The sequence below is a fragment of the Archocentrus centrarchus genome, chromosome 11 (assembly GCF_007364275.1).
Source record: "Archocentrus centrarchus isolate MPI-CPG fArcCen1 chromosome 11, fArcCen1, whole genome shotgun sequence".
NCBI classification, from domain to species: domain Eukaryota; kingdom Metazoa; phylum Chordata; class Actinopteri; order Cichliformes; family Cichlidae; genus Archocentrus; species Archocentrus centrarchus.
Genome location: NC_044356.1, coordinates 5,383,869 through 5,528,047, shown reverse-complemented (window position 1 = coordinate 5,528,047; position 144,179 = coordinate 5,383,869). Strand labels below are relative to the sequence as shown.

The window sequence follows — 144,179 nt, the reverse complement described above, 5'->3', positions numbered from 1 at the left end:
ATCCATCCATCCATCCATCCATCCATCCATCCATCCATCCATCCATTCCATCCATTTGTCCGTCCATCCGTCCGTCCATCCACCTATCCCTCCATCCGTCCATCCATCAACCCCTCCTTCCTTCTGTTGATCCTTCCAACCATCTATCTTTCCAACCATCCATCCATCCATCCATCCATCCATCCATCCATCCATCCACCCATCCATCCATCCATCCATCCGTCCGTCCATCCATCTATCAATGGACTAATGGACTTTCCAGGCTCTCGTTGCCTAAATAACCCATTAATGTATTTACCACTGCTTTAAACTGACAGGTCCCTGGTACAAAGTTGGAGTGATGGATTTTGTCAATATAAACAACTACACAGATGCATTTGGGGGTGGCTGTGGCTCAGGAGGTTAATGCAGGTCATCTGCTAATTGGAAGGTTGGTGGTTTGATTCCTGGCTGCTCCAGTCAGCATGCCAAAGTATCCTTGGGCAAAATACTAAACCCCAAGTTGTTCTCCAGTGCAACCGGCGGCGTATGAATGTGTGTGAATGTTGGACAGAAAGCACTTTGAAGTAGAAAACAGTGCTTGTATGAATGTGTGTGTGAAAGGGTGAATGCAAACATGTTGTGTAAAGTGCTCTGAGTGCTCAGCTACAGTAGAAAGTGCTATATAAGAACTAATCCATTTACAGCTAGCAAGTAGTTACCATGTGCTACCTCCTGCATGCTTTATGCAGCCAGCTCCTTTTCTTCCAGTTGTGCTGTGAGAACAAACAACTGTGGAAAATATCTCAACTTTAATCTCCAGAAACTGTCCAAAATTCATTTGTAAAAATGACTAAAGATACTAGAGTTAGTTCAGATTTCAGATCACGTATAATTTTTAAAATTATTCTGAGCCCTGCTTGGACCTTGTCTGGTTGTTGTCAAATTCCCTCTGACTGCTGTCCTCTACTCTGACATTGTCTGGATGTTAATGACTTCACTCATTAATTTGTGTGGGTGAGAGCAGTTACTGCAATCGGGAGCAGTCTTAAAAAATGACCTTGGACATTAAACGATCATTTCAATGGCTGCATAAGATCTTTGAGCGGACAGCCATCTGCATTCAAACCCAATAGACAGCTGTGGGGTCCTTCATCGTTTTATCCTGTGTTCACTGGTTTCTGCACAGGTCGCTGTCATCGAGCTTTAAAGACACTGGATTCTTTGTAAGTCGGACTTTCATCAGGGCACATTTTGAACTGATGTTATACGAGTCATCGCGCTGCTTGGCCTCTTCGAACTATTAGATGCTTGTTTGGAGACACTCATATGTAAGATTATTCCTGCTGTTTATTCGCATTTACTTTGGTCTCTGTTGCTGTCTTCTTATTTATTAAGATGTATTTGGGTTGTCGGTTATGTTTTAATGCAGATTTGCCCATCTTTGTGCAAACTGTAATTCTTTTACAGAGTTTCATCAGCTTTTTTGCTGATTCATAGTCATCCCAGCACCTAGACCAGCTTTATGCACACATCTATTCTTATAAAATATGTAAGCAAACAACTATGAAGACAGCGGGAATCCTGAAGCTCTGGGATTTGTGTGTGTGTGTGTGTGTGTAGCTGCTTTAAAGAAAAGCTAAGAAAGCTAGAAGTGTTGGCAGCCTGCCAGCTCTGTTGACCTTGAACCGGAGGAAAAGGAAGTAGACAAACACAGATGTCCCCTTTACCAACACACAACATGAGTGACCTGCAACAAATGTCCCTAATGAAGAGGAGGAGGATGATGACGAAAATGCTGACGTCAGTCAGGGTCAGCCTTTCAACACACACAGTCACAGACAATCTCACACCTACATAAACAAGCAGATGCATAATATAACTGTGCACAAATACACAGAAAGGATGACCAAACAAAAAAATGTCCTAGCAGGCACAAACCTTCATGAGGAAGAAGAGCACTAGGATGACAAAGACGCTGACATCAGGGTGCAGCCAGGCAGCAGAGCGGCCCAGACCGACCGGTGGGGGGGACCCTGAAATCTTTGTCCATGTAAAGTTGTCAAACAGAGAGTTGATGCACTCTCTGGGCATCAGCTGGAAAGAGAGAAGACAGAGGGTGAAATGAGGTTTGGAGAGGCAGATGGGAAGGAGGACGAGATTCAGGCAGGAAGTATGGGTGACAAGAGCAAAAGGTGGAGTGGGGACAAAATGTAAGACAAATGGGCAGAGAGAGAAAACTGGTGGTGAAGGAGAGATGCAGAATATCCACAAAGATAGCTGAGTTAAATTTAAGATGTTTCCAAACCTTTTTAAAGCCACTTTAAATCAAATGTAAGGTCAAACCTGCAGTGGAAATAAACATCAAAGGTGAAAGTAAACCCGTCAATGTCAGCTCAAAATGAACAGCACCAATTTAGATGAGTTGAGGAACACGGTTTAAATGAGTTTATTACACTGAAATACAGTAACCTAGATACTGGGGTTAGGGGTGTGGTCATTTTGATCCTCTCATTGGCGTCACTAAACTGGACCTCTCAGCATTTTTCAACATTGGACCTCTTTGGAACATATTATTGCAGTAGTCTACCTAATATGATGGTTGATTTTGTGGTACACACTGCAAATTTGTGGTATTTTATTTGTTGGTTCCTTTGGGTTAGGATTGTTTCATCTTAAGTTTTGCAAGCTTTTGTTTTTTGTGTGATGTAGGCCACACCCCTGTGGGAGTGGAGGTCCCACTCTAGTCCAGCTGCCAGGTATCTGGAGTTGAGTACTGGAAGTAAGTGATTGGTGTGGGTTTGGGGCCCGCCTCTATAAAGGAGGACTGCTGTGTGTGGGGGGAGACAGGAAGAAAGGGGGCTGTAGAGACAGCAGTGGCTGGGATTAGAGACCTCAGTGAGGAAAACACCTTTTTAAAGGAAACTAATCTTTTACCTGACCTGGTTGGTTCTGAGTTTTTAAAGGAGTCTAATTTTATTGGAAAGGAGGATTCATTTTAATCAAAGTATATTTGGAGTGTTTTAATGAAGGACTGCACTGGGAACTGCTAATGAGAGCCTGCATGCAAAGGGAGCCTCAGGAGGGAAAGTCCACTGTGGGACAGCCTGAAGAAAGCGCTGAAGACCTGGAGAGGAAAAGACTGAGCTGCAGTCGCAGGATTTCATGTGGAACCCCACTCCCCACTAACACAAGGCTTTTTAAGGTGTGTGGAAAAAGATGCAAGCTTAGTATTTGAGTTTTTTTTTGTTTGTTTTGTTTTGAGTGGCCACCTTTTTCTGTCTATAATCAAGCAGATAACCCTGGTGGTGGTGTTCTTGGGCCCTGAACTGCCAGCACAGCACCACGCTCTGAAAAGAATAAATTGTTGTGAACCTTATTTCCAGTGTGAGTGTGTTGGTTTTCTGCTGGTCACTCCTAGGACCCATTCTTTAGATTGGCCCACTTTGTAACACCTGGACAGGTGTGTCGGTGCTTTGCACCCATACAAGTCTTAATATATAGCTCTCCACCATCTCATCCATGCTTCAAATGCAGAGTCCTGGTTGGTGTCACAGTGGCTTTATCCATTCTCCATGCACAGTCTGTGGTTTTTACACAAGGGTTACACAAACTTAGCAATGTAGTCCCAAATGTGTGACCTAAAAGTGAAGGGGGGGGGGGCATGTTCTTAAACATTTTAGACAATTCAAAATGAATTTAAGATCATCTAGTCATTTTTAACACCCTTATGTTAATGTGTACATATGACAGTCTTTCACAATTACCTGGAGACACCACAAGAAGAGGTGAAGTATGGGATAAGAGTTAGTGTGAGGCAAAAAGGAGATGTCACAGAAACACAAGAAGGATCTCTGTGAGAGGGAGGACTTGAAGCAAAAGGAGGACGGGGTGTAAGTAAGGAAAACATTGAAAAAAGAGAAGGACATAAAAGGAAGTTATGAAAATATAAGGTGAGAATAAAAAATGAGGAAAATGATGAGAGAGAACGGTAAGGAGAGAAAACAGGTGGAGCCAGGGTGAAATTTAAAAGGTGGATGAGTAATAAGAAGGAAATGAACAAGTTTAAGAAAAAGGGACTGAAAAAGTGAAGTGAGGAAGAAAGCCAAGTGAGATAAACAAGCAGGAAGTCATCCAGAGAGCTGGAAGCAGACGGGTACGGGTGGCCGTGTCCAATGACTCATTCACTTTTGATGACTCATGAATGACTAATTCACTTCAGCCGTTTTGCTGCACATTTGCATAGATGCCTCTGAATTGCTCATAGGAAAAAATTGCAGCGCCTCCTGAATCTGCATAACATCACCGTGGGGGAAACAACACCATCATTTTGATTTCTCTACTTTTGTATTTCCTGCTTGAGTTTGGGTTGAACTGAGGCCCCTGAAATCCAGCATTTGCTGTGCGAGTGGAACTGCTGAGGGTCTGTGAAAGGCTGCTGTGGCCCTCTGCAGAGTTTGGATGTAATAGACTTTCCTGCTGCTTTTTGAAGCTGTGGGTTCACGTCTGGTTCACAGCCCTTGTAGTATTTAATCTCCTCTCACCGTGTCGCTTCTTCCGTCACTCTGCACCAAGCCATCGTGTTGGATTGGGAGGATTTGATTCCCCAAAGGCTGTGGATTAACTCTTTGAGGGAACGAAGAGGTGTCTGTCAAACACAGGAGGCCTGTTTGCCATCCTGTTAAATTTAGATATCACCACACTCCACGTTCATTAACAAGGCACTTCCACAATGAGTGTGTGATTCATGTTAGGGTGTTACTGACTGACATGTGCACCTGGTTCTATTCTGAGTGCATGGCTCTCTGATCTTTCATCTGTATACAGTAGGGCCATGGCCCTCCTCTGAGGTCTTCTCCTCCTGCCTGGCAACTCCATTATTCAGCATCCTTTGTGCAATATCTTAATAAACAAGGATGTTGAGCAACCCCTTTTTGACCAATATAGTGGAAAAACCTTGAACAACCCCTCATTTTGTCATATTTTGCTAAGAAAATATGAAATTGGTGTGCAGGCATACATGGAAATACAGAATATAAGACAAACTTGAAAGTCAGTGTTTGGTGTGACCTCCTTTATTCCGAACCCTCTGAGGCAGCTTTCTTTAAGCAGTCTGCAGGAACAGTTCTCCAGGCTTCTTGAAGGACATTCAGAGCTCTTCTTAGCCATTGCCAATCAGATGCTTTTCAGATGGTGTTGCACGTTGGATCAAAATCTGATGGTATTTTGGGCACCAGTGGGTGACATGCAGCCCAAACCATGACAGAGCCTCCACCGTGTTTTACTGATGGCTGCAGACTCTCACTGTTGGACCTCTCTTGACCTCCTCCACACATACTGACAATGATTGGAGCAAAAAATATCAAACGTAGATCCATCGCTCCATCAGACCTGCTGCCACTGATTTCAGTGCAGCTCTTGTGTAATGTGGCAGACCTCAGCCTTTCCTCCCTGCTTCCCTTCCTGACAGCCGCCCTTCCACTGAGAGCATTTCTGATGAGGCTTCAGTGAGCAGCTGATGGATCAGCTGGAGGTCCAGATGTGTCTCAGGTCTTTGCTGTATTTTTTTCCTGGCTTTCAGTTGGAGCTCTTTCATCTTACCTCTAATGACCTTTAGCCTGGATGATGTGTGGACTGCTGTTTGTAGTTTTAGACCTGCTATTTCTTCTTTTGTCCTCAACGTCTCCAGGTCCCTCAGTATTTTTTCAGTTCAGGAATTTGCCACGTTTTCAGCCAATAGCTCTTTGGGAATTACCTTATGGGTGCAAAAATACAGTCAAACTGTGTCACTGTGTAGATTCACAGAAAGAAATGGGAGCAAATTATGTGCTTTTGTGACAGGCTGCTAGTAACAAAGTGTCTAAAGATACTATTTAAAATTGGTTCTTTGCTAAGTTGTCTGTGTAGACACAACACTGCTTCATTGATTAGGAGTCTTTTCTATGCTTGAATGATTCCTAGGTCAGAGTCGAGCCGCTCAGGTACAAAGACTGGACTGAAAATGAGCTGCTGCTCGAGACCACTTTCAAATTTAAAGAAAGTCTGGCTGCTTGGAAGCAAAATATAAAAATGCGAGGGGTGGCTCGAGACTTTTGCACAGTTCTCACTGGCCACTTTATTAGCTGCACATTTCACCTTCAGAACTGCCTCAGTTCTTTATGGCACAGATTCAACATTCCTCAGAGATTTTGGTCCATATTGACATGAGTGCGTCACACAGCTGCTGCAGATTTGTCAGAGATCCAGTGTGAGATGATCTGAGCTTAGTGCCACGGTGCGTGATGGGATTATTGGTTAATGAGCAGTTGAACAGGTGTACATATCAAAGTGGCCAATGACTCTGTATCTGGGTATTTTCTACAGAAGCCACATGTAAGATGCCATAAACACTTTTATTAAAACAAATAATTTCATAGGTTATTTTTTAAAGCAGCTGTGAGTTAGTAAAACCATTATACATGTTTATTCAAATACTTCAAGTGTTTCAGTGGGTAAGCTGTTTGCATTCAGCTGATCCACAGTCAGCAGTAGGTGGTAGTCAACACACAGCCGAGCAGAGTGGAGCACCAACCAGCACAGAGACAGATTTTAGCCACCTAACAGAACAAATATCTGTTTAAATGTATGTGATATTTAGATCAGCCCCTTACTTCCTGTCATGCAGTTTACAACAAGCACATGAAGCCATTAAACTCCCTCAGAGTGAGAAAGGGTGGAGGGGGCGCTCAAATAACTGACAAACGGGTGTGTGTGGAGCCGAGTGCACAGAAAATAAAAGGAGAAAGCGGAAGGAAGGAAGGAAGGAAGGAAGGGAGGGAGGGGAAGTTTGTGACAATGAAAGGCAGGAATAGAAAACAGAGAAAGGAGAGTAGGAGAAGGTGGACAGGTGACAAAAAGGAAACAGGAAAGGAAGGGAGTGAGTAAAACAGACTTCACCTAGAAAAACACTTGACCTAAAAACCCTGCAGAGGTGCTGGTCTGTAACTGCCCCGGCTGAGCCAGTTTGGGTCATTATGTGACTTCAGTGTTCTCAGTAAAAGTTTCTGCTTTGTGAACAAAGTCTGCATCTAAAAATCCTGCTTTCTTTCTATGGCATTTCCATGAATTCATAAAGCTTGTTTTGGGAGGCACAAACATTCTCATGGCTTTATGTAGTGCAACACAAGCTATATTTATTTACATTATAATAAAGCACCCTGCACTGTGTTTAAATATAGATTTAAATCTCAGCGAGCTTCATATTCTGCCCAGCCCTGTGTGGCTCACACAACAGGCTTAAACTGAAATCTTGATCCTAATTATTAGAAAGATCAGGGAGGGGGTGGGCAGCGCTTCTCCTCGGGGAGGCGTACTGCCTTCGATGAAGTCAGTGAAGGGCCATGTGATGCACAGAAATATGCTAAACTCCATAAACTCAGGTCGACATAAATGGGAAAAGACTTCAGAGACGTTGGACACTCGTTGTATCCACTGTAGTTCAGTAAAAACATGTTTTCATGGCTGTGCTGTGCCCTGTGTTCGAATCACATTAAAAAGTCACACACTGATTAATATCCACGAACAGGTTTGTCAAGCTTTCCTTTCAGGACACCGGGGGTGGGACCGAGTTGCTCCCCGTGTGTGCATTCGGGTGTCTCATTATGTTCCCGCCTTCTGCCCAGCTTTGCTGAACAGTGAGAGAAATGTGGCTTTGGGCGGAAAGCTGCATCTGAACACAGTGAATGAATTGATCTTAGCACACTAATTCCACTGCGTCATTAACGTTGGCTGGTTTGTCCCTCATTAGAGCACAAAGTCAGTGTTGATGTAGGTGCACCTGCAGCACCGAGGTCACAGGCTGTCACACTGGTGTGATGTAACATGAGTGAAGGGACGCAGCGGGCTCCCGTTTATCAGGGCTGCTGGTCTGTGATGATGCTTTGCACCAAAGGAAACCAAGGATATGAGAGGCTTTCTGTGCACCTCTGGACCAAGTGTTAAAACCCTGCAGCTCAGGTTATGCTTTCAGGTTATGATACATAATTACACGGGGACGGTTACTGGACACTTTTTCATTGTCCTTGCAGGAGAAAAAGTGTCCTTAGACTGCATAATGGTGTTTAACAGCACATAAAGCACTCATCTGTGGGTCAGGCAGAAATCAATTTCTCAAGATTCTCCTGTGCTTACATAAGAAACAGAATGACAGGACACAAACTCTGACCTCTCCTGCCATGAACTGTCCAAATCCAGGTGGAAAGGTCAAGGTGGCGATGACCAGTGTAACCACAGCAGGAAAAACCAGCCGGCTGGGAGGGAAAACAGAGGCAAGGATCATCAGCAGACCTCAGGGAATGAACCAAGCACCAGTAATTATCCTGACTGTACGTAATGAAGTACCTACAGTGAGGCACAAGGAGCAAGGACTAAAGGAAAGCTATCACAGCAAACGGAGGCTCACTGTTTAGTCAGGAAGCGGGTCATGGCGTTGGGTCTTCTCATAAACAGCACCACCTGCCTGTTGAGGTAGACGAAGAACGCACCGAGGAACCCGCAGAAGATCCTGCACAAACAAGTAAACCTGCATGAGCCAAATGACATCAGCTGATCATGAACTACGACCTGGGAATCATATTTCAAAGTGATCAGGGGACGGACAAATAAAAGGTTTGTTTTCATACTTCATAATGAGACAGTTCACTTTGCTGAAGTAACTTGATTTAAAGCATTTATAGCATTGTTGTCATACAGCTTTATATCTCCGCCCTGGGCCTCACTTACATATCAGTTATTTACTGTGACAGGCCCGTCTCAGCATCTTTGTCCAGTGTCCGATGTTAGACTGAACACTTGAGTTTTACTGATGTGTGGAAAATATGTTACTTACTTTATGTGCTTTATACAGTCCTACCGTACAAATGAATAAGTAAAAACATCTTTAAAATAAATGTCACGGAGTGGATGTTAGGTATCGTGGCTAAAGAGGGGGTTTGGTGGTGGCTGAGGTCTATCAGCCTGCAGTAGTGCCAGTTTTAAAGGTGAACTGACCCAGCAGTGTGCATACACACAGCTCTCACACGAGCAGCAGGTGGAAAGATGACTCCTCTTCATGTTTAAGCTTTCTGAGCAGCTGGTTTGTTGTTGTTTTTGAATACTGGACGATTGCGACAACCATAAAGAGCGCGGCTGTGTCCTCCACCCGGTTCATGTCATGGTGCAGTCACACATGATGCATCACAGCTGAGCAGAGCCGAGTCACAGTAAGTAATGAGTTTGTGACTGAGTGACTGAACAATCACCCCCTCATTTTCCCATTTCCATCTAACTGTACCATCCTGCATGTATACATTCATAGATATGAGCTGTACTGTCTGACATACCAACACCAGGATTTCATCACACCTACAGTATTGGTGTAAGACTCCAGTACTGGCCAGGCTCTAATGAAAACTTCTCAAACTACACATAGGCACATATACATGAGGCCAGAGTCAGTTTTGGTGGCTCATTATGGATCTCTGTTAACGAATAATTAAACAGGTGTACCTAATAAAGTGGCTTGTGAGTGTATTATGTCTGCTTTCTGTTTGCTCACCCAATGATGGCAAATGCTGGCAGCTCTTGCAGGTCAAAAGGGAAATCCATCCTAAAGTTAGTCCTGAACAGGGCGGTGATGGTTACTGGAGGACAGAGGAGAATGCATTTAAACCATTAGCCTTTAATTAGCCTGATAGCAAATAACACATTTATTGTAGCTTAAAAACATAAAACTGTTTCCTCATGTATCGCACAGTCACAGGAAAGTATTGGTGACTTGTTAAAGATTATTAATAGAGGTCTGAGTGAGGCGTTAACACACCCTGCTGCTACATGAAGCATGAGATCGCCATCTAGTGGAGGGAACATGATGCAGCTACAGTACACATACATAATGATAGAGTCAGTACAGACATGACGCTTTGATTGGTGGTGGATGATGGGGTGAGGGCGCCCTCTAGTGCGAGTCTGTGAAAGTAACATCATAATCTTGCACACATGTCCATACCTGCATCTTTGTTAAACACCGATAACACTCTGAATATGAAGGCACTAAATGTAGCAGCAAAGTATCCTCTCCAGTAGTTTCTTACAGCAAAGTATGTGGATGTTACCTCTATGCTGAAGAGCACACCTGAGGGAGGAAGAAAAAAAGAGCGGAGAATTAGTCACGTATCAAACAGGTGCTTCAAACACCACACCAGTCCTCATTAAAACCCACTCTGGAACCTGATATTTGCTGCAATATGCCAAATTTACTTCAGGTGGATCCTTTAAATTGTACATGAACATAAAAAATCAGATATTTTTAGTCTGTTGACTCCGAATTTTGGTTTCCTGTGTGTGACACACTGTGATGAAAATACCCAAAGCAGAGACCTGACAGTCTTTCATGCACTCCAGAGGGCTATGAGTAAAAAAAGGAGGCGGCGTACCTCCGAGTGGAGTACCAAAGCAGCAGCCCACCCCAACAGCACAGCCGACCGTCAGGATGTCTGTGTAACAGTATGGATTCTACTGATCCAGAGAGGAAGAGGAGTCATCATCGAAACAACACAGAGACACACAAAATCTCATTCACTGAGCTTTTTCACTGTCATTAAAGTCAGAGGGAAATTCAAGTGTTTCACCTGATAAACTCCAGAAAAGAAAGACATGAATCTGCTGAGAACTGCAGCACAGATGCTGGCAATGTGAACAAAAGGGCCCTGAGAGAAGGAAGGGAGCATAAAATGAATTAAAACAGAAGAAGGTGATGGTTAGACTAAATGAAACAGTCGGGGAGAAAATGATGGATTCTCTGGGTTCACCCACCTCTTTGCCTACAGGCATGCCGCTGCCCAGAGCAGCTGTCAGCCCGATGACTTTGGCAATGAAGGCCTTGAGAGTCAAATATTCCTTCAGCACCACACCTCTGAGGATGGTCTTCAGCTCCGGGATCCCCGAACCTGGGACAGAAGGGAGGCAACGTTTGCTCTGAGCCAGAGGAGGTCAAGAAAGAAACTCAAATGATCTGTGCTAACTGTTATGGGCCTTGTGTGACTCAACACACTTCTCTAACCCTACAGCCTGGTACAAATATCCATTCATTCTCTACTCAGGGCATCAAATACTGCAGTTCTGTTGAATACCACTCGCATGGCAGAGATCAGCATGATGACAGAGATGGCTGTCCCTTCTTTGAGTTATAAAGTCCTCGTTTGCAGGTTGCAGAAAGTAAGTTTGCCAGCCAGGAGGCCGAGGTTCATTTCTGCTGTGTTTGGCTGAATCCAGTCTTTTATTTTTTACCGTCACTGTACTCGCCGGTTAGGTTTAGGCACCCCCTGAACAATGAACAGTGACCTACTGCACAGAAACGTGAGTGGTCTGAGCTGGGTGTGACAGACCTGCCTTTGCCCGGCCACCAGTGCCAAAGAAAAGCTTGTGTGCATCTGTGAGACCACACCTTTGACAAACAGCAGCACTGTGATGCTGCGTGGCACCTGGGCAGGTTACAGAGGTGATTTCCTCTGTAAAGCTGCTGTGGGGCATCGAGGATCACAGAAGGCTGAAACTGTGTATTTTGTTCATTGGTTGGTCTGTGGGGCAGGGAGCCACACCTCGACTGAAGACCGCCCAAAGTCCGAGTTGCTCTAATGTCCCTCCTTCACTTCCCCATTTGTTAATTTCACAAACAATAAGAACTCAAATATTTGACGACTGTCCCGGTATCTGACAGTCAGGCTAAGTTTGAAATGTACATTTAAATCTAATGGATTACACCTTTAAACAGTTAACGCTAAAGGTAAACAAGCAACAGAAGCGTGAGAGAGACGGTGGTACAGACCAATAGCTTGAGGAGAAACCAGGTGACAGAAGAGGGAGGAGAACAGGATGAACATCAGGGGGTAGGCTACCCAGGCCAGGTACTGCAGGGGGATGTTCCCCTTCAGCTCCCCGTGAATCCATTTATACGCTGAGACAGGAGGAAACATAAGGAGAAAGAGCGCAGAGGAGAGGCAGAAAAGACAGAAATCAAGAAAATTAGAGAAAGAAAAAGTGAAATCAGATGAGAGCAGGGGAGAGAGGAAGGGAAAGGGTTAGGTGAAAGGGAAAAGGACAGGGCTATAAAAGAGGACAGAACAGGTACAAAATGAGGAGCATAAACAGCTGACTGTTCAGAAGTTTTGGGCTTTGCAGTGATACCTTGTAGGCTCTTTGCACTGGCATAGTCCATTGTCCAGCTGACCAGTGCCATTGTGATGCCCAGGAGAACCAGGAAGATCCAGTCCTCTCCCAACCTGGTCACGAGGAATCTCTGCACTCGTGCTATGCAGTCTGCCAAAACCAACACATCACAGACACTCTCAAAAAGCTGCTCACAAGGCATCTTTGCACTTTGACCTCATCTCACCTCTACACTTGGAGTAGGAGCGCTTGTTCTTCACAGAGGACGTGAGGTCGGGCTCAGCTGGTTGCTCATCAGCAGCATCAGTCTCCATGTTGGAGTGACGCCTGTTCCTTTGCCTGCTGTGGTAGCTGTACTGATGGCGACTGTGGTATCCATTCTGGCCACGGCGACCGTGTCCATGTCGTGTCCTTGCGTGGCTGCGGTGATGGTTGCCATGTTTCTTGATCTGTCTCTCTGTCAGCAGGCGCGTGGCCTCCCGTCTGCTGGAGCCTCCTTGGTTTTCCTGGTACTCCCCATAGAGCTACCAAACAATCAGTAAGTAATCAGCTGACAAACTGTGACTTTTTATGACTCATTCATTGCACATGAGCATGCACAGGTAGTTCCTGAGCAAGTGACAGTCCTCATCTTTTGGGACCCCGGCAGAGAAGGGCTCCCTTTAAAAATAGACGGGACCACGTGTTGACCCAAACAGCCCTGATGGAAGCGGAAACGTGGGCTCTGGATTTATCACCTCTGGACAGATGCCATTAAAGCTGCCCGGGACATATGGGGAAGAGATTGATTCTCATCTCTCTCTGTCGCTCTCGCCAGCCCATTTACAAGTGTCTTAGTTTCACTTCAGCAGAGACCTGAGAGGACTCACAGGCTCTAAAGAGGCAGCAAATACGTAGTACACAATCTGCAGCTCTAAACTAAGATTGAAGTGTTTGCGATTACGCTAACAGCAAGCAGCTCAAACACATGCAAATCAACCTAAATGCTTTTTACATACAGATCTTAGTATTTTTAAAAAGCTTCCTTTGCACATGAATGTCTAAAATATTTGTGGGGTGTGATTATTTTCTTCATTACAAGTCCTTAAATGTGTGTGCACAGATCAGCTGACAGAGCTCAGAGACAGATGCATTAAGGACATCTGGGCTTCAGTTAGATTCACGGGTTCTGTCAAAGTGGGAAGAACTGATGGCTACAACAGGCTGTATGTCTGGCTCAGAGGGATACACATTCTGCCTCTCTGTGATTGGCTGAGTTGGGATTTAAACATTTTGTTTTACCATTTTAGTGCATTAAACCACAAAGTGGCGCCTCCTTTGTGTCCTTGTGCTGAGCATGAGTGGAGGGTTGTGCACAGATGCTCACAGAGATTCTGCACTGCACACACATCCAGGCTGTCGGGCTGATGGTAAAAATGTTATCGCGCCTTCTATAAAAGTAAATCTGTGTTTTAAATTAGCCCCTGCTGGATGATGGACCTGAGTGCAGACACCAGTGGAGGTCCCCCAGCAGCTCATCTTTTGATTAAGTGTGAACTACACATGTATTTATTGTATTTCTGACACACCCTCTCTCACACACTTTGATCAAAAACCCACTTTAAAGCATATCATCTGTGTTTGTAAATGTGTGGGACATGCTGCTATCATAACTATCATAAGTACTTGTCAAATGGCTGCACCCTTAACCTGAGGAGTAGTTGGGAGCGCTGTATTGAGTTCAGCCTCTAACTATTGTAACCTGCTGCAAAGGCAGTGGCACTCTCAGTGGAAAGAGTTTTGTGGTTAAATGCAGATGCAATACTCCTGAAAACAAAGCAAAATTCACAACAGTGCAAATGAAAAGATTCACATCAGTTCTTAGTGATTCTACATGATGATGAAAGATTTATTTACTTTGTTTTTCACAGCGTGGTGCAAAATCAATATTTTCATCATGTTCATTCATTGCTGTCATGTTTGTACACCTGAAAGCTGCAGATGAAGCTGAGAACACACAGAAAAACACAAAGATTTACTGAAACTATTGAATGTGAGGTGGAACTTTTAGCTTAATGCAGGTCGACTGAAAGCTTTACAGCGGTCTCACGCTGTCACTGTCAGAGGAAAACCTCCGACAGGTGGATCGGTGCTATGGAGACACACTAATCCCACAGAGTATACTTTAAATTTGCTGTTCACTCTGCAGATATAAAAGCCAGGATAGATGGAAAGATTCCAACTCATTTACCCATTTGTGCTTGAATCCTAAAATATTCCAGCACTGCACCACAAACACACGAGCCTCATACGTGTTCTAGGTGCATGAACAGCAGACAATAGCACTCCAGGAATATAAGTGACAAGCTGGTAGGTTGTGTTTGCTGCCCTGAATGTCCACGCGTGATCCTTTCAACACCTTCTGATTTAGCAGGTTCACGGACAGGCCGGCCGATGGATGGATGGATTTAGACACACATGTGCGCATAAGGCGCTGGACATGCTGTGTGTGTGTGTGTGTGTGTGTGTGTGTGTGTGTGTGGGTGCAGAAATGGCAGTCAATGCACGGTGAAACCTGATAGCATAACACACTATAACTGAATAACAACAGGCTCAAACAACAGAACAAGGCACGATCGTCTTGACTCAGAGCCGGTGTGTTGAAGGATCACAGTGCAGCGCTCTTCTAATCTAAGCAGCTGTTAATCTGAGTGAAACACATGACTTTAAAATGCACTACGCACCACAAGAGGTGCTTTGTATGTTCTGATGAAGGACGACGTTCTCATAATTTCCAAATCATCTCAGTCTGATTTAAGTCCAGACTGTGATGAGGCTGCTCCAAAACCTTCATCTGGATTTCTTTGAGCCATTCAGAGGTGGACACGTCTGTGTTTCTGGTCATTCTCCGGCTGCATCGTGCACTTAATAAACTTCAGGGCACGAAATTATGGGCAGACATTCTCCTTCAGGATCTTCTGGTAGAGCAGAATTCATGTTTCCATGAGTTACAGCAAAGCAGCCTCAGACCATCACGCTGCCACCACCACGTCTGACTGTTGGTCTGATGTTCTCTTTATGAAACTCTGTGTTAGTTTCTGCAGATGTAACGGGACTCAAACCTTTCAGAAAGTTCAGCTTCTGTCTCGTCAGTCCACAGAATATTTTCCCAGAAGTCTCGGGGATCATCCAGATGTTTGTTGGCAGATGTGAGCTGAGCCTTCGTGTTCTTGTTGGTCAGCAGTGGTTTTCTCCTTGGAGCTCTGCCATGAAGGCCACCTTTGCCCAGTCTCTTTCTGATTCTTGAATCATGAACTCTGACCTTAGCTGAGCCCAGTGAGGCCTGCAGTTCTTTAGATGTTGTTCTGGGTTCTTCTGAGACCTCCTGGATGAGTCCTCGATGCTCTTGGAGTGATTTTGGTAGCCAGCTGCTCCTGGGAAGGTTCCCACTGTTCCAAGTTTTCTCCATGTGTGGTGAATGGCTCTCACCGTGGTTCTCTGGAGTCCCAAAGCCTCAGAAATGGCTCTGTGACCCTTTCAGACTGATAGGTGTCACTGACTTTGTTCCTCAGCTGCTTCTTTAGATCGTGAATGATGTGCTGCTTTGAGATTTTTTAACCTGCTTACAGTTCCTCTTCAGGTAGGTTTGGATAACCTTTTTCCCTTAATAAAATCATTTACAAGCTGCATTTGGTATTTACATGTTATTTTTGGCTAAAATTAAAGTGTGTACAATTCTAATGAGCTTTAAAGTTAATATATGGTATGACCACCTTTTTTCTCCAGCACAGCCTGAACTCTAAGCTTTCTTGTGGTGTCTTTGGCTAGTCTTTGGTTCTCCAGGCTTCTCGAAGGACATTCCAAAGTTCTTCTTGTTGGCTGCCTTTTGCTCCATTCTCTGTCAGTAACGTTGAGGTCCAGGCAGCCAATGTCCAATGAAAAACTTTGAAAGACCTTGAGAAGGCCTGGAGAACTATTGCTCAAGACCACTTTAAAACATTTCAAGAAAGTCTGGCTCCCTGGAAGTGAAATACAAAGAAATGAGTGGTGGGTCGAGACGTGTGCACAGTACTGTATGTTGTCAGAAATCTGACCCTTGCGCACTGTCCCTTTACCTCTTTCCTGTTTTCCTCTCGACCAGTGAAACTCTACTCTGCACTAATCACTTGTGCCCCCTTCCTTCACTGCACCCTACTCTTATTCCTTTCCTCACAGCTCTCTCTCTTTGCTGGTGAAACACTACTCTGGGCTAAATTTAGTACCAGTGTGATCCAATATTCCTCATTACACTTCCCACACCTCTCTCCTACCGTCAGTATACCTTTCAATGCCTCATCATATTCCTCAGTTTTTCCTATGTCTCACTTTCATTTACTCTGTGTTCTTCCAACTCTTTCGTGTTCCCTTTGGGATATGTGAAGAGGAAGTATGAAGGGATTAAAACTGCTCCAAAACACACTCGATACATAAAACAGAGGAAAAACCAGACTGACCCCTGAAAAACCCCAAAACAAACAAACTTAAAGCTTCAGAACTGGATAGGTGACATCACAACGGCGACATCCATTTTTCGCTCGGCTGTTTGTCCCAGCCTTGGTGTCAACAGCGTCTGTTCCACAAAAACTGAGGAACGATGACACCCGGGATGTTCAAATTCAAAACACAGACGCATCTACCAAAACTCTCCCACAAGTTCAAATCTTGGCAACCTTGACCTAAGGGTAAAGGTCAGAGGTCATGTTATCTTAAAATCTTGTTCATGCAATAACTCCAGAACAATCTCACCTGGGATGTTCAAATTCGCATCAGAGATGCAGACCATCAAACTTCACACACCCCTTCACTGGCTTTACTATAGCAGCCCCCCCCCCCATTATGGATCCAAACAGCCGAGTGTTGGCACCTGCTCAGCGGTGCTCTTGTTAGTATATACAGTTTATACTGCAAATAGCTGAGTTTTCCAGTACTGAGTAGTTATTTTCAGCCACAGCTTGTGATTACACATCAAACAGGATGGATCTATATTAAACTTTGTGGCTTTTCAGGCATGCTACAGCTTTCAGTTTTAGCCCTTCAGGAACATAATGAAATTCAGATTATCCAGGTGGACTTAGCAAGCAAGATAATTACTATTTAACTTGATCAACTTTCAACTATAAACTGTGAATGCCACCTCACAAAGCACCCACCCCCAACAAGGCGAGAGTGGAGACATAAAAAGTACAGTAACATATGTGGCATAATGACAGGCTGAGTATAGAGTTTCTGCTTTGGTTTCTACACAAGTCTGCTTTTTCTAAATTATAACTTTTTGAGTATTTTCATTTCTGAAACGGTATGTGATCCTTTTCTTGATATATAATATCAGGCTTTTCCTGGCTCCCTTTATGCTTTCAGGGGCGACTGGTACAGCTGGTCTGTTTATGGTTACAGGCAGGGAGTCTGGTAGATGTCATATCTCTGAGCACTTGATAAATAAAATGCTTATTATATTTGAGTAATAAAACAAAAGAACTGGGAAATGAATTGCAATGCTGTTGATTTCACTTTAGCCTGGACTAAAACCTCTTTGGATGTGACAAAAATATGTATCTCTATGCTGGAAAAACCTTGAATATGGCCTCAAGCACCCCACAAGGAACATGGGAGAAAAAAAATGCACTTTTGCAAGATCTCACAAAAGTAACTCAGGATCTCACAAAAGTGCATCTTTTTTTTTTCTCTCATGTCCCTTGCAGGGTACCATAGTAGCTCAGATGAAAACAAGCAAAATATCCTCACACTTAAAATAAAAGATGAATCTGCAGACCTAAATTCTCACAACTGAGAGACACCGAGCGCACAAACACACACGTACACAGATGTACATACAAGGAAGGTGAATGAGACTTAAACTAGATTGAGCTATTATGTACAAGGTTTTTATTTCTGCTATCTTGTGATATTTTCCAGAAATCTATTAATGTAAAACATTTCTAGAAATTCAGGTTTTGACCTTGAGGGCAATCTGCCAAGTCTTTGGTTTCTCTCCTCACTGCTTTGGAAGATAATTATATTTTTCCCAATCATGATGTCACATTGTGAGAAGATGCCACTGAAAAGCCCTGTGACGTCCAGATTCCTCTGCACAGAGGCATTTATATAACTGAATAAATGGACTAGTTCTTTTCTACTCTGTGGGAGCACTCAAAGTGCCTATACAACACGTTTACATATACCCCATTCATACAAGCACTTCCATGATTAACTTTTACTATCTAACAGTCACACACATTCACAGCCAGGAGGTAGAGTGTGAATGTATGCCATTATAATGTATGCCATTATAGGCTATAATTTGAAGTCAAATCCAATGCATATGAAGGTCTTCTAAAATGAGCTCATCCTTTACAAGCAATACCTGCCTCTTAAAATTAAGCAACCTCTAGCAGTCATACGGGAAAGGTGTGTGAATAATGCTCCGGGAAATTCCAAAGAAACACGTAAACATGGATTTTCTCAGATTTCTGAAAAGTCTCTGGACTAAATGGCATCAGATGCCACAGGAAAAGCTTAGACATTAAATGGACAGGTTCCTCTATGGCACTTTTTGACTCTACGCTCATATGGATCTCATAGAAGCAAACGATACTGATGTTTGGATCGGAGGGTATGTTGTCTAAAGCAGAGGCTGGTTTAACGCCATACATTGTCTACATGACTGCCAACTCTCCATCCACGTGTCCTGTGTTTGTAGCAGCCTGCATCAGAAGGTTCGTCACATAATAAAGGAAAAATAAGAAATGGGGGAAGTGACCAGACATCGGTTTATTGTTCTGCTTCCAAGGGGGGCGGTGTAAATATAAGGGTTACCACAGTCTGCACAGCCTTCACAATACACACACTTAAGGTTAAGATTTCAACAGCCATTAAATCCTATAGGTCAGCACCCTGTCAACACCACCGAGGCTATGCTGCTGTATGGCTTAAGTGTGATATATATGTTTTTAATGTAACCAGTATTTATCCAGGAAAATATTGAGATTAAAGATTTCTTTTACAAGAGTGCCCTGGCCAAGAAAGACAGCAGTAGACAAGTGACACACAAATACATACAGCAAATATACAGAAATGAAGTATACTAAAGTACAAGTACAATACACCTGTATTCCACAAACAGAGTTTCAGGGTTTAACCCTTTATAGGGCAAGTGACTGTTTTTGGTAATTTCCCACACTCTATATCTGACGCCCATCCCGTGCCTCAGTGAGGTTCAGGAGTATGTGATCATGAAGAAATGGCCTAATGTTGTATAAAGTCATAATGTGCATGTTGTAATGTTCTAAATATATCTGTTTTTCTTGAAAACCTCTTACTTATGGGTGAACAAACAATTTTCAGTTTTCTACATGAAAATGAAACATTTTGAAAAATGTCACAAAAGTCTTGTTATGTCCTCCAATAACACGCTAAGGTTGAAATTTTGAAAGTATTTTATTAGTGCTCCATAAAATTTGACAGACTTTGTCAGACTGTTAAATGCAGTTTTTCCTACAACAGTGTGGGAGAAAAACACTGTTAGAAACAGGGCTGCGATACTGGGCATCAGAGTTGCTTGAAACTGAGAGCTTCGGGGTTTATACTGCTTGAAAGGGTGATGTCCCTTAGAAAAGCCATTATTTTAAACCACATTGTCCAACGGTAGCGCCCGTCTTTGGCTGCATGACCGCAGATGCTCGTCTCTGGATGAGTGATCTGGAACGATCATTTCATTGTGTGCCTTGTTTTCTAAGAAATAATAATTATTACAAACAAGGAAAGCCAAATAAATAAATACACTGGTGTGTACTACTCCCTTCACAAACTACCATAAATGATGATACTTATTTATGATGATACTTGATATTGATCCCACAATGGGGATCAATAAAGTAATGTTACCCCTAATCTGCCTCTTAGGGGTAACATTTAATGTTGTTGACAGTTAACACCATATGAGGCATCTAGTTCTTAAGCTGGAGACTCGGTTGTGCACCACGGCTTCACACTTGTATAATTATACTATTTAGTTTACTCAGTTCTGTGGGGACTCGTAGACGCCGCTGTATGAAATCTCCATGGAATGACCTTCACTCCTTATGGCAAAAATACTCTTTCAGAAGAATATTCTTTTTTGGATATTTTGAGACTATAAACAAGCCAACAAAGACTGATGCTCCAAACATTAAGTAATAATAATAATGCCTCAGACTTATTAAAGCACTTTTCAAGATACTCAAAGACACTTTACAATTTCATGCACTATTCATTCCCACCTCAATCATACTTGGTGGTGGTAAGCTACAAATGTAGCCACAGCTGCCCTGGGGCCGTCTGACAGAAGCACGGCTGCCAATTTGCACCTACGGCCCCTCCGACCAAATGCCAACCACATTCACGCTTAGGCAATGTGGGTTAAGTGTCTTGCCAAGGGACACAATGACAGCACTCAAACCAGAGACCCTCCAGTTGCGAGGTGAACACCTACCCACTGCGCCACTGCCACCCACAGTAGCTAAATGTGTTTCAGCTGTGCTAACATGATGAATTAACGTTTGAAAAAAAATGCCACTGGAACACGGGAATGATATTTGGGGAACCTTTCTATGCTATTATACATAATTAATTCAAACTCAAATGATTTAGAATGAATGATTCATCTATGACTGTCACTTATGACGTGTCTGTTATGTCTGCTATATTACAAGAAAACAAATGCACTTATACCAAACATGGTTTTCCATATTTTCTGCCATATTTACTGTTAAAATGCCAGATACTTACATTACAAAAGGCCCAATTTGAAATATGAGATCAGTGTAGGTACAGGAGAGCCCTCAAACTTCAGACTGCTTGTGTTTAAACAGGCTTGCATGAGGCTGCCATTTATAAGAAAGTTGGCTTAAAAAGAGGGAGGGGAGCTGAAAAAAGCTTGCTTCAGACAGGGAATGAACGGATACGCCACAACAAGGCCGAGGCCTAGCACATGATAAACGAGGGATGAATGTGAACCATGAATCAGGCAAAGCTACTCTAATAAAGTCTCAGAATAAAAATATGGAGCTGGAAATGAGCGTAACCAATCATAATAAAAACTCCTCAGTGACCCCCAACTTTTGCATGTTAGTGTATATGAAAGAAAACCAGTCATTCAACAACGTCTGCTGCAAAGAAATCACAAACTAAAAATCAGGTGTTAAAAAACAACAACTCAAGGACTGGATATCTGTTCAGCTAATTTCTTTCTGGATGATCTGCAGCAATGCATTTGCAGGCATCTTCCAATTATTCCATGCTCAGCACCAGGAAACCATGTTTGAAGTCAACAGCAAGAAATTGGTTTTAATTAGCTAGAAGTATTTCCTGTTTTTTGGTCTCATCAGCAGTGACAACAAAAATAAGATTCAGAGTTATGCAACACAACATCCCAAAGCTGTATTGAAAATCCGCCAGATGTTTTTCACACAGCTTTGTCCCAAAAGACAAGTATCTACATGAATGGTGGAGAATAGCATTATTTGGAAACACATGGAAAACTACCTGGGTCACACATGAAAAACATCAATGCACCCACACTGTTGACATGCAGAGTCATACATATGTCATGGTTCAAGAAGTGAGGCACAGCGAGGGCAGCACAGACAGAAGGAAACAAGTAGCAAGACAGCGTCCCAGTGCATGCAGTGATCAGGGGTGAAGGAGCTGCACAGCATCTGAGCACCTGTTGCACGCCTATGTGTTTGACACTGTTGTTACACATCACCTTGTCTAGATCTCCCACACATGCTGTTCATTCACAAGGACACAGAATAGTTTGGACAGGCAGTGTCTGCACACATGTAGCTCGCACTGACAATACAGGTGAGTTATGCAGGATTCAAGCAGACACACTGCAGACGTGACACATAAGAGAAAAGGATATGACACGTATGGACACAAGGACAGACAAAGACAGAGAGCAAACAGAGAGAAGGGACACTGACCAGGGTTTGCTTGTATCTGAGAGCCTTCCTTTCCGACGCATCTGCAGCCATTGACACACTGTCACTGACCCAAAAATAAACTCGCCCGCTCACCGTCTGTCTCAGCTATAGCAGGACTGCTCTGGACGCCCAGCCATGACGCTCTTTCACACAAACACACACACACACACACTGAAAGGCACGGATTCTCTCTTTCTCTCTCTCTCTCTCTGTCACAAACACACACACACACACACACACACACACACACACACACACACACACACACACACACACACACACACACACACACACACACACACACAGGACATGGTGTAAAATAGTTCCAGCTGGGGTTACCCCACCAGCACTCCAAGCTATGTGTAAAATTAACTCAGATTTAATGAGAAACAGATATTCCAGAGTGAATAACATACTGACTGAACTGTATTTTTGTTGCTCAACATTTAAAGAGCTGCAGGCCACCCAGAGGGAGAAGCAACTGCTGCTGATAATCCATGGCATGGCTTCTGGCAGCCCCATGAGCTCCAACAAACACAAATATTAGCTTTCCATGTGGGAAACTTACATGTCAGAGGATTCTGCTGGCAGATCACAAAAGCTATCAGAGGAATAATGGCAGCGTTCAGAGTGTCCCTGGCAAAAAGTACCAAATGTCTTTCAAACCTACAGTCTGGATTTCTGTCAGATGGTCAGTCGCTGATTTTGAAGGAGATTCCCATTTTCGCCCAGAAAAGACTGTACTGCTTGACTTCTGGTGTTTCCAGGAGCTTTCCATCAAACACAAATATGAGCTTTTCACACAGGAAACCGGCAATACATACCGACTGGTCAGAGTACCTGTGGGGAATCTGAGAAGTTTCTGATGGTTTCAGCCAATGACTTTATAGGGGATTCCTGGTTTTCATCCAGAAAGAAAAAAAGAGAAAGTAACTTTGAGCACTAAATCCTTGTTAGTTTACCCTGAGTCCAAGTGGATGTGTGTGCCAAAATCAGCCAGGAGGGAATGTTTGTTCAATGTTTGCCCAAGAAATATGTTTGTGACACAAACTGGAAATAAACACCTGTCACCAGCACAAGAGCATTTATCCAGCAGCATTCATGAAACTGTTTTTGGTTCAAGAAGCTATTGATTACCTAGCTGCTAATTATGATTATCCAGGTCTGTTGTTTGGATTGAAACTGTGCTGCTTTGCTCTGTTTTGCTGTCACAAGTGAACAGCAAAAAGTGAGTTGTTCAAATTTGAATGAGAGTTAATTTTAATGTTTTTTTACTACAAAGTCTATACATCAATTGTTAGAACTATAAAAATGAAAATCAACTTTTTAGTCAACTGCTGGTTAACAGCTAGTTACATGACAGCAACTCAATGCATTTAGGCACTGACATGGTACCTAAATGGTTCTGTGGGTGGAAATGCCCTGTTGATGTCAGAAGAGAATGGCCGGACTGCTTTGAGTTGATAGGAAAGCAAGAGGAACTCAAATAAGCACTCGTTTCAACCGAGGTATGCAGAAGAGCATCTCTGAATGCACAACCTGGATGTAAATGGGCTACAGAAACAGACCACCACACCAAGTGCCACTAACCCTAACAGGAAATGGGCTGTAATTCACATGGACTCACCAAGACCGGACAATGGAAGAACAACTGAGCAAGGGTTTCTACACTGGCAGAATATTCACTATTGCACTTGGAATTTCTCTCCATGTTGGCCCTGTCCAAATTATATCCTGTCCAGGGTGTAATCCACTTCCTGCTCTATAAAACTGGGATAGACACCAGCCCCCCAGGGGCCCCTAGGTTGGATAAGCAGTTAAGAAAATGGATAGATGGACAGATGGATGGACAGACAGATGGATGAATGGACAGAGAGATGGGAGGGTGGGTGGACGGACTGATGGACGGATATAAGGGTGGCTGTAGCTCAGTAGGTAGAGCAGGTCACCTACTGATCGGAAGGTCAGCAGTTCGATTCCTGGCTACTCCAGGCTCCATGCCAATGTATCCTTGGGCAAGATACTTAACCCTAAGTTGCTCTCCGACCGTTCTGTCTGAGTATGAATGCGTGTGAATGCTAGTTAATTAAAAAAGCACTTAGCTTAATTAATGATGGAAGTGCTTGTATGAATGGGAGTGCATGGGTGAATGCAAACAGGTTGTATAAGCGCTTTGAGTGCTCTGATTGAGTAGAAAAGCGCTATATAAGAACTAGTCCATTTACCATATATGGATAGATGGATGGTTGGATGGACGGATGGATGGACTAATGAATGGATGCACGGCCAGATGGATGGATGGATGGAGTTTAAGGATCTAATTCCTTCATTATTATGCTCTTCAGTGCCATGTGCCAACACAGTGCAGAGCAGCTACCTAAACTCTGCTCCCAGTGAGGTCGATTACCTCGTCAATAGTTTTACATCCTCACTGCATATGACTTTGGATACTGTGGCTCCTCTGAAAAGGAAAGCTTCAAATCAGAAGTGCCTGACTCCATGGTATAATTCACAAACGCACAGCTTAAAGCAGATAACCCAAAAGCTGGAGAGGGAATGGCGTCTCACTAAATTAGAAGATGCTCATTTAGCCTGGAAAAAGAGTTTGTTGCTCTATAAAAAAGCCCTCCGTAAAGCTAAGACATCTTACTATTCATCATTAATTGAAGAAAATAAGAACAACCCCAGGTTTGTTTTCAGCACTGTAGCCAGGCTGACAAAGAGTCAGAGCTCTGTAGAGCCGAGTATTCCTTTCACTTTAACTAGTAGTGACTTCATGGATTTCTTTACAAATAACATTTTAGACATTAGAGAAAACATTATTCATAACCATCTCAAAGATTTATCTTCATGTTCGGCTGCTTTCAGCACTGCTGGTAATTGTTTAGACTCTCTTGCTTCAGATGGTAGCAGTGATGGATGGATAGACGGATGGATGGAAGGAAGGATTGATGGACGGACAGACAGAAGGATGGATGGATGGATGGTTTGATGGATGGATGGATGGTTGGAAGGATGGATAGATGGATGGACAAATAGAAGGGTTGATGGACGGATGGATGGATTCAATTCAATTCAATTCAGTTTTATTTATATAGCGCCAAATCACAACAAACAGTCGCCTCAAGGTGCTTTGTATTGTGGTAAAGACCCTATAATAATACAGAGAAAACCGTCAAAAAACGACCCCCCACAAGAAAGCATTTGGTGACATTGGGAAGGAAAACTCCCTTTTAACAGGAAGAGACCAGGCTCAGTCATCTGCCACGACTGGTTGGGCTGAGGGGAGGGAGAGGGGACAAAAGACACACTGTGGAAGAGAGACAGAGATTAATAATTATTAATGATTAATTGGATGGATGGATGGATGGATGGATGGATGGATGGATGGATGGATGGATGGATGGATGAATGGATGGTGGGACAAATGGCTCGATAGACGGATGGATGGGCGTACAGATGGATGGATGGACAGACGGATGGATAGACAGATGGACGGATGGATGGATGTATAGACAAACAAATGGATGGATAGACAGATGGACGGATGGCTGGACAGATGGATGGATGAATGGATGGAGGGATAGGAAGGTGGGTGGATGGATGGATGGACAGTTGGATGGATGGATGGATGGATGGATGGATGGATGGATGGATGGATGGATGGATGGATGGACGGAAGGACGGACGGACGGATGGCAGGACAGATGAAGATGGATGGACATATGGATGGATGGATGACAGATGGATGGATGGATGGATGGATGATAGACGGATGGGTGGACGGATGGATGGACGGATGGATGGACAGATGGACAGACGGAGACGGCTGGATAGATGGCTTGACAGGTGTATAGACTGATGGATGGATGGATGGATGGATGGATGGATGGATGGGAGGTTAGATGGATGGATGGACAGATGGATGAATGGATCGATAGATGGATGGACGGATGGATGGATGGATGTATGTATGGATGGATGGACGTATGTATGGATGGATGGACATATGTATGGATGGATGGACGGACGGACAGATGGATGATAGACTTATAGATGGATGGACAGATGGATTGAAGGATAGATGATGGATGGACGGACGGATGGTTGGATGGATGGATGACTGGATGGACAGATGGATGGATGACTGGATGGACAGATGGATGGATGGATGGATGGATGGATATTTGGATGGACGTATGGCAGGACAGGTGAAGATGGATGGACAGATGGATGAATGGATCGATAGATGGATGGACGTATGTATGTATGGATGTATGTATGTATGGATGGATGGATGGACGGACAGATGGATGATAGACTCATGGATGGATGGACAGATGGATTGAAGGATAGATGATGGATGGACGGACGGATGGTTGGATGGATGGGTGACTGGATGGACAGATGGATAGATGGATGGATGGATGGATGGACATATGGACAGTTGGACAGACAGATGGATGGATGGCTCGTCAGGTGGATAGACTAATGAATGGACAGATGGATGAATGGATCGATAGATGGATGGATGGATGGATGGATGGATGGATGGTTGGACGAACGGATGGATGGACGTATGTATATATGTATGGATAGATGGATGATAGACTTATGGATGGATGGACAGGCGGATGGAAGGATAGATGATGGACGAACGGACGGATGGTTGGATGGATGAATGTATAGACAGATGGTTGGGTGGATGGATGGCTGGACAGATGGATGGATGGATGGACGGATGGATTGATTGACAGATGAGGGGATGGATCAATTGATGGATGGATGGATGAAAGACGGATGGATGGACAGACGGATGGATAAAAGATTGATGGACAGAAGGACTGATGGATGGACAAACCGATGGATGGATGGAAGGACAGATGGAAGGATGGATGGATGGATAGATGGACAGATGTAAGGATGGATGGATGATTGATGGATGGCTGGACAGACGGATAGATGGATCTATAGAGGGATGAATAGATGGATGGATTGACGAACAGACGGATGCATGGATGGATAGATGGAATATATTAAGCTTCCCACAGTATTTTGCTTTGCAGTGACATATTGCTTTTTGTGGAGGGTGTTCATCGGGCTACAGTGTGGGTTATAACATTTAATACTGTGCTATAAATTAAGACTCAGACAGTGACATAATCTGCTTTTAAACACATGAAAAACACACTTTGCAGATTCAAATACATCCAAAAGGTGGAGAACTAAGAAATAGTGACTAAAGCAACAGACGGGTTCCTCAAAAGAACTACAATCACGATTAAGCAAAATCACTAAAATGTAAACGACAACAAAAGGTCTGTTAAAAGAAATACACAAAACTACAAAATCACTCTCCTTCCAAACATTGTGCCTTATCAGATTCAGATTCAGATTCAGATTCAACTTTATTGTCATTGTGCAAAGTAAAAATACAGAGCCAATGAAATGCAGTAGCATCTAACCAGAAATGCAAGATAGGGATTATATACATCTGATGCACAATTAAAGTGCAGGAGTAACCAGACAGGTAGAATAAAAGACATATAAAAATTGAGACTATTAAACGGGTAACATTAATTGTACAGTGAATACACTAACCTATAGTTATAGAGAGAAAAGTTGAATAAATAAATAAAAATGGCTACATGAATAAATAATGAATGAGAGTAAACAAAATTAAGTATATAAGTATGGCAAATATATACAGTATATACATTATTGTTGGGCTGGTGTGCAAATTTACAGATTATACTAGTCCTGATAAAACATTTATAAGAACATTTATAAAAAGTACAAGGTTTAAGTATGATACGAAGTGCAGTAATGTTTTACAATGATGAACTGGAATTTAGCAGGGTTACAGCCTCAGGAAAAAAACTCTTCCTGAGCCTGCTGGTATGAGAGCGAAGGCACCTGTAACGCCTGCCAGACGGAACTAGGGTGAAAAAAACATGATTAGGATGAGAGACGTCCTTGATAATGTTCCTCGCTTTACCCAGGCACCGTTTACTGTAAATGTCCTGTATGGTGGGTAACTGAGTGCCGATGATACGTTGGGCAGTTTTAACCACCCGCTGAAGAGCTTTCCGGTCAGCTGCGGAGCAGTTGCCGTACCACACAGAGATGCAGTTTGTAAGAATGCTCTCAATGGTACAGCGGTAAAAGTTCACGAGTATTCTGGGACACAAGTAAGCTTTTTTGAGTCTCCGAAGAAAATAAAGGCGCTGTTGTGCCTTTCTGACCAGGACTGACGAGTTGAGGGACCAAGAGAGATCTTCAGAGATGTGGACGCCGAGGAATTTGAAGCTGGGCACCCGCTCTACTACTGCACCATTGATGCAGATGGGGGTGTGTGCCTGACTTGCAGTTCTTCTAAAGTCCACAATAATCTCTTTCGTTTTCCCTGTGTTAAGCTCCAGGTTGTTGTCCTCACACCATGCAGCCAGATGCTGAACCTCCTCCCTGTAGGCCGTTTCATCGTTGTCTTTGATTAGGCCTATCACTGTAGTATCGTCCGCGAACTTGATTATGGAGTTGGAACCGTAAACAGGAACACAGTCGTGGGTGAACAGGGAGTATAAGAGGGGACTCAGCACACAGCCTTGTGGCACGCCAGTGTTCAGGGTGATGGAGGCTGAGTGGAAGTAGCCTAACTTAACAGACTGGGGTCTATTAGTTAGAAAGTCCAGAATCCAATTACAGAGTGACGTACTGATGCCAAGCTGACTAAGCTTTGAAATCAGCTTGGAAAGGATCACTGTGTTAAATGCTGAACTGAAATCAATGAAAAGCATTCTAACATAAGTGTTATGGCAGTCCAGGTGGGTCAGTGTAATGTGAAGTGCAGTGGAGATAGCATCCTCTATTGACCTGTTGTGACGATAAGCAAATTGATGCTGATCTAATGTAGCGGGTAGACTGGCTTTCAGGTGAGAGAGGACTAGTCTTTCAAAGCACTTAGAGATAATGGGAGTGAGAGCAACAGGTCAGAAATCGTTCAGTACTGAAGCAGTTGAATGTTTTGGTACAGGCACGATGGTAGCTGTCTTGAAACTCTTTGGAATCACAGCCAGGGCCAGAGACAGATTGAAAATGTCAGTGAAGACCCCAGCAAGCTGCTTAGCACAAGCTTTTAGCACACGTCCAGGTATCCCATGGGGGCCAGCAGCTTTCCTAGCATTCACCTGGTTCAGCATACGGTAGGCATCCATGGTAAGGAGTGTGATTGGTTGCTCCTCTGAGGGAAGATCTATTTTGAAGGCAACCATGTTATTACCCCGGTCAAAGCGAGCGTAGAAGTTGTTAAGCTCCTCAGGAAGTGACTCACTATTGGCCCAGGGAGCGGAGTTAGATAGTTTAAAGTCCGTAATTATTTGGATCCCTTGCCACATACGCCGAGGGTCTGAGGACTTGAAATGGTCCTCAATCCGTTGTTTGTAGTTGTATTTAGCCTTGGAGATGCCTTTCTTCAGACTGGATCTGGCAGTGTTGTAAGCTGCTCGATCTCCAGACCTGAAGGCTGTATTCCTTGCTTTGAGCAGAAGGCGAACCTCGCTATTCATCCAGGGCTTCTGGTTGGGGAATATTTTTATTTTCCTGTACGTTGTCACACTGTCCACACAGTTATTGATATGGTCCAGCACAGAATTAGTGTAAGAGTCAATACAGATAGCGTGATCCGTAGTGGCTTGGACAGCAAACCGGCTCCAGTCTGTGTGCTGGAATTGGTCCTGAAGAATAGAGTCGGCACCTTCCGTCCAGATCTTAACTGTCCTCATGGTGGATCTCACACGCCTGATGACTGGTGAATACTTGGGGAACAGGAAGAAGGACAGGTGACTATGACAGAGTCCATGCACCGCAGTAGCAGCGGCTCTTACCCGATGCTGCTGCTACTCTATCAGCTCTGAAGAAAGCGCGTCCCTCCAACTCCACCACGCTGTTCGAAACATCATTGTTTAGCCAAGTTTCCACAAAGATCATGACGCTGCAGTCCATAAGCCTTTCCTGTGTCAGGGTCCAGAGTTTTAGCTCGTCCATCTTATTTGGCAGAGACCGCACATTGGCAAGGAAGATAGCAGGAAGCACCGGCCGGTGTGGATTTAGCCTTAGCCTAGCACGCAAACCTCCGCGCTTACCCCTTCTTTGTTTACGGTCTCTGCGCCGGCACCGAGCACTTCCGGTCGGGACGAACAGCTCGCTTGAACGCGGTATTCTGCTCACCTCCGGAGGTAGCTCGTCAAAGTTGAATGGATGGTCCAAGACAACATTTGAGTAGTATAAATTAATGTCCAACAGCATCTGTCTGTCGTATATGTAGTTCGCCTGAATGATACGAGCCAAAACACAATAAATTACTAAGTAAATAAACACTAAATTGCAAAAACTAGTGAGACGCAGAGCCTCGCGATATACACACACCGCCATCTTAAGCCAGTACCTTATATCTGAAAAAATTCAAAGCAACAATATGTCATGGTCCTAGGCTGTGCCCAGTGTTTTTGTGTTTGTGGTTCAGGTTTGTCAAGTTCTGGTGTCTTAGTCTTGGTGTCCACTTCCTGTTTTATTTTGGTAAGTCTTGTTTCTTGTGCAGTGTATTTATTTTTGCTTCCCCTTGTCTCGTCAGTGTCCTGTTCAGCTGTTCAGCTGTGTTACCTGCTGTTTCCACTTTTGTTTGCATTTTGGTTTTTGTTTTACAATAAACGTCTTTAAGCTGTGTTTGTTTCCAGAGTCCTGCATATGGGTCCATCTCCGCCTCTCACACTGCCCTACATGACACAATGTCCTTTTTTAAAAAAGTGGTTAGACGTGGCACAGAATGTGTAGGATCTGTCGTGGGTACCTCTGTTTTGTCCTGATGAGCCATTGCAGGCTAAGACAGAGACAGCAGGAGTTTCAGTATTGACAGTTTCCTGGTGTTCCTAAGTGAAAGTGGAAAATCAAGAAAAACAGTGAGAGTTAAACCCTTTATAGCAAAAAGTTCAGCTAAAAAGTTCTGTTCATGATGGATTCACACTAGTGACTTAGTGTGCTGATGGATGATGGTGTCAGGGATCAATGCTTGTTTTTCTATCAATGCATTCAATCAATACAGTAATTATTATGAGATTCATATTAAATTTAAACTGCCTCACTATAGTTTCATGCCAGTGTCACTGCAAATAAAAAAGTGTGCCTCAGACCTCTGTCCTCTTCCAAATGAATCCCATGGGGGAGGGACACAGCTACCTTAACAAGTGCAAATTACCCACCACCACCCTCCCAGCCCAGGGAGAGTAAAGGTATTGAGGAAAGGTATTGGTTATTCATGATGTCACTGGGGGATGTGGCCCCAGAGAACATCAGCTCTGGTGGCTTTGGAGAAACCTGACCAAAGAGTCTGGGCGTGTCAGCACCCGGTGAGTCAGCAAGTGTATGCCAATGATACTGAACACACACACACACACACACACACACACACACACACACACACACACACACACACACACACACACACACACACACACACACACACACACACACACACATCAATGCAAACAGTCACACCTTTCCAATCAAATAAAACTGATGACTTTGAGAATGTTTGTTTCATGTGTAAATAAATCTGAATATCACATTACCTGAGTCTGTGATTTCATTTTTCATGTAGCTGATGGAAGAACTGTTAAAGGTGTTATGCTCCACTCACATTTTATTTTTGGACTCTGCTAGAGTAGGTCTGCATGACTTCAAAATAATCTCCTCAGTCCATTCTCTGTCTGAAATAAGCAGTTCCTTCCTGTGAAAACATCCTCTCTTTAAGCCTGAGCTTTTGGATTTGAGGAATTACTCCTACATACACTGACCTTATTATTTCAAACTGTAGCCATGATACCATTATAACAGTATACACATGAGAGGAAATTACCACATAACATGGACTTTTTATGTCAGATTATCATTAAAAAAAATGATCATTCAAAACCTCTTTTTGCTTCACCCTCATCACCTGTGTATGCAGGTGATGAGGGCAATAAGGAGGTGGGTGTGGCTAACCTGAGAGAGAGAGAGAGAGAGAGAGAGAGGAGCACAGTGGATGCTAACATCAGTGGAAACATGCTTGTGGAAATCTGTGCATACTTCAGGAAACCGTAAAAACTGACGAGGTGGATCTGTATTTGTTTTATAGCTCTTATGACTCCACAGACAGCAAATTACATGCTTTGGATAGAAGACACATCCAGAATCTGACACACAAACAGCACCAGAGATCCTGCCAGGTAAAATGAAATAATCCAAATATTAGAGAGGAGCGATCACTTCTCTGTGGAGTGATTTCTCAGTGGTTTGTTTTTGTTTTTAGTTGAAGATGGAATATGATGTTTCTGCTCATCTGAGTTCAAATGTGGCGCCTTGGTTGCATGTTCTGATGCCTTAGCACAAAGTGAAGGCATATTTTCCATGCCTGTTGTCACTGCGTGTGTGTGTGTGTGTGGACGTGAGTTTTGTTTTCAGTGCATATGACTATGATAGAACAATGCTGACAAACTGGTTTAGTGACATCCACACAAGTTAAAGGACAAAACACTGACTGTGCATTCATGTCTGCATGCTTATCACATACCTGTGTGGCTTTGTAAGGGTGTGTGTGTGTGTATGCGCATGTGTCACAACAGCAATCAGTCAGTAATAAGCTCTGATGGATGAGGATGGCATTGCATTTATAGAAGTTGAGGAAACACACGTACCTTTGCAGTGCTGAAGCTTCTGAAACCATTACTTCACCATGACAAAATGTGGTGGTGAAACTGCTCTTTGAATAACTGGAAATACAGAGAAAGGTAGGCATCCATGCTGTTTTTACCAGACTTTATTTGACTTTAAAGCAGAGCTCTCAAGAATCATTTTCATTAAGAAATACTTTAAGTAAGAGGAAGTAAGAGAGGACATACTGCACAACTCATGTAAAGTGATTTAAGAGAGGTTTTAATAACCTCACATATATTGTGATTAGCAGCTGCTATGATGTCCATATCATACACTCAGTGTTTGTAATGTCTGTGCTCAGGATGGTTTAGATTTGTGTCATTTTGGTAGTTTGTTTTGAAGCATCAGCCTGTCTGTAGGGTTCAATCTCCTCTCACTGCTGCAGTATGAGAGTTTGAAGCTTTTGTGCTGCTATCATATCACAGCACGACATGATCTGTGGATGAGAGGTCCTCCCCTAGTCATACTTTGGGACCCCCGGAGTTTACGGTGACTGTCACAGTCCCCGGGATTTAGGATGTTTACGAGGGTTTTTCTAGTTTTGATTATGTTTTATTTACATTTTCAGGTTTTAGCTTCATGTGTAGTTCTGCCGCAGTGTCAGGTTGGTTTGTGTCCCTGTTTATTCCCGCCTCGCTCGTGTTTCTGTGTCTGGCTCAGTCCTCATCTCTGTATTTACTTTGCCTCCCTGTTCAGATGTGGCTCTCTTCCTGTCTTATTTTAATAGTCTCTTTATGTGTGATTAGTGTCCTGTGAGTGTAAATGTTGTCTCAGTCTCCTTCCTCATTCAGTGGTTTGGCCTTATTAGCTCCCGACCTGCATCGTTTTGTATTTTGTAAGAGCAATAAAATTTTAAAAAGCAGATGTGTATGTTTAAAATTGATCCAAAAAGGGGCCGGGGGGGCTCTCTGTCGAGATTTAAGTTTTTCACACTAAGAATAAAACTTGAGACCAATTGAATAAATTCAAGTAAGAACAAACTTATTTGCTGGACAGCTGTTGATGTGTTTTTCTGACTTGGTTGAAGTCAAAGTGCCCCTTGCTGAGTCCAAACCTGCTGAATGGAGCTGACTTTCTGGAAGTACATGTTTTTCCACACATCATGGCTGAATAACCAATGTTCACTGAGTTAACACTCCTTCATGCTGTTTTAATCAAGCAGGCCTATTTATTAGAATATAGAATATATTCTAATCATCTTCCAGCAAAAACTAATTAGAAGAGTTTTTGTTTCTGTGATCTGAGTGATGTTAATGAGAGGAAGGTTTGATGAGGTCTTATTGACCACCCTCATCTCTGCTGCTCTTCTTCTGATCACCTGAGTGTCAGGGGTGCAGTGTTGGACACAGTGACATCATTCACATCTGCAATTGTTTAGCAAATGTAGATGGACAGCAGAGCGTATTTCCCCTTATAGAAAAGTGCGTCCCTGAATCCCACATGCTACATTCCTGCTGATCTGAATATGAAACCCATCGTGTGTAGCACTCCTGGAACAAACTGGGTGTAAAATGCAAATATCCAGGGTCACAGGTGCTTGGGAGACAGAGGTATGCAAATGCTGTTATTCAGCTCTTTCTTCCATTTCCTCTTTGTTGTATACAACTATTTTTTCACATGTATAATCACTGAAGAACTCTAATGATTTTAGTCAAACGTTAACATAAAACATGTCTTGTTTGGTTGGAGAAGTTTAGCGGGCTACTCACTCCTGGCTGATGCTGATTTGTGCTCTCTCTATTATAACGTGTGGTGTCAACAAGTGATCAGGCACACCCTTTTCTATTTGCTGTGTTAGTCCAGATTAATAGCTCGCAGTTAATATTTGTTATATGAGTCTACATTTAAAAAAGAAGCCCAAAGTAAATATTGAACTTATTGGCTAATAGTCTGTATCTCTGTGTGGGTGTGTGTTTTTCTGTACTGAACTTCACTGCAAACCTGTTGCTTCATTGTAGAGGCTGCATGGCTGTGTGAGATCAGAGGATTCAGGGCTGCTGTAGCTGAGCAGAGGAAACCATGATCTCCTCCTTTAGCTGCTAGTAACGTTGTTCCTTTCTACCTCTGCAGCATGTCCAACTCCACGGGTGAGCTGTGTGCACAGAACGACACCATCTGCAGTGAGTGCTCTAATGTTTGCATCGCTTCCCTGTCCAAACCATCTCTACTGCTAGACCCCCAGACCCTGTTCATTAGGATCTTTTGACTTTATTTATTCTGCAACAGCTTATTTTGTACTTGATTGTGAGTTAATACAGAACAACCCTGCTTATTTCTCCTTTCATGGCTCCTCTGCCAAACATTCCCACATTTTAGTATTAACAGCTTTTATTAGATTAACTGCGCAGCCTCTAAAATCAGCTACTGTATAACATGTATCTGACTGTTTCATGTTCCTCTATTATCGTGTTTATTGTAGTTTTCAGGATTGTTGTTGGCTGCATCACCTCAGACATCAGGACAAATTGTGAAATATGCTAAAGTTAAACTTGATTTGCCTTGGTAACCAATCAGGAAGTACAGTACGTGTGGATCAGATACATAAACATAAATATTTGATACAAACTCTTTAAGATTAACAATGTGGTGCTATTAAAACCCATAAAATATATAATTTCTAATCATTTAATTGCAAAAAATCTCATGAGGAATCGCATCCATAATGGGACAGTTAAAAGGCATTTAATCCACAGCTGACAGAGTAGAGCTCGTTTAATGCCTCAGCAGGCTGTGTTTATGACATCACTGAGGATGCTTCATCAGGTGTTTGGGTGAATTTTTACATTATTTTCTGCTCCTCTTCACCCCTCTTCCACAGTTTTGAACATTTGTTGCAGGTTTCATATGATCACATATTTGCTGGTCACTTTATTAGGTACATCTTGCTATTACCAGGTTGGGACCCCTTTAGAATTGCTTCAGTTCTTCATGGAATAGATTCAAGAAGGTGCTGGAAAGGATTCCTCAAAGATTTTAGTCCATGCTGACATGACAACCTCACGCGGTCACTGTAGGTGTGTCAGCTGCACACCCATGATCCCAAAGGTGCTCCACTGGATTGGGATCATCCTGCTGGAAGCCGCCATTGATGGGTATACTGTGGTCATACAGAGGAGGTCAGCGACAGTATCGAGAAAATAACCCCCACACCATCACACTGGCAGCCCCAGCCAGAACGGTGGATCCATGGCAGGATGATCCATGTTTTGCTGTTGTTTACATCAAATTCTCCCCCTGCCATCTGAATGTTACAGCAGAAATCCACACTCATCAGACTGGCCAACATTTTTCTAATCTTTCTGTTTTGCTGGGCCCATACGAAGCGTAGCTGCAATTTCTCGTTCATAGCTGATGGGAACAACATGCAGTGTATTCTTCTGCAGCCCGTCTCCTTCAAGGTCCACCATGCTGCACACTCACAGATGCTCTTCTGCATACCTTGGTTGCAGTGATTGGTTATTTGAGTAACTTAGCCTCAGCTCAAAGCAGTCTGGCCATTCTCGTCTGAACTCTGGCATCAACAAAGCATTTTCAGAGAGCTGCTGCTCACTGGATATTTTCTCTTTTTCAGACCATCCTCTGTAAACTCTGGAGACGGTTAGTAGAGCTTATCTGGCATCAACACTCAAAATCAGTTCAACCTTTCCTCCCCGATGCTCAGGTTAAACATCAGCAGATCACAGTGACTACAAGCCTAAATGCACCGACTTCCTGCCGTGTGATTAGCTGATTGGATATTCGTGTTAACATGCAGTTGATTGGATGTACCTTTAAATAGACTGCAGTTGTTTTGTTTACATTGGAACACACAGGGTTCTAAGTTCTCCTGTCCTGTGATGTGTGACGACAGTTACGGCTGGTGACTCATGGATGTGATCATTTGGAAAAGTATTGGTATTTTTATTCCAGAGATACTGATCTGACATCATGGCTCACTGGTTTTAGAGCCTGCCACAATGTTTGGGGTCAGTGGTTTATTTATTATAGTCAGGCCATGTGGCTGTAGTTCTGGCTCTTTACATTAATCTGTAAACTCAATGGAATCGCAACAGAGTGATTCTTTAAGATATTGATGGGCCTGAGCAAAGTATTATGTTCCAAGACTTTACCTTTATTATTATTATTATTTATTTTATTTCTTTATCTGTTTTTTTATTCTGTCTTTGTTTACATGTTTGAAACTGTCCTTACCCAACATGCAGGATACTGAAACTCATCAACGGACATTATTCAGTTTATTTAATAAAGTGTCAAATTATAAAAGTCTGATAATCACGTAAAACATTCTTACAGCAGAGTTCTACATTATAAAATTATAGGTTCACTACAGGAATACACACACAAAAAACAGAAGAAATCAACAGCAGTCCTAACATGTAGAAACATTTACAATTTTCAGTTCAATTCTTGTTTATTCATACAGCACAAAATCACAACAACACTCACCTCAAGGACCTTTATACTGTACGGTAAAGTCTCCCTATGAGCAGTGATGGTGGGAAGGAAAAACTCCCTTTAACAGGAAGAAACCTCCAGCAGAGCCAGGCTCAGGGAGGGGGGGTCATCATACAAAAACCCCACATTAGCACCTTTAAACTGGCTTTCCCATCCTGCCTCTGGCAAACTCTCCGAGCGTTTCCATGTAAGCTCAATATTTGCTGCATATTTGCGGATCTTCTGGTTTGGTAAACCAGGGAAGTCTTTGTGGAACAATGCTGCAGAAAGATCAAGCTCACCAAACCAATTTCCAGTTTAATGAAAATGATTTATGGTATTGTGTAAAGCCCTGACCACACCTAAGAATGTGTCACAACCAGACGGCGCCTTTCACAGATACTCGCAGTTTTACATTCCAGGTCACTCTTTCTAACAGCATGGGTTACGGGTTAAGTTGGATAAGTAGGTTAAGCTTTAACTGTAAAAACATGAGTGGAAGGCCGAGCCTCCAAATCCATTCACTGAATGTAAGACAGTTTAAAAAGGGTAGGGCCTTTGAAACTTTCATGAACCTATTATGGTATGAGAAAAACAAATGACTTAAGCTCAGGACTGGATGAATTATTACTACAGTTAACTGTCACTGTACTGATGTTATATAAGGATTTAAAGGGTAGTGTAGAGAAGCTAAAATCAAAGATCTGAATAATTAATAACACCATCTACATATTACTGCCTCAAATACAAAATTCTCACAGTTATAAAAAAAAACTGGTTCAGTAGCTGAAATAAAAATGCAAATATTCAAAGAATGTCTGGATGCCACAGAGTGACTCAGTCTGTTCAAACCAGTTTTACTGTGTAACTGCAGTCTAACCGAGTCATGCTGACAATACAGCACGAGAGTGGTTTCAGTGTTTCCCTCTCAGACTCCACTCACTGTTTGAAGTAAAGTAAAGCAAGTAAACCTGCTGACTCAGTTGATCATTTCTCATATTTCATCAGTGCAGTAGAACGATGTCATCTGAGCCTGATTTAGAGGTGGAATCCCTTCGCTCTTATTTTGAAATTTTAATTATTGCTGTCCAGCTGACCTCGGCACTTCCCCGTCTGCCCCGTGGCTTTCCTCGACATAATTCAGGTGTCTTTTTGCTGAGTCTACCACCCTGGAAAGCCTTGTTGTGCTTGGTAGTCCTTGTTGAGCTCTGCAGGTCAACTGCAAGCTGAACAACTTGAAGCTGGTGGAGAACAGATTCATGAACCGCTATGCTAAGCTCAAGGACAACTGCCACCATCTACAGTTTACTACAGTGAAGACAGAGCTGCAGCAAATTTATAAAAACTATTATTTAGCATGTATGTCCTGCATTTTGCACAATTTACACATGACCCCACTAAAGAATCCGAATCTGTGGGAAACACTTATCTGCCAAGTAGGCCAGCACGAGGGAGCAAAGCAAAAACACAGTTCACGTGTACGTGCCTTTAAATGATGTGATCATTATCACATCAGGGACAAATGGCGTCAGCCAGATGAAGCAGCAGTTCCCAAGCTTCTAACTTTACAACAGATCTAAGATGCTCCATGAGAGCTGTCTCGCCAAATTACAGTCTTGTCTAGTGAAATACCCCCATATCATGCAGGTGTGAATGGAAAATGACTCCAGTGTCAACAGGAGATGCAACCTTCTTATCGGCCAACATACATCATCATCCTGTTAGCACACCGTGAGCAGAACAGTGAAAACAAACCTGCACCACTTCAGATGTAGACAAAACTATGTGTCTGATATCCAAGCGCATACAGAAGAGTCACAGCTGAGGAGCATCTCTGTACTGACCTGAAACATTCCTACTTTTCCTTGGACCTGACATTTACACAGGAACTTCTGTCTTTCCTTCTAAGCAATAAGGGAGCATCAGCCGGCAGTGATTATCGTCCCCACGCTGCTCCTACTCAGCACCCTGGTCACCTTAGTGCCCCTGTTCATATTGAAGTATTGTGGGGAACAGAATCGGACACGGGTCAGAACCCCCCAACAATACCAAAGGTCATCCCACAGACACACACAGAGGAAAAGCCACCACAGCAACAATCATCACAAGAACCACAACCACAGACCTCATCTAAGTGGTATTGATGGTAAGCCAGCACACATGAAACATGCACACATTTGTGCATGTTTCATCTATATTTTAACTTTTAAAACTACACATACGTCTGTTTAATGTCAACCTCTCTTTCTCTCAATAGCACCCCCTGGCATCAACCCACTGGAACATGAAGAGCTGCCAATGTCGGTTACACATGTGCAGCAGAATGTCGGGCCAACTATGGCTGCAGTGCCACAGAGATCCACAGAGAGGCACCTTGGAGCCTTCAGCCAGGTCACAACACTGCCTCTGACTTTGTTCATCAATGATAATGACACAGTCAGCTTCTACAGAGCACGCATGGACAACAAGGATGCTGTCCTAAGGGTCCTGAAAGGTAAACTGAGATGTCTCAATGTCTGATTTCTAAAAATGAATAATGTTTTGTTTTAGTTGTACTGATCAGCTATTGTGAGATTGTGAAACTGACTTATAAATGCAAGGGTTTTTCATTTTTTGTGTCCAAAGTACCTTTTTTTCAAATGCAAAAATTACAAACTGATCCATCCATCCATCCATCCATCCATCCATCCATCCATCCATCCATCCATCCATCCATCCATCCAACAACCTCATGGCATTTTATCGGTTAGGGCTGATGGGAGAAAGACAGGACAAAAGACACACTGGAAGAAAGCCAGAGATTAATAATATCTAATGATTAAATGCAGAGTGGGGTATAAACAGAGTGAAAATAGGTGAATGAAAAGAAACAGTGCATCATAGGAATCCCCCAGCAGCCTAGGCCTATATAACTAACGGAGGGTTCAGGGTCACCTGATCCAGCTCAAAAATGACTCCAAGATTTCTCACAGTGTTACTGGAGGCCAAAGTAATACTGCCTAAGGGAAGCATGTATAATGTAAATAGAATTGGTCCTAGCACAGAACCCTGTGGAACTCCATAATTAACCTTAGTGTGTGAAAAAGACTCCCCATCAATTAATGGAAAGACTTCTTTGAACAGTCTAGTAGGAATGGGATCTAATAAACATGTTGCTGGTTTGGAGGAAGTAACTATTGAAGTTAACTCTGAAAGATCAACTGGAGCCAAAGAGTCTAAACAAATACCAGCAGTGCTGAAAGCAGCCGAACATGAAGATATGTTTGTGAGATGGTTATGAATAATTTTTTTCTCTAATGTCTAAAATGTTATTTGTAAAGAAATCCATGAAGTCACTACTAGTTAACGTGAAAGGAATACTCGGCTCTACAGAGCTCTGACTCTTTGTCAGCCTGGCTACAGTGCTGAAAACAAACCTGGGGTTGTTCTTATTTTCTTCAATTAATGATGAATAGTAAGATGTCCTAGCTTTACGGAGGGCTTTTTTATAGAGCAAGGGCTCATTTACATTTACAGAGAAGCCAGCTGAATCTAACAGTACAACCCCAATTCCAATGAAGTTGGGATGCTGTGTAAAACAAATAAACCCGGCATCGTTCTGTAATGGATATTACCACATGGGCTCAGGAGCACTTCAGAAAACCACTGTCAGTGAACACAGTTGGTTGCTCCATCCACAAGTGCAAGTTAAAACTCTAGTATGCAAAGCAAAGCCATACATCAAGTGCAGAAGGGAAAGAATTCCACCTACAAAGCTTCAACAGTTAGAGTCCTCAGTTTCCCAATTATTGAGTGCTATTAAAAGGAAAGGAACGTGTTGCAGGCCTCAAATTCAAAATGAGTGAATATTTGCAAGAAAATAAAGTTTATCTGTTTGAACATTAAATATCTTCTCTTGAAGTGTATTCAATTGAATATAGGTTGAAAAGGATTTGCAAATCATCGTATTCTGTTTGATGTTTTACACAACGTCCCAACTTCATTGGAATTGGGGTTGTAGATGAAATGCAGTGTTGAGGCTGTCATTTTCAGCATCTACATGGATGTTAAAATCACCCACTAGAATAATTTTATCTGAACTGAGCACTAAGATAGAAAGTCTGAGAAATCAGACAGAAACTTCAGCATGTAAGAGTAGGTGTGGTGCTGTTTGAAAATGACCTGGTCTGTTCTGACACTTCTGTCCCAGAATCAGCGACCAGCAGGGAGAAACAGCAGTTTTTGGGGTTTGCTTCCTTCGTGTCTGGACTGGGGCCGCATCCCTTCATCCCCGCACTGCTCGGCGTGATTTCAGCGCAGTCGCCTTTAGTCATGGTGGTGGAAGAGCTGCAGCACAGGGACCTGCTGGGGTTCCTGTGGAGATGTAGACAGGTAGAGCCATAACCTATTAGTTATGACCATACATTCATCATACTCAGGTGAATCAAAGTTTCAGTTCATACAGTGAAAATGCTGTGAAGTATAAAATCACAAAAAAATAACAAATAAATAGTATTTATCTCCAAAAATTTAATTTGGCTCCTGTAAGTCTATTTAATGGTGTCTGCAGTTTAAAACTGCAGTTCATCAAGTGAGCGGTGGTTACAGAAACTCGGGTTAATGGTAGAAGTAAATCAAATTGTTTGGCTGTTAAACTCTCTGAGCTTAAACACCATCCTGCATATTATTTAACAGGACGATAAAATGTTCATCGGGTTTATATGTAGCTGGATAATTATTAGCTGGTGAACTCCAAGCCTCTGTGACTGAGGTCATTACTGCTGTCTGCCTCTGGGGGGCAGTGTAGGCTGCTGGCTGTGACAGTTCCACTGTTCCTGCTTTAGCTATTGAAATGTTCATGAACATTCACAGAGATAGGAAAGATGTTAGGGCTGCCTGATTGCTGACTGCTTTTACTCAGTAAAACGAATCACATGTTGGCTCATTTGTGTCTCTCTTCTTCCTGCAGGATAACTCGAGCTCACAGTCTTCCTGTGACATGACGGAGAAGCGGATCTTCACCATGGCGGCACAGGTGGCCTCTGCTCTGGTTGGTTAATCAGCTGTCAGCCTGCCTGCCTTTCCAGAAATCTGCTTCAGTGTCTTTGAGGGAATTATTTGGGATCAAATCTCCCTGCTTATGTGCATAACTTTCTAAAAGAAATCATGTTAGTGTTGCTCTCTGTGGGTTCAGCAAAATATAAATAAGCATAAATCTGACCTAATTTGTTAGAGCACCTGCCGTCAACAACAAGGAAACACGAAGGTTTTAGAAATCTGTTAAAAACCTGTTTAAAACTGGATTCATATTTTTGTACCCACGGCCACTCTGGAGATTAATCAACCGCTAAAGTTCAGTAATGCAAGTCATTAATTCTAATTTAATTTGATCAAAACATTGAAATGAGCTATTTTATTTTTATAATGAACTATTTTTCCTGCTTGTTTTGTAAAACAGTAAGAGGTAACAATAATTTTGCATTAAAAATAACTGATTGGATTGATCTCCACACCAACATAAGGACTGATTGACAGCAGCTGTGGCAGAAACTGCTCTAATCGTGTTTTCAGCTGTCTGGCTCATCGAAAGCCTTCACGCTCAGCATCCCTGTCTCTGTCTGAACGTCGTCTAGGACTACCTGCACAGTCAGAGCTGCATCCATGGCAATGTGGGAGCTCGCAGCGTTCTGATTGGTGGAGACCTGACGGCTAAGCTGTGGGGGTTCGGGCCGGCCTACCGCAGGAGGTCGCAGGCCGGGTTACCAGGAGAAGTGGAGGCTGTGGAGATGAAGAAGTGGCAGGCCCCTGAAGTGCTGGCCATGAGACCCGTGACTAAGAGCAGCGATGTGTGAGTGTCCTCTGAGAATAAACTATGTCACAGCTGCTAAAGACGAGGCTCGATTGGTGTCCAGTTCATCCCTGGATGCTGGAAACATTTCAGTGGGAGCAAGAGCACTGCAGACCTCACAGCTGAGGCTCAGACGCTTCAAGCTTCGATCTGGTGTTAATGAACAAACTGATGTTGAGCGCAGAGCTTCCACCTCACAGCTAAATGTTTTATGGTTCAATATGACAGCAACAAACACCTTTCTTTTTAAACAGATGGTCGTTCGGCATCCTCATCTATGAAATGGTCACGTTAGGTGAGTTTGCTGTCCACAAACCTCCCACAAGTTCTTTCTTTATAAAAATAAGTGCGAGGGAATGGTGAAGTTTCACTGGCATATAAGGCATTACTCTGGTACTTTTTAAAGCAGGTTCTTAAAGTAACAGGGCTTCAGTGATATACTCTGATGCTTTCAGGTGACCCACCGTTCCCTCAGCTCATGGCGACTGAACTCCTGCAGCATCTCCAAAGAGGAAATCACCTCAGCCAGCCACCCACCTGCCCCAAGCCACTGTGAGACCCACAGCAGAAACCAGCTTTTATAAAGCCGCTTTAAACCTCCTTTATGCAGTATATGATCTTACACAGTGATGTCAGTGCGGAGCTCAGTGTGGATTTATTCTGATCTTTGGACGTTTTAGCCATGTATGCTCTCCATGTAATCAAAGATCTCCTGTTAGTGTAGCTGTCTGTGCTAACAGTTACTGTATAGCTACACACTTACATTGATTTTACTATTTCATTCATTACTTTCACCCAGTTCATTAACATATCAAACTTCTTTGCTTTTGTCATACATTTTTCCTACATCTCATTTTCTTTACTCGGGTTTTCCTTCCAGTGTGTGTGTGTGTGTGTGTGTGTGTGTCGCTGCTGTGTTTCAGTTGTCTGGTTTTGTGCTCTGGTCTGCAGGTACTCCATTATCAGGTCATGCTGCCACTTCAACACCAAGAACCGGCTCTCCACGTCGGAGCTGATCAGGACGCTGCACGCGGGAGAAAAATCAGCCAATGGGAGGACAGTTATCAGAGTGACTGAACCATTCATCTTTGAGAAATACCTGAGGGAGGCGGGATACGGAGAGGCGTACAGCTATGCTGTCCTCTGATTGGCTGGATCAGTGAGGCGCACTTTCCTGAAGTTCTGGTGCAAGATTGAAGGAACTCTAGCAGAAATGTGCACATTGTAACCGTTATTTTTTATTCAGTTGTACTGTAGGAAAACCTACAGAGCGTCTTATGGCACAATCACTTTATATTTTTAAAGCACGATATATTAATTGTACACATGTATTTACTCTGTCAATCAACATTACTGTCAAGAGCTATTTTCAAAGAAACGTGTCGTGTTTTCATTTCATATCTGAGGCCTCGGCTCCTCTTCTACAGAAGAAACCTGAAAGCTTTTTGCAGCAGGTCAGTGTTTGGATGCCGAAGGGTGCCAGAAACTCAGCACATTACTGCCGTTGGTGTGTAGAATAACAGGCACGTGTGGTTTCAAGTCACATCACCTAAACGGACAGGTGATGTGAAAATCACCCAAACAAAACAGAATGCCCCAGTGTGCAGGTGAACAGGTGATCATCCATCTAGAACCTGGCATCAGGGGGAAGTGTGCTTTGAGAGGCGTGCCAACAGCAGCAGCCAGTTTGTGTGAGGTGCTCTCTGGATACACACAGGCTAAAATATCACAACACTCCAAGGCACGCGCTTTTCAGATACAATTTAATATGGCTTCATTCTCATGGTAGCATTCCGTTTAGCCTAACAGGCTTCCTCAGGAAGGCTTTTTTAGGTTAAACGCAGCCATGCCGTAAGAATCAAAGCATTAAGTTTACTCAAAGAGCGTGCCCTGGAGTGTTCTGATACTGTAAATGATGTCAGAGCACCCGAGACGTTCTGGTGAATGTTTCCAGCTCATCCAGCCAAAGGACAGATGAGCCGCAGCTCAAACATTCGGAATGATGTCACCACTGGAATCATGTGACAGCACGGTGGCTACATCCAATTTTCACATACAGTCTATAACTTCAAGATTTTTGATCTTATCTGGGACGTCCAAACTTTAAGGGATTATGGATTGATTATGGATGATCTGTTCTCACTGGTTACATTTGGAACATACTGATCAGTATGTTTCAGCATACTCATTACACAGTCTATGTGACAACAAAAACACAAGCATCACAGCTTTAAAACACTTCTGTGATTATTTATTTGCATGATAGTATTAATTAACCTCTTCTTGTCAAAACCAGCCCCTCCAGATTTTGCAGATTATTGCGAGCAAACATTTGATTACACGTGGCTTCCTTCCACCAATCTGAAAAGAACATTTTTGCAGAACCCACCGTTCTTCTGGGAGAAAAGTGCTACTTTCTGGGAGCGTGAACACTACATGAACACCGGTCAGACGCTGCACGGGTCAGCACAGGTCAGACTGTCCTCAGGTTCGAGTCCTTTTTTTTTGGTGTTTACAGTATGCAGAAGGACCTGCTGATGTAAAGACTCAAACATCCTGGGAGAATGAAATATAAACACGTCTATCAAAGATTAGCCTTTTTAGCCACAGTCACTAACAATAAAGCCAAAGACAGCCAGCTAGCTACAAAGGTACATACTGTTGGTAGTTACACGCTATGTGACAAAGCTATGAGGAAGACAGCAAGGGTCCCTTGATCAAAGGTCGCTACTATTCAGTCACGCTTTTTGGGAAAGGCAACGCATTTCATTGCTTAAGTAAGAGTTGTAAAAAAAGGAGGTGCTAATATAAAACAAGGAATGATATGAAAAGCAGTTAAAAAACAGACAATCCTCATCTAAACCTACTGTTGTAGAGAGAAAGGCCACGAGGTTCACAGACAACATGAAGGACGTCTACAGCTTAAACAAGGCAGTCAGCAAACTAATGTGCATTTAAATAGAAAGGCAAACTTTACACTTATTACAGTTTGAAGGTTCACTCATTCACACAGTCATTCATTCAGGCATGACCCCCCCACATAGGTCCACATGTGGCCAGCAGCTTCTCCTTTGCAGACACTTCAAATTAACATCTTTGTGCTGCTCATTTTCATAATTGATCACCTTGTAAGTGCACCAGATCAGGAGCAGCTGCTTGTACCATCTGAGTAATGCTGACAACTGCTGACGGACGAAGAATCGCAGAGGTGACCATTTCTGATAAAAAGCTTGAAAAGAGGGAACAGCGTTTCTTTCTACTGCTGATGTTCTCTATGTATAAAAAAGAAGGTCAAAATGAGGAAATGTCCACATTTTCATCACTCCAAGTATGAAATCTCTTTGAACCTTTTGGGATTCGGGTTTCAGCCAGTACCCTGTACTCTCACAGTACCCTGTAGCTCAAAGAAAACCCCCCTCCAAAATCAAAGTGCCACCATATAAGCGATGATGCCTGCTCCTCCCAGATAATTAGGAAGTGCTCAGCGGCCATTTGAATGAAATCCATGTTTCTGCAGGAATGCTAAACTAGTTTAAGAAAAAGAACCTGGAATCTTTTTTCCAAAGTTCTTCCTTCCAAATCCCATTACAAAATAAAACGGTGTGTTTGCCAGAGTCACAGCCTACGATCAGAGGAGCCCTGTTCACGGAGAACCAGCAAATACCGTAGCTTGAACAAGTCTAAGCAATTAAAATACATTCAAACCGTTCAGTTATAAGCATTTGGAGCAGAATTTGTACCTTCATCAAAATACACATTTGAAGGATTTTTACATCTTGTCCAACTGTGACCTTTGAGAGTCAGAAACAGCACCCTGCAGAGTCTTTGATTAGTTTGGAATATGAACTGTACTTCATACATTCACCTGCAGGACGCTCCATGTCTGACCTGGAGGTTGGTGGCGAATGCCCGGGGCCTTTTATAGAAAAAAGAAAAAAAAACACTGTTCAGTCTCTCAGGCTGTTGATGTGAGCGCAGATCTTGAGGGCAGGACCGAGCTTGATGTTCATGGTGGACATGAGATGCTCCTCCTTCAGCAGGAGCAGGGCCTGTCCGTCGATTTCCTGCGACAGGAACTGGGAGGCGAGCTCCTCGCACCCTGAGAGGAATAAAAGCAGAGGAGGAAAAAACAGAAATCAAACAGCAGCAGGTAAAGAGAGACAACGGGACAGTAATGAAACAGGGCGATCGACAGCGCTGCAGAGGGGCCAGCTAATGCAGGAGCAGTGCGTTCATTTCTGCTGCTAACAAATGAAGTTCTGCTGCTTACTCTCCTCCACCTTCTTCACACTCTTCATTTCGTGCCGCCGTCGCACGTCTTTAACTCTGGTCTTCTCTCCCCCAAAGCTGGCGTTTCGTCCTCGACTCTCTGGGCTCGTCTTTTCTCTTAAAGCAGACGTCTCAATCCTGTAACCCGGCGAGCGCGGCCCAATCCAAGACACGAGTGTTCGATCATGATCTTTACCACCATTTCAGACATATATCAGTACTCATACAATCATGTGCCAATATAAACTGTGAGCCATAAACTGGCTTAATAGCTGGCAGACTCTGCTGTGGGTCCTGTGCTGTTGAAGCTGAGTTCTTTCTTCCCACCATCGCAGTGTGTTTCTCACTGGGGATGGTCTAATCTCTGGGCTTCTCCAGCTCACAAGGAGCCGGTTGAGGTGGCTCGGGCGTCTGACTAGGATGCCTCCTGGGCGCCTCTTGGGTGAGGTATTCCAGGCATGTCCCCTGGAGGAGGCACCAGGCAGACACAGGACACGCTGGAGAGATTATATCGCTCGGCAGGCCTGGGAACACCTTGGGGTCCCCCAGACGAGCTGGAGGAGGTGGCCGGGGAGAGGGAGGTCCAGGCTTCTCTGCTTCAGCTGCTGCCCCCGTGACCCGGCCCCAGATAAGCAGAAGAAAATGGACAGGTCGGACGGACGGATGGACATCTGTAGCTTTAAAGCACCTGCTTTGATTTTGGGTCACTTTCAGACTCTGACTGGTTTCTTCTCTACGACAGCAGCAGGTGGGGCTCACAGGTATTATCGTGTCCAGCTGCTCACTGACACAAAATAATGACTAAATGTAATTTTTCTGTTCAAATAACAGCAGCTAATCTAAACACGTGTGACTGCTACATTATCCAGCAGCCCTACATCTTTATGTGAATCAGTGCTGATGATAAGGTAAAAATCACATCTTCTAACCTTGTAGTGATGAAATGAACTGAGACACTTCCTCCACACTCCACTGGGAGGGGCTAGCAGGCAGGCAGGCGGGTGGTGAGCTCTCTGCTGGGAGTGGAGGAGGAGGCGGCTGGTGGCAGGATGCTGAGGAGGCCGGTGAGAGGGACATGGGGTCATCTTCATCCTCGTCTGCACTGGACTCTTCGTCTGAATGGCTCGACTCTGAACGGCACTGCAAGCGGGAGAAAAAGAGGTGAGCGAGGCATAAAAAGCATTCTGTGGTCAGCAGCAGGGCCCACCGGAGTCCTCGTCTGACTACAAAAACACGATGGAACCCTGTGTGCATATCTGAGAATAGAGCTGCAGGTCAGATGGTTACAGCTCCCAATGAAGGAGAGCAAACCCGGAGATAACCGAGCAGCCGGCCCACAGAGGAGATAAGTACAAGGTTCAGTGGCTGCACAGCAGCCAGTACAGGGAGCAAAGGCTCCTCTGCCATGACTGGAAGTCAAAAATGCACATTCAGATCTATTTTTACTCTGCTGTTACAAAAGTGTGTGCTGAGAGGTCTCCACATGCTGCTGCTGACTACCTTTGTTACAGCGCAGGAGAAATTTAAAGGGGACTTTTTATTTACAGCTCTGTATATGCAGTTTGCTCTGGGTCTCTGTGCTCACAGCTGCATGCCTGACAGCAGCACAGTGGGGACACGTTCTCTGAAACAGCATTTAGAGCAGGCAAGAGTTATTTGTACACATTAGAAAGGTGAAAGGTCACCTCTCACAATGAGATCATGTGCGCTGTGTTGTTCCTTTTAGGTTTCAACACAAAGCCAGGTCCATAAAGAACTGATTTTCAACTTTAATGTGATTATGAGGTTATTAAAAAAAAAAAAAAAAAAAAGCTTTCCAGAAACCTGAAAGCTGCTGCAGAAACATATTTATGCCCATTACTCTGAAAATGATATTCTTTATAAGGTTCTAGTGTCCACAGACTTTCAGAGCTGCATTTCTGCCAACAGGATGATAGAAAAAGAACAACAAACGGACCAATAAAAGTGTTAAAATATTAAATCTTTTTACAAAGATAAACATAATAGCTTCTGGGACAAATATTCAGCACATCACTCACCAGCCTTTATTTAGAGGCCACTAAAGTCTGGATTCACATACCTCTGAGCACATCATCTAATCTGCTGATTCTTATTCCAGCAGCTGCTGCCTTTAGGGGGCGCCACAGCAGACCATCTGCCTCCATCTCACCTTATCCCAGCATCCTCCTCTGTCACACCAACCCTCTGCATGTCCTCCTCCACTACATCCATGAACCTCCTCTGAGGTCTTCCTCTCCTCCTGCCTGCAGCTCCATCTTCATCCTCCTTTCTCCAGTATATCCACCCTCCCTCCTCTGCACATGTCCAAACCATCTCAGCCTTGCTTCTCTAACTTTGTCTCCAACCTGCTGATCCTGAGCTGTCCCTCTGATGTCCTCATCTCTAATCCTGTCCCTCCCAGTGAAGTTCTGAGCATCTTCAGCTCAGCCTCCTGTCTTTTTGTCTCCAAACCATCATCACAGCAGGTCTCCCTGCCATCCCGTAAACCTTCAATTTCACTCTCGCTGCTCTCCTTCTGTCACTCCTGCACTCTTCTCCACCCACTCCACCCTGCCTGCACTCTCTTCTGTCTGTCCATTGCTTTGGATGGTATTTAAACTCATCCACCTTCACTCCCTCTGCTCCTTGCAGCTTCACCTTTCCACCTGTCTCCCTCTTATTCACACACATGGATTCTGTCTCACTTGTACTGACTTTCATTCCTCTTCTCTCCAGAGCATACCTCCACCCCTTCAGGCTCTCCTCCACCTGCTCTCTGCTCTCACTAGAGATCACAGTGTCATCTGTGAACATCATAGTCTATGGGGACTCCTGCCTGACCTCACCTGTCAACCTGTCCATCACTGCTGCAAACATGAAGGGGCTCAGAGCAGATCCCTGATGTAATCCCACCCCCACCTTGAACCATCTGTCATACCTCACCCATGTCCTCATCCATGTCCTGCACCACCCTCACATACTTCTCATGCAGAACCACGGTTCCTCTCATGGATCATCAGCTTTCTCTGGATCTACAAAGACACAGTGCAGCTCCTTCTGAGCTCCTGAAACTTCTCCATTAGAACAAGTTAGAGAAGCTCTGAAACACTGACCATCTATGATGGTCAGTGTTTCAGAGCTTCTGATGTAGCTAGCAGATATGTTGTTCTGTGTGCCAGTTATTGCTTATGAATGCAGAAGCATTTTTAGGAAGCTAATAAAACCCTTGAGCTGATAGGTGATCACTTTGACACTGCATCTGGACCTGTTAACCAGCACGCAACCAAAGACTGACTGCAGGCGGAAGCCAGAAAGGTTCCAGTGCCAAAAATCATCCTACAGATTAGAAGATGAGAGGTCAAGATCCTTGTAGGGACTGTACACCCCTGCCTCACCTTGACAGGTAGGGGCCTCCCTGCTATCTTGGCACTGGCTATTTCTGAGCTGGTCCTGCGGGGAACCCTCCTCCTGGCGATTCCTCCCTCGTCGTCCGAGTTGGAGAGGTGTCCTCGGCTCTGATCTCGGTCCGGAGAGCGATCTTGAGCTTGACGCTGGCCGTGACCCTGCCGCGCGCTGAAGTGCTGCCTGAAGCTGACGTTGTACCTGGGGAACCAATACATACTGTATCGTAGACAAAGAGTGACATATACGGTACTGAAGCCAAGACGAGCAGCACATAGTTTTGTCTCTTTGCACCATACGTGGCATATAAGCTGCACACATGTAGTGGGCAAAGGGACAAATGCAAAGCAGAAGCAGAAAATGTCAAATCATATACTGACAACATACTGCTACAAACAATGCAGACGAAGCATTGTTTATATGCTGAAACATAATAAATACAGTGTACATTTTAATATGGAGCACATAGAAGAGACACGTCAGACTGCCTCCACTGTACTGTGAGCTAACATGCTGTGTGGAAGTGGATGAAGCGGGGCTATCACAGTATTAAACATCACGACAACATGAAACACACATGCTGTGAAACGTACAGCTGGAGCCACCTGAGGGTTCCCACAGCAGTGCAGGCGCCTTTAGTTACACTGAGTCTCACTGCAGACTCACACACAGATCACCTGAGGACGTCTCTGAGGCTGACTCTCACATGATTCATTATATCAGTGTTTCCCACACACACACTTTCTGTGGGCCGTGCTGGATTTACTGAGATTTTTATTTCTTTTAGCCAGTTGTTGTGGCTGTAGCTCAGTAGGTAGAGCAGGTCATCTACTGATCGGAAGGTCAGCGGTTCCATTCCTGGCTACTCCAGGCTACATGCCAATGTATCCTTGGGCAAGATACTGAACCCCAAGTTGCTCTCCGAGGCGACCGTCAGAGTGTGAATGTGTGTGAATGTTAGATAATTAAAAGCACTTAGCTTAGTAAACATGGAAGTGCTTGTATGAATGGGAGTGCATGGGTGAATGTAAACGTGTTGTGTAAGCGCTTTGAGTGCTCTGACTGAGTAGAAAAGCACTATATAAGAACTAGTCCATTTACCATTTACTTGCAGACTTTATTTCCTGCTCCAGCTTTAACCTGCTGTTCTTAATCATTTTATTCTTGTAATTTCTTCTTTAATTTAATCTTTTTATTTGTTCTGTTGCTGTCATGTTCAGTTGGATTCTGTGTTTTCATTTACATTTCTGTTAATCCGTTTGTGAACTTTGAACAGGACTTTATTATACATATGACACTATGTTTCATTTACTTAGGAAACACACACACACACACACACACACACACACACACACACACACACACACACAAACACACACACACACAAACACACACACACACACACACACACACACACACACACACACACACACACACACACACACACACACAGTGCTGCTATTACAGTGTAATTACGTGGGAAACCCTGCATATAACTAAAAGAATGAAAGTAGGAGGCTTTTAGACATTTACAGCTTCATGCAGATTTTTGTCACATTTTGTTGACATCAAGAGATCAGACCTCACTGCACATTATATCTATGAGAAGCTGCACTGTAACTAGGAGACGTTCATCATTTGTACTGTGAAATAAGCTGAAGTGGCTGCAGCTGTTTGCAGTACAGTGATTTATTCTGTATATGTTTCATGCGTTTGAAGTACCTCTTGGCACACGACATGGAGCAGAACCTTTTGGTGCCTCTGAACTGGCTGGCAGGAGCAAAGTTTTTACAGTACTCACACTTCAGCACTGAGGGGAGAGAGAACAAAGCACAGGGTAAATATATCACTTTACACTTTGTACACAAGTAAATATGTTGCATTGTGTACTCAAATGGCTTTAGAGTCTCACAGCACACACAGAAAACAAGACTGTGATGAGATTTTCTAGCTCTTTAGTGCTGCCTGCAGTTTAGAGCCAGAGGTGGGAAATTCCTGGCTTGAAGGTTATAATTAAAATCTTTCTGCATTCCTGCAGCTCAGCACAAACAAACAGAGGGCAAACCAGGGTCATCATCAACATTAGACCCCACAGGCCCTGTCCACGTGAGAGGACAGTTCACATATAGTTCGTCTTTATCCTTCTAGATCATCTCTGAACAAGTCTGACAGTTTTTAGGAAGTCAGCTGTGAACCAGTATGGCACTCACCTCGTGCTGCACCAAAGGGAAAATAATGTGAATGTGCAGAAGGAAGTATGCATGTGTCCATGATGAGAGGCTCGTGATCATAATAATTTGACAGAAAGTCAGACTGTATGGCTACACACACACCCAAGTTTAAATCACTAAGAAATCTAGAGGATAAAGAACACTAAAGACCAGCAGGGAGGGAAAAATAAAATATGTACCATTTCTAATGCACAGCTTTTTAGAGATTTCAGCAGCACAGAAATCACATTTCCCAGATTGTAAGTACTGTTGCTCACACGGTGATAACTTCACCTCAGAAACCTTATAGAAGTTGTTTAGAGTTCAACTTCAACACTCAAACATGGCCTGAAAGCAGCTGGGCTGTTACCTGTTGCTGTGGTAACAGTCTCTGATGGGTTAGTGTCTGGACTGTCATTGGTCAAATCTTCCCCAGCCGAGTCCTTTACTGGACCACAGACCTGTCAGTCAAACACAAAGGCAATAAAAAAAGAATCCCTCAGCGACCAACATGCCAGCTACAGAAACTACAAATCCCACATACTCACAGGGAAAGGCTCCGCCCCTTCCTGGATCACAAAGCCCTCTATGAGGTGCGTAAGAACCTGTGGTTTAACCACAGCTTGAGGCGGCGGAGCTCTCTCCCCCTGACCGCAGGCCCCACGAGACACCAGCAGCACCGGGGAAGGAGAGGAGGCTGGAGGGGGCGGAGGAGGAGCAGCAGAGCCTGAAGAGGTGGAGGAGGATAAATACTGTTTTTCACTGGGAATGTGTTGACAGTAATTTACAGAGATATATTTCTGTGTTATTACCTGCATCCACGGGATTGGCCGGGAGGGCCGAGGCGTGATCTCTGACTGGCTGGAGCCGTGGAGGGGAGGGGCCATCTTCGTCGTTGGCTGAATTAGAGTCCAGCTTTCTTTTTATAGAGCCAGTCATCTGCTTACTCTAAACAAAAAGTTTCAACACATACAGGCACACACTCAGATGTAATACAGGTAAAGGCTGGGCAGCACCTTTGTTTCAGTGCTAAATCACCATCTGTAACACATGCAGAAACGTAAACATATCATTCACAAGAATGATTTTACTCTGGCTTCAGCTCACCTGTGGTGTCTGACCCCCTGATGAGTCTCCATTGGTGGTCACACCAGCTGATGCCCCTCTCTGCTCTTCAGTCACCAGGGGGAGAGAGATGGAGGGGCGAGACAGCGAGGCGGGAGGAGATGAAACGGTGGAGGACTGGGAGGGGGCGGGGCTCGAAGCCAGCTGTCCGTTCTGACTCTGTCCGGAGCTTTGATTGGCCTGTGGATGCACCTGAGACACCTGAGCCAAGGGAGGAGCCTCCTGGGGTGACTGAAGCGTCTTCAGCCCCACCCCTCGGCCCACGACGCCGCCCTCTCTGGAAGCGATGGACGCCACCATGGTGAGCAGGCTGGATGAGCTGGTGAGGACGGCGGCTCCATCCTGGCTGCAGCTCCCACGGGCCAAGGCGAGAGCCTGGGCATTTCCAAGTGTGCTCTGCCTGGCCCCCACTATCTGGACTGGGATGTGAGGCGTGTGGGGTGGCTGGGCGGAGCTGCTGGCAGGAGGTGGGGCGGGTAGGATAGGAGGGGGGTTCCTACAAGGCAGCTGGAGGGGCAGGCGCAGCCCCTGTAAAGTCTTAGGTTGGATGGGGATGGGTCCGTTTCCGTGGCCTGATTTCTCAGCACTGAGTGAGGTTTTCTGCAGAGGCTGCACCACCAGAGTCTGAGCGTTGACCGCTGGTTTGATAGTCGCTGTGCCAACTGGGTACCCGTGGGGCTGGGATGTCGCGTTAGATGTCAGGACCAGAGTATGCGCTGCCGTGGGAGCTGTGGTTCCTGTGGTCAGGGTTCGAGTACTGTGAAGTAAAAGCTGGGAGAGAGGGATGGAGGATGAGGAGGAAGATGAGGTACCGGAGGAAGAGCTGGGGTGGGCTTTGAGGTTAGTAGGCTGGGGGTAGGTAGGGATTTTGATGTGAGGTGGTTGGGGTTGAGGCTGGCTCAGTTTGGTGGGGGACTGAGGGGTTGACTGGTGAGAGGGCTGGACCAGAGAGTAGGCAGCTGGAAAAAGAAAAAAAAACCTGTTTAGTTTGTTTAAAGGGACAGTTCACCCCAAAATGAGGGTTTCCTCTGACCCCATCCATCGACCTACACTCCAACTAGCATGACGGCTCAGCTGAAGAGAAACACCCTGTAGGTTTAGTCTTCATCACAAACTTCTAGTCGCAGGTAGATGCAAGCTTTATTCTGTCATACGGCTGATGGGCAGAGCTTGTAGAACTAGTGTCACAGATCACAGTCGCACCAAATAAAATCTAAGTTGAATATTCACTGATACGGAATCAAAACAGGGAAAAAGGGACCGTCATCTGAAGTCATTTAGATTGGGGTTGGTCCTTCATACAGACACAAACAGCATGAAGACAAGGGGCTGGCTTGCACAGTGGCTTGCAGAGCAGCAGGGACTGGAGACAGCTTAAATAGCATGTCCTACACGAGACTTTAAGATCAGCTAATATACACGGATTGTGGGCTCCCTCTAAAGCTCTGTTTTTAGATTATAGGATCAACTGTGGAGGGGAAGTGCCGTGTCACGCTATGATTTACCATTTAGTCTGTCAATACCTGCAACTCCTTTGTTACACGTGCAAGCATCTAAACCACTCTTATGTTTATAAATGCTTTCATTCACAGAAGCTGGTAGCAGGCTTCCTCTTCTTTCTTCCCTACCTGAGTCACTTCTCTCTGGGGCTTCGGTCTTAACACCCACAGCTTTGGGACCTGACACACCTCGCATTGCTAGATTCTGCACCTAGAGATGGAGGCACAGAGCAAACATTTGTGTGAAGACAGCTCTCCATCGCTGAGAAAAGCAAGGAGGCCTCTTCAGGCCATAACACATTATTTCCACACACCTGATCATTATCTGATTGGCTGCTGGATGAGGAAGTCGGAGGCACTTCCTGCTGCTGTTGCTGAGCCTGTGGCTGCTGGGCAACAGTTGCCACAGCAGTAGTTGCAGTGCTGCCGGGCATGAAGATGAGCTGGGAGGGGATAGGCGTCCTGAGGGAGCGGTTCACCTGCAGGATCAAAAGACATTAAAGCCATTAAAATGCACACAACTGAGAGGGTGCCGCACATAAACCGTCTAATTCTACTCACTCTCAGATACATCTGACCCTGCCCTCCGGCCGTCCCACTCAGCAGCACCGATTGGCTGATTGTGGATGTTGCTGACGCACCCATTGGACGGCTGCTGGTTGTAGACCCCGATCCGGACGTTACGCTGACCTTAAGAATAATAATGTGAATCTTTAATATGTGAATCTCATGTAACTGTTTTTGGCTGCTTGCGTGAAAAGGTGGCTGAACTGAGAGCACATACAGAGGCTGCGCTGGTAGCCTGAGAGGAGCTGCTGCTGGAGGGGCTCGACTGACGACTGGCAGCCAAAGTGGCCTAAAAAACAAAGAGAAATATAAAAAGGAAGATAAAGAGAAAAAGCTTCAATAAACTCCAAAAAGAGCAAAACTGAGCTGATTACAGAGGCCGTGTGCAGTTGATGCAAACGATGCTCAGCTCTGTTGGCCACGAAGCCTCAAAGTTTCACAGCTGAGCAGCACCGACTGTGTGCGTGGCCTTCACATCTTATTCTTGTGGTTTTCACTTAAGTTTATTACTGTGAGCAGGTGGTGCAGATGCAATCATTTTCTCTCCTTATACGCCTCCGTTAGTGTCATCGTGCATTGCTGCATTGCTCCTGACAGCTTTTCTTTGTGCTTTGCAAAATTCTTGGGAAACAGTTGCTGGATATTAATAACATCAAAGAAACAGAGTGAAATTTGGAAATGAACTTGCACTCACCTTTACCTGTTGCACGGCGGCCAGGTTCTGCAGCTGGGCAGCATTGTTGATCTGCTGCTGCAGCATCAGCTGCTGGAAGTACTGAGCTGCATTGGGCTGCCTCTGTAATGCCTGCAGGGCCTGGAAGGACGAACAGAGGAGCAGCAATGAAAACTGCATGCAGCATGAAAAGTAAAGTGTTATGGAATAGAGACGGAAAAGATGACAGCAAAGAGCCAGAAGAAGACAGGAAAGGAAGGAGGAAGGGGAGAAATTTAGGACAGAAAAGGAAGTACCAAGAAAACAGAGGAGAAGAGCAGACGGAGAGACGAGCGCAGAGAGAGCAAAGCTGCAGAAACCTCCTGCCAGCTGCCTGATGTATGAGCACAGGCTCCTACAGTAATAAGTTGGGGGATGAAAGCGAGCACGGCGGGCTGGATTAGTGTGTGCTGGGTGACAAAGACAGATGGCCATGCAGGGTGACAAAAGCCTGAGAAAATAACACTGAGCCTCCATCACACCCAGCACGACTCAGCCTCTGCTCTTCTCCTCCCTGATTCAGTCACTCTTCATCAGCTTCTGTCCATCAGCAAACACATAAATCAGAATCTCTAAAGACAAACGAGCTGCCCACAGACATGTTTACACTGCAGCCACAGGCACAATTTGGACATGAAAATGGAAAGACAACATCATTTTTTACCAATTTATATTACAGTTTTCTTTACTGGCAGCATTAAACTGGCTCCTCCTACATCCTCATTAAAGTTCTGCCACAAGAACAACAACAGGGAGCTTTTTATGAGTCTTGCAAAAGATCTGAATGAGTTTTAAACAATGTGAAGAGCCACAAGCTCCCGCGAGTCCCATTTTTTAAAGTCGAGACCTGCATATGTGCAGTCTAACCCCCAGGGACGCAACCTACTTTTAGCCCAACAATAACCACTCACAAGCAGGACGATGCAGCCCGCTGCTGGACTATCACCCTCATGGTATGATGCAAGCATGAGAACAACAAGACTTTAAAGATGGCACGGGCCATTAAAAGCCAGCCTATGAAGAACATGATCATTTCTTTTAATTTAAAAACAGGAACAGTAAAAATAAGCATGGCGAGCATCGGTTTCTATCAGGGATGTCTTCATGTTTCGAAGTGCACGTCAAGCTTTAGCATAATGGAAAGATGAGCAAACATAAAAATCCAGACATGCTCAGCATGAACACGGAAACCCAACAAAATCGAACACGTTTTCAGGGTGAGGACGGGATTAGTTATAATCAATCTTAACCTAAAACTCATCCTAACCTGAATGCTAACGGCAGCTGTGAAACCATCCACCCCCCCTCCATCCTTCCATACCCCCCAGGACTCATTCTCAAGGTCTAAAAATCAGTCTGGTCCTCACAAACACAGCCACAGAGGTGCAAACACTCACACCTACCTGGACCGCCTGCCTTTCATACAGAGACATGGAATTCATGGGAGAGGGGCGGGAGCTGGTCCCAGATGCGGCGCTTCCATTGGTCGAGGCCCCCTGCTGGTTCTGCTCTCCGTCTGTCTCCATGGCTGCTGAGGAGACAGATGAGGCGTCCGTCAGTAACACGAGGAAGCAAACGCAGCTTTCTCCCTCTGAGGGTCTGATGTAGTGGAGAGAAACAAATAACGAACACACCTGTCACTGCACCTGACAAACAGCACACCTCACTGCGAAACACCGTCTCCAGCTGTTTGACTGATGCAGTTCCGGTCCTCGCTATTTTTAACACTTTCAACATTTTAAAACGTGATCGTTTTTCATGGCAGACAATCACAATATCTCAGAGTCTGACAGACAGCTGTGTTTTCCTGTAGACTGAGCTCCACAGAGGAGCAGACACAGGTTTACACCTTAAAGGGGTCCTAATAAGCTTTTCCTTTTTCTGTCACATGCATACTGTAACAATGGTGTATTAAAAACAACCAAAGCTTCAAATAATGAGGTCAGCATATATAGAAGCTCAGGATTCGGTTCTTTATGATGCCCAAAGAAGCAGAATCTCAGTCACACAAGAGCTCCACGACCTGCTGTTTACAAGCAGCAGCCAATCAGTATGAGCTGCCCTAAAGGTAGAGGGAAGGGATATAAAGTCTCGTTTCAGGCAGTCGATGAACTGAGCGGCTTCACTGAGGCCCACTGTGACGTGAACAGGGATCAGCTGCTCTGTCGGAGTCCAAGAATATGCAGTTAGAAACAATCACAGGTCCCTGTAACGCAGCACGTGGAGGAGGAGGGGCACAGATTCATTTCTCTGACATGTCTCTCAACCAACCCACCACATTCTTCTGTTTTACAAGCTGTGACACTGCGAGCAGCTGCAGAGTAACACTAACCACATGCAGCGTGCATCTGCACACAGGAAGCCTATGAAACGACCTCTGAACTGCACAACTAAATACTGACGAGGTCAAATCTCAGGTGTTCACAGACCCATCAAATAAATGTAAGAAGAGCTGTCACAGAATCCGATTTTCAATGATCATGGTAACAAATGAATTTCTGATCATTTTATTCCTGACTATAGAAAATGATGGAAAAAATCAGCCTAAATATCAGTTAAACCTGTAACTGTTTAGTGTGTGTGGTCATTTACAGCATGGAGGTGGAAGGAGTGTGTAACCATAACTGTACAAAAGCATACAAAAGGACCACCACAACGACACATTCATGATGATGACCCAATATGGATGTCATCACCTTTATTGGCAGTACGTGGTTATTGTTACACGCTGATCAGTAAACAAAGGAAACTTTAATAAAATGCAAATTTTCAGATAAATAACCTGCATGTTTGCAGCGTGGGGGGGGGGGGGGGGGGGGGGGGGGGGGGCACAGAAACTTTAAACAAGTTGCTGCATTTTCTTCTTATTTCCGACCATCTGACAAACAAAAGTGTGTTTTATGCCTGCATAAATGAAAACCCACATACAGACGAATAATTACAAATACACATTTCACATATATATATAAATTATTTTATATTATTTTGCAGTTCTGCAGATGCTTTGTGTGTATTGGCATGGGGATGGAGTTACTCCCAATTTGTGACCGTTAATGTAATTTTTAAAATGCGCATTTATTTCCTCTTTGCAGGAGTGTGCGCAGCGGCCAGAGAGCTCTGCCTGAAATAAAAAAGGGGGAAATGTGCTCCAGCACAAAGGCTCCTGCAGGAGAAACACTTCTTTCTGCACCTTACAGGACGGATTCAGACCAGGTGTTCACCACCTTTTTAATTCCTGCAGTTTTCTTTATCACTGCTCCTCCTCCTCCTCCTCCTCCTCCATCCCGTCCCAGCACCTACAGCCTGCCTCCGTCTCCAGCCTCCACCAGCTCAACAACAACCACCTGAGCAGCTCGCACAGCGCTAACGTTAGCTAGCCATCCTCCATGTTTCAGACCAGTTAACACTGGATCCACCGGAGGCTGCTCCTCCTAGCCTCCCGCTAGCCCCCCGCCTCCGCCGCTGCTGTCTGGCTCGTTAACGCGGCTCTCGCTCCGTCCTTACCGTCACCGGTCCGGGATCGTCCGCCTCCTGCTGCACCGGCTGCCCGCTGCAGAGCGACACCGAGCGCTGCAACGATGTGCCGGGCTTTTTGTTAGCGCGGTGCCCGGTGCTGCTGCTTTTTTCCCGTCTTCTTCTCTGTGCAGGAGGCTCGGAGCGGCAGCAGCAGCCCTGATTTTACTGCTCTGCATAAATTTGCAGCTGATGTGAGGAAACGCCTCCTTTTTCTTGCTCGGCCCTTTCCGGCGCTGCACGATGACGGAGCAGGTCGGGGAGAGGGGCTCACTTTACCCCCCAGAGCTCCGAGAACTCTTTCTGACGGAGTCCAGAGCAGCTTTGTGTGTCGGTGCAGCCTCTCCATTCATCCTCGGTCTGACACTGCCTAGACTCCTTCCCCTCCTTTTCCGCCAATCTTTTCTGATTGGCTGCACCTCGCAAACAGAAGGTTTGAACAGCAGGTGGGTGGGGCTTCTATGCCGTTAGGGATATCCCCTCTCTGTGTGTTTAGAGCAACCTGAAGTGTGAGCTATAGGCACAGGGATGAGCTCATTATTAGAAACTCTGTCCATGTTTAATATGAATGTCCATCACTGGAACAGGACATCTATGACAGGAAGTAAGGAAACACTGAAGGGATCCACCACTTTAATATGGACTTACAAATCACACTGAATGCAAGAGAAATTAAAACAGTTCATCAAAAAATCCTCTCAGTCATAAAACTCATGATTTTCTTCCAGTGGCTGGATATGAGGCTGTAGCTAAATCACAGGAAATGATAAAAGTAGCAGCATTATTTTTAATATGTGGTGTTTTTCCTGTGGAGTATGACTGTGAGGGACTGTGAGATTTATTTATTTAAATTAAACATGTTTTACACATATTAAATGACCTCAGTGTGTCCCTGTTACAATATGAGTTTTTCAAGAGATGGATTTTTATGAAGATGGACAAATGCTGATGAAGCAGAGTTTTGTAATAAAAACAGTTATTGCCATCGGTCTGTAACATGCTACTCTGCATGTCTGTTATTTACAGGGATTTTTAAAATATCAGAATTTCCCAGTTAAAGATATTTTGTTGAATGTTTAAATGATGTGATTATTAAATCACATGTAATCATTCAGTGGAAATCCTGCATACATTTAATGCATGCATCCTGCATACACAATCTTTATGATCACTGTCACAGGCTGTGATTAACCACAGAGGTTTTCAAAGCGGGCTAAGGGCACTGGATAATTTGGCACAAATCTCAAAATTGTGTTGTATTAAAAGCTCGTATGTGTGCAACTGTGAAAAATACAGTTTTCACAGGACTGTGAAACACTGAATGCACCTTCACTGCATCCGTAAGAATTAAGAAGGTGCTGCTAATCAAAGACACGTGATTAACTGATCCTCAGCCACCTCCATAAAAGCAGCAGTTTCTGTCAGTTTGCAGGGCTGGAGCCTTCAGGTGTGTTAACACACTCCCACAATCTTTCCAGGTGTGGACGTCCCTTCAAATTCAGCCCGAGCTCAGACGGTGCAACACTCAGAGAAACTGCAACAAAACCGAGAGCTCCACCTCAGGCCTCAGTTAGCAGGTTAAATCTTAATGACAGTACACTGAGACAAAAGAATGACCAGGTGTGGCTGTTTGGTAGGTGTCCAGGACACAGCCTCTTGTGCCTAAAAACCCATGGCAGCAAGACTTAGCTTAGCTTTACGATGTCCTCTGGACAGCTGAGACCAGTGTGGAGATGTTTGTCTATAATGCAGAGCGACACGTTTGGAGAAAACCAAACTCAGCTCATCAGCACGAACAGCTCAGACTAACTGTCAGCGCGGTGGAGGAGGGACGAGGACCTGAGCACCCTGCAGTCACTGAGTCAGGCATGAACTCCTCCGTATACTGAAGTCTGCTAGAGTCAAATGTCCAGCAGCTAAAGTGGGTGAAATTGTTTCATGCAATACGACAATGATGCCAACACAAGCGAATGAGTGAAAAAGCAAAGAATCGAGGTGCTGCGACAGCCCAAAGTCCAGATATCAGCGAGATTAAAGGCTGTCAGGACCTTCAGAGAGCTGTGCAGAAACCAAGGTCTGCACACCTCAATGAACTGAAGCAACAAAGACAAGTGGGCCAAACCCACAATGATGTGACAGACTCATCCAGAGACCATTGCTTCAACTTACTGCTGCTGAAGGAGGTTCTACAGGTTACTGAATCGTGGGGTGTGCTTCGTTTCTCACACACTGCTTTTTGGATTTTTAAATAAATAACGACAGCATAATATGTGTCGTTGTTCATCTCAGGTTGACATGACTGTGAATCAGTGTTTGGACTCTGAGGGGGTTCTTGGAAAATCTATTATAAACAAAGAAAAAGCCCAAAGTGCTGAAAAAAGATGGTCACACTGTGTGTGGTTACACAATGAATCTTTAATTTAACAACATAAGTGTTTTGTACAGTACAAACCATAATGGCTGGGGTGCAGCACTGTTGCTGAGCAGAGAAATATGAAAAAGAAATGTGGTTTCATCAGACTAGCTTAGATTGTTGCTGTGCATACAGACGCTGGCTGTCACACACTCACTGCACTTCGAGCATATGAACTACACAGGTAACACTAACGAAGCACCGCGTGGTAACCCGGGGAGTGCTTTCTAACACACTGGAAGCAAAGGGAACCTTTCCCACAAAGACACATTTAATAACAGAGAGGCACAAACAGCTGAATTACACTCAAACATCAATTTCCACAGCAACAACACACACACGAGGACCACACTGACATCAGAAACACAGAACAAAGATCACAGCAGCACAGCCAAACGGTGCTTGGTGACGGATTCAGACCTGTGGACACTGCATGACTATCACCAGAGCTGCTGGCTTAAAGCACAGAAAGTTTGGACATTTTACGGTGAAAGTTTTGAAGGGCAACAACGTGGTGACCAATCTGATGCTGCACGGCTCTGAGTGTAATGTGAGCAGGCATGTAAAGCAGATGGAAATTAACAGCAGTGTTGGTCAGGGTTTGACTCTTCTTCTCAGGCAGATTGTGTACTGTTTAACCAGTGAACACCCACCTGATCTCAGGTTACCTGAGATCAGGGCTGGGTTGGTACCCTCCACATTTGTGGAGTTTCTGCTCACTGGCATTCCTGAAAAGGAAGCAGAAGAACTGCAGCCCAACACAAAGACCTGCTGGATGCTCAGAGCTAGAGGAGCAGAGAGGTAATCACAATGTGCACCCCAAATTAAAAAGGAACCAGACACACATATGACGGCCAAAGTCAACATATAAATAATACTCTTTTAAAAAATACATATTTATAAATTCAGAATTATACCGTCTTTGTACAGTAAATGGAAGGTTTGGGGTTGGTACATGTGCATAAAGTAGCTGTTAGGATGAGCGTGAGCCTGGCTCCGTTTAAATCCTTTCAAATACATTTGGGATGCACTGCAGTCAAACAGAGGGTGGAGTCAGGGTGAATCCAGTTTCAAAGCCCTGTTGAATCAGCTTTAACAAACCGTATTCATTTTTCCACTGCAGGGTCAATCAGAGGATGTTGTATATGAGATGCAGCGCAGCACTGTAAGGTTTTTGCAGCAGGAACCTGTTGTTGTAGATTACAGTAGAAACACAGTAAAATAACAGCCTCGTGCTCTGGTCTTGAAGGTGGCACACCAAAATCTAATCTTTCCACATCCAAAGCAACACGTGAGCTTTCTTAAACACATCTCTTCATTCGTTTCTTAACCCCACGAGGCCTCAGTGCTAAGAAGAGTGAGAGCAAAGATGTCTCCTGACAGCCGGCTGTGTCGCAGAGAGAAGACACCAGGCTCTGGTCTGATACAGTTCAGTGCCACTGAAGAAGCTGTGTGGGTGAAAGAAGACCAAACACAACACTGAACACTGCCAGCGAGGAGGACGGCAGCACACACCTCCCTCAGTGCAAGCACACCACATCACCCACAACACACCACAAAGCCATGACTCCACAGACAATCCCCTCACTGCAAGGAATATTTCATAAGTCTCTTCATATCACACCGAATGAGCTCAGCACTCTTTAAATCAGGCCGGTCTCACTGAAAGAAGACTTGTCAAGACAAATATTCTCCCAGTGTGTCCACAAAATAAATAATACAATAAATACATAAATATATCTTCAATGTGCAGCATGAGTGAAAATAGCTTTTTTCAAGAAACTACAGGAATCCACGCAGTCACGACAGAATATAGAAAATATGCTTTGTGTCTACATTACACACATTATACAGAGTTTACAATTCATAAATCTATGATGGCTGATAATGCTACACACAGCTAATGCCTCAGACAAAGGATCAGGACCCGTGTGATTAAAGCCAGAAACACATCAGATTTATACAGATGACCTCATTCCAATCGTTTCAAGAAGTCAGCTTTATTATTTAGGAGCCAGCATTAAAGCATGAAGCTCACAGGGCTGATTGTTGTTTTATAATAATAAAGAATTTTTGGCTCATAATGCTGCGTCAAAGTCAGTTTTAGTGCATTTGGGCTTTGAGAGCCATTCAGAGGATTTTTAAAGCATTTGAAGACGTTCTTCATGTCATGTTAACAAATGTGACGCACATGTGATAAGGTTAGCAGACATGAGGGAACGTGAAGTCTGTGCTGAAGGCAGAGCGCAGGTTCAGCTCTTTAACTCAGAGGGAGCTGAGAAGCTGGAACTAATGCACGCGAGGCTTCGTAACCTCGGTTCTCTGAGTGCTCCTGTAATCAGAAGGTGATTTGGAGCACGTAAGAAACTTCATCAACACTTTGTCTGCTGAAAAAAAGGTTTTGCTCACTAATCACCGAGTCCTGCATCCAGACTTGTCGCTTCCACAGGTGTGTTTGCAGAGCGAAAGTCAGTCCTTTGCAGTGTTTTATATAAATAATCAAACTGACTACAAACACACATATACAGTTCATTTGTGAAAACATAAAAACTGTTGCCTCACTTCGGAAGAACAAAAAAGTCCAAGCAAATTTCTCCCTTTGTGAAAACAAACACAATAACCATCAGAGACAGTTGTGTTATCACTGATCGTCATTTACCCGTTCTTCATAGAGTATTAGCACTTCCCCCTTTGATTGCCTCAACCCATTATCAGCTCATACACAGTTTAGGATTAAGATTGCTCAATAAATGCATCTCTTATCTATTCTAACATCAGTTTGGACAGATATAAGGAATAATCTAAAAAGGTAAATACGTCTGAGATTATTCTGTAGGTTAGACATGAAGCGCTGCTCAGTGACTTCTACGTTGCTGAATTTGGCTCTATTGCTCATGTTGCCGCTTGTCTGCTTAACAAGGTGCATGAATGCATCTAAATCTCTGGGTTACACTTCAGGTGATGGAGGCAGAGCTCATTATTACAGACTCTCTTTATACCTCGGGCAAGTGTGGAAAGCACTACAGGTCTTTATTTGATTTCTAACTATATACTCTATACAAAAATTTATTTCTAAGGTAATAAATATTATAACTTTCCCTTTAACAAAGTAATATACATTGCACATTACCCCACTATGATCAACATGTAAAATAAGTGAAAGTGTTTTTGTTTACAGGCCACTGTCCTAAAATAATAATCCTTTCTAAATATTCAATGTGCATTAAACAGAATAATTATATCCTTATATTTTCCAGTCAGTAGGAAACTGTTTGGAGTAAATTTGTGATTCATCATCAACTCCATCAACTGCAAACATGAAAGACGAGGCAGAAAGCCTCTGCAATTACCAGTTATTACCAAGGGTGGCGCCAAACTCCAACTAAACAAAGACACACTGGTGGACCGCCTCCCTGGCTTTCAGAGTTAGCATGATCTGCGTCTGCTCTGAAATCCACACCCTACACAGCCTCGTTTGAGCCCATGTGTCCAGCAGTTCTTTGGCTTTGCTCGAAGCTTTCTGTTAGCTCTTAATCAAAAGCTGAAGGCAGAGACTAGCATTTCAAAGATGTCCTTTTGGACCTGTGATTTGAGAACACTTCCAGATACAAAACTGCAACAAAAACTACAGTAACACACAAACTACAGCTACAAGTCACACTGCACTACATTCTCCACTACAACACGTATCTAAACTTTTAAACAGAATTGTGTGAGTTGTAAAAAATGTGGTTCATTGCTATCCATGTGACCTCGCTCACACCCCTCAGACCTTGTCATTGCGCCTGGACCGTTACCTGATACCTGCTCCACTTTTGTTTAAAAGTGTGTCATCCTGCGTGGACACACCGCTGTGTTAAAAACTAGCCACCCTTTTAATGAGCGCAGCTGAATTCTTAGGAATGTACAGTAGATTCAACCTGTTTCTGTTCAAAGGAGGAGAGGATTTAAAAGAAGAAAGTGTGGGAAACCTCAGGAAAAACAAGTCCGCAGTGCGATCATGAAAGCAGAAAGCCGGACCATTCAAAGGCCCAAAACCCATAATCTGATGATGCTGTTCTCTAGGTCTGCTATCAAATAGTTTCTATAGGTCCAGTGTAGCTAAAATTGCTGTGAATCTTCCTTCATTTATAACCTCCCTCATCCATGAAAACCTCATCTACACCTGCTCTACGTGCTCTGCTGTGCTGCCCTGTTTAGCTTCAAGAGGTGTGGTCTCAGCCACTGGAGACGTAGCTACTGCCGGTGCCTCCACCAGTGGGACCTTCTCCTTCACAGGCGAGGCAGGAAGGGTCACAGCTGTGCTGGCACTGGCAGGAGGATCCTCGGTGGACGAGGAAGGAGGAGGCGGGGCGCCGCCAAAGCCGCGGGCGATCTCATCGAAGGTCTTGCCTCTGGTCTCGGGGACTTTGATGAATGTGAAGATGAAAAAGATGACGAGTAAGCCGGCGAAGATGAGGAAGACCAAAGGCCCACACCACTCCTGAGAAGAGAAGAGAGGAGAGTCAGAATTATCTTTAAGAACAAGAAAGTTAATGACCTAATTAGTTAATTAGGTGATTATCTCCCTTACCTGAAGTGTGGGGAAGCTCATTCCAACCAGGAAGTTAGCTGTCCAATTACAGCAGCCGGCCAAAGCCATGGCTGCTGGGCGGGGCCCCTGGGAGAATAGCTCAGCCACAATGAACCATGGGATTGGACCGGGGCCCAACTCAAACATAGCCACAAAAAGCATGACAGCCAAGATGGCCACGTAGCTCATAGCAGGGATGTTGTCCTGCTCAGACAGAGGGAGAAGACACCAAAGAATGAGATACTGCTGCTAATGGTTAGTGGGAGTTCGTTTGAAACCAAACGAACTGACTTTGAAGCTGCAGTCATCAATTATTTTAAACCAATGGATTTAATATGGAGGACCACAAGTGCCATAATTATGAAGAAACACATATTAATGACTTAGAAAGCAAAATAAACAAACATCTCATTAAATGTACCAACCATCACATTAAAATTAAATGTAGACAAATGTTAAATATTTATATACTCAGTATTTGATAAGCTAAAGGCTAAAAGCTCTTAACAGTGTCTATTAGCCACATGTTTTAGAGAAAACCATGATAGTGATCAATAAAGAGAAAAAAATCTGACACTTTCTGGAAAAAAATATGATGGAAAGTGCAAAGTTAAAATAATACTGAAATAAATAAATGAGTAAAAAATATGGAGAACTGTAGGGGAACCATCAATATGTAAAATATGTCATAAATATATTTTTAAATAATATTTTTAAATGCACTTGATCATTCATTAACTTATTGCTTTTCTTATTTTTAATTTAGGCGGTTTGGTCATCTATAAAAGACTGTTGATATAAAAAAAATAAACCAATTAATTTTACTTATATTAATTCATAAAATATGACTTTATTTGTGATATTTGATATCTGCTTATTGTCTAGAAAATTTTACATGTTATTTATTGTTTTCCCATGTTTATTTCCCCTTAATTATTTATTTTATATTATATAAAAATTAATTAAAAAAAACAATATTTTAATAACATATTCATTGATTTGCTGAGCCATTTCCTTCTGATCCCAGCAGTTTTGGCCCTTCATACTCTTTGGTTAGCAGGATTGTGGAGAGAATAACTGCTGCACGTCTGCCCTCAGTCTCTGTTTGCTGAACTCACCAGCAGGAGGGAGACCGTCATCAGCAGAGCGCTGACCGCCATGCCACCCAGTCCCAGGAGGTGCAGAGTCCTGCGCCCGGCTTTCTCCACCAGGAACAACTGTAGGACAGAGAAGGTGCGTGTGAGCAGTGCGCTCCTGAGTGCACACAAACACAGACAGGATGAGAGAAACTCACAGAAACAATGGTGAAGACGGTGTTGACGATGCCGGCTCCGATGGTGGCGTAAATGGGCTGCTTCACTCCAGCTGAGGCAAAGATCCCAGTGGAGTAATAAAACACCTGAGGGAGGCAGAGAGGATGGAAATGAGAATAATTCATAAGTTATTTTCTTGCCTGCCTGCAGCTCTTATAAACCAGTTTTTCTGTAGGATCCTTCTGGGAGCAGCACAGTGGTCAGAATATAACAACCAACCAACCAACACGAGGAACAACAGCTCCGCCTAGTTTGAAGACATTTTCAGTCTATAAACCTTCAAGTTCACGTTCAAGTGAGCTAAAAGATGCAATAACAAGGTCAGAAGAGTAACCTGCACTCCATCTCTGACTCTGCTTCACCTGTTTATAGTGACAGTGATAAAATCACAGGTTATTTCCATTAATAATAACATGTATACACTGTCTACCATACATGCACATGGTAGACAAAAGCAATATGTATTTACTAAAGTGTAAGAGCTAACGTTTGATTATATGAGTTGTGATGGCACCCATAACAATCATTTTTATTACAGATTTTTATTACTAAAATCTATTTATCATGTCGATTTTTTAGTGATGGGCAGGTACAGAAAGAGGTAAGAAATCATGAGAACTGAGCTAACAGACATTAAACTTCCATCCATTCATCCTCTTCTCCAATTCAGGGTGACCAGGCAGGGTACGCCCTGGGGAGGCTGTCTCTCTGTTTCAGGCCGCACAGTCAATTTAGAATCACCAATGAACCCAACCCCATGGAGGAAACCGGAGTATCCACAGGAGAACATGCAAACTCCACACAGAAAGGCCCCAGCCTAGATTCTAACCCAGGACTGTCTTGCTATGAGGTGAAAGTGCTAACCACTGTACCACTATATCACACAAAAAACAAAAACAAACAAAAAACCCTCATTAAACTGGTGTGAAAGTGTGAGCATGCTGACTCACAGCGTTGATCCCTGACAGCTGCTGGGAGAGCTGCAGCATGATGGCGATGAGGAGGGGCTGTCGGTACGCTGCCGTACGGAACAGCTCAGCAATGGTTACTTTCTTCTCCATGGCCATCTTGGCGCTCTCCTCTTTCATCTCCTGCAGGTCTTTGCTCACATCCTCAGTCCCGCGCAGACGCACCAGCACTGTGGACACGACAGAGACACGGTGTGTTCTCTTGTACTGAGCTGCAGTGATTCTGCTTTGAAGACCAAACGGTAAAACAGGAGAAAGCAAGAAGATACAGATGCTTTGCAGTGACGTGCTGCAACAACAACAAAGGTCAGGATTACAGCTCATCAGCAGATCGGCTTCCGATGGATGTTTTTCACAGGACGGACGTCTGCAATTCATAAACTGCACTTTAAAAGGAGCTATAAACTCATACTGGCCACCAGTGGGCGCTACACAGCAAAATGTTTCAGACATACTGCAGGAGTTTGTTTACAGAAATAATCAGCATATTGATTATTGCACAAGAAACGATAACTTTTAACAGGTTTATTTATAACATCAGGACACAATGCACTGTTGCTACAAACAAATATAGCATGTTCTTTTGCAACAGTATAAATGTGTGGTAAACAAAGTGCTGTCCATATGAAAGCACAGCGTACCTGAGCGGCTGTGGCGCTGCAGTGTTTGTTGATGTTTGAGGGGAGAGGTGGGTCAGAGCCTCAGAGCCAAACAAACAGGCTGCATGTGGAACAGATGCCAAAACCTTCTGTCTGTTCAAGGACTCTTCTGATCAGGCCAGACCTTCATCCCGACTCACCTGATCTCACCTCTGTGTATCTGAAGCTAATCTCTCCCTTTCTCACTGCATCAGACACTGCAATACCTTTCTTTCTTTTCTTTTTGATTTCATTCTATAATAAATATGAATAGTTCATGTAACAACTAAAAGAAATCATGAATGAAAAGGAGCAGAAAGAAGTATAAACTTATAATATCTGCCCCCTATTTACATAAGAAGAAAATTAGCTATTCAGCTCAGACTATTACAGACATATTTCAAATACACAAAAAATACACAACAAAACATCAGCTTATTCAATGCCGTATCACTTCATCGTAATAATTTTCAAATTTCCTTTAAATTGAAATGCATCTTTCCATCATCTGAATCTAAATTTTTTAAAAATCTCAGTTCCTTTTAAACTTATTTCTTTTCTCTTTTTACAAATCTGTGTTGAATATTGTTTGGTAAAAAAATTGTATGCACTTTGTACATACTGTAGTAACTGCTAAGTAGTTACAGCATTATGACACAATGATACAGTGTCGGTCAGTGGGACCATCTAAAGGTGATGTTTAGCTGTAATACCGGTGCTAGTAGAAGGTGTACAGTAGTATTAGTGGTGGTAGTATCAGTAATTGTAAGTGCAGTGCCAACAGAGACAGTAGCTCTTTGGTGATGTAATAATTATCCCATTATCCCTATTGGCAGCAGTTACAGTAATAGTATTGTCTAAATGAATTCGTTTTAGTGTTTTCCATATAAACACTATATCTGGTATATATATACTTGATATATAGGGTGGTTGTGATTCAGGAGGTAGAGCAGGTCATCTATTGATTCAGAGGGTTGGTGGTTCGATCCCTGGCAGCTCCAGTCTGCATGCCAAAGTATTCTTGAGCAAGATACTGAACCTTGAGTTTCTCCCATCCATCTGAGTGTTAATGGGTGTGAATGGGTGGATAAGTCCTGTTGTACAAAAGTGCTTTGAGTGCTCAGGTAGAGTAGAAAAGTGCTACATAAGAATCAGTCCATTTACCATCTATTTTAAGACAGCAGTGTGATTGAATTATTATTAGTGGAAAATTATAATAATCACTGCTAACAAGCTAGATCTGGCCTTCCTGTGTCAGGTCACTGCAGTGATGGTCCTCATTATCACTTAGCTGTCTTCAACTGCACCTTCCATCAGTAGTTCCTGTTCTGCTCTGGGGTTCCAGCGTGAGCTGGAGAGCCACTCTAACCACAAGCTGAAATAAGTGATGAGCTGATTCTGCAACTCTGACCTCACTGATGCTGCAGAGGAGAACAAGAAACACCTTCTCCAGCTGCAGTTCCAGATGTTGGAGTTGGACTCCGTCCATGGGAACTTATGGGAGGGCTACCTTTCTTTTCACAAAGATTATATTGTATTATTTATCAATTCCTGTGTGCACACAAGCACAGTCACATGCCCTGCCTGTGAAACACTGCACTGTCGGCAGAAATAGCAGCCTGTTGTGTGTCACTGCAGTTGTATCGTAGCAGTATCTTTGTGTACCTTTGCGGGCCTGCTCCTCCTGTTGGAGGTTGATGAGCAGGAAGCGGGGACTCTCGGGACAGAAAGGCAGCAGGATGCACTGCAGGACAGCAGGGGCCACAGTAAGGGCCAGCAGCAGGGGCCACATCTTCTCTGAGCCCAGCAGAGCTTCCAGACCAAAAACCTAAACACCGGGGGACACAACAACAGGGTAACAGCAGGGTAACAGCAGGGTAACAGCAGGGTAACAACAAGTAACAGCAGGGTAACAGCAGGGTAACAACAGGGTAACAGCAGGGTAACAACAAGTAACAGCAGGGTAACAGCAGGGTAACAACAGGGTAACAACAGGGTACGCAGGGTACACAGTACAGCAGGGTACAGCAGGGTAACAACAGGGTAACACAGGGTAACAGCAGGGTAACAACACGGTAACAACACGTAACAACGGTAGGGACACAAGTACAGCAGGGTAACAACAAGTAACAGCAGGGTAACAACAGGGTAACAGCAGGGTAACAACAAGTAACAGCAGGGTAACAACAAGTAACAGCAGGGTAACAACAGGGTAACAACAGGGTAACAACAAGTAACAGCAGGGTAACAACAGTGGTAACAACAGGGTAAACAACAGGGTAACAACAGGTTAACAGCAGGGTAACAACAGGGTAACAACAGGGTAACAGCAGGGTAACAACAGGGTAACAGCAGGGTAACAACAGGGTAACAACAGGGTAACAGCAGGGTAACAACAGGGTAACAACAGGGTAACAGCAGGGTAACAACAGGGTAACAACAGGGTAAGACTCATAGAAAAGCAGTTTTAAGACTCATGGGGACATGAATGCAAACTTGCATATACTATCCAGCCATTTTTATAGTAAAAGACTAAAGATGGTCTTCTTTTAAATTTTACATAGCTTACATATTTCACAGTATTTCACGGGGTGGCTGTAACTCAGGGGGTAGCGCAGGCCACCTACTGATTGGAAGGTCGGAGGTTCAATTCCTGGCTGCTCCGGGCTGCATGCCAAAGTATCCTTGGGCAAGATACTGAACCCCAAGTTGCCCTCCGATGCAAACCGTCAGAGTATGAATGTGTGTGAGTGTTAGACAGTAAGCACTTAGCTTAGTTAATCATGGAAGTGCTTGTATGAATGGGTAAATGTAAAACGTGTTGTGTAAGCGCTTTGAGTGCTCAGACCGAGTAGAAAAGTGCTATATAAGAACTAGTCCATTTACCATTACAGTATGATTCAGGTCAGTTTTGAGTCTCTCTTATAAGTGGCTATACTTAATTTTGAGATACAGATCTATTTCAGAATGTCTAAATAGCCTCTAAAGCAGTACTATTACTAAGCCTGAGGTTTTACTTAATAAACTTTCAATTCAATTACATTTGATTTATATAGTGCCAAGTTATGCATAAATGATAGTGTTATATTGAGCCACCTCAAGGCACTTAATATCATAAGCTAAAACCCCTCCAGCATTAAATGATTGGTTCTGTGTAACACTGTACTGTAGAAAATTACATAAATTTCACAAACAGGCAGATTCAGTCACTGAACTGTAGTTTTCAGTGGAGCTGCTGACCTGAGCGATCAGGATGCCCACAACCACACCGAGCTGGTGCAGAGTGCCAAAGGCGCCGCGAAGTGGAGTTGGTGATACCTCGCCAACATACATGGGAGTCAGGCCAGTAAAGAGACCACAGAATAGTCCGATGACCAGACGCCCAGCGATCACCATCTCGTAGGAGGAACAGATGGTACAGAAGCCCATGAGGAGGCCACCGATCACCGAAAGAGAGTTCACCAGAATCATGGAGCGACGCCTGAGGAGGAGGATGGGGAACGAATATGAATAAAATCAAAACAAGGAAAAGAATGTGGAAAGAAAAACACAACTTGGTGATAGAGCTTTGGACAGAGCTAGACTAGGATTTCCACCAAACCTCCAGGGCTGAAAAATTAAACTATTATAGCAGCAAGCTCACCGAAGGCTGGCTCCAAACTTTAGAGCAGAAAAAATAAACATTTTTACACAGTTTATGTGATTTGGTCTCCATAGCTAATTTACCTGCACATGAACACTCAGGGAGGACTTTTTAAATACACTTTATATATATTTAAATGGTTTGAATTAAAACTTGAAGTTATGCATAAATAAGAGTGTAATCGATTAGGGTAGGCTGTGGTGGTGTGTTTTCTCTTCGCTTTTCAGGTGGCGGTCTTAAAGACATTAAGGCCTGGATGACCTCTAATTTCCTGCTTCTAAATTCAGATCAAACTGAAGTTCTTGTACTCGGCCCCACAAATCTTAGAAACATGGTGTCTAACCAGATACTTACTCTGGATGGCATTACTTTGGCCTCCAGTAACACTGTGAGAAACCTTGGAGTCATTTTTGACCAGGATATGTCCTTCAATGCACATATTAAACAAATATGTAGGACTGATTTTTTGCATTTGTGCAATATTTCTAAAATTAGAAACATCCTTTCTCAGAGTGATGCTGAAAAGCTCATTCATGCATTTATTACTTCTAGGCTGGACTATTGTAATTCATTATTATCAGGCTGTCCTAAAAGCTCCCTGAAAAGCCTTCAGCTGATCCAAAATGCTGCAGCTAGAGTACTGACAGGGACTAGAAAGAGAGAGCAGATTTCTCCCATATTGGCTTCTCTTCATTGGCTCCCTGTTAAATCTAGAATAGAATTTAAAATCCTTCTCCTCACATACAAGGTCTTGAATAATCAGGCCCCATCTTATCTCAAAGACCTCATAGTCCCATATCACCCCAATAGAGCACTTCTCTCTCAGACTGCTGGCTTACTTGTGGTTCCTCGGATACTTAAGAGTAGAATGGGAGGCAGAGCCTTCAGCTTTCAGGCGCCTCTTCTGTGGAACCAGCTCCCAGCTTGGATTCGGGAGACAGACACCCTCTCTATTTTTAAGATTAGGCTTAAAACTTTCCTTTATGATCAAGCTTATAGTTAGGGCTGGATCAGGTGACCCTGAACCCTCCCTTAGTTATGCTGCTATAGGCCTAGTCTGCTGGGGGGTTCCCATAATGCACTGTTTCTCATTCACCTTATTTACTTTGTTTATACTCCACTCTGCATTTAATCATTAATTGTTATTAATCTCTGGCTCTCTTCCCTCAGCCCCCCCTCAGCAGATGACCCCCCCTCCCTGAGCCTGGTTCTGCTGGAGGTTTCTTCCTGTTAAAGGGAGTTTTTCCTTCCCACTGTCACCAAGTGCTGCTCATAGGGGGTCGTTTAGACTGTTGGGTTTTCTCTGTATTATTTTAGGGTCTTTACCCACAATACAAAGCGCCTTGAGGCGACTGTTTGTTGTGATTTGGCGCGAATTGAATTGAATTGAATTGAATTGAATTGAATTGAATTGAATTGAATTGAATTGAATTGAATTGAGAATCTGGGGTTGCCGCCCATTGGCGGAGTTGATGTTTCCCAGGCTAACTGTGGACACCTGAAGTCCATTATCCTCCTGTGGGGCTGGCAGCAGCTGTGGTTCTCTGCCAGATCGTCCTGTTCACTACTGTGTTGTTCACCTGGAGTTACTGTCAGCCATGTCAAGATACTCACCTGCCATTCAGTCTGGAGTCTGCTGCTGGATTTTCATTAAGCAACTATTCACACCTGGGAAAGCTATGTGGATTTCTGCGACCATCTGCCTGCCCACTTTCCACCATCAAGACCCCACCCCATGCCGAACTCAGCCTCCCTGCCAGTGTACCCTTCTCCAGCTATTCTCTGACATCTCTCATGTAAGAACGCTCCTCAGTCACATTATAAGCCTTTGCATTTGCTTCCTCCCCACCAGTCATCACTGAAACCTCCTCTCTCTTTTTGTAGACCTTACAAGACCACTGCCTCAGTCTCTCGCTGCCCATTGTCATTGAATCAATTTATAGGAGCAAGTTTCTTTTGTGCAAATAAACCTTTCACACTTCACACCGGCTGTTTGACTCGGCTTTCTAGGTCCAGCCATAAGCAAATCTTGACAGTTATATGGGTGCCATTTGATCCTGTTCACTGGTCAGTGGTACACTAAGAAACTTCAGTTTCCATGCAAACTGGAGAGCCAGCACTGGTGTTAGCTGACCACTCCCCAGATCTACACATGCCACAAAAAAGCTTTATGGCTGCTAAACTCAAGACTTCAACATGGCAGTCCACAGTGCAGTGGGTGATGTCACAGTGACCACAGCCATGAGCAGACTCACCACAAACCCTTTAACAGGAAATGGAGAAATGAAGGAAGGTTAGAGCGGAGCAGTGCGCTCGGGACAGACTCGCTTCATGAGACCCATTAACAGTAATGGCTGTGACAGCTCAGCTGAACCAAACAGGAAATGCACAGAACTGTATTTGCTTCTTATTAAAGACAGCGGCAGGAAATAAATCTTGCATGTTAGCAGGTTATATTACACAGCATTAAGAAAGTTCACTTCCTACCTGCCAAACCGGTTAGCCATAACGCCAACGCTAAAGGAGCCCACCATGCCGCCCACACTGAAGATGGAAACAGTAACACTCCAGACAATGGTGCAAACGCCTGGGTCGATGTACTTGCCATAACGCTCCACCCAGGTGATGTTGAAGAAAGATTTTAGTTTCTGACAGCAGAGATGGATGGACAGAGGGAGGACAAGGAAAAGGTTACACCGATGCCACTTTGAAACTTAAAGAACAGACAGAGGCTTTTAGTATCTGTTCAATATGCAAAAAATGAACTATGTTTATGGAAATAATGTAAGAAAGTGAGGTGAAATGTGGGCAGGAGAGACCTGCTTTAAACAAAACACCTTTTACAGTGTTTTTGTGATTTTTCTGTCACATTAATGAAGCACAGAGTAAGGATGCTCTGACCTTTATCTCTCAGCTAAGTATAGATATGAAGAAAAAAACTTCAGCATTTTCTAATAATTCTAATAATAGTTGAATATATTTTTAAACAGACATTTCTGACTGAACTCTTCAATCTAACTCTGATGCAAATTTAAGTCACTTCTCTGAAAACAAGCAAAATTAAGAATCCAGTGCAGTGAAGGGAGCACCGTGGTTCTTCTGTTATCTTGGGGTTAATATGTGGTTGTATAGCTGTGCTGTCACATGACAGGATCTGCAGGTATTTATATTTACAACCATTACAATCACTTGTGCAGATGTTCTTTTTATAGGAAACCTACATCATGTTACACAGCTAGTTTTCACCAACCTCCTCGGGAGCGTTGATGACTCCTGTGTTGTAACCAAACTGCAGAGAGCCGATGACGGCGGTGGCGAGGGAGAACAGGAGATAACCTGTCACCTGCTTTTCCTGCAGGGAGAAAGAGGCAGAATGAATGGAGGAAGAGGAGGACAAGAAGATGACGAAGACACGAAATCTGAGCTCATTATGGGATTTTAAGTCATTGTAGGAGGCAGAACGATGCAATAAAACTGACGGCAGACAGGTCAGAGATGCAGCGCCACACGAGCACTGATAGCAGCTATCAAACAGTGAAGTCATGCTCAGGCTGCACTTACAAGCATCCACATGTAGCCACACAGATACTCATCATCTCTGTACTCAAATAAACAGACCTGCCACTGCCATTTTTTTCTTAAAAGCAACTTCTTAGTGGCAAATATAAAAATCACATAAAAAGACATAAACAAAACAAGGACGCACAAGAACCTCAAACGCCCTCTGGTCAGAGCAGCAGGTCTGTGATCAGTGATTTTCCTGCTTGTGGTTGTCCTTCCTGGAGATAATCGACTGAATACAGATGAAATTCAATCCTGGAGCCATCTGCCTGCCCCTGCCGCAGAATCGGGCCTCATAACACAATCTATTCATGTCTTTAATGAAATCAGGGTATGTGATTAAGGAGCCATCAGGACTGTTATTATTATGCTTCCCACTCATCTAGCTGCAGTAATGTTCATAAGAAGTGATGATGAGTTTGTGCTTTTGTAGCTTAGATGTTTTTTGTTGCTTTTATTTCTAAATTGAAGTAACAGCTACATATTAGCAATTCTAATGAATTAGTAATGAGACAAGACCTGAGAATATAAATAAATGTAGAAGTCAGGATAACATCACAGCCTCACTTCATAACAGAAACCCTTCAGCAGAGGTCTGATTACCTTCTGTTAAACTAATTTGGAGGCCTCGGCCTAAACCCCCCCAGGTTAGCAAAGATATAATACATATTCCAGCAAAAACGTTTTCAATTTTAACAATACTCAATAAATCAAAACTATTGTAAGCATGCTGTCACAGATATTCTGTGATTATTTCTACAAATACTGTTTGGTAACCATCCTAGAACAGACACAAATATTTCCATGGTAACAAATTAGAGAAAGTACTGCACTGTACAAGTGTGTATTCTACATAATGGCTATTTATATCATCTATAACAATAAGCCAGCTATAATGCATACTTACAAGGTATTCACATTATATTATACTTGTGTGTGCAGGAATATTACTGCATAACCTGCTGATATCAGTGCATTATGTATGACATCACTATAATCATAAGGCAACCATATTGTTTACATGTCAGCAATGTTGCTGAGCAGTAGGTATGGCTTTAATATTGCTCAATGATGAGTCATAGTCTGTACTTTTTATGGCCATGAGTCATCCCTGACCCACACGTTAGACAATGCTCAGCCAATCAGAAGACGGCATCACAGGCTAACCAATCAGGCTGCAGTCTAGAACTGATGTTCCTATAAACAGACTGGATCTGTACCTGGAAGGTTCTCACTATCAGCTCCTGCCAGCTGTTCAGGGACCGAGGTCAGCTGATAGATATGAGGAATCCCACTTTCTCCATTTCCCTCAATAATGCTAAAGTAGGTACAGCCAATCACACAGCACAATATGATCACATGGTCAGGCTAAGCCAATCAGGTGCGAGAAAGAGGCTGCATCTCATTAGCATATATTATCATACTGTAGCATTAACAGCCTGGAATCCTCCATGTTGTTTACTTCAGATAAATACAGCCAAAGTTACAAAGGTACTAAACACCCAGGAATATCATGCTGCACATCTCTGAAGAGTAAAGAACACATATGCCAGATTTAATGGCTCAGCTCCTGATGGTTTTGGAGTCTGTAGGCAGAGAAAGGTAAAACCTCATGGACAGACGGATGGATGGACAGACTGTATGACAAATCCTCCTGGTTTATATCTGTTGGGAGGATAATAAATAATAAAACTTTAACTCGTGGTCCATTACAATCACTTGTGCAGATGTTCTTTTTATAGGAAAACGTGCCAAATCACATATGTGGATCCACCCACTGTGGCGATCCCTCGAACAGCTGAAAGTATCTTCTGACTGGTGAGTGTACACATGCAGCTTTTATGTCTCTTTTACCATTAGAATTTAACTTATGGCTCTCTCCATATTTATAATGGGGAAAATAAGTATTTGATACACTGTAGATTTTGCAAGTTTGCCCACCTACAAAGAATGGAGAAGTCTGTAATTTTTAATTGTAGGTACACTTCAACTGTGAGAGGACGAATCTAAAAAAAGATCCACAAAATCACACTGCATGATTTTTAAATAATCCATTTGCATTTTATTGTATGAAATAAGTATTTGATACAATAGAAAAACAGGAGTTAATATTTGGTCCAGAAACCTTTGTTTGCAGTTACAGAGGTCAGATGTTTCCTGTAGTTCCTGACCAAGTCTGCACACTGCAGCAGGAGTTTGACCATCTCCTCCACACAGATCTTCTCCAGCTCTTTCAGGTTTCAGGGCTGTCGCTGGGCAGCATTGAGTTTTGGCTCCCTCCAAAGATTTTCTATTGGTTCAGGTCTGGAGACTGGCTTGGCCACTCCAGGATCTTGAAATGCTCCTTAGTTGCCCTGGCTGTGTGTTTCGGGTCATTGTCATGCTGGAAGACCCAGACACGACTCATCTTCAGTGCTCTTACTGAGGGAAGGAGGTTGTTGGCCAAAATCTCACAATACGTGACCCCATCCATCCTCCCTTCAACACGGTGCAGTCGTCCTGTCCCCTTTGCAGAAAAGCTCCCCCAAAGTATGATGTTTCCACCCCCACGCTTCACGGTTGGGACGGTGTTCTTGGGGTGAGTGGAGTTGATACCAAAAAGCTCTATTTTGGTCTCATCTGACCACATGACCTCCTCCCATGCCTCCTCTGGATCATCCAGATGGTCACTGGTGAACTTCAAACGGGCCTGGACATTTGTTGGTATGAGCAGGGGGACCTTGCGTGCCCTGCAGGATTTTAATCCATGACAGCATAGTGTGTTTCTAACATCTTTGAGACTGTGGTCCCGGCTCTCTGCAGGTCATTGACCAGGTCACCCCGTGTAGTTCTGGGCTGATTCCTGACCTTTCTCAGACCATCCTTACCCCACAAGGTGAAATCTTGCATGGAGCCCCAGACAGAGGAAGACTGACAGTCATCTTTTCTAATAATTGCACCAACAGTTGTTGCCTTCTCACCAAGCTGCCTGTTGTCCTGTAGCCCATCCCAGCCTTATGCAGGTCTACAATTTCGTCCCTGGTGTCCTTAGACAGCTCTTTGGTCTTGGGCATGGTGGGGAGGTTGGAGTGTGATTGATTGAATGTGTGGACAGGTGTCTTTTATACAGGTAACGAGTTCAAACAGGTGCAATTAATACAGGTAATCAGTGCAGAATAGGAGGGCTTCTTAAAGAGAAACTAACAGGTCTGGGAGAGCCAGAATTCTTGCTGGTTGGTGGGTGATCAAATACTTATTTCACGCAATAAAATTAAAATTAATTATTTAAAAATCATGCAGTGTGATTTTGTGGATCTTTTTTTAGATTCGGTCTCTCACAGTTGAAGTGTACCTACGATAAAAATCACAGACCTCTCCATTCTTTGGAGGTGGGCAAACTTGCAAAATTGGCAGTGTATCAAATACTTATTTTCACCACTGTATTGAAGGACTTACCAAGTTGGCCACCAAGTGACAACTGCTTCTAGAAGGACTTTGGAACAATCAGGACTGAATGGATATTCGCTTCATTAAATATTTGTGAGGATGTATATATATAGACTACCCCTCACTTTTCTTCTTAGGCTTCCACTCAGTATAATGATGAGAAAAGCATATTTCGAAATAAATTTTTAGAAATGTTTAATACATTTATGAAAATAGTCATGTATAAGATAAATCAACAGCGCAATAAAAATAAAATAAATAAATCAAATCCCTCTCTCCATGTGTGATTCCTCCTGTTTAGCCGACACCCCTGAGACCAAAATGAATCCCATAAAGTGCAGTGTGTGCTGATATTATGCGACCTCACTGTGATATTATCGTACCAAGGGCAGTGCATCACCTGAGGCCCACCAATATCTCCGTATGGCTTCGGAAACAGCAGCCAGTTCTGCCGCGTCAGCAGTGGGTCTCCTTATTACCAACTGTGTGCCGAATCACTAACATCAGCAGAAACAAAGACACGGTGGCCCAATTTCTGCTGCTGTGACCCAGTTTGACCTGAATCTCATGACTGGGATCAATTACTCAAGTACAGAGCTCCTTGATAAAGCTGACCTTCATCGACCTCTGACTGCGAGCAGGAGAAATACAACAACACTGGCGTCATGAAACTGTGTTTTGATCCATGATAAGTCACGGTGACGCTCAGACTCCCAGACCTCAGAGGGTGTTGAGTATTCGGTGTCTCACAGAGGAAGGTTAGATCAAAGTGACTCTTGAAAGTAAGTGTTTTTTTTTATTTGCAGACATTATTTTAAATAAAGTTTACCCTCATGTGTAACTGTTGAGATGAAAGTGCACTGTTTGCCTGTGCTGCTTCCTCCTGTCCTTAAGGATTTGGTTGAAATAAAAGTAACCAATAATCCTTTGAGCCACCACAGGCTAAAAGCCTCGACATCTCTCTGGGTGTGTCTGCTAATGGACACACGAGCATGTTATGCATTTGCTTTATCTTATTATATAAACAAACACTAAACAAAGCTGCAATTACAGCCAATTTTAAAAGCTAGAAGGTATGTGTAGACATGTAACAGCCAGAGTGCTTGCAGCTGCTGCATGTTAAACACGAGGAGTAATGAGCAACAAGTTTACTATAGCATGTAACATATTTATCATACCACAGTTACAAAGCTCACTGAAAGGGTCAGCGCCTGTTGCACTGAAACATTCCTGGAAAATGCAGAAATGTGACCTTTATCCTGGACTGTGTAATACATGCAATACATATTTGTATTCTATTAGAGCTAGATTCATGTCCTACCTTTAAGCTCCTATTTCAAAGATGTCCTTCAATCCTAAAATTCCCAAGGTCACATGACCATAAAGTCAACGTGAAGGTTATACGTATGATTGGGCTGACCGACGAAGACAGAAGAGCAAGAAAATCAGTGGATTGCACCTTTAACTACAAGGAAGGATGCTAGAAGCTCAACCAAATAACTGCTGTAAGAAGATGGAGCAGTTTTACACACTTGCTATACATTTACTGCAATGACCTGTCAGAGTCTGGGAGTGCAGCCCTCCCCATGTCTCCAATCATCAACATCACTTCAGCTCAAAGCTCATTAACTGAGACAGAAAAAAGAGCCTCAAGCAGGACAGGGCAGTGTCTCACACAGCTGTGAACCACTGCACTATCCCATCACACACACACACACACACACACACACACACACACACACGCACAGACACACACACACACACACACACACGCACAGACACAGACACACACACACACACGCACAGACACACGCACAGACACACACACACACACACACACACACACGCACAGACACACACACACACACACACGCACACACACACACACACGCACAGACACACACACACACACACACACACACGCACAGACACACAGACACACACACACACACACACACACACACACACACGCACAGACACACACACACACACACACACACGCACAGACACACACACACACACACACACGCACACACACACACACACAGACACGCACAGACACACACACACACACACACACACACGCACAGACACACAGACACACACACACACACACACACACGCGCACACACACACACACACACACACACACACGCACAGACACACACACACACACACGCACAGACACAGACACACACACACACACACACACACACACACACACACACACACACACACACACAGACACGCACAGACACACAGACACACACACACACACACGCACAGACACACAGACACACACACACACACACACACGCACACACACACACACACACACACACACACACACACGCACAGACACACAGACACACACACACACGCACACACACACACACACACGCACAGACACACAGACACACACACACAAACACACAAACGAACAGATACACACACACACACACGCACAGACACAGACACACACACACACACACACACACACACACGCACAGACACACACACACACACACACAAACACACAAACGAACAGATACACACACACACACACGCACAGACACAGACACACACACACACACACACACACACACAGACACGCACAGACACACAGACACACACACACACACACGCACAGACACACAGACACACACACACACACACACAGACGCACACACACACACACACACACACACACACACACACACACACACACACACGCACAGACACACAGACACACACACACAAACACACAAACGCACAGACACACACACCTATTTCTATATTTGTCCTCAGGGTCACCTTCCTCTCTCTGTGTCATCGGACAGAAATCCCTGAGAAGGTTTTTCTCTCTGTCACAGTGACTCAGTAGAATGTATTGGTCACATGACAGCACTCAGGCAGCGATCAATGAGAAGGTCTAACTGTCTGTACAGCTACTCAATGGGCTGCACCCTAATGGTGCCCCACCCCCAGTCCCACAGGACGAGACTACTCCATCTACAACATCTAAGTGATAAACACATTAATGAATTGTGAACCACTAATAGAATGTCTGTGAGTACTTTTACTTCAAGTACTTTAAGTACATTTTGATGCCAAAACTTTTGTAATCTTAGGCTATGCAGGTAGAACTGTGATTTTTACTTAAGTAAAAAATCTAAATGGTCTTTCACCACTTTGCAAAAGAATAAATCAACATAAAACAATCAGGCTAATAATAAGACTCTTGTAGAGTGTCACAGTTCATGTGTGAGGGCTCAAGCCTGGAAATCAGTGTTTTCTTAACCACTTTTCTACACCGTATTTATTTCTGATTAGATATTCCCCTAAGCTTGAGTTCTTGACTCCCTCGGTCCACACAATTTAAACAAAATAAACCTGGACACACCGGTGATCAATGATCACCCTCCTCAGAACACGCTAAATAAGTGGAGCTTGGTAGCAGCCTGTTGCACCAAACACACTTGCTAAAACGGATGCTGTGTTACTATGGCAACCTGTGTCATGATAACAGCATCAGATCCTAATGTGCAAAAATCCACCCTGATACACTTGATGAGGCCTCTGAATTTTAACACAGATTTAACAAAATAAAACATATTTTTTGTGTCTGCACGTGGAAACATTTACATACATTTATGTACATTTATGTACATTTATATACATTTATGTACATTTATATACATTTATGTACAGGTGGTTCAAGTACAGTGACTGTATGTATCAGATGATCACGACTCCTCTAACAGTCTTTAATCTCTGCACTCATACTACATCGTCTTTTATTTAAAACAGAATGTCTGCATGTAAGCATCTTATTCCACCTTTCCCTCCATCCAACCAACAGTGCCCATAGCTCCCCCTCCTCCTTTATCTCCATGGCAACAGCCTGGAGGTGACACTTTTATTGACACGGCTGAAAGTAAGCGCGGTGCAGCAAACATGCGGCAGCGTCTCATTCACTAAAGTAACACTAATCCAGAGCAGCGCGGTGTGTAGGTGTGCACGCATGCACGCACACACAAATACAGCGAGTGCATCTGACCTACATCTGCACCGAGCCGACCAGAGTCTCTGAAGACTCCACCTTTGAGGGTAACCAGGAAGAAAGTGTTGCTCTGTGCGTGATGATGGCTCTTCTGAATGGGAGGGGTCACAGCTGTCAGGCTGTATATTGAACAGCAGATCAATAATCTGCATGAACAGAGGAGGGCGGGCCAGAAGGGGGGCATCAGAGCAAGGCTATAATCCCTTCAGTGTGTACATAAGGTGTGTCATAAATATCTGAGTCGCTAAACGTTTGAAGACACACAAACCGTCGGGATTCTGACCTCGTATTACTGACGCGTTCACCGCTGATGTTGCATCACCTCCAGAAACAATTAAAAGTTCCTTTTTCACTACAAGCATTTTTAGGAAATAGTTCCCACTTTGCTTTATGATCTGAGCTAACCTCCCACTTACAGTACAGTACATGCAGCTAGATTAGCCATTATTAAACAGTGTGCTTACTGTAATCCTCCATAGAAACTTCTTAATGAACAAGTCAAATAGCGGTTTTCTTGCTATTTAATGCTGTTTCTTAGTGTTCCTACTGTAACCTGCACAGTTTATTACTGTAAGTATATAATTCCATGTACTCTGAAAACTACAAAGTTCTCTGTATTTCACTGCCTTTTTTCAGTGTGGGGAATTCAGATCACATTTGAAACCAATTAAAATTATTTATTGACATGCTCCATTAATTTACCTAGGAACATTTCCAAAGATAATTACAGATGAACTGATTTCATAACTTTAAAGGTTTATTAGAAATGAGAATTGCCGGTTGCTATTGTGGTGCTCTGTGGGCTGTCTGGTTTAGAGTAACAGGGATTTCAGGTGCAAAATAAGCCTATATAATGTTGTTGAACCTGCTCCAGTTTTTCACTCTGGTAATGATTCCTTTCTCTTCCCGAGGATGAGGGAGACGTTTTCATTGATCTGTTGCAGTGAATCATGCTTAGTGATAGAAAGCAGATCCATTTTTACAAAAGGCATCTTATTTATGTTGGAAAAAATAAAACAGCATTTGACTTCAAATTGACATTTCCTATGAAGGTTATGTAACTCTTAAATATTTTATGGTTATCACAGCCTATAATGTCTGAATGTCATTTATAGCTAAGCTTTGGGAGGACAGTTTCTTGTGCTCCCACCCTACATTTCTAATCTTTGTCATTAACCTGAAACAAGCACAGTGTAATAATACTGTAATAATGAAAAGTAGAACGAGTCATCACCCCTCTCTTCCTCTCATTGTTATGCAGTCTTCATAAAAATACAGAAGAAACATTAAGTCACACAAAGGCAGATACTGCTGCTGAAAACAGACCTACAGACAATGTTAGAAATGAATGCACAAACATATGCATGCTATACCTCTGATGCTCATCTGCAGTGTTCATGGGTGACTCAGAGATGTCATGGCACGCTTACAGTCTGATCCCACCCACACAGCTTCGGTACGTTATGTAGAAAACATGCGGTATTACGAATAAACCCTTCAGTTGCGCTGACTACTCATCTGATTTTCATGCGTTTGATTAAATGAAAACTGAAGCAGTAGGCCTGGTTCGTCCTATAAGCTCTCTCTGAATGTGGGTCACAGAATAAAAACATCACTTGCCTGCCTCTCCATCTTTCGAAATGTTTTGGAGCGATCCCTGGGCAGATATTAAGATTCCCAAACTGCAGGCTGGAGTCAGAAGCTGGGAGCTTCAGGTGGTCTTTAAAAAGCTTCGCAGGACCCGCCCGTCGGCGCTGAAAACTGCAGGAAAATGAGCACACCTCATTAGGCGCTGTCCGTGGTACCAAGCCGGCTTCACCAGGGAGGACACGACCGCTCCCCCCTCATTCCCCACTAGCAGCCCGCTCTCAGGTAATCAGTACCATGCTACAATAGGTCAGATATAAAGCTAAATAAAAAGTAGCTGAAATAATAAAGTTAACCACTTCTGCGGCCTAATGTCGGTCAAACTGAAGCAAACTGCAGATTATTCCCACCCCCTGCTTGCTGCCAAAGGCCCCAAATCCGTGCACAAAGCGGACACATAAAGGCTTCTCACCTGTCGTGACTGCCGGTCCGGACACAGAAGCTGCAGCGGTCGGTTTTTGCGGCAGTGCCTCCCTTCTTCTCTCATACAAGCTAATTCATGCGGGGAGCTGCGAGGGAAACCGCACGTAACCGCACGTAGTTGTATTTTGTTTCAGGCCAGCCTATGAGAAATGGGGACGCAGGGACGCCGTGATGTGGCTCCGCCCCCTCCGCCTTTGACGTGCAGAATCCCATGACTGCTCTGCATCATCGCCGCATCTCGTAAGGCGAGGCGGCGTCCATGTCCTATTATGGTCACAGCCCTTTTTCGATTAGTTGATCAGCTCAATTCGCATGAGAGTGGGCGCATGCGTGGAGTCAGGTTACGTGAGGGGGGTAATGATTGTGAACCCCGCTTTCTTTCTGCCCCGTCCCCTCCTCGACTTCCCATGATGCCTCTCGCTGGTGACCTTGACAGAAGCCGCCGGGCGACTGATGCTGGAGATGCTGATGCAAGGCGGGCAGTTGCCGGGGCAACAGGCCACGCAGTGCGGCTTCAATGAGGATCTGTGGCATCTGTGGAAATAAGGCTGCCACTTTTCAACACTCATGAACATCCAGTCAGAAATATAAAGCAAGAGGAGAGGAAACGCGTCAGAGTGAGCTGCTGTTAGAGTCGCGCACGCACTGCAGTTCCTTCACGTTCACGATTCGCTCGTGACAAAGATGCAAACAAACGTCAGCTGACTCCCGGGGGTTGTGTGTAAAACTATTATGCAATAACTGTTCTGCCACAGTGAGTTTGTAAAAAAGCTGCACTGCACATGACCTCAGAAGTGTGAGCATCATAGCGCGCCTGCAGTGAATGAATGGAAGCTGTTTGCTTTTTCCCTCTAAATCAGAGAAAAAGGTTAAATACCATGTTCGAGTGTCAGTATTTATGATAAGACCTCAGTGACATGAATATTTCTGTGGCATCTTCATCTGCTAATGAAGAGCATGAGATGTAAAGCACCGGCTGGTGCAGTGCTTCTCAGCTTCTTATGATTTGGTTCTTTTCTTTTTGTTCTGTTTGCACAATTTTTCCCTGTCATTTTTACACATGCACTACTGCTGCTACATCTATTGTGTGTCTGTCTTTCCCAGGAGAGGGATCCTCTCTGATTTGCTGTTTTGTGTGTGTTTTTCTTACACACATTAAAGGCTAAAAGGTGTTCTTAAACCCATTTGATGGCTTTATAAATGAAACTAAATTTACATTTTTCAGAGATAAATTTTCCCTTGTGCAAACACATCTAACCCATCACCTACTTTTTTTAAACCGTGAAATGTTGGAAACTCATACACTTTTCTTTATTCTCTCCTTTTCTTTTGATTCATTTGAGACTCAAATACAAAATAACAATTCGTCCTTCATGGTTTCCTTGTCTTTATGTCTTGGCAGCATGCCACAACCACTAAGTGCAGCCTTAACCACTTATTAATTAAAGAGAATACAGTAATATTTCAAATCTGACCATACAGGTACACCCAGGAGACATGAGCCTATTAGGTGATGTGCTGCTTTCTCTTTCAAAAGGAGTGTCTTTGGCAACAAATTCACAGCCTAAAATTGAGGTTTATAGTTGAAGTAATGTTGAAAGTTGTTTTTCAGGGTAGATTTCAGCAGAATTATATCCATCCATCTTCTTCCACTTATCCTTTTCAGGGTTACTGAAGCCTATGTCAGCTGTCATAGGGTGAGAAACAGGATACACCCTGCACAGGTTGCCAGCCTGTCGCAGAGCCAACACAGAGAGAGACAGACAACCATCCACACTCACATCCACGCCTATGGACAATTTAGAATCACTAATTAACCTAACCCCACTAACTGCATGTGTTCAGACTGTGGGAGGAAACCCACGCAGACATGGGGTGAACATTGCAAACTCCACACAGAAAGACCTGATCCAAGGTGGATAAAACTGTTGTTTTTAAAGTTGCTGTTTTTGTGGTGGTTAATTAGTCCAAAAATGACCCATTATGTTTTTTTTTTTTTTAATTTCCCCCTGTACTCAATGGAAAATGTCTTGAGGGGAAGGAAAAGTGTGAAGGAAAAGAACAGACAAGGCACCTTAATAATGTAATATATTCTCAGTTTCACTGTTTGAAGCTTATATAAATGTTGGACAACCAAGGGAAAAATATCACCTACTAAAAACAAGGTTTGCTTGTGATAAGAAGACCCATCAGTGATGGGATATCCTCCCACCATGAATGAACAGACAAGAGTACCGCCTATCAGGGAAAAATATGCCCACCGCACTGTATTAACTGTTTGAAATACAATAATTAATAATTATGTGACCTTGACCTCCAGCAGTAGCTCTCGCCACAATCTCTTGAGAAATAAAGCCAATGTGAATCAAATCTGTGATTATCATTAACATTTCTGCAAATACCTTTTGGTAACCACATCATAGAACGCAACATTTCCATCTGCACTCTGTACACTCAAAAAAACTATGGCTATGACTATGCTAATTCGTTACTCTGACTCTGTATAATTACTGTTTTGTTTTGACTCCATTGCAACAAGATCTTGCAGCCTCCAAGCACTAGCTTTGTATCTCAAAGAAGACCCTGGAAGGCTAGTGAAGGAGTACGGAATAAGTGTCAGTTGTTATAAAAGGGACATTTTCATTCAAAGTTGTGCTAAATAAGATCTCATCAAGGCATCAAATTTTGTAATTCACTCACCAAGATTCAATGTCTTTGTGATGCAGAGTTAAGTTTACCACCACATTCACTTTCATTGGGCCTACAGATATCAGATAATATATGATTTGCTAACTTTGATGAACCTACCTACTACTACTTATTTCTTAGAAGTTTTTTTTACTTAATAGTGTTTACATTTATACCCCAAACTTTAAAAAAAAATTTGTTTAGTTAACTCAGGGATGTCCAGTCAGTCCTCAAGGGCTGGTATCCTGCATGTCTGAGTTTTTTCCCTGGTTCAACACCCTGCAACTACTTCCTTAGCATGTCAATGTTCAGCAGAGACCTGTGGTGAAACACCCAGGTGAAGATGTTGATCAGTCTCCACAAGATCACTGGCATCATAGGTGAAGGTGTGCAGGTGCTTAATGAACTCAAAGATGTCGCCACTGCTTGTGCCTTACTGTTTGGGATCATCTACGACCTGAACCTGAGCTATCCAACTGACCTCAGGTACACTTCTGAATTCATCCAAAAGATCCTGATGGAACTTGATACATGCAGATTTTCAAACAAAATGCAGGTACTTAAAAACAAACTGCTGGAATAATGCATGAAACCATTACGGTGTAGTGATCTGGGGGCTGTTCAGTGTGCTGAAAGGTCTTTGTTATCCTGTTAACTTAAGCAGTAGTTTTGGTTGTCTGTTAGCCTTTTTTATTTCTTACTGTTTTACCTTAAAGGTTATGTTTCAAATTGAAATCTAAGGTAGAAGCATCAAACTACTGCCCTGAGACCATACGACTCTGTTAGGAGTTTATGTTGGACAGCAGATGATGACGATGATGATGATACTTTATTGATCCCACAATGGGGAAATTACAGTTAACAGAACACCCATGGGGCTGACTCAAACTCAATCCTCAGCTAACAGTTCTGATAAGATGTAGAGTTCATCAGCAGCTAGGTCAGGGAGATCAGTCCAACACAGGTCAGAAGAAGACAGGACGGGGGGGGGTAGAGCATCTGTTTACAAACATCCCGGAGACAATTTGATAAGCAGCAGTCCAAGAACATCAGGGAGCCAAATTCCTGATTCTATGACTTGTTTCTACAGCAGCAAAGCAGGGGGAAAGGAAGGACTGGGAGAGAAGAAAAGTGTGACCGTCTCTGCTGACATAACATAGTTTTGAGTTTTATCTTTTTTTTATTTCTCGTGTGTCAGATTGTTATTACAGCACTTTCAATTGTGTTAAGCCACCTCATTGAAGCCACTTAGCCCTAATGGGTAAAAAATTCTGGCAACCTCATGGTGTTCTGATAGTCATTTCTCCTACAAAGACACTTTACAATAGTGAGGATGTTTGAACTAGTTGAAGCTTGTGTGGAGCTAAGAGCTCTGAAAAGTTTATTGAAAGATTAAAAAATGCTGTGGCACTTAACTTTATAATTGTATTTTGTTTATGAATACAAAGCATTTCTATGCATTATTATTTTGAGTGTTTTTGTAAAACAAGATGATTTTATTCTTAGTATCTAATAAAGTGCTGTTTTGCAAAGTTGTGATTTTTTTCCTCCCTCTGGTAACAGTTCTTTTTTTATTTAACGTGATTTTAAGGTGACAAAAGAAACTCAATTGGGACTAACTTAACTATATCAAGTTGCTCTTACTCAATAATCTTGTACTGCTTTAATGTATATCCAGTTAAGTCTCTGAACTTAACTATATCACGTACATTTAACAGAGTTCATACATAAAATGAAAGTAACCACATTCTCAAGTCACTTTTTTACAATATACTTAAGCCAATCAGAAGACGGCATCACAGGCTAACCAATCAGGCTGCAGCCTAGAACTGATGATCCTATAAACAGACTGGATCTTTACCTGGAAGGTTCTCACTATCAGCTCCTGCCAGCTGTTCAGGGACCGAGGTCAGCTGATAGATATGAGGAATCCCACTTTCTCCATTTCACTTAATAATGCTAAAGTAGGTACAGCCAATCACACAGCACAATATGATCACATGGTCAGGCTAAGCCAATCAGGTGCGAGAAAGAGGCCGCATCTCATTAGCATATATTATCATACTGTAGCATAAGCAGCCTGGAATCCTCCATGTTGTTTATGCTTCAGATAAATACAGCCAAAGTTACAAAGGTACTAAACACCCAGGAATATCATGCTGCACATCTCTGAAGAGTAAAGAACACATATGCCAGATTTCATGGCTCAGCTCCTGATGGTTTTGGAGTCTGTAGGCAGAGAAAGGTAAAACCTCATGGACAGACACCTGAACGGGCAGGTGGTGGTGGGGGTGGGGGGGTGATGATCCTCCTGCTATATAGTGGGGGGAGGATAAAAAGAATAAAGCTCACCAGTCACAGTGAAATTAATGTGCTATTTTAAGAAATGATGACCAAACTGCAGTCCACTCATTTTTTTCCTCTTCCTGCTGAAGATAATCCACTTTACCTTTACTGACACTTTCAGCAGCTCTGCAAATGAATTAAAGATACTCCTACAGACTGGTGCTACAGCAGTGCTTAAAATGAGGATGTAATCGATGCAGACCGAGTTACACCTCCACCTTCACTCTTTATTTATAAGCACTTTTCTAAAAGAGCCTGACAGAAGGAAACAACTTCCCAACAATGTTCAGGTCACCTGTGAACGCACAAAAGCAAGTCACAGCATCAGCTGGAGAACACAGCAGTGGTTTATCCGATGATGTCACAGTTATACTGATGGTTTGTTTTCATTAACTGTCTGATGGTGCGTCTCTTTGAATTGTGGGACAGCGTCCAGTGTCTCCTCTGCTAAAGGAGGTCACAACGGAAGCACTGAAGCTGCTTTCCTTAGTATTTTAACCCTCAAACAGCTGTTAGTACGGCTGCCACACATACAATTAAAGTAAAAACATCCATTTGACTGCAGCCATAGTTTGAGTTACTGTAATAACCATGATAATTAATGTCAGCTGTAAATCAGCACAAGTCAAACGTGATTCGTAGTAACATGAATTTATTATGAGATTTTAGTACAGAAATATCAGAATATTTCACTTTAACATTTTAAGTTGAGAAAGTGGATGAAGCTGGTTTAAATCTTCCCGGGGAAGTTTCCTGCCTCTAACTGATCATCCCATTTCTGAACCTGCAGGAGAAGCACAGGAGAAACTCAGGAAGCTGATTTAAACAGAGCTGGGAGGTGATGAGGAGGAGTGCAACGGAAAGATGCCGTCAGACACTGTTGTTAAGTTTGCTCACAGCAGCTGTTAAATGATGAAATCAGACACCGTGAAAATTAAAACAGAATTTTTTCCGGTGTGGAGAAATAAATGAGCCTGCAGCAGAGGCAGCGAGTGTAATCTGCTTCACGTGGGGCTTTCTGGGGCTGTTGGTGATAAATGTGACACGTACCCAACCGATGGGGCAGAGGCTCTTGTAGACCCTGCGGTACCACTCGCAGGCAGCTGTGTCCTGGTCTTTGGCTGACAGAACCTTGTTGCATCTGTGGAAGTCTGTGATGAGCACAAAGGGAGAGGAGCAGTCAGAGCTAAACTAAACAGCCAGCAAAGCCAGACGGGGATGATTTAATCTGCCAAAGTCCTTGAGGGTCAGATAAATGATTATTAAATGATTGATTGTTCCTACAACATCATAATAATGTTGCTCCAGGACCGTCACTGCAACTGACCGTGATGTCACACTAAAGCGTGGCTTGTGGAAGACGTGCAGCGCTCCAAGGTTCCCATAAAGACGGGGATCTTCCCAACGAGAAGCTCAAACCACAGCCTGTTTATTAAAACTTCTTGAGTGGTCCGAACTCAACGACATGACATTATTTTACTGATGAGTTTATTAAAAATGCTCCAAAAGGCACCAACAGCACAATCACAGCCACGGCCCAGTTCAGTGACTCCAATCAGCAGAAGTGAGGCCCAGCAGGCAGTCCTCTGCTACAGTTCACCGTCAGCTCACCTGTCAATCAAAGCGGCCACGCCTCCAACTCCAGAAATCAGGTGATCCGTTAAAAATCACTCCCTGGAGTTGCTAAGGAGGAGGAAGTTATCCATATATGGCTGGTGGACGTGGCAGGTTCACAGTCCCACTGACAAAGATCACCTTCATTCGACTGGAATTAGAGGAAAAGCCTTTCAGACGTGCTGCTCCTGGTTCCTGGAATCATTTACAGAAGGAGCTGAATGGTCGTTGTGATGGGGGGTTAATGTGACTGCTTTTAACATCACTGTTGGAATGATCTGTAATTGCATTTAATTTGTATACAGGTGTTAGAATGCTGATGGCCACGTGTGAGATTGTTGTGTTGTACTTGTTGTAACGTCTGCCGCCCTCTCGGCCCGGGCTCTCCATTTTAATCTCAATGAGACTTTTTAAATAAAGGATAGAGAATAAATAAATAAACCCTGACTTTTTTTTTTTGGCCAAATCTCAAACTGGTGTAATTGTGTGTCTTTGATACTAAATGACAATCCTTTGCATGCATTTGTGTAGGAATTTGATACAACTTGTCACTGAAAACACTGACCTGTGACATGAGCCACATCCTAATGCTAAACTGGGCGAGTCCATGGACAGCTGTGTTTATCTGAAGGACCCCGAGGAGCCCCGACACGTTTTGTTGTCCTTTGGTGTGACACCCTTACATTATATTAAAAAGTATTTTATGTATCTTATTGGTTATTAACTGGCACAAAAGCATAAAGGTCACAGGATACCTGGAAGAAGCTTTTAAACTTTAGTTACTTTGAATTCTTTTTATCCATTTTTAGTTATTTTAAATTCAACAACAGCTTTAATACATGCTGTACTTGTTTTTTTTGGTTATGAAGTATCATTAAAATAAGTATAAGGTACACAGTAAGTGCATTTACTGGGGCAGATGAGTGGCAGAGTCAGGAATATGAAAGGAAAACACATGGAAGTGAAACGCTGCCTTAAGATACAACTCCATGAGTCCAGGTGGAGAATGAGTCCCATGTAGCTCTACAGGAGGCTCACACTAAGTGACTGAAGCCTCTTTCCCACCAACAGGGTTCCGGTGCCGTAATTTGAACCATTGGGCAGGTTTTCCACCGCCGAAACACTCGGTGCTCGGCCGAAAAACGGGTTCAACTCCGGCCCCGCAAACTAGCTGGTCTGGAACCAAGAACGCGTGACGAAAGCGGCAGAAGGGCGTGACTCTGCCGTCTCAACATCAAGTTTTCTACCAGATTACATGTGTATTACAGGAGATTTTCAGGGCTGTGAATTAGGTTGGGCTCTAAGGCTGAACTTGCTGCTTTGTATCAGTTCATATCACAGATAAAAGGACACAAAGTGCGTACTTGTGGTCTTGCTCTAATCTGTCTGTGTTTCCCTCTGTGCTGCACACAGATGCTGCAGTAGTTTGGTTTGGACCCTAAAACGTATTTGCAGCACAGAAAGGGGAGCGTGTTCTCCCACGTTTGTGCGCTTCAGCTTCGTGTCCAGACGAGGACCCGCCCACACTCATACGTAAAGGAGCAGTTCACAGAAACGCGGTGGGAACGCGGGCCCGTTCTTAAGTGTTTCGCTGCTTCATTCAAACCAGCACCGGCACTGGCACGAGCACCGGCTCCTCAGCGGTGTGAAAGTAGCAAGACTGGAGCAGCCAGGAACTGAACCAGCAACCTTCCCATTAGTAGATGACCTGCTCTACCTCCTGAGCCACAGTCACCCCTAAAAAAGTTTAAATACTTAACACAATAAATAATACACACACATTCTGACTCTTTAATACAATAACTACCACTTCTGTCCATTAGTGCGATCTAATATCCTACACTGTATAACCAAAATAACCAAAAATGTGCTTTACATTAAAAAATATCTTTAACTGCAGCTGGATGTTGCATTAGGGGAGATGCAGTTATGACTCCTCTTAAAATTGGTATAATCTTAGTTTTATGAGGTATGAAGCATTTATAGAAAAGTCCAACTTCAACAATTCATGGTGAAAAATACTGTTTGTTAAACTTCTACCCTACAGTTGTACATTTTAACCAAGGGGCATCCATCCACCCACCCGTCCCCTTTCTCCAGAGCTTACAAATGAAGCCAATGCAAAGATGCCAAAACGTTGTTCTACTTGAGGCTAGCTGCACATTTACTACAGCAGAAATAAACGTGTTTACAGCCAGGCACAAAAATGGTTTTGTTAGGGCTGCAACGATTCATCGACGTAATCGATGATGTCGACTACAAAAATTAGTTGACGTGGAATTTCATCATCAAAGTGTCGTATTTTATAACCATCCATCTATTTTGTTCCGCTTATGTAATTTTGTACTTGCAGTACACTACAGGCAGATATGGGGGCAGTATTGCCTCCTTTGTCTGCCATCGACAACAATACCGTGAACAGAGGAGGGGGGAGAAAATGAAAGAAAACGGAGAGACTGTCAAAGCTGTGGGAGCGTTTGACAGGAAGTAAAAAAAGAGCTGAATGCAGAGCAGAGCTTTCCTTCCAGCAGCATCGCTGCAGTGCTGCAACGCCCCGGAGCTGTGACCCCAGCTCTGGATGGTACGTCAGTGCGTCGCTGATACCTGTTAATGTTTGTACAGGTATGTTTCTGTTAGTTTACCTGTCGGAAACAAGCTCTCATGGATGATGTTGGCTGAGCGCCTCCATTTCAGTGACGTTAGCTAACGAGTGAAGGACGACAGGAGCAGCTACGGTGGCTCCGATTTTTCCCCTCACATTAATATTGGTGTGGCGCTCATTCTGAATAATAAACCTCTGTATAAACTGAATCATCTGTAAACTTTCCAGGTGTTTATTTGATATTTATTGTGATGGTCACATTAATGTTAAAAATACATTTGATTAGTTTATTTTTACGGGTCATTTTTTTTTAATTGTGAGAAGAGAACAAGGTGATGTTAACAGGTGGGCAGGCTTGAACAGGTGAGGTTAGACTGAAATAATTGTTGACTAATTGATAAGATAATTGACAGATTATTCGACTACCAAATAATCTTTAGTTGCAGCCCTAGTTTTGGTCTTCATGGAGATCTCTCCCTTCATAACAGGTGTGGCCTCAAAAAATGTGTCTTATTTCTGAACTGGACCTCTCAGCCATCGTCAGGGGCGGGCTGGGCATTTTGGAGCATTGTTAAAGATCAGCTGACCAATATTATGGCTTTCTGTGTGGTACAGACCACGCAGGGAGTTTATGCTTCAGTTTTGGTGACTGAAGTATTTTATTAGCTTGTTACTGTTTGCACTAATTACATAACAAATTATAGTAAACTACTAGATAAACTGCTTGTGTGATTAGGCTGCTGGTTATGCTTGGGAAAATGCTAAGCATGCCTTCAGAAGCCTTTCTGGCAGAAAGACAAACTTCTCATGTGCAGCTTGTTTCCCTAAACTGCAAAACTGTGATGTCACAACATTATGATTGGTCGGTCCTGATGCAACACTAATCACGATGAACAGGAACAGCACTAACAAGAAGGTACAGTTACTCTGATTACCAACATGATTTAGGCTGCAGTCATTTCAGAATTAAATTTAGCCTCTGTGTCTTTGTGGCATCTATTTTTACTACACTTCCACAAAGATTGATGCATACTTTTACTCTGAAAATCAGCAGCATTAATCAAAACATTTATTACAGGTGCTGACGTATGATGGTGGATCATCGTGCCTAATGTACGCTGAGGTACAGCCATGGGCAAACACAGCAGAGCATCAGAGGGTGCAGTTAGTCTGCAGCAGATCCAGCATCATACTGACCTTCGGCAGCAGGAGGACATGCTCAGCTTTGACTTCAGCATTGAAATCCCTCAGGCATGTGCTGGGTCTACTGCTGAGTTTCCATGTCTCAGAGTTCTTATGAAAGAGTACAGAAAAATATACAGTTTGGAAGAACTGCTGCTCTCAAATGAAAACGTCAAATTCTGCAGGCCAGTACTGGAAATACTCGGCAGACATGCCAAATGCTCCCAGTAGCTGCTGTGTGAATAGAAAAAGGAATCGAGATGAGAAAAAAGGCAAGCAACTAAGTGAGAATGTGAGCTGAGGGCCCTGAAAGCCTCATACAGGTTTGCAGGTCTCCTGTTCTTCACACACTCAAGAGTGGAAACACACAGACATGGTGAGAGTCTACAGCAGCGTGAAGAGACCCAGCAAAAGCACCAATAACCCGCGCCCTGCTTTACCTGTCTACAGGTTCAGGTTGGACTCAATATAGGAGGAAACAAGGAACCGGGTCTGCGCTGGTCTGACAGGAGAAAATACTTAATTATAACATTAGAGCTTACATCAGCGTGCATTGATATTGTGTGCAGCAGACGTCTGATTTACCCAGATAGTTCTGGAAACAGTTGCGGGTCTGGTTGGTGTTGGGGAAGCGGGCATCAAACGGAGCCGTCCTGTAGTTCTTGATCTTCTCCTGGACGGTGTCAGACATCTTTCAGCCGCTGGAGGTCTGCACAGGATCAACAGCATGAGAGCAGCCCTCAAAGGACCTCACTGCGCATGCACACTACAGATTTATAGGCCCCAAATACACTAAAACTAGTCAGAGAGCCACTTAAATAATAAATGTGTCATTTGCTTAGTACAAACTGCTCCACAAGTACTCATGCTGTATGCCGATGTTAATAAGTGACAGTACTACATGCAGCACGTGATGAGCTGTGGTCTCTGAGGTTTGTGTCGGCGGTATCAGCGGGAAGCCCAAAGCACAGACGAGGATAACTGACGTCCACATCTGATATCAGGGTTTCCTCATCAGCTGTTCGGCTGCGTGCGATCAATAAACGTCGTGCACTGATAAACCATAAAGCCGTTCAGCGATAAATATAGAAAGTTAATATTAATCCCGGTCAGCTGCTGCTGATCAGCAAAAGCACAAACACAGCACACACGGTTCAAATCCAGGCCTCGAGGTCCGGTGTCCTGATGTGTCTCTGCTTCAACACACCTGAGCCAAATATAGAAGTCATCAGCAGGACTCTGGAGAACTGCACTGCATACCGAGGAGGTAACTCAGCCATTTGATTCAGGTGTGCTGGATCAGGGACACATCTAAAACCTGCAGGACACCGGGCCACGAGTGAACCACTGAAACAGACTGTCACAGACCATAAGAAACCCGCTCACCGTGGGCAGGTAAACTCCGTTAAGATCCGAGTCCTCGGCGTCCTCTGTGCGCTCTCAAAGCATGCCGGGAAACAAAAAAAGAAAAAGAAAAATGGAGTTTCCAGCAGCGTTTCAAAGGCAGCACTGCCACCTACTGGACACACAGAGGAGGCGCAACTACGGATTAAAAGCGGTGCGGGAGGCTCCGTTTAACACAAAGGCCTAAAAAGCTTCAATATTAATCAGTGCAGGTCTTAGTAAAACTGACCGTGTGAAGTCCTGGTGGACAAAGAAACATTAACACAAAGTATTCTGACGCCAACTAACAACTCTGAGTCACAACAAAACCCAGACCCACCAAGCATTTAATGCACTGACCAACACCAGAGCATCAGCGTGCGCTACTGCTGAATGTTGGATCTGTTTATTATTTTACACTTTTTTAAGAAAGTAACTGACCAGTAAAAACTGTCCTGGGAATTATACACAGGAGCAGCTCACCTTTAATCAAATAATGTTTGAACTTTAAATTGAAACTGCAATCCATCTGTAGTTTGTGAAAAAATAACCTATGCAAAACTGCATTATCATCATAGTAAAATGAGTCCTGTTATTAAACATTAACTTACAACTTTTACCCAGTTTTTCCTTCTAAAAATCTAGCCTTCCTTCCTTTTTGTCACTAATTATAATATAGCTTTAAATGACACTTATGTAATGTAAACATTAAATATTTGTTCCAAGGGTCATAAAGAGACCTTCAGAGAATCAGAGTGAGGACAAAACCCTGATGGCTGATTATGGAGGCTGCACTGTATTTTAAGTAGGCTTCAGAAAAGAGGCTCAAATGGAGGCAAATTAACTAAACAAATAAAGTTAAATGAAATGATGCTCTGCACATGGTGGAAATACAAATGTAGTGGCTTCTATCTATCTACGCTCTAATGTAGTTAAATTAGGCTACACTCTTCACACATTAAACATGAGAAAAATGTTAACATTGTAACATTTTAATTGGTAAAATAAATTAATGGATGAATGAATGGATGTAAAGAAAACTTCTGCAGCTGCAAATCAGTAATAATATAGCAGGGTGCTAGGATAAACCTCAGCCTGCTTGAAAAGTGTAAACTCCACATAAATGCAGGAAAGTCCTGAACGCCTCTTTGTGCCATCTTATGGATCTGTTATGTTCTCCGCTGATCTCTGAGGAGCAGGAGCAGCAGCGCTCACGTCTTTAGTCTGAACTGTTACACAACTGAACCAACAAACAGATAATGTAACGATAGAGGATATGAAAAAAATGGAGGTGAAAAGAGGAAGAAAAACAGGGAAACACGGAGGCTCTTAGTGAGTGAAACGTTTAATTGCTGTATGATATTTGGACGTCACTGCAGAGAAGCTCGCCTCCTCGCACAGATCCTCCTCAGCTTGTTGGAGCACCTGAAGGTGAACCAGCTCCTGCTGTACGCGTCTCTCGGGGTGAGTCGACCGCACAGATCCACCCTGCTCTCACCCACATCATCTGGCTCGCGTCCCCAAAATCTGCAATACAGAGTTTCATCCGTTACCATGGCAACTGCTATTCCTCCATATGATAACACTCATAATTAAAACACTGTCTTTTAATCCCCTCGCATGACAGTGAACCCACAGTGTGAAGACAGCGTGGTTAGGTTGTTCAGGGCTGGAAAGCTCAGCTGCTTTGCAAATCTTACTGTTAGAGACACTAACTGCCAAAAAATGATTGAAAAAGAAAACCTGACCTCATGCAGTGGGGCGTCTACACAGACAGCACACTGACCAGCAACGTTTAGCTCCTGACGGGGACGCCTGTGATGATGTCACTGCTGCATTTTACTGAACTCTTGGGTGCACATAAATATCACTACAGACGAAGCAGCCGCTCCACTGCGCTCCCTGAGGGCAGCGTCCTCCCCCAGCGTGACAGTGCGCTCTGCAAAAACTGCTCAGGAACAACACCAAGGACCCAGCCCACAGTCTCCAGACTCCACAGATCTGATTGGCCATCCTCAACCCAGACGCCCTAGAGGATCTCAGCCAGTGTCTCAGAGCAGGACACCACACAACACAACACTGCACAATGTTCAGCAGCCGGTTTTAATGTTGTGGCTCATCAGTACATACTAACAGTAAGGAAACAGTCTAAACAAATGTTTTACTATTGTTTGTTGGAGGTCTGATGTTTCTTAGATTTAATGTGTAGTTTCATCTTTAAGGGAAAAATTTAACTCACCTCCATCTTTGAATCTCTGGCTGAAAGTCATTTCTGCTGTGCTTTGTTGATTTTGAAGTAATTTTAATGAACTTGTTATGTTATTATTAGTATTTTTATTCTATGAGTATTGATACTACTATTATTACATTAATATTATTAACATATTATTTCAATTACTTTAAGAAAATCATTTTATAAATATGGATAAATAAAGTATTTATTATGTTTTTTAACATAACATGTAGCTCAATACAATAAAATATGATGGGACAGAATGAAATGAGAAAGGTGTGTGATTAAAAATAAAAATAAAGTAAAATAAAATAAAGAAGCTCAACGAGTAAAAAAATAAAACACTGTGCAAAATTAAACGGGTTCAATGAAAGCAGAATTAAACAGGAAAAATGTGGCTTATTAAATATAGTTAAAAACAAGCACAGCAGCTGTCAGATGACATTAAAGCGGTTCAGTGCAATAAGTATATATATATATATATATATATATATATATATAGACCTTGAGGACAGTTTTGCACATGAATTTTAATAATGTGCATATCTTTTCATAGTTTTGTGTCCTGGCAGCTGATCTGGCAAAACGTTATCAGCCTGAGCCAAACTTTAGGAGGACAGATCAGTGTGTGCTAGCTCATCACCTCATGAGCCCTGCTTGTGCCTCCATCACCTCCTTCTTTTCCTCATGCCTATCATCATACTCACTGCAGTCCGTTCTCCAGCAGCGAGCCATCGCTCCACCTCCAGCCCCCGTCAGCGCTGCTGCTCCTCAGGCCGAGCCAGTAAGAGTCCCCCTGACTCAGACTCTGGGCCTTTTCCCACAGAAACTCCTGAGAAACATGTCAAACGTTGCTATTTTGCCAAGGAAAGCTTTATTTTCTCCCCCTTTACTTTAGAATGAGTTCATAATCTTTATTGGTGACAAATCAAAGGCACAACTGTCACATGTACAGTAAAAGAGGGAAACCCAAAACCTCGTTTGACCTCGAGCACTGGCTGCTCCTGCAGACATCTCTATATGTCATAGAGGTCTTAAAATCTATTCTTAACTTCACTTCCTGGTGGTGTGAATCTGTGCATGTCAGCAGCGTGTCCAAGAGCTCAGACATCTCAGGAAGAGCGTCCCAAATGTTTACAGCTGGGCAGAAGCTGAACATTACTGAAGGAAAAGATCTGTGAGAGGGGACGGCTTTCAGCAATGCTACATTAACGTTTATAATGTGTTTGATCAATTAATAGATCCTGGAAGTGACAGGACAATGTTATGTGTGTGTGTGTGTGTGTGTGTGTGTGTGTGTGTGTGTGTGTGTGTGTGTGTGTTCACCTGCTCCTCCTCTGTCCTTATTATGGCCATAACGCCCCCCAGTGCCATGCAGTGGTACTGGCTGCTGATCCAGTCAGCTCTGTCCTGGCTGAAGAGGAAGCATTTCTCTCCCTGAGGCATCCAGCCATCCAAGCACGGTCTGCACTCTCTTTCTGAGTGAATAAAGATGTGGCTGAAATTACTGACCCCTCAAAGTTTGTTTTAATCTACTTCAAGCTTCAAAAGTCCTCAAATGCAGAGTCAGGGTCAACTTTCAGCAGTGATGTGAAATTTTCCAGCAGTTAAAACAGCCCAGTGTTACTGTGAAACAGCACTGAAACCAGACCAGTTTTTGAATGTGTTAATCTCTGTGTGAAACTGCAATGCTGCAGAAGTGCAAAGGGATTTCTCTTAAATCTGCACTGTACAGTGCATTTTAGGTTATCAGCTACAACCATTTAAGAGCCAGCACAATCCAACAGCCTGAGGCTAGTAATGCTAGGTTTCATTCTGAAATACCTTTAGTACCTTTAAATATGATTTCCACCTCATTCATACCACTGAGCATAGACTGGAAATAAACAGACTAATATTATGCATTCAGTTTCACTGGTTTAAGCTGGTATCAGATATAATGGGCGCTGGTTGCATGCAATGGAAACATGAGGCCCGACATAGAAAAGCTGACAGTGGATCTGTTATCTGCATGTGAGATGCTCGGACACGCTCGAGCTGTTTGTTGTCTGTGTGCAAATCATGATGCGAATCCGAGCGGTTTTGTTTTTTGTACACAGTCGTCTGTATTTAATGTGCCATTTGATTGGCAGCTGTCCAGCACCACTGGGACCATCGCCGGGAGGAAAGGAAAGACCAAACTGATCATCGACCAAACTTGTTTGCTGGTTGAAGAGACTGTGATATAAAACATGCTTACAGTCTCTCACAAACACGTTTGCAGTTACATACTTGCCTTTATATAATGGATTAGCTTCTAAACTAATCTGTTGTACTCTTATTATTAGAGCCAGGCCTCACGTAAACCTTCACCTAAAGAGAACCTTTACACTAAAACCATCCACCCAATTATATCCACTGATCCATCAGTTTTGATGAGTCTGCCCACAGAAAGGCCTGAGACAGACACAGTGAGTACCAGGAACAATTACAGGAACAGCTTCAAAGAACTCGTTATTTTTTGGTGTTAAAATATTTATTTCCTCCTAACACTTGACTATAACTCTGAATAGAAAAACAGATCTTACTAAAGACTGTGAAAATGATCATTTCCATTTCTCACTAAATCTTAAAATCACACACACACACACTCACCACCAGTGGTGGAGTTGCTGATGGGGCAGTACTGGTTTAGAGCAGGATACTGGGAGAACAGGAGCTGATATGACTGGTTGAGCGTCTCCAGTCTGATTCTCAGATCTCTCAGTTTGTTTTCCTGCAGGGCTGACCGGGACTGAGACACCAGTGTGATCTGAACCACTGTGACATCAAACACACACACACACACACACACACACACACACACACACACACACACACACACACACACACACACACACACACACACACACACACACACACACACACACACACACACACCACAGTGTCAGAAAATTACATACACATTGTTCCATCACCTGTTACCATGGATACAGGATAATGAAGCAGTGTCAGAGAGAAAGCAGAGTAGATTGACAAAGGTGAAAAAAGATGATTGAAAAAGAACAGAGTTGATCCTCTCTGTAAACCATCACAGAGACAGACTGAAGGTCTCTGGCTGATGAACTGACAGAAGACCTGGCCTGTTATATTTTAGATTATCCTGCATCATTCCTAACACCTCCATATGCTCACTGCACACTAATGCAGTCTCTCCAAAGGCATGTAAACAGTAGAACATTTTTTGTCCCTTTAAAACATTTAAAGTTGACAAAAATGTGACAGTGACATAAAATTAGAAACTGCTGGTAGCACTTCATAATAAAGCCTGAGACATGTGGTGTTTCTAATAGTTAGTACTCAGTGTTAATAGCGGTTATGATACTTACCATGTAGGCATAACACAACAATAAAATAAGAAAGAGCAGTTTCAAAGGACAGGAGAAATGTGTGATGCTGGAAGTATTTTTCCTCTGAATTTGTATCCTCGGGAATTTAAAAGGGAAGGTCAAACTCTTTCCCCTTTTTTGTAATTGAACAGTATGACTGTGTAATTGTCATTAGGGGCTACAGACTGTATTATAGGGTATCCTAACCTCCTCTTTTTACAGTGTACTTACACATTACTTACATAGTGAGGGCTGGAGTAGCCATTCTTCTCCTTTACTTACTTTGTAATCACACAACAAAACCAACCAACCAACAAATAACCAAGCAAGCAAGCAAACAAATAATCAAATAACCAACCAACCAACCAAATAACCAACCAACCAACCAACCAACAAATAACCAACCAACCAACCAACCAACCAACCAACCAACCAACCAACCAACCAACCAACCAAAAAACCAACAACCAACCAAATAACCAACAACCAACCAACCAACAAATAACCAACCAACAAATAACCAACCAACCAACCAACCAACCAAGCAAACAAATAATCAAATAACCAGCCAACCAACAAATAACCAACCAACCAACCAAGCAAACAAATAATCAAATAACCAACCAACCAAAAAAATAACCAACCAACCAACCAACCAACCAAAGCAAACTAACCAACCAACCAACCAGCCAACCAACCGAATAACTAACCAACCAAGCAAGCAAACAAATAAAACAAATAACCAACCGACTGACCAACCGACTAACAACAACAACAACAAAACAAAGCAAACAAATAAAAAAAAGACAAATGCAAGACCGTTTTAAAACAGTAAATAAATTCTTTGCTGTTAAATGTTTAATTATGTACCAAAAACTAAAAAGAAACAAACAACAAAACCTTGCACACCATGTTATGCAAAAAAACAAACCAAACATCAAGAAAAAAGAAAAAGAAAAACAGCTTCTAAAATGTCATTTACTTTGGGTGGTGAGGTTGGGATACTTTATAATGCAACTCATACGCCATTGTCTTTTTCTCTAAAATATTCTAACTTTACTTATTACATAATACTTTATATTATGCATCATTGGGAACTGTTGAGTACTTCTTTGGTACTAAAAATCACAGCCTTAAAGGAATTACATATTAAACACTGGGACATTACAGTACTACCAGACTACCTTTTAATCCTGTTTGTCACCGTTTACATGCATTTGTTGCTTTGAACAGGGAACCATTATAATACTGAAGCACTGTTTGTCTCAGATTTGGAAGAGTTAATAATTAGTAAAGGTGAATTTTTTCTACATGGCTGCAGTGATAACATCAAGTAGACTTTCTGGGCAGCCACTGGCTTATAGTGTGATTCCTGTCTTTCTCCATCCCTTTGGCTTCTCATCACTTTGGTAAAGTTTCAGTTTATTCCAGTCTATCACTGCTAAGGGGTTTGCATCTTGCAGTCCAGCCTCTGTAATTCTGCTGTCTGAATCTTCTGTGGATTGTGACATTTTTGCACCTGCACTCTCTTGAGTGGTGTCTGTTGTTTTTCAGGTTCCTCTTCACTGCGTTTTCTGGGAACAGCTGCAGTTATTTTCATGTTTTGTGTTCATTTTGAAGCCAACCAGTGGTTCAGGGTTTCATATATAAAATATGCATTTTTTTCTTTTAGATGAGCTGCTTTTCTGTCATAGCCAGAACACCTCAACATCTGTGTATCAGCAGATGGAAAGACTGAATGAAAGAAGGCTAATTACCCATGACTCTTTTCTGTGAGGACAATCAATGCAAAAGGAAACACCTGGGCAACAAGTTACAGTCGCCAGTGTGAAAGTGGGTGCAATCAGCATGACAGCACAGCTAACTGTCACTCTGCTGTAAGTGTACGTTTGGAGAACTTTATAAATCATCTGTGCCACAGAGCTGCACTATGGCCAAGAATCTATTCTTATTCGATCTTATGCCACATTTACATGTGTGTGATTTCACTACTGAAGTGCACTCTTCCTGTTTTTAGCTCTTTTTATTTTCTTTACACCTTGACTTGTCCAAGAAAAGCAGCAGCTCATTCAGGTGCAACAGAGACCAATGTGGTTAAATGCCACATACAGACTGCTGCAGACAGCGTAGAACTAAGAGACAGAGGAAGAAACTGCTGGCTTTTCGACCTTGACAAAAAGAGACTGATTTCAGCTTCAGTTTTGAATTCTTGATATTTAAAATGTCTTGTTAAGGACTTATGTATGAACACATAATCTGCCTCTTTCAGTCACCTGTTCCCATTGGTCAGTCAGTGTTATCGATGGACAGAGGTACTCACAGCAGAGAGTCTGGAGCAGAACGATGAGGGTGAGCAGGAAGCAGAGCAGAGAGAAGTAGTGAACCAACTGTCTGCACTGACCTGAGAGAGACGGCACGACAAAATAAAGAAAAGCAATTAAATTTTATAGACTTTTATGTATTTCAGCATAAAATACAGCCTGTAAAAGTAACATTTCACCCAAATATGTCCCACAGCCCAGCAGAACATTCCTGCTAAAATACAGCAGATCCTGAGACTGTGCTGTTGTTGCATTACACAGCATCATATTGAATGAGAACTTTGGTACACAGCAGATATATTGTGGCATATTGTGCTGCATAGTTGTTGTGTATGGGTTGCTACAGAGACCAGCAGATCCATGCAACGGATAAATCTGCAGGTAAGACTTCAAACATCTCTCTGCTGCAGTCTGTCCAGAAACAAAATGATTTCTGAAACTAAACCCAGAAAATAAAATTCAGTCTAACTGTAAACTATAAATCTGAGCTAAAGCTGAAGCAATCAGGCGGACACCTCTGTGGAAGAGTGGGAGCTTTGGTATTATGTTATAATCACTATTGTTGTCATCTCTACGTCCTCAAAGCAGAAGGAGCTCATGAATGAAATCATTAGCTAACATCATAATGAGTACACCTGACCGGTGTTCTTCTTAAACCCACTTGACGCAACCCATGCATGCAATTTAATTTAATGTTAAACTGGCTAAAAAAAGGAATTACTGACACTCCAAAAAACATCCACTTGAAATAATTGATATCAAAAAAGTGCTTTAAAAATTATCTTAAAAATATGAGAATACATACCAAAAAAAAAAAAAAAAGCAAATTACGTTTGTCTGTGGATGCTTCCAGCTGTTTCTCTTCAAACAGAGTCGATCCACTATTCACTCCCATGGTATCGGAGATTTAGTCTGAGTTATTACAGCATGGAGACATGTTTCACTGTAAGTCACCACCGATCCTTTGTTTCTCAGCAGCAGGTACAAAAGAACAGCCCAGCACTCCTCTGGTTAGTGTTTGGTGTGGGGTTATATCCTGTATCTCACACGAATATTTAAATACCGACTCCGCTGGATGCAAAGCTGAGCTGGCTCTGATAACCAAACACGTCTGTTAGAGGAAGAGTCAAATTCATTCTTTATTTGTCCAGGTAACACTCACCACCACCAAACTGCACATGCCACTATTAAGGACAGGAGGGAAAATGTTAGCTACCAGAACAAATTCATGCGTTCCCACCTGTTCACTCTTCCTTGCACCTCAGCACGTAGTTTGAGAACCACTGCTGCATGGAAACCTATTCAAACAATGAAAGACGCCTCCCACAGGCCAACGGGGTTCAGGTTTTCCTTTACATTTGTCACCTGTCTGCATTTATGTATAATTATCTCCAGTCATCACTCACAAGCAGCAACTAATCTCTGCACGTGGTTGCAGAAGACCAGCTTCTGACTGCACGTGCAGTGAGTTTGTCAGAACAGCTGATTGTCTTCTTCAATCTTACATATTTAAAAAAGTTTAAGTGATCTGTGCGCAGATATATGAGTGCTGTTTACGTCACACCATCAACATGTATGGATCTAGTAATTAATTTTGCAGTCCAGTTTAAATTCTTGACATATCTGAAATAGTTTTATTCAAAATACTGACACATTTACAAATATTTGACAGCATTTATAGGACATTTTTTTCCTCTTTCAAGTTTTATAACTCAGTTTATGCTGTAGTTTTGGCTTACACATGTAGGAAGGGATGGTGGATTGAACAGATTATTATAGTTTGCATATGTACAGCAAAAGACACACAAAAAGAAACTATTAAAATATGCACTGAAGGTGAGGATAAGCAAGTATTTATGTTAATGATGCATGTCAACATTCAGCTTACAAACTACACACTTTGGTAGCAGGTGGAGGAGGAGGTTTCAAGTCTAAGAACAAACATATGAAAACAATGTCACATGCATTTGGCCCACTATCATAAGAAGAAAACAGGAGCACAGTTTTTAAAGTTCTGCTCATCTTGGCATTACAATCAAACAAAGAGTGAACAAGATATTGGTCCTAAACAACAAAGGGTTCTATCTAGATTTCTGTTTATCCTGGGCTAAAAGCCCGACATATAAAGTGCCGTGAGGTGACTTTTTCTGCTGAATTAAATTCAGTGGATGATGGGAGGGCTCTACTCAACAAATATGTAACAGTTCATTTCCAAAGATGTGCTTTATAAACAAACACAGGGTTAAATAAAAGTTAAGAAAGTGCTATGCACTTATTTACAGTGCAAGAAAAACCATAATAAATTATTTTCATCATTAAAAACAGACTATCTTATATGATTTACATGTACAAAAAAACTCTTGTTATAAAACAATAAAAGTGGAGCTACAAACGATTAGCGTGAGATCAGCAGTGTCTTTTTACACGTTTAGTTCCTGTGTGCGACTCTCCTGTGTGACTCTGCCATGTGGTTTGAGCTGGTTGGAAATAGGCAGGATCAGATCAGTTGTTCACAGGTAAATCCCAGAGTAAGCCAGTGGTTGGCCAAGGAGACAGCAGCATTAGCGCGGTGACACGTTGAGGGCCGGTTAACCTGGATTGATGCAGCTCGTGGCTGGAAGGTGTCGCGTCTGACATTGAGCTGTTTTTCTCTTATGTAATAAGCTTTTCACAATGATTCAATCACAGAAGAAAAACCAAAGGTTCAAATAGTTTCAGTGCTGCACTGACAAAACACAGGATTTACTGTTATGAACAAAAGCATGTTATATTTAAATTCTACAAAAAAGAAAAAAAAATCTGTTGTAGAGTTTTCAATATGAAATACTAATATCAAAGAAGAGTCTGCCAAATCTCAATGTGCAAAACCAACATCAGTATGCTGTGCTAACATGCTGCCATATTTGCCTGTACTGCAGCAGCATCTTACCATTAGTATTTTAGCAACACGCACAGATCCTCACTCAGGCTTCTGTGTGACTTGGTGTGTAAGCCCTGCTTTTAGCGTCTTTTTCATCTGCTGTAATGTCTGTGTTGCTCATAAACCAAGCCAAACAAACTAGTGCAAGACAGTTAATGGCAAACCAGCAACCTTTGGGCCTGTTCTGATGGAAAGAAATCCTATTATGTGTGCTGTATCCTTTAGAGGAGCTGCGGTCATGAGCATGCAGCCAGTAAATCCAAAGCCCTGCACTCTTTGGAGCCTTCAAAGGTGTCCTGCTGAGCACATTCGAGGGAGGAAGTGAGGGTGTAGGTGGACAAGGCAGAAGGATCCAGCAGGAATGGCAAAAATATTGAAAAACCAACAAAGGTCCTTGCACTGCTTATGGCCCACAGCTGAGCTTGTATTATTAAAGTTCTGCTGACCAATATGATGGACACACAGTGCGAGAAATGAAATAAATGATTGCTTCATGCTTGATCCATGATCAAATATCAATATCAATTACTCTAGCATGATGATCCTACAGCGGGGGTCGGGGTTCACTGTCCATCTTTAGTGGCAGGGATCAAAAGAAAGCTCAGTGAGGCCTCCGTGGAGCTCCACCGATTCCTCCGACCATGACATGACATCACCAACGAGGTGGCCTCCACAGGTTGCTTGGCTGTAGATCTCACTGGATGTCAATACCCTGGACCAGAACTGGAGATCTGACAACTCTCCCACAAAGGACTGAGTGACATCAAAGCGGCCTCCCATTGTGTCCTGTGGAGTGTGAATGTGTCAAGATTAAAAATGTAGAACTGACATGATCTTAGCAGATGTATAAGGGATCAACAAGTTGCAAATGAAGATATGAAAATGATTTGTATATAAAAGTGTCTTAAACCTGCATTCTTTCTAATGGTCAGCAGGGGTGACTGGTTCCATAAAGGATGCAAATTATACACAAGTCTATGAGAAAATGACATCTTGGTTGTTAAGTATAAGCTGTTATGTCTAAGAGTCCCATACTACATTAAGGTCAGACATAAAATTAGGTAAATACAACCTCAAATGAACTACAATGTATTGCACCATGTTATTATTTATTTAACAAAAATGGAACCAAAATGCAGAAGCACTGTGTAAAAGTCCACCCTTACTGCTTTCATAGGAATTAAGAGGGTCAGTAGCATCCAGGTACTGCTAATCACATGCACTTGATTAACTGGTCATCAGCACGAGCACCTCTATGAAAGCAGAAGTTTTGGCAGTTTGCAGGTCTGGAGCATTCAGGTGTGTATAACACACTGCTTATTAATATATCTTAAAGAAACAATTGCTGATGCCCATCAATCTGGGAAGGATTATAAGGCCTATTCAGAAACAAGTTGAAGTCCATCATTCTCCAGTGAGAAAGATTATTCACAAGTGGCAAGCAGCTGCCAGTCTTCCCAGCAGTGGACATCCCAGCAGCCCTGCAACGCTCAGAGAAACAGCAAAAAACCCCAAGAGCTCCATCTCAGACTCTACGGGCCTCTGTTAGCATGTTAAATATTAAAGTTCACGAAGGTACAATCTGAAAAAGACTGAACTAGGATGACTTGTTTGGAAGGACTGCCAGGACAAAACCTCTTCTCTCTAAAAAGACCATGGCAGCATGACTAAGGTTTTCAATTTGCATCTGAACAAAGCACAAGATATCTGGAACAATGTCCACTGGACAGATGAGACCGAAGTGGAGATGTTTGGCCATAATGCACAGCAACACGTTTGGAGAAAATCAAACACAGCATATCAACACACTCACACCTCATACCAACTGTCAGCATGGTGGTGGAGGGATGATGCTTTGGGCTTGTTTTGCAGCCACAGGTCCCGGGAACCTTGCAGTCACCGAGTCTCTCCTCATTTGTATACTAAAGTATTCTAGAGTCAAATGTGAGGCCATCCGACAGCTAAAGCTTGACTGAAACCGGCTCATGCAATATGACAATGATCCCAACACAGCAACAAATCCACAACAGGATGGGTGAAGAGTCCCGACCTCACCCTCATTAAAGGGCTGTGCATAAACAAATGCCCATAATCCTCAATGAACTGAACTAATGCTGCAAAAAATTCCTCCACAGCCATGTGAAAGTCATACATAGAAGATTGCTTGATGTTATTGCTGCTAAAGTTGGTTCTACAGGCTTCTGAATCATGAAGCGTTTGCTTCTGCATTTTGGCTTATTGCTAAATAAATATCATGTGTTCTTGTTCATCTGAGGTTGTATTTACCCAACTTAAAACCCGGTAAGAACTGGATAATCTTTAGTATGCCCTGATATGTAAAACCTTAGGATTGAAAGAGGGTGTACTTTCATTTCACCATGAATGTACCCATTTCTGTTAAGAACTCAATGATCCTTCTGCGTCTTTAAGGAGAGCCACATATTTGGTTTGGAAAACATCTGGCTGTCACCTCTCACAGCAAACATTAGGGTACGAAGACAGTTTAGTCTGCCATGCTGCAGATGTAGTGTCCTACAGTTAGAAGGTGGAGTGTGGGTCATACCTGCTCCTGACCCAGGATGAAAATCCCTCCTGGTTTGATTGGGTGCCAGGCTGAGAGGTTCTGCCCTGAACCTTTCTTTGCTCCATCCTGGTAGGCCTCCCAGACACCATCACCTGTCGACCACGTCACGCACACATGATGCCACTTCCCATCTGTCATGGTTATAGGCAACGTCACAGCCTAAACAGACAGGTGGACAGAGAAAAAGCAGACTTTGTTTTGTTTGATTTTATTTACATTTTAATTTAAATACAGTCTCAAAGACTGCAGGCATCAGGCAGTGAGATGACTGGACAGAGTTGATCGAGGGATCGCTGATAGCCCTCTGTTAACTTTGTATTCACAGAGCAACAAGCCTGATGTGCAAGTGCTATCTATTGTTGGGAAAGTCGATCAGCATAATGTGAATCTCCACTCAATTCATCCTTATAAAATAGTCTAGAAACGTAATTAAACCCTGAGATTAATCTACATTCTGAGATCATTTAACTGTGTCAGTGATCAGTTTGATAACTGCCAAGTGTGTGACTCACAGACAACAAACATGTCTGTTTATCCCTCCTGGCATTGTCTCTGCTACAGACAATTAGGCCAATCAATTACAATAATCAGATTACTGCTTCATTTGTTTGTTTGTTGAGCTCAGTACACACAGTACTGGGGCACAGAAGGGGAATACACAAACATCTGTCTTCCGTTTAGGGGAAAAAGAGAATTAAAGATTAGGAGGCTAATTGACTAATTGAATTATTTGTTTGTCAGCAGTCTGACTGGGGTTACCATCTGATTACTGTCATTCAAACGGAGACATCTGTAATCTTTTTCTTAGAGAAACAACCAAGAGACTAAAAGTGAATAATTATGTGTCATAAGTGAAAACACACTGAAAATAAATATAGCAATGCTTAACATTCATTCATTTATTTAGTTTAATTAATTTCTTTTATGCCGATTAAGTTTGAGGATAGTGTATGTTTTAAGAAGAATGTTTTTAGTAAAGTAGACTTTCAACAACAGGTGTTATTTAGTTTGCAAAATAATACATACATACATTATTATTATTATAGATTATATATATTATAAATCAAATGGCTAACCATCGTGAGAGGGAAGAAGCAATAAAAGAACAATATATTTTCTGTGCATGAATCTGTGTATGCAATCGTGACAGACAGGGAGAAACATAGTACAGTGCATTTGTGTCTCCAAACTCTTCTGCTAACTGCAGGGAAATACTGATGATTTACATCATACTAGGGCCCAAACTTTTTTGCTAGTTGAATAAAACATTCAAACCAATTAGAGCCTTAAACGGCCTCTTATTTCTTAGTGGTACTAACTGTCAGTAAAAGTGGTCTGGGGTTGGTGAGATTACCTTCTATTCTGTACTTTGATACTTCAAGTACTGTGGTAGATCAGGCTTAAAACTTTCCTTTATGATCAAGCTTATAGTTAGGGCTGGATCAGGTGACCCTGAACCCTCCCTTAGTTATGCTGCTATAGGCCTAGGCTGCTGGGGGGTTCCCATAATGCACTGTTTCTTTTTATTCACCTTATTTACTTTGTTTATAGTCCACTCTGTAATTAATCATTAGTTATTATTAATCTCTGGCTCTCCCCTCAGCAGATGACCCCCCCTCCCTGAGCCTGGTTCTGATGGAGGTTTCTTCCTGTTAAAGGGAGTTTTTCCTTCCCACTGTCACCAAGTGCTGCTCATAGGGGGTCGTTTTGACTGTTGGGATTTCTCTGTATTATTGTAGGGTCTTTACCCACAATACAAAGAGCCTTGAGGTGACTGTATGTTGTGTTTTGGTGCTACTACTCTACTCTGTTTTGAGCACTCAAAGCACACATCTACCCCATTCACACAAGCACTTCCATGATTAACTAAGCTAAGTGCTTTTTGTTATCTAACATTCACAATCCAATGCTTGTGCCAGAGAGCAACTTTGAGTTAAGTATCTTGCCCAAGGATACATTAGCACCCAGTCTGGAGTAGCCAGGAATTGAACCGCCAACCTTCTGATCAGTAGGTGACCTGCTCTACCTCCTGCTCTACCTCCTGAGCTGCAGCCACCCTTTTGTAGCATGTTGCATGTTACCTTTTGCTGCAGTGAAACCTGAACTAGGTCCAAATCATCATCACACACATCACCCTTCTTTTGCTCACCACAAACACTGTTCATGTGCACATGGCCTAAGCCTGTGGGAACTGACTGGTCAGGAGGGCCTGGATTATAAATGCACAGCAAGAATCTTCTGACTTGCCTAGAGATTCTGCACATGTACAGGTATTTTATTTTATAGATATCCTTTAAGATAAGATATATAATATAGATAATCCTTTATTTGTGCCACATTGTGGGAAATTTACGATTCTTAAGCACACACACACATATATATATATATGGATACACACAGGCAGAAAATACATGAAGATCCCATGAAACCTTCCACTATAAGCTGGTCTGCCCCTGAGCGTCAGGAAAGATTCTGTATTCAGATTCATTGTCATTTATATCACAAAGCATTGGGACATGATGCGGTGACAGGCTTTACCTTGTCATTGATTAGCAGCTCCATGGGATTGCTGCCCCATTCAATTAGCACCAGCTCATTAGCCTGCCCGGGCACCGCGTAGGAGAAGGGAGTGCCAAGACCAGGACCCGCACCTGCCTTCAGCCATAGGCAGATGGTCAAGGCAAAGATCTCTGTGACTACTGACCGCTTCATCCTGGCATACATGTAGTTAGTCCTCATGGGGAAGTCTAACAGGAAGGCTGTGGGACTCTTTGGCTTCTTCTGGTGCCCTGGTGAAATGGAGAGAACATTTAGATTCATGTCATTCATTTGTGATGAACAAATACTGCTCTAAAAGGCTCTTGTTGGGCCAGTTTCTAGTATTTTAGTTTCAAGTTCATTTTGTTTTTCCCACTTTCTTTTGACAAAATTATTATGGAGACATTTATAATCTATATAATATCAATTTAAGGCTAATTAAATTCCCGTGCTCGTTTTCATTGTTGGCCATTAATTTCATTAGTTTGTATGGGTATTTCTTCAACCATTTAAATAAAGTTTGTTTTGTATGTAAAAAGAAAATATTAGATGCTAATATTTGCACAATAACTCAGCAGAGCAGCAGAGGAGATTTATCACTGATAGATCTAATTTCAGCTCACAAATAACAGAAAAAAAAATCTGCGTATGATATAAAAATGCTGCAGTAAATGTTTGTTTAGGGTGAGACACACCCACAAAAATCCATTAGGACCTGCTGAGGTCTTTCTTTGTTAAAACCTAATATTTTGTAAACCTTTGTGGCTCATCCTTTGGACCCAGAAGTACTATGGCCAGTAGAAACAACTTGTGCTGTCTCACAATCCCCAGAGGTTGCTTCATTATGTGTCATAATAAGCAGCTAACAAAACCCCCCACCAACCTATGGAGTCTTTCTTATAGGACAACTACTAATTAAATTCAAAATATATCCCCAAAATATATTCTGTGTGTATATGTTTACCATGATCAGGCGTGCTGTGATGCAGTTGGCTCATTACTGTTTCCAGCTTGTTGTGTCCAGGGCCTCTCAGACTTGATTCTTTGCTGGTGTAAGGCAGGCGTCGTGGGTGATGATCATTATGATGGTCATCATGGTGGTCATTGCCATGATGGTTATCATGGCGATTATGATTGTTGTCGTGGTGATGGTCATGGTGGTCATCATAGTGTTCATGTCCATGGTGATAATCATGATGATCTTCGTGATGACCATGATGGCCATGGTCATCATGATGGCCATGATGCCCATGGTCTTCATGGTGATCATGATGCCCATGGTCTTCATGGTGATCATGATGCCCATGGCCATCATGATGCCCATGATGACCATGGTCATCATGATGGCCATGGTCATCATGATGACCATGGTCATCATGATGGTGATTATCATTATGGTGGCTGCCAAAGTGACTGTAATGTCGGCCAAGGTGCTCATCATGGTGGTGGTTATAGTGATGATTGTGATGGCGATAATGGTGTCCAGTGTGGTGGTTGTACCGATGGCTGCTGTGGTGGTTGCTGTGAGGGGTGTTATGAGGGTCTTCATGGTGGTCATCGTGGTGGCCATCATGGTGGTCATTGTCATGGTGGTCATCATGATGGCTATCGTAGTGGCCGCTGCTATGATGGTCATCATGATGATCTCCATGGTGGTCATTATGGTGACCATAGTCATGGTGATCTCTGTAGTAGCTGTGTAGCTGCTCCTCCAGAGCACTGATCTTCCTCTGGAGGAGTTCCCTCAGGGAGCTGGAATAGGAGCTGGAGGAGTTCCTGGCCTGTAGACACAAATCAGTGCTTAATAACTATATTCTCCTATAAACAATCTATAACTTCCACTGAGTGAAAACATTAGCCCTGTTTGACTTGACAGTACTTTGTATACCTAAAAGTCATCATTATAGTAATCATTTAATCTAGTTAAACCACAGCAATAGCAACAGATTTCAGCAGGACCTTCATAGAGTGCTTCATGGATTTGGAACAGGGACGTTAGGATTGTCCTGGTTGACTTGAAAAAACAGAATGGATTTTTCCATGAGCTTTAAGATTATTGCAGAAAATAAAGTCTGAGAAATAAAAAATGATAACTTTTGTTAATAATCTTTGAAAATTAACAACACTTTTAAGATTTTTGAAGATTAAATGCATTTCCAGTAACATATTAAACAAACTAGGCCACAGTAGCATGATGCTAACTTCACCATCACAAAGTGCAGTGCAGTGATGATTAATGTCCCTGAAGAACCTGTTAGCACAGGGCTTCTTGGGGCAGCTACTGGAGCATTAATGTTCATGTTTTATGTAGTGGAGATCTGGTGCAGTGCCACTGGATTGGTGGACAGGGAGGGTGTTCACACTCCTCAGACCTGGTAAGGTCTATGCCAGAGTGCTGGAAAGGTGTGTCCGTCCGTTAGTCGAACCTCAGATTCAAAACGAAGAATAAGGTTTTCATCCTGGTCGCTGAACATTGGACCAGTTCTTTATCCTCACAAGGATGTTTGAGTGTGTGTGTGGGGGGTACAACCAAAACAAGAGCTTGGTCCGTATAGCCGGCAATAAGTCGGACTCATTTCCTGTGGGTGTTGGAATTCACCAGGTCTGCTCTTTGTCACCAATGGACAGAATTTCTAGGCGTAGCCATGTGGCAGAAGGCGGTAGCCTCAGAATCACATCTCTGCTCTTTGCGGATGATGCGGTACTGTTGGCTTCATCAGGTGGTGGCCTCAGGTTCACAGCGGAGTGTGAAGCGGTTAGCATGAGAATTACCACCTCTAAGTCCTCAGCCAGAAAAGGGTGGAGTGCCCACTCCGGCTCAGGGATGAGTTGCTGCCCCAGGTGCAGGAGTTCAAGTATCTTGAAGTGTTGTTCACGAATGAAGGGAGAAGGGAATGGGAGATCAACAGATGGATTGGGGCTGCGTCTGCAGTGATGAGGACACTGCATCAGTCTGTCATTATTAAGAAGGAGCTGAGCGTTAAAGCGAAGCTGTTGATTTACCAGTCAACATACGTCCCTACGCTCACCTATGGTCATTATCTTTGGGTAGTGACTCAAAGAATGAGATTGTAAATACAAGCAGTAGAAATTAGCTTCCCCTGAAGGGTGGCTGGTCTCTCCCTTAGAGACAGGGTGAGGAGTGCAGCCATTCGGGAGGGGTTCAGAGTAGAGCCGCTGCTCCTCCACATCGAAAGGAGCCAGTAGAGGTGGTTCAGGCATTTCTCCAGAACTCTGTTGGCTTTAATTGCATGACTGTGCTTCCTCATCAGTTTTGTCCACTATAAAACTATAAAAAAAAGTCTTAAAGCTGCTGTGGTGGGATTTACAGCCAGGAGGGTAAATAACTCTCTGCAACCTTTATGTCTGCGCAGATTCAACAGTGACAAAACAACCAATCTAAAATCTCTGGTTACTTCTAAATCAAATAGCATAGTCTCCAGTAGTTGATTAGTGCTCCAGTTAACCTCTAACCAAGTAAAGGCCATGTGATATTGCTCTGCTTTCCAACATCAACAGTGAACTTTAATACTTTAAGCAGGAACCAGCAGTTATTTTCAGAGTACCAGAGGAACTATGGTGTGGCATTTAAAAGTGCAGGGGGAAAAGTTTTCTTGTCCTCCTTTTCCTCTCCCTTCGTCATCCTCATCTTCCTCACTAGCAAATCCGACTTTGTTCCCTGCCAGCACACGCCACGATTAATAGCTTTGTCAGGAAGGATGAAGCTAATTGAAAGTGAGGTTGGCTAGCGCCCTTCGGTGCATGGCCACAGGCTGGTGGTGTAGACATCCTGTTAGAGGAGGAATGACTGAGGGTAAATCCTGGCACCGGTTCTGTTTTGTCTCACACCTTCAAGTGAGATTGAAAGGGATTTTTGGCAACACTTTACCTCAGCATGACCTGAGACCACCTACACTAATAATGAAGCTTTTACAGGCCAGTTGGCAGCCAGGTTTTAGTCTCGCATTGTGACACCAGCTCATGAAAATGTTATAACAAAAGTGAGAAAGCAAAACCATGTGATTAAGAACAATCAGGAAACCATGTGGAACAGCTGTAGCACCTATAAAACATCCAGTAAACGGTTTAAGGAATTTAACATCAAAGGTTTTTAAAGCAAAGAATCTTTTTATGAACCACATTTATCTTTTAATATTAACCTTTCCAAACTCATCACCCCAGCAACCTAGAAAATTGAGTTTTCTGAAATGTGTTAAATGCCGTTAAAGACATAAAGGGTCTCATTTTAGTCTCATGTTTTGGTTTTGGTGTTTAAATCAGGTGGCAGCCTTGAGGGGGGTGATGCTCTGGAAGTGCCAAAAATCGCCCTTGTGGCCATTAGAGGAACTGCCATTCCAGACTAACCAAGTAGATTTGGTGAGATCAAAACCCAGTCTGCCGGGCCAAAGTCATGTGTGTTTGTCTTCCCTGCTTTTTTATACTGGAGACCCATTTAAAATTTGACATTTTAAACATGAACTACTAAACAATAATGGAGCGTTCATGCCAAATGTTTTCAAGTGGTGAGGTTACATGAAATGAGGCAAACTGATGCAAATCTGTGTTCATGAAAATAACTAAAATACTTTAACTTTTAAAGTCACTTTACATTGTGTCTCAGAAAGCCCCATAGCTCCAGCTATTGGTTGTACTCCTCCATGTCCTGCTGGCTGTTAGGGGTAAATATCTTTGGGTTTGCAGCATGACAGTATTCACATGAGAACCTCAGGGCTTGTTTCATAAAATACACATAACACAGCTAACATATAAATTATATATATATATGGATATATATGGAATATTATGAGTTTTTAAGGCAGAAGATAAGAAATTAGTTTGTGGTGGTGAAACACACAAAATGTTATTAGGAAAAAATAGTTTTTCTTTAATCTACTGTCATTGTTATTGTCTCTGTATTTAAATACTGCACAATGCTCGTCCTCCACCGGGGGAGCTTAACTCATCTTACTGCTGCTTGCACACAGGGATTAAGTTTAGGGGTGAGAGCTAATCAACTCAGAGCTTCTTCCTGTTTTGAGCTCAATCTTGGCCACTGATATCCAGGAGGAAGACAGAAAGTTGGAGCAACACAGACAGGACATTAACTTCCATGGCTCGGAGACAATAGACAGCTTTGATATTAGCTTTGTGGGTGGTTTGTGTCTCACAGTGACTGGTGGGTGGTTTGTGATGAGGGTGTGAGACAGACTGCCTACAACTTTTGAATTCTAGCTTTTTCATTTTCCCCCAAATTATTCGGAAAATATAACTTTAAAAAGTAATTATTTAGCCCAAAGAATATTCATTAACCATGAAAGCAATAAACTGTAAACATTCATAGAATACCGTCTGAGTTACTATGTCTTAATGAAACATATCCCTCTTTTTGGCAGCAGGCAGCACAAGCAGCTGCTTCGGTGATTGAGCATGTGACTCTCACTGACGCAAGATATGACCCCAATTAGGTCAAACCTTTAATAGACTTCCACCTCCCTGCAGCTTTTCTCTGTGGACACATTACAGAAAATCTGAATGTTTGTTTTGTGCAGAAAGTGTGGTTCCTCCTGTTTACCCTTTTCACATGAGATATCAGAGCCCTGCTTACATTTGCATAATTATTTTTTAGAAATCTAAGGCTGCACGATATGGGTAATAAAATGAAAGTCTTACAGATCTATAAAGAAAGTTCATGAAATGCATGTGCACAAAACTTTTTGCTCCTGCTCTCTACTCACACTCAACTTATTGTGTGACTTACATGTTATCTGAAAATGGCTGTGATAGTGGAGTGAAGTAATCTGAAATTGTAAGATCTAACAATATGACTAACATGTTTGAAACAAAATAAACCTGGGCCTTAAAACAAAAATTCACCTGTTTTTTATAGAACTAGAAAACAGGAAGCCTTACTGGCATTTAATAATGGCCAGCACTGAAAAAAGGAAGCTGGTGAGAAGTTTAGCTCCTCAAATGGGTCAGTCCCCATGGACCTCTGTTAAAATGTCAAATAAATAAATAAAAATAAACCAAAAAAAACCAGCAACAAATCCTATTTTGGTTTACAGTGATCCCTCACCAATCACAAGGGTTTTGCTCCAGAGACCCGGTGAAAATTCACGAAGTAGCAGTGTTATAGTTATTTTGTTATTTATATATATTTTAAGGCTTTTTAAACCCTTCCCACACTCCTATAAACCTTTCTCCCTCTCTTAATACAACTTGAATGATAAAGATGATGAATTATGTAGCTGTGCAGTGCTGATGGTGATGAAGGCGATGAAGATGAGATGAATGTACAGTACTGCACAGCCAAGAACAGCATTACCGCTCTTCTGAAGGCAGCACTTCATCAGGAGGTACAGTATCTTCGCCCTCAGCTGAAACCTCTCTTTTCATTAAAGGCATTAAAGACGTGACTGATCTCTTCGTCCGAGTAATGAACATAGTTAAGGTGTGTTATATAAATACCTATATACCACAAAATCCCGCTATATAGTGAAAACTTTGCAATACAGAATATATATATATATATATATAATTTTTTTTTAAACCAAACAAACTGTGATACAATGAAGCCACAATAAGGGAACCACGATATAGCGAGGGACCACTGTATTTGGGTTTCTCTAGCTAATCTCCTCTTAAAATATAGGAGGATATTATTGATTGATTTTTTATTTTTAATAAACTCATCTGTTTACATTTTCAGGGTTATAGCCATGCAAATTAGGACATAGCCACTTAAAGTGGGAGCTACTGCCCCAAAGGCCGATCACCAGGTACCTGAGGCACCAGCAAATGTTCAGCGTTTGACTGTGTTAAGGAGATTTTGTTTTGAGTGAATTATGGATGCATCCTGCTATCCAAGCCAGCCAGCTATCCTAGTCCGAGTTCATCACCTGCACAATGGAAGACAAAAAACCAGCTGCCATCAAATGTAGTTTGGCGTAAAGCATTAAATTAGGCCTACTATTTTTCCCAGTCAGCTACAACATACAATTACAAACAGCTTGAAATAATGAGCATGTCTTTCACTCAGTGCTTACTGATTTATTTACACATTTATTCATGTTCACACAAAGACGTTTTGTCTGACATTTTGAGAAGTGCAGCTGAAATTTTAACCTGCATTACTTTGACCTTTAGCATTATGTGTCTGTGTGTACAGGCAGAAGTTTGTGTGATCTATTTTCTGTGCAGATCCATGAAGCTCAGCACTGATGAAACTCAAAAAGGCTTTCAGCGTTCTCAGAATGCTCCACTATGTTTTTATTATCACTTCTCCCTCATCAACCAATCAAAATCAAGAAAGGTCAGGACTTAGAATATCAGAACTGTTCATAATGAAGGATGAGAAAAAGACTTTTTTTTGTAATCCAGTAACAACAACATGCTGTAAGTAACGATGCACAAATGATTGAATTACATTCTTTTATGCTTACCTGCAAGTTCTCCAGCCTCTCCTTGAGTGTCTGCAGGGTTTTCCCGGTCTGTTCTGGAGAGAAGGAGCTGTGTTTGCTGTATGAGGAGCCCTTCCTGTAGTGACCGCTGTGGGAATAATGGTGATCGTTGCTGTGATATCCTGAAGGACCATGGTGCAACGACAATGATGCATGATGCCCATGTTGGTCATCATGGTGGTTGCTGTGATGGCTGTCGTGATGGTTATCATGATGACTTTCGTGATGGTTGTCATGGTGATTGTCATGGTGACCCCCAAATCCCTCACATAAGGTGAGCTTAGCAGTCAGCTCCCTGATCGTCTCCCGCTGGTCCAGGATGGTTTCCTTCTGCCTCACAAGGCTCTCACGCAGGTGCAAAATAGTGGCTTTGGCCTCATCGGACATCATGCCTCGCCTGCTCCCACCACTGTGGTCATTACTGTGGCTGTTGCTGCTTGGTCCATGGGGCACACTGGGAGGGGAATAGCAGCTGGGATCTGCTTCTGGGGGAATGGGAGTGCAAACAAACTTGGGGCTGATGCCATAGTCATATTCTATGCCAGGTAAACTACCTGCTGCAGCTACACATGAAAGGGAGCAATAGAAAATTAGAGACCGTAAGGGGAAACGTTGGAGAGCAAGACCCAGAGTGGCTCCCACCTGTTGCATGTACTTTGTAGACATGAGGCTCAGAGGACGGACATCTTTGGCCATATTTGCTCTGAGTCCAAATTATTTCGCGACAACTGACAGTCTTCAAAGGCTTTAGTTTTGGGGGAATGAACACCATCAATGGAGGTCATTTGCTTTTGATTGAAAAGTGTTGGGGCAAAGCATGTCAATTAAATTAATTTCCTTTAGCTGATAAATGATGCAAACTCTAAGGAAGGATTCCAAAAACACTGAAAGGGCACTGCCAAGCTCTAGCTGCCCGCCTGAAAAACAACCCTGCAGAATCATGCAAGGCTTCTTGGGTCCATGGCAGGTTAACAGGCTGTGAAAGTTCAGCTGATGTATCCTGATAGATTCATCCACTCTCTCTGAGATGGGGTGCCTGGGCGTCGCCAGACAGGTGATTTCTTTTGGCTCCAAAGACCTCCTGTGTTCGATGGCCAGGAATAATCCTTTTAACTTTGGCTTCTAAGGATCCATCACATTCCAGAGTGCCCTTACCTGCTGGGGAGACAGAGAAAACAAGATATCAACTTTATGCAGCACATTTGCATTTACCCATTGACAGTTTCCTACTTCAAAGTGCTTTCTATCTAATATTGACACGCATTCATACTCCAATAGTTGCATCAGAGAGCAACTCGGGGTTCAGTATCTTGCCCAAGGATACTTTGGCATGCAGACTGTAGCAGCCAGGAATCCAACCACCAACCTTCCAATTAGTAGATGACCTGTTCTACCTCCTAAGCCACAGTCACCCCAACCTTACTGGACCTGTTATTGCCAGGTGGTCTCCCACTAACCCTGCTTAGCTTCCAAGATCAGATGAGATGAGCCATGTTCAGGGTGGTATGGCCATAAGAACTGGAACAACAACAAAAACTAGAGGTAGCAGTAAAAAATTCAATGCCAAGAGCAAACTGAGATGAGACAGAGAGGCCAGAGCAAGATTTAAAGGAAGGGAATTTGGGTCATAAGTTTCTGGGCCACACCCATCATTGAACTTGAGACAACTTTTGACTCAACTAAACAAATGATAAGTTTCATGACTGTTTCATGGATGGATGGATGGTTCATATTGAGAAGAAACAGTAGATGCATAAACAGCTGTCAAAATACTGAAAGACTGTTTTTGCTGTAGTTTTTGCTACAAGATGATACTCAAGAATTGAGATGGGGTCTTTGAGGCTGCAGCAGGCCACAGAATAATCAGATTATGGTCAATTAATCTTCCCCCAAAGCCACAGGCCAACCATTCACATAATGAAAGCTGGTTTTCTGCTGAGACACTGGCGCGCCTGTTGAGCCCAGTCACTCACATGAGTCTCATGAATCAGTGTCAGAGCCTGCCCACCCTCAGACTGCTGTGCTGATTGCAGCACAGTGAGGGGAGACAGAGTCTCAGTCGAAGAAGAACAGCATTCAACCACATCTACTGTGCAGTACATGTCCCTTATTGTACATGATACATTAGACATATTGACCAGTTAAACACCAAATGAATCCAGTTTCCTGTGCTGGTTTGTGTAGCTGTTAGAGATTTTAGAAAGAGAGTTGATCCATATATTTGTAGATAACATTTCTATTTAATTCAGACGATCTATTACCTGTTTCTACCTTCCAGCTATGCAGCAGAACGGGGAGCATGCATCTGTTACATGCTTGTTGGTCGAGCCAGAGAGCGCGATGCAAAGCCAAGAAGAACGAGTTTCAGAACACACAGGAAAAGATAAGGAGCTTGGTCTTTCTAAGCTCCTTATCTTTATAGCCGCAACACCCATTAAGTACAAACATCCGAGTCTCTGACACTGCCCTTTCTGTGGCACTGTCCTTCTGAGAAAAATCACAACAGTACTTTAATTAATTGATTTATTTTTTTTTAATTTTCAGGCTTTTTAGAGTTATATTCACCTACAATTTCTGGAGTATGTACTAATTTTCCCCGTGACCCTGCGAACGATAAGCTGAAGAAGATGGATGGATGAATGGATGTACTAATTTTCTTTCTTACCAAGGATTAGATAAGAACAGCATATTTGCAAAGTAAATATGAAGCTACAGCCAGGAGCCAGACAGCTTTCCATGAAGACCAGTAAACAGAAAGCCTGGCTTTGCCTAAAGGTGACAAGTCCACCTTCCATTACGTCTGAAGCTCGCTAATTGATGTGCTTTATCTTGTTAGTTTAATTTGTTGAATGTGTTAATGTAACAAGCTGTGAATTTAATGGAGATTTTGTGCTGACTTGGTTTTTACAGAGAATAGTGACTTTCTGATTCTGACTTATTTCTGGTAGTTTTTACATAAGTTTCTCTTTTTTTATGGGAATAAATGACCTATTTAGCTCTGATGCATGAATTATACAAACATGACACAAGTGCTCACTAACAAAACCAGGATAAATACAACCATGCAAATGGAACAGTTCCACTTTAGTGCTGTAGGGATCTGGATCAGACATATTCAAAGAGATTTTAGGTTGATATTTAGATATCTCATTGTACAATCGGTATAATGACAATAAAGGCATTCTATTCTATTCTATTCTATTCTATTCTATTCTAGGTATAACATTTGAGCAGCTATTATTTGGATCATTATGTAAAACAACATTTTTCATTAAAAGCAAAAAAAAAAATCAGCTTTCAGTAGCAGCTTTGTAGCATTTATCAGCAATTTCTTAGTAACAAACTTGTTTTGCTCAAAGGCCTTTAAAGATGTGCACGCAGCCACTACGTGAAAGCCATAATCCAACAGTGTGCCTGCTGTCTGATACTTAAAGACAACATTAGTGGAGATTTACACGACATGATACCTCACTGAGACACGTGGCATCACATGGAAGTTCAGACTGCATCACAGTGGGCACTGATCTTTATTGTTTACAACCCCCTTTTCCACAGATGAAAGGAAAGAATGAGTTTTGACCAGTGCATCTATCTATCTATCTATCTATCTATCTATCTATCTATCTATCTATCTATCTATCTATCTATCTATCTATCTATCTATCTATCTATCTATCTATCTATCTATCTATCTATCTATCTATCTATCTTGTGTAGTTAAACCCCCCCCCGCCCCCAGACCTTATCTGCAGTGGTTATTTCAACGTTCTTGTGCTTCACTGTTTGTGATGTGTGTTGAGGTTTCCAGAACAGTGTTCAGATTTAGAGACTCCTGTTTATTGAGGCTGCAGTAATAGCTAATATAACTGGAAACTGTTGTTGTAATTTAACAGTAGTTTAGATCAAACTACAGTCATCAGACTATGCTAGAACAGACTTCTAATGTGTCCCCGTTGGTCACGATGCAGGAATTATGGTGGAAAAAATTCATCTTCTGTTTACATGAGTCTGAATTTAATGAGGTTAAGAAAATGGATGGATAGAAGGATAAGCAATAAAAGATTAATATTTAATTATTCCAATTAGCCTAAACTTTGAAAAAGAACACATTAAAATGTGTCACTAGGCTCATAGGATAAGGGTCCATAAAGTGGGTCTACAATACTATATGGAAATCACATGAATGTCTCCTCACAATTTAAAACCTAATCGCAGACGAAGCAGAAACCTTACAAGCTTCTATCAAATTTCTCAAATGTCATCGTTATTTTCCTCTGCTCATTTTCTCATTGAAAATTTTTACTGTAGGTTTCCTTAAAGACTTTATTATCTTTTATCATTTTCACTCGTTCAGTAGTTAAAAGTTGAAAATGACTTGGGCTCCTTCGAAGGTGCAGTACTTCAAGCTGATGGGAACATTTTATCCACTCATGTTTCCCTCCATGGAGCCGTACGGATCACATCCATGTCCTCATTTCTCCTGCTCCTCTCAAGGGTGACAGACAAATAGGATTGGTTAGATGTAATGCTATTTAATGAGGGATTGGCTGCAGGGTCCTGGTTCTGCCAGAGGACCTCGCCCCTCCAACTCACAACTCACTGTTGCACACGTGTCACTGCAGAAGAAGAGCATGTGCTTGACGTGCAGCCAACAGCGTGTACAAGCAGAAATCTCAGACTTTTAAATTGCTCATAAAATGCTCATGTGCACTGACAGAGCTAATGTTTGTTATACACCTGTGTCAAGTGACCCTTATGAGACTTGTGCTCCTAACATGATGCACATTATAAAGCTAAAGAATGTATGTTTTTATACTACACTTTTGCTTTGCTTTATTTAAGATGTGCACTTTTAAGGCCTTTACTGGGCTCACTTATCCAACTTTAACATTCGTCTCACTGGCCTTGCCTTGTCTTGCCTGCAGCTTAAAGGCCCCTCCCTCACCTTGCTGCCTTATCATTGCACAAAGATTACCCCAGCTGTCAGGTGCTCTGGCTGAATGGTAAGCTCAGTGCTGAGGTGAGACACGTCTGCCTGAACGTGACCGGCCACAGCACTAAACAGCCAAGCGGCACTTTGAGGACTGATGGTGCACAGAGCCATCAGAGCTCTTAAATTTAGGTGAAAAGTTCCAGCTAAATAACACTTGGAGCAGCCATACTGCGTGTTCAGATTCAGTGCAGAGTCACTGATGTCATGCCACATGTGACACATGATGCTGATTGGCTTTTCATGCTTCCAAAGCCCACTAGGCCCAGTCTTTCTTTCTGTGGTAGTGTTTAATTGATCCAAGATATTACATGACAGCTGACATGTTTAATGCAAACAGGCCAAACAGGCTCTGTGGTACTAACTGTTTGTATAGACAGCTTAAACCTTTATGTCTACACAAAAGAGAGCTTCTGTGCTCACATGTCGAGCAGCCTGGCAGACAAACAACAAAAACCAAATGTGACACACACACAAAAAAAAGACTGAAACTCCATGTAGCAGCACGGTGCTGTGGTGGTTAGAACTGCTGCCTCACAGCTAGAATGACCTCTAGAGGGTCTGGGTTTGATTCCACCTTGGGCCGGGCCTCTCTGTGTGGAGTTTCCTTCCAAAGTCACGTAGTTACTGGGGTTAGGTTGATTGGTCACTCTAAATTGCCCATAGGTGTGAATGGTTGTCTGTCTGTACAGGTGTACCCTCCCTCTCACCCCATGACAGCAGTGATAGGCTCCTGTGACCCTGAACAGGATAAATGAAAGAGGATGGATGGATGAAACTCCACCTTCATCAAATTAGAAGAAACGTTTTATGTGCCGGACTAAAATGACTTGCACAACTCAAAACTGTTGTCTGAACCCCTCTGGTAAAAGCTGTACCTTTCACTGACATTTAAAAAAATCCTGTTTTAGACACTTGAAGAGTAATAACCGACAGCTCTAAATGACGGCAAGGTTTTACTTTAAGTCATTTTTAACAGTAAAAGCAACCCTGTGGTACAATATGTCGAGTCTATTGGCGTAAAACTCTGAGTAAAAATGATGGGGGTTTGTTTTGTATGTTCTTATATGAGCATGTGTTCCATTATCAGCTTGGGTATGTTAGGCAAAAGAAATGCCTCAAAGTACATTAATGATTAAGTCTCAGACAAAAATTTGGCTTTCCTTAGAAGGACCTGTCAGCAGGCTTTATATCCGTCTATACAACCTGATAAAAAAAAGTCTCTCGCTGCATTATAAACAAGCTTAGTGTCAGTTGGATCAAATTCATATAAATGGATTTGGTTCAGGTGCTCAGTTGTTATTCGGTTGTGAGGACATCAGGATTTGTCAGGATAGGAGATTTTAGTTTTGTGATAATTTATAAATGTGACATTTTTCTTTTATGATGTTTAATACATCAGATATTTATTACTGACAACATTTACTTTTCAAACAAAAAGCATTTGAAATATTTTTGAACATTGTCACTGGTTGGCTAAGTTTTAAATTAAGTTGCATAAAAAAATCTAAAAGGTCTGAGTTTCAGTCACAATATTTCTTAAGATGGCATTTTAGCAATTAAATGGCTTAATGACATCATCAAAACTGTAAGTTTGGCATTTTCGAGTTCTTGTGGGATCGATGGGTGGATGGATGGATGGATGGATGGATGGGTGGATGGATGGATGGATGGATGGATGGCTGGATGGATGGGTGGATGGATGGATGGGTGGGTCGATGGATGGATGGATGGGTGGGTGGGTGGATGGGTGGGTCAATGGATGGATGGATGGATGGGTGGGTGGGTGGGTGGATGGATGGATAGGTGGGTGGATGGATGGATGGATGGATGGATGGACGGGTGGGTGGATGGATGGATGGATGGATGGGTGGATGGATGGATGGATGGGTGGATGGATGGATGGGTGGGTGGATGGATGGACGGGTGGATGGATGGATGGATGGATGGGTGGGTGGGTGGATGGATGGATGGGTGGGTGGGTGGATGATGGATGGATGGGTGGGTGGGTGGATGGATGGGTGGGTAGGTGGATGGGTGGGTGGGTGGATGGATGGATGGATGGATGGATGGGTGGGTGGGTGGATGGACGGACGGGTGGATGGATGGATGAATGGACGGGTGGGTGGATGGATGGGTGGGTGGATGGATGGATGGATGGATGGGTGGATGGATGGACGGGTGGGTGGATGGACGGACGGGTGGATGGATGGATGAATGGACGGGTGGGTGGATGGATGGGTGGGTGGATGGATGGACGGGTGGATGGATGGATGGACGGGTGGGTGGATGGATGGATGGGTGGATGGATGGACGGGTGGGTGGGTGGGTGGATGGATGGATGGATGGGTGGGTGGACGGGTGGATGGATGGATGGATGGATGGGTGGATGGGTGGATGGATGGATGGATGGATGGATGGATGGGTGGATGGATGGATGGATGGATGGGTGGGTGGGTGGATGGATGGATGGATGGATGGATGGATGGATGGATGGATGGGTGGGTGGGTGGATGGATGGATGGGTGGATGGATGGATGGGTGGGTGGGTGGATGGATGGACGGGTGGGTGGATGGATGGGTGGATGGATGGATGGATGGATGGGTGGGTGGGTGGATGGACGGGTGGGTGGGTGGATGGATGGACGGGTGGGTGGATGGATGGGTGGATGGATGGATGGATGGATGGGTGGGTGGGTGGATGGATGGATGGGTGGATGGATGGGTGGGTGGTGCTCTCAGAAACTCAAACACACTCGTGGAGGTGTCTGGTTTCTGTGGTTCAGTTGTGACTTGTGTATTGCAGGTAGAGTCTCATGTACAGTTCTCTTCCCTTCTTACTCTGAATAGTTTTGCATTTTTGCAACATGAAAAAAATGCCACTGCAGTTTTAACCCTTCTGCTAAATTCCTGGCATCACTCAATGAAGCAAAGCTGCGTACTTACAGTCACCTTTACTGGTGACATTTAAATTGCACCAAAATTGGTAAAATGGACGGGTTCTTTTATAACACTTTCTACTCTTACTGAGCACTCAGAGTGCTTATACATTCACACGAGCACTTCCATCTGTATGTAAGACAAGTGCTTTTACTGTCTACCATTTGCACACATTCACGCTCCAACGCTGGCACAGGAGAGCAACTTGGGGTTCAGTATCTTGCCCAAGGATGCTTTGGCACGCAGCCTGGAAAGTCCAGGAATCGAACCACCAACCTTCCCATTAGTGGGTGACCTGCTCTACCTCTGGAGCCACAGCCACCCTGTTTCAAACACATTGCTATTAATAAAACTTGTAGAATACGTCTGCTTAGTTGACTATGCATATTGTTCCCATAGAGATCAGTAAATCAGCCTAAATTGCAATTGAAATGTCTTCTTAACCCTGGAAATAAGCTGCCACCATATTGTTTCAGTGTTTGCTATGAAATTAGAAGCAGCTAACAGACAACAAAACATGATCAAGTATGATAACAAGCACTGTGCCAGTATGTCCACTCATACACTGAAGCTGTCTGCCTTCCTGTCATAGCAGAACAGTTCAATTAAAACAAAAAGGCTAAAGAAGAGTTACCGATGCTCCTTTTGAACCTAATCATGCCTCACATTCACACTGCAACATGAAATGACGGTTTAGAGCTGGTTGGGTCAACAGCCCTCTACTGTGGAGCTGCTAAGTGCCCCGTGTGCTGAGAGGTTTTGTTGTACCCTTGTACTTTTTAATTTAGCACAGTAAATTAGTCAGCTGTGAGTTTCACAAAGGTTCAGTCTTTTACTAAAATCTGAGCTGCAGCACAGAAGCCTTTGACTAAAGCCATGCTGCATGATGAGCACATGAAATCCAAATGTGTGCACAGCATTTATGTAGAAACAGTTCTGTTTGTGTCACAGTGACCACATTTTGCAACAATAGTTCATGTTTACAGTGCTGAGTCTGCATTTTCACAATATTTTATGTGGACATTTTAAAATAGAGATGCACACTTGAAGACAATAATAATGCATTAAACTTATATAGTGCTTTTCAAGGTACTCAGACACTTTACAATTTCATGCACTATTCATTCACACCTCAATCATACTTGGTGGTGGTAAGCTACTAATGTAGCCACAGCTGCCCGGGGCAGTCTGACAGAACTGCAGCTGCCAGTTCGCCCCTGCGGCCCCTGCGGCCCCTGCGGCCCCTCCAACCACCACCAAACACCAGCCACACAACCACATTCACACTTAGGCAATGTGGGTTAAGTGTCTTGCCCAGGGACACAACAACAGTATGCACTCAGACAGGGGCAGGCAGGGACTCCGGCTGCAAGGTGAGCACCTACCCACTGCTCCACCTTGCCACCCGCAGTGGCACTGGGAATGGGAAAGGTGGCAGTGAGAAAGGTCTTAACAATAACACTTAATCTGTGCACCTAACACAAAAAAGGGGCCATAAAATACTATCCTAATATAATATATCAGGATTCAGATATATCAGGAGTCCCTCATAAATGACTAAACCATTACCCTATCTCTGAGACTGAGCTCAGACACCCTTTGGATGGAGCTCATTTCCTGCACTTGTATCCGGTCATAGACAATGACTCATCAGCTCTTTCTTTACTGCAACAAACCAGTACAGCATCAGAATGACTCCAGATCCTGCTCCACTCTTCCTCCAAGTCTTCATTTTTTTATGGACTATGACCTTCAGAACAACAGGAATGATGGGGAAAAAGCGAAAATATGCTGTAATAATAACTCCACTTTCCACCAGGTCCTACTGTAAATGTGGCATTACTCAGGCATTCCCTTTGTTTTGGTGAGTCAAAGATTAGCAGGCTAACACACCACCTGAGTTTACTGTGGTACAACTTCAGAGACCACCCTCAGTGGGGTCACCATTACCACGATGACCGGGAATACTCGTGGTGATGGGGAAAGCTCTTAGGCCCAAGTGTTGAGGGCAACAACATTAATCAACTAACGTGACAACACAATGTCTTAGAACAGTTCATAGAGATGGCACCATGCAGGAAGCTCAGTTTTCTTACCAAAGGTGGCTGATCTATGATTTTAAGATAAGATAATCCTTTATTTACAGAGTTGCAAAGGGACAGCAGAACACTCAGTACAAAAACAATAAATAAATAATATATAAAATCTGAGAGCAAAATACTGAAATACTCTACTACAAAAACCTCTAAACATTTATATACATTTAGTGAAAATGAATTGATTATTGCACATTTATTGCACTTGTGTTTAGTTTAGGTGAATGAGCAATAGTCTGCTGTGGGTCAGTGCTGGCTGTGACAGCAGCAGGATAGCGCTCTCTTACACACTCTCTTTAATTGTAATGAGTAATAAATGATCTATTTTTCTTTCAGTTGTATCACTTTAATAAAGGCAGTCCATGTGACTTTGAGAACTGTACTAGTTCCTTCGGTTGTTTTCCTTTGTCTGTGTCGGTTTTATTTGTTTCCTAGATCTCCGACAAAGGAACTGCAGATAGGTTCGTTGATTTTTCCTGCATGTATGATTTTAAGTTTGACTTTCTTCTCAAACTGTGATCAAACTACCCCCATATGCAAGTGAGAAATAACAACAACTGATGAACAATATAACCCCAACAGCAGTGGATACAAGAAGGTACGACCAACAAAGCTCCAGCAGCACATCCGAGAAGAGGCTTCACTTTTAAAATGTGGCTCCCATGAAAGCGTGGGAGAGTTCAACACCATGTCAAATACATTAGGATCTTAGCTGCACGTGAGCTAAAGCTCATCAAAACGACACTGAATATAACACCCATGGCTGAAGGCACATACAGAGACAGGCACAAGAAATTATTAAAGCAAATAATATAAAATGTATTTACAAAACCTCATGCCTTAAATTACTGACAAAATACCAGCATGCAGAAAATTTGCAATGGTCACACTAAGTAGTATAAAAAACATTTCTGCAGTAGACTGGTGACCCGTCCGTGGGGGGGGGTTACTCCTGTGACTGGCTTTACTCTGTGTCAGTGCACAAACCAAGTAAATATTTAAGATTGTGAGAAAGACTCTGTTTAAGTCAGTCCAGCACCAAGCAGCTTAAATCAGCTACATTACCAGCCTTTCATTTCAACGCATCTTCATAAAAAAATATACTGACTCAGATGATTGAGCTCAGTTTAGGGTGTGTCTCAAGGTTTAACGAGAGGCACTAAAGTATCGCACCCTCTAGTTTAAGAGCATGTTTAGACTTTTTCAGAGAATCACTGAGGTCCAGATGCAAAGGCGAGTAACTATAGATTTAATGATGACCTTTTGTTACATCTGCAGCACAAAAAAGCCCGAACCTTAGCCTGTAAATCTATTGATCGTGATGTTTTTTGTATGTGCTCCTAAATGTGCGGCATGCACATATAGCACATAAGTTATACATGAGAAAACCCTTAAAAGTGTGTTGCATAACTAAATGAATCAGATCTTATTAAAGCTCCTTTCAGGATGGCCACAGCAGGCAGCTCCACATGGTTTTTTTTAACGCCGGATGCCCTTCCTGACACAACCCCGAAGGGATTTGTGTGTCCTCTGGGGATCAAACTGGGATCTCTTGGTTATTAGGCAAACGTGTAAACTGTTACGCCACTAAATCAATCACGTTATGTTAACAAAATAGAAACAGAGGCCTCCCATAAGAACCTCAGATTATTTAAACTTAATTTCATAATTTTATTCAGTCTATGAGGCCATCACATCACCTACAGGACTCTGAATCCCACCTCTTCGGTTTCCACCAATAACTGACTCAGTCGCTCTCCAAAGGTCGAGGTTTAAAAAACAGCAGACTACTTTTATTAGAAGGAAATAAAACTTTTCTTACCTGTTGCAAGTTTGGAGTCCCTGAGGTGAGTAGTCCATTCAGCACACTGATCAGCTTGAGGAGGATTGGCTTTACGTGGATAATTTTAACTCTCTCTCTCTCTGCCTCTCACGCTCTCTCACTCACTCACTCTTATGCACACACCTGACTGCTGTCACACTGACTGACCATTTTATTAGGGACACGTTTGGCAACCGTACGCAGTACAATTCTTCATTAACAAAATATTCTTAAATGTTTAGGTAAAAACTTTAAAACCGCAGAGATACAAGAACAAAATCCATCATGAGATCTTTGGATTCATACGCAATCATGAAAGCTAAACTGATGTTCAGCATCTGATTTAAAAGTGTGAGAGTGACTTTCTTTGGTTGTACTTGGAATAAACTGAAAACCCATTCCTGATTCTTTGGTAAGATGGAAGCAACCTGGATCACTCCAGCCACTTTGATGAAGTCGTCTTAATTGAAGATTTGGTTGTTGAGCCAATAGCCTTTACTCAGCCCACACAGATCTCAACCACTCCACTCCCACCTGTGGACAATATTTCGTGCTTCACAAGATCAGAGAAGATTCAGACGGATAAAGCCCCACATGCCCAACTGGCTGGTTGTCAGGACTCCTAGTGGTGTCATTGGTGTATGCATCATCATCATCATCAACAACAACAACAACAAAAGAAGTGATGGTATAGAGCCATTTTGTAGATGTTTTAAAAGAAAACCCATGAATGAAGGGCACGACTGTGTCACCTCTGTTATTGGGGCCTTTACTCTTAATGATAATAAAAATGCTCCAAACAATCCTCAGAAAACAGCAGCTGCATAAAACCCAATGGAGGCTCAGAGCAGAATGATGCAGTGGGATTTGTTGAGGTCATCATGACTGCAGGCAGTCTGAGGGGTGTACTATAAAAAAATATTAATGAGCATGGCATGTTGAGCCTAAAGGCAGTGTGTTTTTTAATACCATGAAGGTGGATCTCTTTTTACCTGGCTGGATCACCATGATACCTGAAGCTGAACACATAACCTGCGGCAGGTTAGAATTTGCTTTCATTCAGATGGTGATGTAGAAAATGTAGAACTATGATTCATGCTTGGGTCTGTTCTACACAGCTGGAATCACAGCTGTAGGACACAGATTTGAAAACTGATTAATCTTTTTGTAGGTTGTTTATCACCAATAATACGCAGTAAAAGGTATTTCACTTGGATGGAGCCACATCTCCTTGATTAGCTTGTGAGTAACATACGTAATGTGAGCAACCACTGAATGACCTATATTCATGTATGAAGTTTAAAGTTTGGGAGCTTTAATGTGCAGCTGCCATGTTAGAAATAACTGCTAAAATATACTAATGCAGTCACAAGAGACGGAGAAACATCTTGGAGTGTTATTCACGAGTGGAGGAAGAGGACTGGGAGACGGACAGATGGGGAATTGTTGCAGACTTTGCACTGGTGTGAAAGAGTGCAGGGTTGAGGTCATTCAGGAGGGACTCAGAGTACAGATGTCGCCCCTCTACATCGAAAGGAGTGAGTGGAGGTGGATCGAGTGTCTGACTGGGAGTAGATTCTGGGGCAGACCGTGTTTCTCTCCTGGCTTGAGAATGCCTTGGATGAGGTGGTCGGGAAGAGGGAGGTCAGGGCAGTGGGAAATGGGTGGATGGATGGAATTCACCATTTGCTGCCAGTGCTGCTCTTTTGCTTTATTTGCAGCACTTCTTTATATATCTGTATCACATGTTCCTCTGATGATGTCTACTAAACTAAACTAAAGCAGGTGACCTGTGATCTGCCCATTTACTAGTGAAGAAGTCAAATGACATATGAGCAGCTTTTATGTGAGCACGCCCAGAATCTGAAGCATAAAGCCTGGGCCTAAACAGCTGCTGCGATGTCCATGATAGGTTTTATCAAGCCAGCTAATGCAAAGAAAGCCTGGCTGTGTTGAACTTTGACACTGGGAGGATAGAAGCGGTGACACAGTGGAAAAGTACTGTTCGAGAAGTACTGTTTGAAAAGTACTGCTTGAGGAAGCTCCAAGTGGTCAGAGGAGGTGATTTAAAATGTGACCAACAGGCTGGAGAATGTGATGGATCTGATTCAAGTGGCTGCCTGGAGGAAAATAACAGCACAGATGAACTAGTTTCCACTTTGTCTTGTCTTTGGCTTTAAACTATCCTTTTCTACTTCTGTACATATATATATATATATATATATATATATATATATATATATATATATATATATATATATATATATATCAATAAAATATATATATTTTATTGATCGCAAAACTTTGCTTTTTGTGGTTCAGACAATGATTTTACACATTTGTCATGTTCACTTATAAAGCCAGTAACTCGAGGTTTCCATTTAGGTTTGAACCTTTTTTCAAAGGTCCAAAAATGGTAAAAATGTTCAATCAAAAGAAAAAAATAACAGTAAATTTGATCAAATCTTTCTTTCACTGTTCAGATTAAACACAACATTTAGAAGAATTTGTTTCTGAGGTTTCAGGAATCTTCCCAAATATTTTCAACCAAACACTCCAAGAAATCATTCAAAAAGCCACCGAAGCAAAGTTTGACAGGAATAATGGACACTGGCTCTGGTTTTACAATAAAAAGAGTTAGAAAAGACAAAGACGAACATTGTCAAAGCAAACACGAAGTTTCTGTAAAGCCACAGGATCAAACTGGATGCTGAAAGCCGGGAAATTAAAGAAGTACCAAATGTAAATAATACAGCTTCAAAAGGAGCTGATTAGAACGAACCTTCTAACAGCATTTAGGGGAATAAACCATAGAGAGTGTAATTACAGGCTCTGACAGCAGAAGAAAATGTTAATATGTTAAAGTTAGATCATACTGTGGGCCTATAGTGAGAGCTCACTGTGTGCTTGCAGATGTAGGTGGAGAGTGGTAGTGGTAGTAAGAACAAAAGTGTGAAAGTTAAGTGAGTCTAGGAAAAAAAGTGAGGACAAACTGTAACAGTTCTTGTGTCTGCATTGTATTCTGCTCTATTTTCTGAACGTGTATGTGGGTGTAGGAAAAAAAAGCTTTCTGCACTTCTTCAGTGGATTTCTCCTGGTATGATTCTGAGTGATGCTGCTTAATGTTAGCTCCAAACAAAGGTCTGACTTTCTGCTGTATTCTCAGAGGCTGCTTTTGAGCCAGTGAAGAATACTCTTTAAGCATCATCGCTAATATGAGAAACAGCTCAGCTTTGCATGAGGTGATGTCTTTGCACACATATCAGCATAAGAATATATGATCCCAGAGATCTGGGTTTACTGGGTGTTAGCCAAAACACAATCCTGAAAATAGGCTACACTGTAAAATTGCAGTTGTTTCTTTAAATGAACTGTATCTCCATTATTAAACAATAACTGGCACACAGAAGAAAACGTTGGCCTGTGTAGCAGGTGGCTTCCAAGGTTGTAAAACAGCTGAGCGTATTAGAAAGATGATGTTTCTCTTTCTAGCTACAGTCCAGTATGGGATCCTACTTTCCCACCCCCTGACCAACCTTCTTATAAAAAGAAAACTGGTAAATATTTACACAAGTTGTAACAGCAAAATAGTTTATAGTCCCAATTAAAGATGTTTTGGGGTATTTTAAATATTCTCAAATTTTGACATTATTATTATGATTAAATCCTTTATTTAAACAGATTGTCTCATTGAGATTGAGATCTCCTTTTCAAGAGAGAGATTAAACATGTTTACAAATGAGGAGATTAAGACATCAATAAGTAACTAATGTAAGTCAACCTGAGAGCACCACCCCAAACCACAGAAAAGCAGCTCTGTGGGGAAACAGGTTTCATACTTACATCTTTGTTTAGCACGTTTTTAGTTGTGAATTCTTTAGTTTTTGTTTGATTTTTGAAGTATACACATTATCACCACAATGCTAATGTTAGGCCAAGCTGTGTGAGCTGTGATGTAGTCACTTGTTTCTCTAACATGTATTTGATGGTATAAAATTAAACATAAAACTATAAAGCTTGTCTTAACCACATGGTTTGGGAGTAAAGTAGAGCCAAAAAATTATTGTTGTAGCAAATCTTGCAGTACTTGTAGCCCTGAGTGTGCAGGGGTGAGCATGCCCTTCTCTCAGCTCGTTAACCCCAGAATTCCTGTGAAAATGTTGATGAAATCAACACATGATTCTAATTATGCTGACAAATGATTATAGCTCTATTTGACATTGTGATATTGTCCATGAGTCATGCTGAGATCACACCAGTAAATTTGACAGCTTACCTGCAGGTCTCGGCTGTTCTTCAGCCGATAAGCATGTTTCATAAGCCTGTTTCAAGCTGACCTGCTAACAGTCAGGCAGTCTAAATCCAGGTCTTTCTCCCTGCCCTGACCCCTGTTATTCTGGTTATGGCAGCACAGAGACAACCAGACAACTGCTTAACTCTTATTATTGTAACCTTCAGATTAGGTCAGCTATGGATCGTTCCAAATCCGTCCGTCCGTCCATCCATCCAAGATCTCTTGGACCGGGGCTTCTGCCAGTCGTTCCCAGCACACCCTCACAACACGTTTAGGTGCGGCAGGCCTGGCCAGCATCCTCCCTGCCATCTGATCCAACTCACCACCAGGTGGTGATTAGTTGACAGCTCAGCTCCTCTCTTCACCCGAGTGTGCAGAACATACAGCCGCAGATCTGATGATACAATTACAGAATCGATCACCGACCTGCGACCTAGAGTGTCCTGATGTCATGTGCACTTATGGACATCCTTGTGCTCGAACGTGGTGTTTGTTATGGACAAACTGCAGTTTGCACAGAAGTCCAAAAAAAAAAAAAAACACCATTCAGGTTCAGATCAGGCAGGCAGGACTGCAGCCACCAATGCAGCCCTCTCACACCTCGAAAACAAGGACACTTATGTTTGAACGCTGTTTATAGATTACAGTTCAGCATTCAACACTGTCATCCCAAGCAGACTGGTTGAACAGCTCTTCACCCTTGGACTAACACCCTCCCCCTGCTGCTGGGTCCTGGACTTCCTTACAGACCTCAGGGAGAGCTGGTACCAGGACATCAGGCACAAAGACAGTGAGCACTGGGACCCCACAAGGCTGTGTGCTCAGTCCACTCCCATATACCCTCTTCACCTACGACTGCGTCCCCTCCCCGAGCAACACCTCCATCATTAAGTTTGCTGACACCACCACCATCATCAGGCTGAGATGATGGTTGTGCAGATAGTGGGGGAGAGGAAGCAGCTTACAGGATTGAGGTGGCCCAGCTGGTGTCATAGTGCCAGAAAAATAATTTCTCCTTAAATACTTACTTAGGAGATGATTATCGACCGGAGGAAGAGGAGAAACCACCACATCCCATTATCCATCCACCAGATTCAGGTGGAGAGGGTTAAGACCTTCAAACTCCTCGACACTTACATCAGTGAAGATCTCACCTGGACCTACAACACACTGCAGATCATCAAGAAGACTCAGCAGAAAGTCTTTTTGCTAAGGAAGCTGAGGCAATCTGGATTACCCAAGCTCCTCAGCAGCTGTTACACATGCACAGTGGAGAGCATCCTGACAAGCTCCATCACCTGTACACCTGCAATTTTGCACACAATATGATACAAACTTTATCTTACATGCAATATAATACAGTCCTACGGTATATAATAACACTCATACATTCCGAATAATTTTTCTAATAAATGCATAATTACACTTTAAATTCTCACCATAGTCCACCCTTAATCTGTATTTATTGTATCTGCTTTATAATTTATTTATTTTTATATGTTTATTATTCTTTCATTTTACTTTAACCTATTTTAATGTTTGTAGGGTAAAGCTATGTTTTATATGACAGTAAACTTCGTGATTCTTGATATGCACCCCCTGACAAATACCATGCATTCACCAGTTTTAACTAAGATAGCGTCTTTCTTCTGTAATCATATGCAAATGAATATTGGAAATGATAAATTCTCTGTGTAGGACTGCATCACAAATAATTAAACTAGATGAGTGCCTATCTTAAAAAAATTATACTTTTTTCATGCCAACTGTCTTTTCTCGCTCTCTTTCTAGTGCTGTTCAATGATGGACGTCAGAATATTATTTTTCTCCCAAATGTATTCATGCCAGAATGAAACAAAGCTCTTCATGTGGTAAAAGCATTTCAGTCAGTGTAGGACTGACAGATACATAATAGTTTTCAGAATGAGATAAGTATGTGTTAAACACTACCACACAGGAATGAAACTATGAATAAATTTGAATATTTCAGTTCAAACTGTGGATTAGAAAACTTTGCCATCTGATAAAACATTTGATTGACAGCTCAAGTGCTGCAGTGACATTTCCGAACAAGTGGCCTAATGTAACCCCCTAAAGCGTCAGCTTTTAGGTAAGAGGAAGATATGTGACTGAACAAGAATACCAGATACCAGACTTGTAAAAACGTCATTTGACTAAAAAGATATGAAACTGGTTTTGAATAGCAGTGGCAGTTTGCTGCTGCTAACACTAACTCGGTGGATACTATCAGTGTGGATAAGGTTTGTTCTTCTCACAGAGGGTCAGCTGAGTGCCAGAAATTTGGTCTCTGTCACGCTGCTCTCTTGGAGCCAGCAGTGACATTATTTATACTGGAAGCTGGAGTAATAAATTATAAGCCATTTCTAGGAAGCTTGGTTAGGAAGCTGCATCCATATACTCTACATACATCACACATGTCTGATTTTTCCTTCCCACTATTAACAAGTGCTTGCTCAAAGGGGGTCATCTGATTGCTATTATTGTAGGGTCTTTACCTACAATATAAATTGCCTTGAGGCGACTGCTTTTTGTGATTTGGTGCTGTAGAAATAAAATTGAATTGAACTGAATCACACAGACGTGCTGAGTAACAAAACAAGAAAAATTCACTCACCAACACTGAAGCACAAAACACACAGTAAGTCCTACGGTCCCAGAGTTATGGAAGAACGCTACAGTCATCTACACCAAAAGCATGAGAACAAGGGCTTTAGGCCTGTTACACTTGCATGTATAGAGATGATGTGTTTTGAGAGAGTTATTGTGAATATGATCAAACCAGAGACATCTTCAAGCTTGGACCTCTTCAGTTTGTGTATAGGGAGGGGCACAGTATCACACATTTAATAAGCAAACATTTAGAAGATCCAAAAGCTTGGATTGGATTGTATTTGCTGATTTTAGTTCAGCCTTTCATGCTGTTCATCCACACATGCTGGTCCACACGCTTTAACGTTTAGAAATCAATCCCTTAAGTACTAAATGGTTTTATTCTCTCTTTATGAACATGTCACAATAAGTTAAGGTGAGTGGCACAATATCAACAGCTGAACACTGTGGCACAGGGGTGCATCAAGGAGCTGTGAGTTCACCCATTAATGAGTGTAAAGGTAACCAGACAAATAACTGGGTTATTAAATTCTCCACTATTATTTTAACTCTTTTATGTGCAAATGACTGCCCATCTGTACACACTGGGGAGATCAGTGATTTCAAAGTGTGGTGGAACAGTCGTTATCTTAATTTGAATACTGATAAGACTGAAGAAATGATATTTGGGGTATACGTATATGTAGAAGACCCAGAGGTCACTGATGGAAACACAATGGAGTAGATTAGCTTGTATGAGAATTTGGGCATCTGTATGGACAAATTTGTTAAACTGGAAGAACATGTTGACTTTTTAATGTAAAAATTGGCTCAAAGACTTGATTTTCTTCAGAGGTTCAGATTGTTTGGAGTGCGTTGTAGGATCATGTGTACTCCAGGTCACAATTCACAATTATCAACATTTTCCAGAGTGTACAAACTGCATGCTGAGGGGGAGGGGGTTAACACACAATGTATGCTTTTCAAATATTTAGAAAATGTCAGTCAGAACTATGTAATTTGAGCACTGCCGCCTGACCGCCAATGCCCGAGGCATCCACTCTCGTTCACTTGTACACCACTGCACTATTGTGTGGTCTGCAGCAATGTCGATCAGCGAATTCTCTAAAATAGTCCATCATCGATTCACAGAAAGACTCTACAGATGATATTAAACAGGAACAAGCTGTGAGGGCGGCGCAGCAGGTGTGGAAAGCAGCCAAAGCCACCGGAGATAAATTCAACAAGAAGTGGAAGCATTGTTCCAAAAATGGAAACCGTACGCTGTATGCACACAAAACACGGTGACAGCGGAGTTTTCAGGCTTCCGGTGTTGTGCCAAAAAGTGAATTACGATTTTTAAAAAATGTTTTATCTTTGCTTATGTCAGTAAATACACTGTGGTGCACAGGATTCTTGAAGGGCTTATATATAAAAAGAAACAATGGCTTGTTTTGCAAATATATTTATGACTTTGCATTATTGTATCTACATTATAATCAGCCCAGTCCTTTTTGGCTACTCTTTATAGAACTGTAATGTTATCTTTGTTGCAATTTCTGCAGCTCTCTTGGCAGATCTCTCAGGAAAAAAAAAACATTTTTAATGTCACTGATAGTTTTGACCCTCATTAATAAAGAATATGTGAAAGTCACTTTGACAAGAAGAGATTGCAGCTTCTCTCTGTGACAGGAGTGTTGTTTCTCACTCAGAATGATGTGATATCATTCATGAGAGATATGTTTGACACGTGTTTCACAGATTTTAAGCCAGAAATTAATCTACAGCATTTTAAATACAACCAATCATTTTTTTTTTTTTGGCAAATAAATGGTAAATGGACTAGTTCTTATATAGCACTTTTCTACTCAGTATGAGCACTCAAAGCGCTTATACAACCTGTTTGCATTCACCCATGCACTCCCATTCATACAAGCACTTCCATATGTACTAAGCTAAGTGCTTTTAATTAGCTAACATTCACACACATTCATACTCCGACAGAACGGTCGGAGAGCAACTTGGGGTTAAGTATCTTGCCCAAGGATACATTGGCATGTAGCCCGGAGTAGCCAGGATTCGAACCGCTGACCTTCCGATCAGTAGGTGACCTGCTCTACCTACTGAGCTACAGCCACCCCAAATACCAGAAATCACTTTTTGGCACAACACCGCCATATCTCCTAAACTCTCCAAAAGTCGCTGATGTCACTGGAAAAAGTCGCTAAATTTGCCAGTCGCTGAAAGGCCTTGTGACAAAATCACTAATTTGGCAACACTGGCGACCCGTGTTGCCAAAAACTGACCGCAGCTTCTGCCATGAGACAGAAATGTTCTTTATAACAAAATGAACTGATATCATTCATAAGAGATGATGTTTGAGATATGCTTGACAGATTATAGATCCACAAGTCATTTACAACAATATAAATACCAGCAATTGTTTTTTGGGCAAATACCGGAAATCGTTTTTTGGCACAGATTGGCTGTTCAGATGACAAATCGCCCCACTGCCACTGTGTACAGTGTGGCGGCGTGTACATTTTGCGCACATGCAGTGCGATACACATTCACATTCAAATTAAATTCAGTTCATTGCACCCTATAAATTCTAATATATAGGTATATCTGTTTATTACAGGGTGTACCCTGCCTCTTGCCCTATGACAGCTGGGACAGGCTCCAGCCCTAAAGAGAATGGATGGATGGATTTTTATTACTGCAACAATACAATGTTTTAATAGGTAGGAAAGAGTATATTTGATACCAAGGTTTCCAGGAGGTGTTTTATTACTTCCTATTACATTAAAATACCAAAGACCCAGGTGAAATTAAATGTCATGAAAAAAGATCAACATTTTCCTTGTACACTTTTGGGGAGGGGGGTCTAAAAAAGAGTACTTTATACACTTTGGAAAATGCTGATAATTGTGAATGACACATTATATGATTCAGTGCTTGATTAAGTATGGAGGCAGCCTAGTTTGGCTTGCTTAGAGTAAATTCAAAATTGAAGCTTGAGAAACTGATAAAAATTGTTTTGATAGTAGTAGGAACCAAAGAGCACTAGT

General features: G+C 42.8%; 7 protein-coding genes across 13 annotated transcripts in view; 1 reads left to right on the top strand and 6 right to left on the bottom strand.

The window, feature by feature from the left end:
- The window catches only part of clcn1a (chloride channel, voltage-sensitive 1a), a 47,810-nt gene extending 25,602 nt beyond the window's left edge, over window positions 1-22,208 (bottom strand). Inside the window, exons 1-12 of the mRNA XM_030740841.1 lie at window positions 22,143-22,208; window positions 12,389-12,686; window positions 12,181-12,312; window positions 11,822-11,950; window positions 10,810-10,943; window positions 10,626-10,703; window positions 10,431-10,509; window positions 10,004-10,129; window positions 9,554-9,638; window positions 8,420-8,521; window positions 8,183-8,267; window positions 1,921-2,076 (exon numbers count right to left, since the gene is read on the bottom strand). Of these exons, the coding sequence (XP_030596701.1) occupies window positions 1,921-2,076; window positions 8,183-8,267; window positions 8,420-8,521; window positions 9,554-9,638; window positions 10,004-10,129; window positions 10,431-10,509; window positions 10,626-10,703; window positions 10,810-10,943; window positions 11,822-11,950; window positions 12,181-12,312; window positions 12,389-12,686; window positions 22,143-22,193 (1,455 nt within the window). The 5' untranslated portion in view covers window positions 22,194-22,208. The remainder of the gene's footprint in view (window positions 1-1,920; window positions 2,077-8,182; window positions 8,268-8,419; window positions 8,522-9,553; window positions 9,639-10,003; window positions 10,130-10,430; window positions 10,510-10,625; window positions 10,704-10,809; window positions 10,944-11,821; window positions 11,951-12,180; window positions 12,313-12,388; window positions 12,687-22,142) is intronic.
- Window positions 22,209-32,844: 10,636 nt separating this feature from the next.
- On the top strand, window positions 32,845-44,485 carry styk1a (serine/threonine/tyrosine kinase 1a). 2 transcript variants are annotated; one of them, XM_030740843.1, is made up of 11 exons: window positions 32,936-32,965; window positions 33,460-33,495; window positions 34,962-35,011; window positions 39,235-39,471; window positions 39,583-39,819; window positions 41,515-41,696; window positions 42,274-42,354; window positions 42,938-43,152; window positions 43,407-43,447; window positions 43,608-43,704; window positions 44,104-44,485. In XM_030740843.1, the coding sequence occupies exons 3-11, from the start codon at window positions 34,963-34,965 to the stop codon at window positions 44,297-44,299; spliced, it is 1,335 nt and encodes a 444-aa protein (XP_030596703.1). In that variant the 5' UTR covers window positions 32,936-32,965; window positions 33,460-33,495; window position 34,962; the 3' UTR covers window positions 44,300-44,485. The 2 variants fall into 2 exon arrangements, with proteins under 2 accessions (XP_030596702.1, XP_030596703.1); XM_030740842.1 differs by lacking the exon at window positions 33,460-33,495 and having other exon boundaries at window positions 32,845-32,965.
- Window positions 44,486-45,381: 896 nt separating this feature from the next.
- On the bottom strand, window positions 45,382-60,801 carry LOC115787593 (polyhomeotic-like protein 1). Of its 3 annotated transcripts, none has more exons than XM_030740340.1 (15): window positions 60,441-60,801; window positions 58,340-58,467; window positions 56,919-57,038; window positions 56,442-56,513; window positions 56,219-56,347; window positions 55,972-56,136; window positions 55,787-55,868; window positions 54,141-55,117; window positions 53,846-53,981; window positions 53,582-53,760; window positions 53,404-53,494; window positions 52,546-52,633; window positions 50,817-51,042; window positions 48,351-48,561; window positions 45,382-47,251 (listed from the first exon to the last, which is right to left on the bottom strand). In XM_030740340.1, the coding sequence occupies exons 2-15, from the start codon at window positions 58,460-58,462 to the stop codon at window positions 47,100-47,102; spliced, it is 2,751 nt and encodes a 916-aa protein (XP_030596200.1). In that variant the 5' UTR covers window positions 58,463-58,467; window positions 60,441-60,801; the 3' UTR covers window positions 45,382-47,099. The 3 variants fall into 3 exon arrangements, with proteins under 3 accessions (XP_030596200.1, XP_030596203.1, XP_030596202.1); XM_030740343.1 differs by having other exon boundaries at window positions 50,817-51,024; XM_030740342.1 differs by having other exon boundaries at window positions 58,340-58,464.
- Window positions 60,802-62,844: 2,043 nt separating this feature from the next.
- On the bottom strand, window positions 62,845-87,227 carry slc2a3a (solute carrier family 2 member 3a). The gene is made up of 11 exons (XM_030740669.1): window positions 87,107-87,227; window positions 86,668-86,808; window positions 77,248-77,349; window positions 76,485-76,645; window positions 73,595-73,835; window positions 72,020-72,182; window positions 69,699-69,886; window positions 68,730-68,834; window positions 68,554-68,652; window positions 67,436-67,639; window positions 62,845-67,345 (listed from the first exon to the last, which is right to left on the bottom strand). Exons 2-11 carry the CDS (start codon window positions 86,677-86,679, stop codon window positions 67,022-67,024), a joined length of 1,599 nt encoding a protein of 532 aa, XP_030596529.1. The 5' UTR covers window positions 86,680-86,808; window positions 87,107-87,227; the 3' UTR covers window positions 62,845-67,021.
- A 5,559-nt stretch (window positions 87,228-92,786) lies between these two features.
- Window positions 92,787-99,061, bottom strand: LOC115788710 (cytochrome c oxidase subunit 6B1-like). 2 transcript variants are annotated; one of them, XM_030741852.1, is made up of 4 exons: window positions 98,936-99,061; window positions 98,092-98,258; window positions 93,202-93,302; window positions 92,787-92,935 (listed from the first exon to the last, which is right to left on the bottom strand). In XM_030741852.1, exons 2-4 carry the CDS (start codon window positions 98,238-98,240, stop codon window positions 92,919-92,921), a joined length of 267 nt encoding a protein of 88 aa, XP_030597712.1. In that variant the 5' UTR covers window positions 98,241-98,258; window positions 98,936-99,061; the 3' UTR covers window positions 92,787-92,918. The 2 variants fall into 2 exon arrangements, with proteins under 2 accessions (XP_030597712.1, XP_030597713.1); XM_030741853.1 differs by having other exon boundaries at window positions 98,135-98,258.
- A 1,241-nt stretch (window positions 99,062-100,302) lies between these two features.
- On the bottom strand, window positions 100,303-107,830 carry LOC115788834 (C-type lectin domain family 6 member A-like). The gene is made up of 6 exons (XM_030742007.1): window positions 107,686-107,830; window positions 106,854-106,934; window positions 103,800-103,964; window positions 102,492-102,643; window positions 101,873-101,997; window positions 100,303-100,459 (listed from the first exon to the last, which is right to left on the bottom strand). Exons 1-6 carry the CDS (start codon window positions 107,747-107,749, stop codon window positions 100,303-100,305), a joined length of 744 nt encoding a protein of 247 aa, XP_030597867.1. The 5' UTR covers window positions 107,750-107,830.
- A 635-nt stretch (window positions 107,831-108,465) lies between these two features.
- Window positions 108,466-134,300, bottom strand: LOC115788145 (neuronal pentraxin-1). Of its 3 annotated transcripts, none has more exons than XM_030741084.1 (6): window positions 134,205-134,300; window positions 122,339-123,514; window positions 115,861-116,677; window positions 114,897-115,147; window positions 112,338-112,517; window positions 108,466-110,560 (listed from the first exon to the last, which is right to left on the bottom strand). In XM_030741084.1, exons 2-6 carry the CDS (start codon window positions 123,050-123,052, stop codon window positions 110,351-110,353), a joined length of 2,172 nt encoding a protein of 723 aa, XP_030596944.1. In that variant the 5' UTR covers window positions 123,053-123,514; window positions 134,205-134,300; the 3' UTR covers window positions 108,466-110,350. The 3 variants fall into 3 exon arrangements, with proteins under 3 accessions (XP_030596944.1, XP_030596946.1, XP_030596945.1); XM_030741086.1 differs by having other exon boundaries at window positions 122,339-123,511; window positions 134,205-134,226; XM_030741085.1 differs by lacking the exon at window positions 134,205-134,300 and adding an exon at window positions 124,618-124,652.
- Window positions 134,301-144,179: the final 9,879 nt, after the last annotated feature.

What these genes read in the sequence shown, in the direction of transcription:
- LOC115788145 (XM_030741084.1), bottom strand. Translation starts at nt 123,052, where the DNA reads ATGGCCAAAGATGTCCGTCCTCTGAGCCTCATGTCTACAAAGTACATG. An exon ending in AGAGGCTGGAGAACTTGCAG is followed by an intron (nt 116,678 to 122,338) that starts GTAAGCATAAAA and finishes TTGTGTCTACAG; the next exon opens with GCCAGGAACTCCTCCAGCTC. An exon ending in AGCTGCTAATCAATGACAAG is followed by an intron (nt 112,518 to 114,896) that starts GTAAAGCCTGTC and finishes CTGTCTGTTTAG; the next exon opens with GCTGTGACGTTGCCTATAAC.
- LOC115788710 (XM_030741852.1), bottom strand. Translation starts at nt 98,240, where the DNA reads ATGTCTGACACCGTCCAGGAGAAGATCAAGAACTACAGGACGGCTCCG. An exon ending in CAATATCAATGCACGCTGAT is followed by an intron (nt 93,303 to 98,091) that starts GTAAGCTCTAAT and finishes TGCTCATCACAG; the next exon opens with ACTTCCACAGATGCAACAAG.
- styk1a (XM_030740842.1), top strand. Translation starts at nt 34,963, where the DNA reads ATGTCCAACTCCACGGGTGAGCTGTGTGCACAGAACGACACCATCTGC. An exon ending in GTGACTAAGAGCAGCGATGT is followed by an intron (nt 43,153 to 43,406) that starts GTGAGTGTCCTC and finishes CTTTTTAAACAG; the next exon opens with ATGGTCGTTCGGCATCCTCA. An exon ending in CTATGAAATGGTCACGTTAG is followed by an intron (nt 43,448 to 43,607) that starts GTGAGTTTGCTG and finishes TGATGCTTTCAG; the next exon opens with GTGACCCACCGTTCCCTCAG.
- LOC115788834 (XM_030742007.1), bottom strand. Translation starts at nt 107,749, where the DNA reads ATGGGAGTGAATAGTGGATCGACTCTGTTTGAAGAGAAACAGCTGGAA. An exon ending in CAGCAACTCCACCACTGGTG is followed by an intron (nt 102,644 to 103,799) that starts GTGAGTGTGTGT and finishes TTATTCACTCAG; the next exon opens with AAAGAGAGTGCAGACCGTGC. An exon ending in TAAGGACAGAGGAGGAGCAG is followed by an intron (nt 101,998 to 102,491) that starts GTGAACACACAC and finishes CATGTTTCTCAG; the next exon opens with GAGTTTCTGTGGGAAAAGGC.
- slc2a3a (XM_030740669.1), bottom strand. An exon ending in TCATCAACGCTCCCGAGGAG is followed by an intron (nt 76,646 to 77,247) that starts GTTGGTGAAAAC and finishes CTCTGCTGTCAG; the next exon opens with AAACTAAAATCTTTCTTCAA. An exon ending in AGCTGTCAGGGATCAACGCT is followed by an intron (nt 68,835 to 69,698) that starts GTGAGTCAGCAT and finishes TGCCTCCCTCAG; the next exon opens with GTGTTTTATTACTCCACTGG.
- LOC115787593 (XM_030740340.1), bottom strand. Translation starts at nt 58,462, where the DNA reads ATGGAGACAGACGGAGAGCAGAACCAGCAGGGGGCCTCGACCAATGGA. An exon ending in CAGGGGGTCAGACACCACAG is followed by an intron (nt 53,982 to 54,140) that starts GTGAGCTGAAGC and finishes CTTTTTGTTTAG; the next exon opens with AGTAAGCAGATGACTGGCTC. An exon ending in GGAGGCCCCTACCTGTCAAG is followed by an intron (nt 48,562 to 50,816) that starts GTGAGGCAGGGG and finishes TCCCGCTTGCAG; the next exon opens with TGCCGTTCAGAGTCGAGCCA.